Source organism: Musa acuminata, chromosome BXJ1-4 (genome assembly GCF_036884655.1).
Source record: "Musa acuminata AAA Group cultivar baxijiao chromosome BXJ1-4, Cavendish_Baxijiao_AAA, whole genome shotgun sequence".
NCBI classification, from domain to species: domain Eukaryota; kingdom Viridiplantae; phylum Streptophyta; class Magnoliopsida; order Zingiberales; family Musaceae; genus Musa; species Musa acuminata.
Genome location: NC_088330.1, coordinates 44,752,478 through 44,880,000, shown reverse-complemented (window position 1 = coordinate 44,880,000; position 127,523 = coordinate 44,752,478). Strand labels below are relative to the sequence as shown.

At 38.1% G+C, this 127,523-nt stretch overlaps 7 protein-coding genes and 1 long non-coding RNA gene across 25 annotated transcripts; 3 read left to right on the top strand and 5 right to left on the bottom strand.

The window, feature by feature from the left end:
- Window positions 1-6,386: 6,386 nt before the first annotated feature.
- Window positions 6,387-46,590, top strand: LOC135671966 (uncharacterized). Of its 5 annotated transcripts, none has more exons than XR_010512923.1 (7): window positions 6,387-6,621; window positions 9,009-9,151; window positions 9,541-10,557; window positions 23,455-25,054; window positions 26,556-26,703; window positions 40,894-41,052; window positions 45,584-46,590. It is a non-coding gene; the product is annotated as an uncharacterized LOC135671966 (long non-coding RNA). The 5 variants fall into 5 exon arrangements; XR_010512925.1 differs by adding an exon at window positions 40,574-40,719 and having other exon boundaries at window positions 9,009-10,557; XR_010512921.1 differs by having other exon boundaries at window positions 9,009-10,557.
- A 265-nt stretch (window positions 46,591-46,855) lies between these two features.
- On the bottom strand, window positions 46,856-53,387 carry LOC135671964 (isocitrate dehydrogenase [NADP], chloroplastic/mitochondrial-like). 7 transcript variants are annotated; one of them, XM_065180421.1, is made up of 8 exons: window positions 53,116-53,387; window positions 52,698-52,748; window positions 52,504-52,613; window positions 48,844-48,927; window positions 48,659-48,774; window positions 48,126-48,160; window positions 47,899-48,043; window positions 46,856-47,188 (listed from the first exon to the last, which is right to left on the bottom strand). In XM_065180421.1, exons 2-8 carry the CDS (start codon window positions 52,710-52,712, stop codon window positions 47,166-47,168), a joined length of 528 nt encoding a protein of 175 aa, XP_065036493.1. In that variant the 5' UTR covers window positions 52,713-52,748; window positions 53,116-53,387; the 3' UTR covers window positions 46,856-47,165. The 7 variants fall into 7 exon arrangements, with proteins under 7 accessions (XP_065036493.1, XP_065036492.1, XP_065036491.1 ...); XM_065180420.1 differs by having other exon boundaries at window positions 52,951-53,384; XM_065180419.1 differs by having other exon boundaries at window positions 52,853-53,380.
- A 1,546-nt stretch (window positions 53,388-54,933) lies between these two features.
- On the bottom strand, window positions 54,934-60,651 carry LOC135671963 (protein ROOT INITIATION DEFECTIVE 3-like). 2 transcript variants are annotated; one of them, XM_065180418.1, is made up of 8 exons: window positions 60,053-60,651; window positions 59,839-59,952; window positions 59,383-59,516; window positions 59,150-59,270; window positions 58,309-58,508; window positions 57,382-57,509; window positions 56,164-56,396; window positions 54,934-55,339 (listed from the first exon to the last, which is right to left on the bottom strand). In XM_065180418.1, the coding sequence occupies exons 1-8, from the start codon at window positions 60,257-60,259 to the stop codon at window positions 55,178-55,180; spliced, it is 1,299 nt and encodes a 432-aa protein (XP_065036490.1). In that variant the 5' UTR covers window positions 60,260-60,651; the 3' UTR covers window positions 54,934-55,177. The 2 variants fall into 2 exon arrangements, with proteins under 2 accessions (XP_065036490.1, XP_065036489.1); XM_065180417.1 differs by having other exon boundaries at window positions 59,145-59,292; window positions 60,053-60,650.
- Window positions 60,652-65,395: 4,744 nt separating this feature from the next.
- LOC135671962 (external alternative NAD(P)H-ubiquinone oxidoreductase B2, mitochondrial-like) lies at window positions 65,396-72,013 on the top strand. Its single transcript, XM_065180416.1, has 10 exons — window positions 65,396-65,602; window positions 66,746-67,010; window positions 67,174-67,380; window positions 67,738-67,988; window positions 69,040-69,256; window positions 69,371-69,475; window positions 69,842-70,114; window positions 70,229-70,350; window positions 71,402-71,521; window positions 71,674-72,013. The coding sequence occupies exons 1-10, from the start codon at window positions 65,511-65,513 to the stop codon at window positions 71,759-71,761; spliced, it is 1,740 nt and encodes a 579-aa protein (XP_065036488.1). The 5' UTR covers window positions 65,396-65,510; the 3' UTR covers window positions 71,762-72,013.
- A 3,042-nt stretch (window positions 72,014-75,055) lies between these two features.
- LOC135585617 (uncharacterized) lies at window positions 75,056-78,079 on the top strand. 5 transcript variants are annotated; one of them, XM_065180414.1, is made up of 4 exons: window positions 75,110-75,142; window positions 75,500-75,640; window positions 76,408-76,524; window positions 76,611-78,079. In XM_065180414.1, the coding sequence occupies exon 4, from the start codon at window positions 76,645-76,647 to the stop codon at window positions 77,914-77,916; it is 1,272 nt and encodes a 423-aa protein (XP_065036486.1). In that variant the 5' UTR covers window positions 75,110-75,142; window positions 75,500-75,640; window positions 76,408-76,524; window positions 76,611-76,644; the 3' UTR covers window positions 77,917-78,079. The 5 variants fall into 5 exon arrangements, with proteins under 5 accessions (XP_065036487.1, XP_065036485.1, XP_009398792.2 ...); XM_065180415.1 differs by lacking the exon at window positions 75,500-75,640 and having other exon boundaries at window positions 75,056-75,142; window positions 76,616-78,079; XM_065180413.1 differs by lacking the exon at window positions 75,500-75,640 and having other exon boundaries at window positions 75,056-75,142; window positions 76,408-76,526.
- A 2,926-nt stretch (window positions 78,080-81,005) lies between these two features.
- Window positions 81,006-91,803, bottom strand: LOC103982077 (receptor-like serine/threonine-protein kinase SD1-8). Its single transcript, XM_065180711.1, has 15 exons — window positions 90,433-91,803; window positions 89,788-89,913; window positions 89,534-89,697; window positions 89,207-89,417; window positions 88,841-89,078; window positions 88,613-88,763; window positions 88,219-88,526; window positions 87,994-88,028; window positions 83,592-84,347; window positions 83,211-83,327; window positions 82,976-83,124; window positions 82,653-82,863; window positions 82,147-82,384; window positions 81,906-82,059; window positions 81,006-81,813 (listed from the first exon to the last, which is right to left on the bottom strand). The coding sequence occupies exons 1-15, from the start codon at window positions 91,709-91,711 to the stop codon at window positions 81,505-81,507; spliced, it is 4,446 nt and encodes a 1,481-aa protein (XP_065036783.1). The 5' UTR covers window positions 91,712-91,803; the 3' UTR covers window positions 81,006-81,504.
- A 7,700-nt stretch (window positions 91,804-99,503) lies between these two features.
- LOC103982078 (transcription factor bHLH112) lies at window positions 99,504-102,319 on the bottom strand. 3 transcript variants are annotated; one of them, XM_009398883.3, is made up of 7 exons: window positions 101,813-102,319; window positions 101,111-101,702; window positions 100,874-100,990; window positions 100,702-100,767; window positions 100,484-100,549; window positions 100,344-100,397; window positions 99,504-100,239 (listed from the first exon to the last, which is right to left on the bottom strand). In XM_009398883.3, the coding sequence occupies exons 1-7, from the start codon at window positions 102,139-102,141 to the stop codon at window positions 100,090-100,092; spliced, it is 1,374 nt and encodes a 457-aa protein (XP_009397158.2). In that variant the 5' UTR covers window positions 102,142-102,319; the 3' UTR covers window positions 99,504-100,089. The 3 variants fall into 3 exon arrangements, with proteins under 3 accessions (XP_009397158.2, XP_018680136.2, XP_018680135.2); XM_018824591.2 differs by having other exon boundaries at window positions 99,504-100,244; window positions 101,111-101,705; window positions 101,813-102,318; XM_018824590.2 differs by having other exon boundaries at window positions 101,111-101,705; window positions 101,813-102,315.
- A 15,515-nt stretch (window positions 102,320-117,834) lies between these two features.
- LOC135671961 (F-box/LRR-repeat protein At3g48880-like) lies at window positions 117,835-119,343 on the bottom strand. Its single transcript, XM_065180410.1, has 2 exons — window positions 118,902-119,343; window positions 117,835-118,657 (listed from the first exon to the last, which is right to left on the bottom strand). Exons 1-2 carry the CDS (start codon window positions 119,276-119,278, stop codon window positions 118,132-118,134), a joined length of 903 nt encoding a protein of 300 aa, XP_065036482.1. The 5' UTR covers window positions 119,279-119,343; the 3' UTR covers window positions 117,835-118,131.
- Between the last annotated feature and the right edge of the window lie 8,180 nt (window positions 119,344-127,523).

Below are 127,523 nucleotides of genomic sequence, written 5' to 3'. Positions count from 1 at the left end.
CCCTAAACCCTAAACCCTAAACCCTAAACCCTAAACCCTAAACCCTAAACCCTAAACCCTAAACCCTAAACCCTAAACCCTAAACCCTAAACCCTAAACCCTAAACCCTAAACCCTAAACCCTAAACCCTAAACCCTAAACCCTAAACCCTAAACCCTAAACCCTAAACCCTAAACCCTAAACCCTAAACCCTAAACCCTAAACCCTAAACCCTAAACCCTAAACCCTAAACCCTAAACCCTAAACCCTAAACCCTAAACCCTAAACCCTAAACCCTAAACCCTAAACCCTAAACCCTAAACCCTAAACCCTAAACCCTAAACCCTAAACCCTAAACCCTAAACCCTAAACCCTAAACCCTAAACCCTAAACCCTAAACCCTAAACCCTAAACCCTAAACCCTAAACCCTAAACCCTAAACCCTAAACCCTAAACCCTAAACCCTAAACCCTAAACCCTAAACCCTAAACCCTAAACCCTAAACCCTAAACCCTAAACCCTAAACCCTAAACCCTAAACCCTAAACCCTAAACCCTAAACCCTAAACCCTAAACCCTAAACCCTAAACCCTAAACCCTAAACCCTAAACCCTAAACCCTAAACCCTAAACCCTAAACCCTAAACCCTAAACCCTAAACCCTAAACCCTAAACCCTAAACCCTAAACCCTAAACCCTAAACCCTAAACCCTAAACCCTAAACCCTAAACCCTAAACCCTAAACCCTAAACCCTAAACCCTAAACCCTAAACCCTAAACCCTAAACCCTAAACCCTAAACCCTAAACCCTAAACCCTAAACCCTAAACCCTAAACCCTAAACCCTAAACCCTAAACCCTAAACCCTAAACCCTAAACCCTAAACCCTAAACCCTAAACCCTAAACCCTAAACCCTAAACCCTAAACCCTAAACCCTAAACCCTAAACCCTAAACCCTAAACCCTAAACCCTAAACCCTAAACCCTAAACCCTAAACCCTAAACCCTAAACCCTAAACCCTAAACCCTAAACCCTAAACCCTAAACCCTAAACCCTAAACCCTAAACCCTAAACCCTAAACCCTAAACCCTAAACCCTAAACCCTAAACCCTAAACCCTAAACCCTAAACCCTAAACCCTAAACCCTAAACCCTAAACCCTAAACCCTAAACCCTAAACCCTAAACCCTAAACCCTAAACCCTAAACCCTAAACCCTAAACCCTAAACCCTAAACCCTAAACCCTAAACCCTAAACCCTAAACCCTAAACCCTAAACCCTAAACCCTAAACCCTAAACCCTAAACCCTAAACCCTAAACCCTAAACCCTAAACCCTAAACCCTAAACCCTAAACCCTAAACCCTAAACCCTAAACCCTAAACCCTAAACCCTAAACCCTAAACCCTAAACCCTAAACCCTAAACCCTAAACCCTAAACCCTAAACCCTAAACCCTAAACCCTAAACCCTAAACCCTAAACCCTAAACCCTAAACCCTAAACCCTAAACCCTAAACCCTAAACCCTAAACCCTAAACCCTAAACCCTAAACCCTAAACCCTAAACCCTAAACCCTAAACCCTAAACCCTAAACCCTAAACCCTAAACCCTAAACCCTAAACCCTAAACCCTAAACCCTAAACCCTAAACCCTAAACCCTAAACCCTAAACCCTAAACCCTAAACCCTAAACCCTAAACCCTAAACCCTAAACCCTAAACCCTAAACCCTAAACCCTAAACCCTAAACCCTAAACCCTAAACCCTAAACCCTAAACCCTAAACCCTAAACCCTAAACCCTAAACCCTAAACCCTAAACCCTAAACCCTAAACCCTAAACCCTAAACCCTAAACCCTAAACCCTAAACCCTAAACCCTAAACCCTAAACCCTAAACCCTAAACCCTAAACCCTAAACCCTAAACCCTAAACCCTAAACCCTAAACCCTAAACCCTAAACCCTAAACCCTAAACCCTAAACCCTAAACCCTAAACCCTAAACCCTAAACCCTAAACCCTAAACCCTAAACCCTAAACCCTAAACCCTAAACCCTAAACCCTAAACCCTAAACCCTAAACCCTAAACCCTAAACCCTAAACCCTAAACCCTAAACCCTAAACCCTAAACCCTAAACCCTAAACCCTAAACCCTAAACCCTAAACCCTAAACCCTAAACCCTAAACCCTAAACCCTAAACCCTAAACCCTAAACCCTAAACCCTAAACCCTAAACCCTAAACCCTAAACCCTAAACCCTAAACCCTAAACCCTAAACCCTAAACCCTAAACCCTAAACCCTAAACCCTAAACCCTAAACCCTAAACCCTAAACCCTAAACCCTAAACCCTAAACCCTAAACCCTAAACCCTAAACCCTAAACCCTAAACCCTAAACCCTAAACCCTAAACCCTAAACCCTAAACCCTAAACCCTAAACCCTAAACCCTAAACCCTAAACCCTAAACCCTAAACCCTAAACCCTAAACCCTAAACCCTAAACCCTAAACCCTAAACCCTAAACCCTAAACCCTAAACCCTAAACCCTAAACCCTAAACCCTAAACCCTAAACCCTAAACCCTAAACCCTAAACCCTAAACCCTAAACCCTAAACCCTAAACCCTAAACCCTAAACCCTAAACCCTAAACCCTAAACCCTAAACCCTAAACCCTAAACCCTAAACCCTAAACCCTAAACCCTAAACCCTAAACCCTAAACCCTAAACCCTAAACCCTAAACCCTAAACCCTAAACCCTAAACCCTAAACCCTAAACCCTAAACCCTAAACCCTAAACCCTAAACCCTAAACCCTAAACCCTAAACCCTAAACCCTAAACCCTAAACCCTAAACCCTAAACCCTAAACCCTAAACCCTAAACCCTAAACCCTAAACCCTAAACCCTAAACCCTAAACCCTAAACCCTAAACCCTAAACCCTAAACCCTAAACCCTAAACCCTAAACCCTAAACCCTAAACCCTAAACCCTAAACCCTAAACCCTAAACCCTAAACCCTAAACCCTAAACCCTAAACCCTAAACCCTAAACCCTAAACCCTAAACCCTAAACCCTAAACCCTAAACCCTAAACCCTAAACCCTAAACCCTAAACCCTAAACCCTAAACCCTAAACCCTAAACCCTAAACCCTAAACCCTAAACCCTAAACCCTAAACCCTAAACCCTAAACCCTAAACCCTAAACCCTAAACCCTAAACCCTAAACCCTAAACCCTAAACCCTAAACCCTAAACCCTAAACCCTAAACCCTAAACCCTAAACCCTAAACCCTAAACCCTAAACCCTAAACCCTAAACCCTAAACCCTAAACCCTAAACCCTAAACCCTAAACCCTAAACCCTAAACCCTAAACCCTAAACCCTAAACCCTAAACCCTAAACCCTAAACCCTAAACCCTAAACCCTAAACCCTAAACCCTAAACCCTAAACCCTAAACCCTAAACCCTAAACCCTAAACCCTAAACCCTAAACCCTAAACCCTAAACCCTAAACCCTAAACCCTAAACCCTAAACCCTAAACCCTAAACCCTAAACCCTAAACCCTAAACCCTAAACCCTAAACCCTAAACCCTAAACCCTAAACCCTAAACCCTAAACCCTAAACCCTAAACCCTAAACCCTAAACCCTAAACCCTAAACCCTAAACCCTAAACCCTAAACCCTAAACCCTAAACCCTAAACCCTAAACCCTAAACCCTAAACCCTAAACCCTAAACCCTAAACCCTAAACCCTAAACCCTAAACCCTAAACCCTAAACCCTAAACCCTAAACCCTAAACCCTAAACCCTAAACCCTAAACCCTAAACCCTAAACCCTAAACCCTAAACCCTAAACCCTAAACCCTAAACCCTAAACCCTAAACCCTAAACCCTAAACCCTAAACCCTAAACCCTAAACCCTAAACCCTAAACCCTAAACCCTAAACCCTAAACCCTAAACCCTAAACCCTAAACCCTAAACCCTAAACCCTAAACCCTAAACCCTAAACCCTAAACCCTAAACCCTAAACCCTAAACCCTAAACCCTAAACCCTAAACCCTAAACCCTAAACCCTAAACCCTAAACCCTAAACCCTAAACCCTAAACCCTAAACCCTAAACCCTAAACCCTAAACCCTAAACCCTAAACCCTAAACCCTAAACCCTAAACCCTAAACCCTAAACCCTAAACCCTAAACCCTAAACCCTAAACCCTAAACCCTAAACCCTAAACCCTAAACCCTAAACCCTAAACCCTAAACCCTAAACCCTAAACCCTAAACCCTAAACCCTAAACCCTAAACCCTAAACCCTAAACCCTAAACCCTAAACCCTAAACCCTAAACCCTAAACCCTAAACCCTAAACCCTAAACCCTAAACCCTAAACCCTAAACCCTAAACCCTAAACCCTAAACCCTAAACCCTAAACCCTAAACCCTAAACCCTAAACCCTAAACCCTAAACCCTAAACCCTAAACCCTAAACCCTAAACCCTAAACCCTAAACCCTAAACCCTAAACCCTAAACCCTAAACCCTAAACCCTAAACCCTAAACCCTAAACCCTAAACCCTAAACCCTAAACCCTAAACCCTAAACCCTAAACCCTAAACCCTAAACCCTAAACCCTAAACCCTAAACCCTAAACCCTAAACCCTAAACCCTAAACCCTAAACCCTAAACCCTAAACCCTAAACCCTAAACCCTAAACCCTAAACCCTAAACCCTAAACCCTAAACCCTAAACCCTAAACCCTAAACCCTAAACCCTAAACCCTAAACCCTAAACCCTAAACCCTAAACCCTAAACCCTAAACCCTAAACCCTAAACCCTAAACCCTAAACCCTAAACCCTAAACCCTAAACCCTAAACCCTAAACCCTAAACCCTAAACCCTAAACCCTAAACCCTAAACCCTAAACCCTAAACCCTAAACCCTAAACCCTAAACCCTAAACCCTAAACCCTAAACCCTAAACCCTAAACCCTAAACCCTAAACCCTAAACCCTAAACCCTAAACCCTAAACCCTAAACCCTAAACCCTAAACCCTAAACCCTAAACCCTAAACCCTAAACCCTAAACCCTAAACCCTAAACCCTAAACCCTAAACCCTAAACCCTAAACCCTAAACCCTAAACCCTAAACCCTAAACCCTAAACCCTAAACCCTAAACCCTAAACCCTAAACCCTAAACCCTAAACCCTAAACCCTAAACCCTAAACCCTAAACCCTAAACCCTAAACCCTAAACCCTAAACCCTAAACCCTAAACCCTAAACCCTAAACCCTAAACCCTAAACCCTAAACCCTAAACCCTAAACCCTAAACCCTAAACCCTAAACCCTAAACCCTAAACCCTAAACCCTAAACCCTAAACCCTAAACCCTAAACCCTAAACCCTAAACCCTAAACCCTAAACCCTAAACCCTAAACCCTAAACCCTAAACCCTAAACCCTAAACCCTAAACCCTAAACCCTAAACCCTAAACCCTAAACCCTAAACCCTAAACCCTAAACCCTAAACCCTAAACCCTAAACCCTAAACCCTAAACCCTAAACCCTAAACCCTAAACCCTAAACCCTAAACCCTAAACCCTAAACCCTAAACCCTAAACCCTAAACCCTAAACCCTAAACCCTAAACCCTAAACCCTAAACCCTAAACCCTAAACCCTAAACCCTAAACCCTAAACCCTAAACCCTAAACCCTAAACCCTAAACCCTAAACCCTAAACCCTAAACCCTAAACCCTAAACCCTAAACCCTAAACCCTAAACCCTAAACCCTAAACCCTAAACCCTAAACCCTAAACCCTAAACCCTAAACCCTAAACCCTAAACCCTAAACCCTAAACCCTAAACCCTAAACCCTAAACCCTAAACCCTAAACCCTAAACCCTAAACCCTAAACCCTAAACCCTAAACCCTAAACCCTAAACCCTAAACCCTAAACCCTAAACCCTAAACCCTAAACCCTAAACCCTAAACCCTAAACCCTAAACCCTAAACCCTAAACCCTAAACCCTAAACCCTAAACCCTAAACCCTAAACCCTAAACCCTAAACCCTAAACCCTAAACCCTAAACCCTAAACCCCAAACCCTAAACCCTAAACCCTAAACGCTAATACCCTAAACCCTAAACCCTAATCCCTAACGCTCAACAATAAACTCTAAACCCAAAACTCTAATCTATATATTTTTTTAAATCTCATATAGTTAAATCTTATTATTGTTTTATTACGAATTTGTCCTTCGTCAATTATTTTAAATCTTAATAATTTATATTATTTAGTTATATTTATTTTTCCGTTTGAAATATAATGTCATGTCGAGGAGGGCCTCCATTGGGCGGTGGTGGGGCCCAATGAAGCATATATCCTTTGAACCAAATTTGACTATGGACTGCATAAAATCCCGCCCCTTACCCACCGCACAATTCACACCGGGTCACCCATGCCCTAAACCCAGCGACTCTTTCTCCCGAGCGACAACTGCGGCGTTTCCTCGGCGAGCTGCTGTCTTCCTCTCCATCGGCGAACAGCAGAAGCAACGGCGGTGCCTTCCTCCGGGGTGTTCTTGTTGCTGCTGCGTTTTCCTCTGTGAACGGCGGCTGCAGCTTCTTCCTCTCCATAGGCGAAACGGCGTCTCCGCCCCCCGGTATCTCTCTCTTTCCTTCCTCTTCCTCCTTCGCCGTTGCAGCCCCCCCTTCCCCGAGCCATCTTCCCTCCCCCACCCTCTTCCACCGTCGCAGCTACCCTCCTTCCCCGACACCATCCTCCCCCTCCCTTCTCCCTCATTACCCTTTAACTTTTTCTCGCTGCTCCTCCCTTCCCCGACACCATCCTCGCCTTCCCGTCTCCTCCCTCCTTCTTCCCCCTTCGTCGCGGTTCCTCCCCGTTCCCCGACATCATCCTCCCCTCCCGTACCCATCCGGGACCACTGCTCCTCCTCCCTCTTCCTTCCCTCTTCCTCCCCCCTTAGCCGAGAGAGATGGTTATTGATGATGAAAATCTCGATATTCTAGGTTATGGTATGCGATCTTGGCAATTGTTGTTTTTAATCTTGATAGAGTAGGTTATTTTTTATATTCTCGGATTCCAGGTAGAATGTTAGTTATTGGGTTTGCTGATCATCTTCTTGACACGATAAATTTTGAACTTCTGACATGTTTGTATTTTTTATAAAATGTCTGATTTCTTTTTCTTTTTATTGGTCGTGTTTTCTGGAGGAAAGGAAAGTTATATAGTGTAGTAGGGCTAGTAGATAATCTTCTCTTTTGGTGAATAAATAATTTAGTGTAGTCTTATTGATAATTTGGTGAATAAATAATATGTTCTTTTTAAACGAACTAAAACCCTAAACCTCTCGCTGCGGCGTTTTCCTCGGTGAACGGCGGCTGCCGCGTCTTCCTCTCCATCGGCGAAACACCGTCTCCGCCCCCCCGGTATCTCTCTCTTTCTCTTCCTCTTCCTCCTTTGCCGTTGCAGCCCCCCCTTCCCCGATCCATCCTCTCTCTCCCTCCCTCTTCCACTGTCGCAGCTCCCCTCCTTCCGCGACACCTTCTTCCCCCTCCCTTCTCCCTCTTTACCCTTTACCCCTCTCTCGCTTCTCCTCCCTTCCCCAACACCATCCTCCCATTCCCTTCTACTCCCTCCTTCTTCCCCCTTCGTCGGGGTTCCTCCCCCTTCTCCGACACCATCTTCCCCTCCTCTTCCCCTCCGGGACCACAGCTCCTCCTCCCTCTTCCATCCCTTCCTGGCAGCGGCGTCCCACCGCCCCCCCCCCCCCCCCCCCCCCCACCCCTCCACCCCATGGGGGGCGTCCCCTTCCTCCCCCGTTTAGGGTTTAGGGTTTTAGGGTTTTAGGGTTTAGGGTTTAAAATCTCGATATTGTAGGTTATTGTATGCGATCTTGGCAATTGGTGTTTTTAATCATGAGAGTAGGTTATTTTTTATATTCTCTGATTCCAGGTGGAATGTTAGTTATTGGGTTTGCTGATCATCTTTTTGACACCATCAATTTTTACTTCTCACATGTTTGTATTTTTTTATAAAATATGTCTGATTTCTTTTTCTTTTTATTGCTCGTGTTTTCTAGAGGAAAGGAAAGTTATATAGTGTAGTAGGGCTATTGGATAATCTTCTCTTTTGGTGAAAAATAATTTAGTGTAATATTGTTTATTGATAATTTGGTGAATAAATAATAAGTTGGAAGTCCCTGTGGTAGCTCATAGTTCTTTTTAACAGAACTAAAACCATAGGAAGTTTGTATATTAAAGGAATTATCTGATTTTAACTGAGATTTATGTTTCTTTTTCTGAATACTTAAATTGCCCGTCTCTTACTCATTGGTGCATCTGACATCTTTGACCCATGTTTTATTTGAGATATTGGTGGTGGAACATAGAAAGGTCATACTGTTTATCATCTAGCTTTCAGTTCAATTGAGAACGTACAGTGTGTAACATGCATCTCTTGTCATAACATTGATAAAGTGACTGCATGCACCGAAATAGAGGCTATCAAGCATCTTTATGTTCAATAGTAGGGTATATCTCAAACATTAAAATGTCATTGTGTCATTCACTCCTCTAGAAAAGGTACGGATGATGATCTCAATTTTAAAGCCTTTGGCTCTCATCAGTGAATGCTAAAGGCTTGTGAAGATTGCCCTTGTATTGAGGGCAATCTTCACCTTGTATTAAGATTAATCTCAATTTTAAAGTCATTTGTATTAAGGGATTGCCCATTTATGATTTTTTTACCATACAAGTCCTTGGTTAGGTTAGTACATACTAGTTGCATGAAATGGCATGAGCTGCATGTTGCCTTGTGCAATGTAGACTGATTGGTAAGGATGCACAAGCGGACCTTCAATGACTTATACATCCCAGATATAAGGCGAGGATCATTGAATTTTTCTCAAAGGTTAATTTGTTTTATGAAACCAGTACGACATTCTTTTACTTTTGTTGAAGTTGGCATTTCTTTATTTCTTCATTATTTAAATATTTGGTAATTTTTTTATGTTTGTTATCTTTCCAGAGTGGGATTACCAAGCAGTAGGGAGTTATTTGATGCTAAATTGGAGAATAAAACTTACAGGATTATTACTCGAGTTTAGGAAAGATTCCCAAAAAACATTGCTACCAGTTGTCCAAAAGCCTGATGGGAAGAAAAATTTGATGGTTTGTGATCAGATTTCTGTAAGCAATTTCTGCTGCTAAATAGATCTCTAGGCCTTTGTTTATCTGTTATATCTCCTCTGACTACTCTGTTATATTTGATATTACTGATTCTGAGGTATCAAATTTAGTTTAATATTTAAATTTTAAAGAAGAATGGAGTGATTTGCTTAATAAAGCTCCAAAAAGTCACATATGTAGTACCTGGTACTGAAGACTTTGACCACACTGATATCTCTGAATTTGTTCAGAAAGCTCCGGGTCTCTTAGTAAGTTTCAGAAAATTAGAACTTGGAGACAGTGACAGTGACAGTTGAGGAATTAGCTGTGGTACCTATTTTGCAGAATCAACTTTCCATGCTTGAACACTGCTAATCTTTCATTTTCTTCAGATTATATATGACAGCAAGGAATCTCTTGAAAGCTACTGTTCCCATCTCTTGTTGTCTAGACATGACATATATTTTAATGTGGTTGATGGCAAGGGATATTCTTCTCTATACGTTCTTCGATGACGATGGCTTGATTTAGCTTGCTTCCATCCTTATTGTCATCGTTCCGTCGTAAGTTCTTGATCCTTGGTCCAAAGATGGTTTGGTACAGGGATTCTTTGGGAAACATTCTTTTGGTCTATTTCGTGATCGCCCCTTCCTCGACGATGGTGGAAAACTTGCCGTAGAGACCATCATCAGCATAGATTCCTTGGTAGAGGCTAAAACTGAAGGTGCTGATTGACAAGGAGGGTTTTCTATAGTTGCATCGATGGTGATCTCATGTTTTTGCTTGTTTCCTATCCTATGGTGGCCATTCTATTGCAAATTCTTGATCCTTGGTGCAGAGAAGTGTCAGTTCAAGGATTCTTTTGAATAGATTCTTTTGGTCACAGATTTTCATATCTAGCTCTGCTGCTGCCTAGCTTGCAATGAAGATGGCAATTGACAAGGAGGTTTTTTTTCTCTCATTAGGCCGGTGATGCTTTGTCTTTCTTCCAGCCCTTTCATTGTTGTTTGATCACAGATTCTTGATCTCTTGGTCCAGAGGAGAAGAGTTGGTAGGTTGGTTCTTTGGGACATGGAGTGTTTCTTTGCCACATGATGGATTTCCGCCCATTGGCGAGGAAATCTTCTGTCAATTGCATAATTGCGTTGATAAAGGAACCTGAGGTGTAGTAGATTATTTGGTCATAGTGTGTTGCTATGATCCTGCTGTTTGTGCTTCTTATGGAATGAAGAAGAGATAATTGGATTGGTTGCCGATAAGTGGCTGAGAAAGTTTATTCATTAGTGTTTGATAAATCCAGCTAATCTGTTTGTAATATTATGATCAGCTTAGTGAGTGTGGGAAATTCTTTATGGCAAGCCAAGGCAGGCACTGACCCCAGCCAGTAAATGAATGTGATATTTATTCAGGTAAGCATTGTTTTGATTGAAGCTTATTGGACATTCGTAGATCTAATGCTTAAGCGAATATTCTTGTGCAATTTAGTTTTGTCTCCTTTCATTTTGTTTTATGGCAAGTAATAGAAGCTATATAATTGATTTGCATTTTCTTTCCATAATGCATTTTCATTACTAATTCTGTTACATCTGTCATGTATACATGTCAATATGTCTTCTTATATAAGACTTTTGGATGGCTCGACGAATATGCATTCATGAATCTAACATTTATATTTTCCCCTAAACCCTAAAATTATCAAATTCTGAATTACCTTGTTTTTTCCTCTCAGTTTTCAATCTTTCTTGAACTTTTTGCTATTTCCCTTTTCATTGTAAGTTTAATAATTAAGCTAGCATTTATTTTGTTAAATTTTATTTTTGTGCCAAAAAAGTGGGAATCTAGCTTGTAATGTTGAAATTTTTTATTTTTCGAATTAATATTTTATGTTATTAATATTTAAATAATTTTGTATATAATTTTAATGATACTTAATAAATTTCTCCTGCATTACTGTACTTATGAATTGTGGATTATGGGTGTGAATTATGATTTGAATGATTTTTAGTGTCCTCAAATTTAGTTTGGATTTCGTATTAGATTGTTGACTGAATTTTAATATTATGGATTTGAAGACAGGGTCACACCTCCTGAACGTGATAAATCGAGGACCGTAACAAAGGTGGTATCAGAGAATTATTTGAGGATCACTATAAGATAGTTGATACATTTGATTTGCAAAATTATATTGAGATTTAGTAAATTACATAGAAATCGATGAAAAATTTCTATGATATCTTTTAGGGATCTAGGATGCATCTGGTCGTATTGAGGAATGAAGTACGAATGGCAGTGAAGTCGAATTTTTAAATTTTAGAGGATGGCTTATTGACATTTGGGATGGATTTTATGATGTGGTTTCGTTTAGATGAGTCGGCTTTGGATTTTATGAATCTTTGCGTGTTGTGTCGTATGATTATAACTACAAAGTCTTATGAATTGTGGATTATGGGTGTGAATTATGACTTGAATGATTTTTAGTGTCCTCAAATTTAGTTTGGATTTCGTATTAGATTGTTGACTGAATTTTAATTTTATGGATTTTAAGACAAGGTCACACCTCCTGAATGTGATAAATCGGGAAGCGTGACAGAGGTGGTATCAGAGCATTATTTGAGGATCACTATAAGATAGTTGATACATTTGATTTGCAAAATTATATTGAGATTTAGTAAATTACATGTAAATCGATGAAAAATTTCTTTGATATCTTTTAGGGATCTAGGATGCATCTGGTCGTCTTGAGGAATGAAGTACGAATGCCAGTGAAGTCGAATTTTTAAATTTTAGAGGATGGCTTATTGACATTTGGGATGTATTTTATGATGTGGTTTCGTTTAGATGAGTTGGCTTTGGATTTTATGAATCTTTGAGTGTTGTGTCGTATGATTAAAACTACCAAGTCTTATGAATTGTGGATTATGGGTGTGAATTATGATTTGAATGATTTTTAGTGTCCTCAAATTTAGTTTGGATTTCGTATTAGATTGTTGATTGAATTTCAATATTATGGATTTTAAGACAGGGTCACACCTCCTGAATGTGATAAATCGAGAAGCGGAACAGAGGTGGTATCAGGGCATTATTTGAGGATCACTATAAGATAGTTGATACATTTGATTTGCAAAATTATATTGAGATTTAGTAAATTACATAGAAATCGATGAAAAATTTCTTTGATATCTTTTAGGGATTTAGGATGCATCTGGTCGTCTTGAGGAATGAAGTACGAATTGCAGTGAAGTCGAATTTTTAAATTTTAGAGGATGGCTTATTGACATTTGGGATCGATTTTATGATGTGGTTTCGTTTAGATGAGTTGGCTTTGGATTTTATGAATCTTTGAGTGTTGTGTCGTATGATTATAACTAGCAAGTCTTATGAATTGTGGATTATGGGTGTGAATTATGATTTGAATGATTTTTAGTGTCCTCAAATTTAGTTTTAATTTCATATTAGACTGTTGATTGAATTTTAATTTTATGGATTTTAAGTCAGGGTCACACCACTTGAATGTGATAAATCGAGGAGCGTAACAGAGTTGGTATCAGAGCATTATTTGAGGATTACTATAAGATAGTTGATACATTTGATTTGCAAAATTATATTGAGATTTAGTAATTTACATGGAAATCGATGAAAAATTACTTTGATATCTTTTAGGGATCTAGGATGCATCTGGTCGTCTTGAGGAATGAAGTACGAATGCCAGTGAAGTCGAATTTTTAAATTTTAGAGGATGGTTTATTGACATTTGGGATGGATTTTATGATGTGGTTTCGTTTAGATGAGTTGGCTTTGGATTTTATGAATCTTTGAGTGTTGTGTCGTATGATTATAACTACCAAGTCTTATGAATTGTGGATTATGGGTGTGAATTATGACTTGAATGATTTTTAGTGTCCTCAAATTTAGTTTGGATTTCGTATTAGATTGTTGACTGAATTTTAATATTATGGATTTTAAGACAGGGTCACACCTCCTGAATGTGATAAATCGAGAAGCGGAACAGAGGTGGTATCAGGGCATTATTTGAGGATCACTATAAGATAGTTGATACATTTGATTTGCAAAATTATATTGAGATTTAGTAAATTACATGGAAATCGATGAAAAATTTCTTTGATATCTTTTAGGGATCTAGGATGCATCTGGTCGTCTTGAGGAATGAAGTACGAATGCCAGTGAAGTCGAATTTTTAAATTTTAGAGGATGGCTTATTGACATTTGGGATGTATTTTATGATGTGGTTTCGTTTAGATGAGTTGGCTTTGGATTTTATGAATCTTTGAGTGTTGTGTCGTATGATTATATATAGCAAGTCTTATGAATTGTGGATTATGGGTGTGAATTATGATTTGAATGATTTTTAGTGTCCTCAAATTTAGTTTTGATTTCGTATTAGACTGTTGATTGAATTTTAATTTTATGGATTTTAAGTCAGGGTCACACCTCTTGAATGTGATAAATCGAGGAGCGTAACAGAGTTGGTATCAAAGCATTATTTGAGGATCACTATAAGATAGTTGATACATTTGATTTGCAAAATTATATTGAGATTTAGTAATTTACATGGAAATCGATGAAAAATTACTTTGATATCTTTTAGGGATCTAGGATGCATCTGGTCGTCTTGAGGAATGAAGTACGAATGCCAGTGAAGTCGAATTTTTAAATTTTAGAGGATGGTTTATTGACATTTGGGATGGATTTTATGATGTGGTTTCGTTTAGATGAGTTGGCTTTGGATTTTATGAATCTTTGAGTGTTGTGTCGTATGATTATAACTACCAAGTCTTATGTATTGTGGATTATGGGTGTGAATTATGACTTGAATGATTTTTAGTGTCCTCAAATTTAGTTTGGATTTCGTATTAGATTGTTGACTAAATTTTAATATTATGGATTTTAAGACAGAGTCACACCTCCTGAATGTGATAAATCGGGAAGCTTGACAGAGGTGGTATCAGAGCATTATTCGAGGATCACTATAAGATAGTTGATACATTTGATTTGCAAAATTATATTGAGATTTAGTAAATTACATAGAAATCGATGAAAAATTTCTTTGATATCTTTTAGGTATCTAGGATGCATCTGGTCGTCTTGAGGAATGAAGTACGAATGCCAGTGAAGTCGAATTTTTAAATTTTAGAGGATGGCTTATTGACATTTGGGTTGTATTTTATGATGTGGTTTCGTTTAGATGAGTTGGCTTTGGATTTTATGAATCTTTGAGTGTTGTGTCGTATGATTAAAACTACCAAGTCTTATGAATTGTGGATTATGGGTGTGAATTATGATTTGAATGATTTTTAGTGTCCTCAAATTTAGTTTGGATTTCGTATTAGATTGTTGACTGAATTTTAATATTATGGATTTTAAGACAGGGTCACACCTCCTGAATGTGATAAATCGGGAAGCTTGACAGAGGTTGTATCAGAGCATTATTTGAGGATCATTATAAGATAGTTGATACATTTGATTTGCAAAATTATATTGAGATTTAGTAAATTACATAGAAATCGATGAAAAATTTCTTTGATATCTTTTAGGGATCTAGGATGCATCTGGTCGTATTGAGGAATGAAGTACGAATGGCAGTGAAGTCGAATTTTTAAATTTTAGACGATGGCTTATTGACATTTGGGATGAATTTTATGATGTGGTTTCGTTTAAACGAGTTGGCTTTGGATTTTATGAATCTTTGAGTGTTGTGTCGTATGATTATAACTACCAAGTCTTATGAATTGTGGATTATGGGTGTGAATTATGATTTGAATGATTTTTAGTTTCCTAAAATTTAGTTTGGATTTCGTATTAGACTGTTGACTGAATTTTAATTTTATGGATTTTAAGACAGGGTCACACCTCCTGAATGTAATAAATCGGGGAGCGGGACAGAGGTGGTATCCGAGCATTATTTGAGGATCATTATAAGATAGTTGATAAATTTGATTTGCAAAATTATATTGAGATTTAGTAAATTACATGGAAATCGATGAAAAATTTCTTTGATATCATTTAGGGATCTAGCATGCATCTGGTCGTCTTGAGTAAAGAAGTACGAATGCCAGTGAAGTCGAATTTTTAAATTTTAGAGGATGGTTTATTGACATTTGGGATGGATTTTATGATGTGGTTTCGTTTAGATGAGTTGGCTTTGGATTTTATGAATCTTTGAGTGTTGTGTCGTATGATTATAACTACCAAGTCTAATGAATTGTGGATTATGGGTGTGAATTATGATTTGAATGATTTTTAGTGTCCTCAAATTTAGTTTGAATTTCGTATTAGATTGTTAATTGAATTTTAATATTATGGATTTTAAGACAGGGTCACACCTCCTGAATGTGATAAATCGAGGAGCGTAACAGAGGTGGTATCAGAGCATTATTTGAGGATCTCTATAAGATAGTTGATACATTTGATTTGCAAAATTATATTGAGATTTAGTAAATTACATAGAAATCGATGAAAATTTTCTTTGATATCTTTTAGGGATTTAGGATGCATCTGGTCGTCTTGTGGAATGAAGTACGAATGGCAGTGAAGTCGAATTTTTAAATTTTAGAGGATGGCTTATTGACATTTGAGATGTATTTTATGATGTGGTTTCGTTTAAATGAGTTGGCTTTCGATTTTATGAATCTTTGAGTGTTGTGTCGTATGATTATAACTACCAAGTTTTAAGAATTGTGGATTATGGGTGTGAATTATGACTTGAATGATTTTTAGTATCCTCAAATTTAGTTTGGATTTCGTATTAGACTGTTGACTGAATTTTAATATTATGGATTTTAAGACAGGGTCACACCTCCTGAATGTGATAAATCGAGGAGCTTAACAGAGGTGGTATCAGAGCATTATTTGAGGATGACTATAAGATAGTTGATTCATTTGATTTGCAAAATTATATTGAGATTTAGTAAATTACATAAAAATCGATGAAAATTTTCTTTGATATCTTTTAGGGATCTAGGATGCATCTGGTCGTATTGAGGAATGAAGTACGAATGGCAGTGAAGTCGAATTTTTAAATTTTAGACGATCGCTTATTGACATTTGGGATGGATTTTATGATGTGGTTTCGTTTAAATGAGTTGGCTTTGGATTTTATGAATCTTTGAGTGTTGTGTCGTATGATTATAACTACCAAGTCTTATGAATTGTGGATTATGGTTGTGAATTATGATTTGAATGATTTTTAGTATCCTCAAATTTAGTTTGGATTTCGTATTAGACTGTTGACTGAATTTTAATTTTATGGATTTTAAGACAGGGTCTCACCTCCTGAATGTGATAAATCGGGGAGCGTGACAATGGTGGTATCAGAGCATTATTTGAGGATCATTATAAGATAGTTGATAAATTTGATTCGCAAAATTATATTGAGATTTAGTAAATTACATGGAAATCGATGAAAAATTTCTTTGATATCATTTAGGGATCTAGCATGCATCTGGTCGTCTTGAGTAATGAAGTACGAATGCCAGTGAAGTCGAATTTTTAAATTTTAGAGGATGGTTTATTGACATTTGGGATGGATTTTATGATGTGGTTTCGTTTAGATGAGTTGGCTTTGGATTTTATGAATCTTTGAGTGTTGTGTCGTATGATTATAACTACCAAGTCTCATGAATTGTGGATTATGGGTGTGAATTATGATTTGAATGATTTTTAGTGTCCTCAAATTTAGTTTGGATTTCGTATTAGACTGTTGACTGAATTTTAATTTTATGGATTTTAAGACAGGGTCACACCTCCTGAATGTGATAAATCGAGGAGCGTAACAGAGGTGGTATCAGAGCATTATTTGAGGATCACTATAAGATAGTTGATACATTTGATTTGCAAAATTATATTGAGATTTATTAAATTACATGGAAATCGATGAAAAATTTCTTTGATATCTTTTAGGGATCTAGGATGCATCTGGTCGTCTTGAGGAATGAAGTACGAATGCCAGTGAAGTCGAATTTTTAAATTTTAGAGGATGGCTTATTGACATTTGGGATGGATTTTATGATGTGGTTTCGTTTAGATGAGTTGGCTTTGGATTTTATGAATCTTTGAGTGTTGTGTCGTATGATTATAACTACCAAGTCTTATGAATTGTGGATTATGGGTGTGAATTATGACTTGAATGATTTTTAGTATCCTCAAATTTAGTTTGGATTTCGTATTAGACTGTTGACTGAATTTTAATATTATGGATTTTAAGACAGGGTCACACCTCCTGAATGTGATAAATCGAGGAGCTTAACAGAGGTGGTATCAGAGCATTATTTGAGGATGACTATAAGATAGTTGATACATTTGATTTGCAAAATTATATTGAGATTTAGTAAATTACATAGAAATCGATGAAAATTTTCTTTGATATCTTTTAGGGATCTAGGATGCATCTGGTCGTATTGAGGAATGAAGTACGAATGGCAGTGAAGTCGAATTTTTAAATTTTAGACGATGGCTTATTGACATTTGGGATGGATTTTATGATGTGGTTTCGTTTAAATGAGTTGGCTTTGGATTTTATGAATCTTTGAGTGTTGTGTCGTATGATTATAACTACCAAGTCTTATGAATTGTGGATTATGGGTGTGAATTATGACTTGAATGATTTTTAGTATCCTCAAATTTAGTTTGGATTTCGTATTAGACTGTTGACTGAATTTTAATATTATGGATTTTAAGACAGGGTCACACCTCCTGAATGTGATAAATCGAGGAGCTTAACAGAGGTAGTATCAGAGCATTATTTGAGGATGACTATAAGATAGTTGATACATTTGATTTGCAAAATTATATTGAGATTTAGTAAATTACATAGAAATCGATGAAAATTTTCTTTGATATCTTTTAGGGATCTAGGATGCATCTGGTCGTATTGAGGAATGAAGTACGAATGGCAGTGAAGTCGAATTTTTAAATTTTAGACGATGGCTTATTGACATTTGGGATGGATTTTATGATGTGGTTTCGTTTAAATGAGTTGGCTTTGGATTTTATGAATCTTTGAGTGTTGTGTCGTATGATTATAACTACCAAGTCTTATGAATTGTGGATTATGGGTGTGAATTATGATTTGAATGATTTTTAGTATCCTCAAATTTAGTTTGGATTTCGTATTAGACTGTTGACTGAATTTTAATTTTATGGATTTTAAGACAGGGTCACACCTCCTGAATGTGATAAATCGGGGAGCGTGACAGAGGTGGTATCAGAGCATTATTTGAGGATCATTATAAGATAGTTGAGAAATTTGATTCGCAAAATTATATTGAGATTTAGTAAATTACATGGAAATCGATGAAAAATTTCTTTGATATCATTTAGGGATCTAGCATGCATCTGGTCGTCTTGAGTAATGAAGTACGAATGCCAGTGAAGTCGAATTTTTAAATTTTAGAGGATGGTTTATTGACATTTGGGATGGATTTTATGATGTGGTTTCGTTTAGATGAGTTGGCTTTGGATTTTATGAATCTTTGAGTGTTGTGTCGTATGATTATAACTACCAAGTCTTATGAATTGTGGATTATAGGTGTGAATTATGATTTGAATGATTTTTAGTGTCCTCAAATTTAGTTTGGATTTCGTATTAGACTGTTGACTGAATTTTAATTTTATGGATTTTAAGACAGGGTCACACCTCCTGAATGTGATAAATCGAGGAGCGTAACAGAGGTGGTATCAGAGCATTATTTGAGGATCACTATAAGATAGTTGATACATTTGATTTGCAAAATTATATTGAGATTTAGTAAATTACATGGAAATCGATGAAAAATTTCTTTGATATCTTTTAGGGATCTAGGATGCATCTGGTCGTCTTGAGGAATGAAGTACGAATGGCAGTGAAGTCGAATTTTTAAATTTTAGAGGATGGCTTATTGACATTTGGGATGGATTTTATGATGTGGTTTCGTTTAGATGAGTTGGCTTTGGATTTTATGAATCTTTGAGTGTTGTGTCGTATGATTATAACTACCAAGTCTTATGAATTGTGGATTATGGGTGTGAATTATGACTTGAATGATTTTTAGTGTCCTCAAATTTAGTTTGGATTTCGTATTAGATTGTTGACTGAATTTTAATTTTATGGATTTTAAGACAAGGTCACACCTCCTGAATGTGATAAATCGGGAAGCTTGACAGAGGTGGTATCAGAGCATTATTCGAGGATCACTATAAGATAGTTGATACATTTGATTTGCAAAATTATATTGAGATTTAGTAAATTACATAGAAATCGATGAAAAATTTCTTTGATATCTTTTAGGTATCTAGGTTGCATCTGGTCGTCTTGGGGAATGAAGTACGAATGATAGTGAAGTCGAATTTTAAATTTTAGAGGATGGCTTATTGACATTTGGGTTGTATTTTATGATGTGGTTTCGTTTAGATGAGTTGGCTTTGGATATTATGAATCTTTGAGTGTTGTGTCGTATGATTAAAACTACCAAGTCTTATGAATTGTGGATTTTGTGTGTGAATTATGACTTGAATGATTTTTAGTGTCCTCAAATTTAGTTTGGATTTCGTATTAGATTGTTGACGAAATTTTAATATTATGGATTTTAAGACAAGGTCACACCTCTTGAATGTGATAAATGCCCATGCCGCTTTTATGTATCTAATGGATAGGATATTTCAGCCACTCTTAGATCATATATAATTGTATTCGTTGATGATATATTATTGTATACGAGGGGTAACTAGGTGCATAAATAACACTTGAGTAACGAAGTTGGCTTCATAGTTCCTTTATTTTATTGGTATTAGGTACAACTTCCACTTTCTTTGTATCAACAAAAATTCACATTTGATGGACTTTGTATACAACTTTTTTTCTCTTACTATTGACAGTACATTTCTCATTATGAAAACAATTATTTTTACCTTTTCATTTGTATAGAAGTATAAACAATCACTTTTCCATTTTTCATCAAAATACAATCAAGGTTTCTTTCTCGAAACCCTAAACCCTAAACCCTAAACCGTAAACCTTGAACCTTAAACCGTAAACCCAAACGCTCGATCCTAAACTCGAAACCCAAAACCCTAATCCATATATTATTTTGAATCACAATTAGTTAAATCTTAATTTTTGTTTTATTGCCAATGTGTCCTGAATCAATTATTTTAAATCTTATTTATTTCTATTATTTAGTAATTTTTATTTTTCCATTGGAAATATGATGTCATGGCGAGGAGGGCCTCCACTGGGTGTCGGCGGGGCCCATGTGCTCGTTTGGGTTCAATTTGTGCTCGGCTCGGCTCGGCACCGGCTTGAACCAAATTTGAATATGGACAGCATAAAATCCCGCCCCTTACCCACCGCACAATGCACTCTGGGTCACCCGTGCCCTAAACCCAGCGACTCTTTCTCCCGAGCGACAACTGCGGCGTTTCCTCGGAGAGCTGCTGTCTTCCTCTCCATCGGCGAACAGCGGAAGCAACGTTGGTGTCTTCCTCCGAGGTGTTCTTGTTGCTGCTGCGTTTTCCTCTATGAACGTCGGCTGCTGCGTATTCCTCTCCATCGGTGAAACGGCGTCTCCGCCCCCTGGTATCTCTCTCTTTCCTTCCTTTTCCTCCCTCGCCGTTGCAGCCCCCCCTTCCCCAAGCCATCCTCCCTCCCCCTCCCTCTTCCACCGTCGCAGCTACCCTCCTTCCTCGACACCATCCTCCCCCTCCCTTCTCCTCCCTCGTTACCCTTTAACCCTTTCTCGCTCCTCCTCCCTTCCCCGACACCATCCTCCCCTTCCCTTCTCCCTCCTTCTTCCCCCTTTGTCGCGGTTCCTCCCCGTTCCCCGACACCATCCTCCCCTCCCTTTCCCATCCGGGATCACTGCTCCTCCTCCCTCTTCCATCCCTTCCTTGCAGCGCCCTACCAACACCACCACCACCCCTTCCTCCCCCCTTAGCCGATAGAGTTGGTTGCTGATGATGAAAATCTCGATATTCTCGGTTATGGTATTCGATCCTGGCAATTATTGTTTTTCATCTTGATAGTGTAGGTTATTTTTTATATTCTCTGATTCCAGGTAGAATGTTATTTATTTGGTTTGCTGATCATCTTCTTGACACCATCAATTTGAACTTTCTGACATGTTTGTATTTTTTATAAAATATATGTCTGATTTCTTTTTCTTATTATTGCTCGTGTTTTCTGGAGGAAAGGAAAGTTATGTAGTGTAGTAGGGCTAGTAGATAATCTTCTCTTTTGGTGAATAAATAATTTAGTGTAGTATTACTTATTGATAATTTGGTGAATAAATAATATGTTGGAAGTCCCTGTGGTAGCTCATAGTTCTTTTTAGAAGAACTAAAACCATAGGAAGTTTGTATATTAAAGGAACTATCTGATTTTTACTTTGGATTGTTGAAGCATCTGAACACTTTTCGGATTTTAACTTAACTACAGGTTTTGTAAACTAATATTTACAATTTTGGGTTTCATATTAGGTGTTTTTTTGCACATATGGCTAACCTAGTTACACAGTATCATTGTCATATGAGTAAATTAAGGTATTTTACATTTGTTAGAGTGTTTTTAAACTGTTCTGGGTGTCTTGATAAAGTGTGATTGGTCATTAAACACTAGAAGCAAGGCATTTAACTGAGATTTATGTTTCTTTTTCTCCATCCTTAATTTGCCCGTCTTTTACTCATTGTGCATCTGACATTATCCCTACACCCTAACCGAAAACCATAAACTCTAAACCCTAAATTATTTTAAATCTTAATTATTTAAATTGTCAATTATTTCATTATTGCCAATGTCGCCTATGTCAATTATTTTAAATCTTAATTATATATATTATTTAGTAATATTTATTTTTCCTTAGGAAATATGATGTCATGGCGAGGATCGCCTTCACCGGGCGTGCGCGGGCCCCATGCGCTCGTTTGGGCCAAGCAGGGCTCTGCTCAGTAACCAGCCTGATGCAATCATTACTGGGTGAAACCTTATTCGAATTGATTTATATCTTTAGTTCGATTGAACCCAACGAGAATACGGACAGCTTAAAATCCCGCCCCTTATCCCACCGCAAAATGGACACCGGGGTCACCCGGGCCCTAAACCCAGCGACTCTTTCTCCCGAGCAACGACTACGACGTTTCCTTGGCGATCGGTTGTCTTCCTCTCCATCGGCGAACAGCGGAAGCAACGGCGGTGTCTTCCTCCAGGGAGTTTCTGTCGCTGCGGCGTTTTCCTCGATGAATGGCGGCTGCCGTGTCTTCCTCTCCATCGGCGAAACAGCGTCTCCGCCCCCCCAGTATCTCTCTCTTTCTCTTCCTCTTCCTCCTTCGCCGTTGCAGCCCCCCGTTCCCCGATCCCTCCTCTCTCCCCCTCCCTCTTCCACTGTCGCAGCTCCCCTCCTTCCGTGACACCTTCCTCCCCCTCCATTCTCCTCCCTCTTTACCCTTTACCCCTCTCTCGCTGCTCCTCCCTTCCCCGACACCATCCTCCTTCTTCCCCCTTCGTCGCGGTTCCTCCCCGTTCCCCGACACCATCCTCCCCTCCCTTTCCCATCCTAGACCACTCCTCCTCCTTCCTCTTCCATCCCTTCCTCGCAGCGCCTAACCCCACATCCAAACACCCCCCACCCCCCTAACCCAAGACACGAGGGGCGTTCCCTTCCTCCCCACATCCCCGATATACTCGATATTTTAGGTTATTGTATGCGATCTTGGCAATTGGTGTTTTTAATTTTGAGAGTAGGTTATTTTTTATATTCCCTTCTAGAGGAGTGAATGACACTGACATTTTAATTTTGAGAGTAGGTTATTTTTTATATTGAGAGTAGGATATATCTCAAACATTAAAATGTCAGTGTCATTCACTCCTCTAGAAAAGGTACGGATGATGATCTCAATTTTAAAGCCTTTGGCTCTGATCTGTGAATGCTAAAGGCTTGTGTAGATTGCCCTTGTATTAAGGGCAATCTTCACCTTGTATTAAGATTAATATCAATTTTAAAGTCATTTGTATTAAGGGATTGCCCATTTATGAGTTTTTTACCATACAAGTCCTTGGTTAGGTTAGTACATACTAGTTGCATGAAATGGCACGAGCTGCATGTTGCCTTGTGCAATGTAGACTGATTGGTAAGGATGCACAAGTGGACCTTCAATAACTTATACATCCCAGATATAAGGCGAGGATCATTGAATTTTTCTCAAAGAATTTGTTTTATGAAACCAGTAGGACATTCTTTTGCTTTTGTTGAAGTTGACATTTCTTTATTTGTTCATTAGTTTAAATATTTGGTATTTTTTTATGTTTGTTATATTTCCAGAGTGGGATTACCAAGCAGTAGGGAGATATTTGATGCTAAATTGGAGAAGAAAACTTACAGGATTATTACTCGAGTTTAGGAAAGATTCCCAAAAAACATTGCTACCAGTTGTCCAAAAGCCTGATGGGAAGAAAAATTGGATGGTTTGTGATCAGATTCCTATAAACAATTTCAGCTGCTAAATAGATCTCTAGGTCTTTGTTTATCTTTTATATCTCCTCTGACTACTCTATGTTATATTTGATATTACTGATTCTGAGGTATCAAATTTAGTTTAGTATTTAATTTTTAAAGAAGAATGGAGTGATTTGCTTAATAAAGCTCCAACAAGTCACATATGTAGTACCTGGTATTGAAGACTTTGACCACACTGATATCTATGAATTTGTTCAGAAAGCTCAGGGTCTCTTAGTAAGTTTCAGAAAATTAGAACTTGGAGACAGTGACAGTGACAGCTGAGGAATTAGCTGTGGTACCTATTTTGCAGAATCAACTTTCCATGATTGAACACTGCTCATCTTTCATTTTCTTAAGATTATATATGGCAGCAAGGAATCTCTTGAAAGCTACTGTTCCCTTCTTTTGTTGTCTAGAGATGACATATTTTAATATGATTGATGGCAAGGGATATTCTTCTCTTTATGAACCACGACCAAGCATTAAGGGTCAATACGAGGATTCTTTAGGAAAGATTCTTTTGGTCAATTTTCGTGGCTGCCCAACCACTTACTCGATGGTGGTGACAGGCTATATTTTTCATGGATGAGGTGGAGGTGGGTTTTCTCTCATTGCATCGGTCTTCGATGACGATGGCATGCTTTTGCTTGCTTCCATCCTTATTGTCATCGTTCCGTCGTAAGTTCTTGATCCTTGGTCCAAAGATGGTTCGGTACAGGGATTCTTTGGGAAAGATTCTTTTGGTCTATTTCATGGTTCGGTACAGGGATTCTTTGGGATGGTGATCTCATGCTTTTGCTTGTTTCTTATCCTATGGTGGCCATTCTATCGCAAATTCTTGATCCTTGGTGCAGAGAAGTGTTGGTTCACAGATTCTTTTGAATAGATTCTTTTGGTCACAGATTTTCATAGCAAGCTCTGCTGCTGCCTAGCTTGCAATGAAGATGGCAATTGACGAGGTGGTTTTTTTCTCTCATTAGGCCGGTGATGCTTTGTCTTTCTTCCAGCCCTATCATTGCTGTTTGATCACAGATTCTTGATCTCTTGGTCCAGAGGAGAAGAGTTGGTAGGTTGGTTCTTGGGGACATGGAGTGTTCCTTTGCCACTTGATGGATTTCTAACCATTGGCGAGGAAACCTTCTGTCAATGGCATAATTGCGTTGATAAAGGAACCTGAGGTGTAGTAGATTATTTGGTCATAGTGTGTTGCTATGATCGTGCTGTTTGTGCTTCTTATGGATGAAGAAGAGATAATTGGATTGGTTGCCGATAAGTGGCTGAGAAAGTTTATTCATTAATGTTTGATAAATCCAGCTAATCTGTTTGTAATATTATGATCAGCTTAGTGAGTGTGGGAAGTTCTTTATGGCAAGCCAAGGCAGACACCGACCACAGCCAGTAAATGAATGTGATATTTATTCAGGTAAGCATTGTTTTGATTGAAGCTTATTGGACTTTTGTAGTTGCTTGAGTGAATATTCTTGTGCAATTTAGTTTTGTCTCCTTTCTTTTTTTTTTATGGCATGTTATACTTAGGTTTGTATCACATGATATAATTGATTTGCATTTTCTTTCCATAATGCATTTTCATTACTAATTTTGTTACATCTGTCTTGTATACATGTCAATACGTCATCTTATATAAGACTTTTGGATGGCTTGACAAATATGCATACATGAATCTAACATTTATATTTTCTCCTAAACCCTAAAATTATCAAATTCTGAATTACCCTGTTTTTCCCTCTCAGTTTTGATTCGTTCTTGAAATTTTTGCTATTTCCCTTTTCTTTGTAAGTTTAATAATTAGGCTATTTCCCTTTTCTTTGTAAGTTTAATAATTAGGCTAGCATTTATTTTGTTAAATTTTATTTTTGTGCCAAAAAAGTGGGAATCCAGCTTGTAATGTTGAAATTTTTTATTTTTCGAATTAATATTTTTTGTTATTAATATTTAAATAATTTTGTATATAATTTTAATAATACTTAATAAATTTCTCCAGCATTACTGTACTTATGATGATTATTTTTTTCTAGTTTTTCAATTAGTATTATTTTTTTCTCATTAGTGAACAATAATGGGCCTATTGTGAGTAGTAATGGCCTACCGTAATGGGCTAGTCATTTACTATCGCCAACGTGGCCTGGTTATTATTCATATATTTTAGTAATAGTTATATTTTGTACCAAATCCTGATGTTAATACGATAAACCCTTCATGTTAATGTGACAAATCTCTTCGTCTCCATTGCTCTCCATGGCTCCCTCCCCTCGCCTCCTCCCAACTCCCCACAACTACTTTTTTGAGCCTCCTTTGCTCAATCCGTAGACATTCTCATGATCGCCTCATTTGTCCCTTTTCTACCCTTCCTTATGATAAAGGATGTCTGTCATCACCTTTGCATCTCGGGAAATCTATGGAACAGTAGTTGTCGGATGAATCAACAAGGTCTAATTTCTCTTGAACAAGGAAGGAGATGGTATTTTCCCATCTTTAAGGATTTAGCATTTTTCTATGTCATCGTTGTTCATTGTCAATATGTGGAATTATTTAATTCTTTATATAATACAAAATCTGAAGTTTACATTCGTTGACCCCTGTAGGAGTTTCTTAGAACCTTATCTCTATGTCTTGTTTGATTTTGATGATTGTTTTGTTGTATTCGGTGTCGGCAATTGATGTTGAAAAGCACCATCAATTTTAATTTCTCACATGCTTGCATTTTGTTATAAAATATTTGCCTGATTGCTTATTTCTCTTTCGCTCATGCTTTCTGGAGAACAGTTTAGCTGGCTTTAAAGCAGCCGCAGCTGGCCTAAAAATTCGCAAAAATATAGATTGGTTTGAAGTAAAAGTTTACAATGGTTTATAGCTATGAAATTTGGATTGAATTAAAAGATCCTCCTCTTTTGGTTCTATTGTAGGATCAAATGACAAGGATGGGCTCTGGTATTTATTAGCATCAATGTCATCGTAGAAGGAGGTGGCATCTTTTATTACAATATGCAGTAAGCCAGCTCTGTTATGAACAAAAGACCTTGTCCTCTCCAAATTGCAAAAGTGTATAATTTGGTAATTTTATCAAAAGCTGGTCTTTATGTTCTTTTAGAACTTCACTCATGTTTAATTATGTACAAAATTTGCTGCTATTTTAACTTCGTATCCTTAATTTATATTCTCCTTTCTGAATTTTGTCTATTATTTTTCCAAATTTGTTGTCTGCTACCTTTTAATACCCCGTGAGTCTACAAACATGTTCTTGTATTGTAATTAAACTGGTATAACACAAGTGCCTTCACATGAGAAATTTTAGAGTTTTTTGCACAGAAGTACTATTCATGTGAGATTTTCAGCATGAATTTATTGAACATGACATCTAGATCCTTCCTAGAACTATTTTTGTGCATGTTTTTTTGTAGGAAGTAGATCCTTTACTAGAAAACTACTTCTTCTCATGAATCTGCAATTTAAACATGCATTTGTCTTATAAACATGATCCTTTATTATCTCTTTTCATGTTTGCCCGGTGGACATTCGTGTTGGGTACCATTTATTTTTTGTTATGTCCTTAAACTTTAAACATTTGTCCACTAGGCATTATGATTTATTCTCATTGTATTCCTTATGTGCATAATATTTTAGTCTAGAACATGTGATTTTTCCTTAACATAGGCATTTCAAGTGCTCTTAAATCAATTTAAAAGTTCTTTGTTGGGTACTCACATATGAAACTATACCTACAACCAGTGATTTAAAAAGCGTTAGGCGCCAAGGTCCAAAAACGCCTAAGACGTTGGCGCTCGCTTGAGGGAAGCGAGACGGTAAAATATAAAAATATATAATATACTTAATAAATATAATTATTTAAATAAAAAAAATATGTTATTAAATTTAGAAAATCAGGTACAAAATTAATGACATGTTAACAAAAAGTCTCAAAAATTAAAACAATAAAATTTTACATCAAATCTCTAGAGTTGCTCTATACACTTACCATTTATTCTGAAATCTAACAATAATTTTAAATAAATAACAATTAATAGTATTAAAATTAAAATAATATATTATTGGTCTGATAAATAAAAATATTGTTATTGGTATACAGTTAGCAGTATATTGTTAATATACTGTTAACAGTATTGTAAGAAGAGTGTGAGACGATCGAGGCTGTTGACGCAATTGCAGCGGTAGCTGGAGCGGAAGCGGGAGCTGCGAGCGACGGTGGGAGCGGCGACAGTGGCCGTGACAGCAACGGCAACCAACGATTGTGGCAGCTGCGAGCAATTGACGAGCAATGATTGTGGTAGCGACAAGTAGCAACAGTAGCGACGAGCAACGATAGTGGTAGCGGTGAAAATATTTCGATGGCAAAATCGCGAGAGCTAGGGTTGGGGAAGTCGGGGTAATCGTGAGAGGGAGCCTGATATCGGTGAATTAGTTGGCTCAATTGAACCAACTAAAGCACCGGAGATCAACCAAACCTAAAAATTTGGTTCGATAGCTTGGTTTAACTCTGGCGCTCGGCCTCTCTTTGAAGCGCGCCGCTTGGAAATGAAGCGAGGCGCTTGAGCCTTGCCTTGCCTCGCTCGAGCGCCTATCGGAATCACTGCTTACAACCCAACTCATATATGAAAGTATGGCTAGTGGTCCATACTCGATGGTGGAGTGTCACTAAAAATCACCAAAGGTCACATCTTCAAGAAGTTCGAGGAAGCAACCAATATTTGATTGCTTCCTTAGGGTTGAGATGAATTTGAAGATGTTTAATCTTTAACCATATGATTTGATGATCTTACAGTACAAATAATTAACCATAGAATTTGGAGATGTTTGATCTTGGCTGGAACATGCTAATGCAAAGAAAGGGAGAAGAGGAAAGGGGGATATGTTGCCAGCGATAGTGGGTGTGACAACAATTATTGTAAAGGAGAAAGTGTAGTGGCTTTTTGAAAAGGGAGAAGAGGGAAGAAAGAGAGGGGGTTGCCACCAAAGGAAGAGTGGTTGTCATTTGTTGGTTATCGATTGCCAATCGCCAATCACATCACTATTGAATGCAAGGAGAGTTGCAAGGAGGGTAAGCCAATTCGTTGGTTGGGCAAATCATTTATTATTTAGGGATTCTCAGCTTTAGTGTGTTTAATTTAATATTTATAAATATATATATAGAAAAATAAATATATAATTTAGTGGCAAAACATGCATTGTCACTAATATTGATTTTGATGATAAATGTGAAATTATTATCAATCAAGATATTATTTATCATAATACCTGGCATGGATTAACTATCTTCATATTATGCCAACATAGATTGTTATACTAAAGTGATCACTTTATGCATACAGCATCAGCCCATTCTTTATTTTAAGGATATTAGGCATGATTCACCTCCTTGTCTTATATCATTACGTCAAGCTTATCATTATAAACAAAAGGGTTGTTGTTGCTCTCTTGTATGGATAAAGGAGTATTCAGATTAAGAAACTAATCTAAATAAATTGTGTGTTTAGAGGGTTCCTTGATGCTTTCTCGGATGACTTGCTCGGATTACCACTAAATGGAGAAAGTGAAATTGTTATTTATTTGGTCTCTGGGGACAATCCCAATATCTTAGCCCTCCTATAAAGTGGCACCACTCGAGCTAGTGGAATTGAAGAAGCAACTACAAGAACTGGTAGATAAACGTTTCATTCGATTTAATATATCATAAAGGGGTACTCCAATATTGTTAGTTAAGAAAAAGGATAAACCATTGAGGTTTTGTATTGATTATAAATAGTTGATATTATACACGGCATGGATTGACTATTTTCATATTATACCATTATAGATTGTTATACAAAAGTGATTACTTTTTGCACACCAAATCTGTCAATTCTTTATTTTAAGGTATTAGGCTTTATATACCTCCTTGCCTTATATCGTTACTTCATGCCATCGTCATATACAAAAGGGTTGTTGTTGCTATCTTATACTGGTAAGGGAGTATTCAGATCAAGAAATTATTCTAAATGATACTTCTGTGTTCAGAGAGTTCCCTGATGTATTATCGGATGACTTGCTCGGATTACCTCCAAATGGAGAAGGTGAATTTATTATTGATTTGGTCACCGAGGACTACCCCAATATCTAAGCCTCCCTATAGAATGGCACCTCTCGAGTTAGTAGAATTAAAAAAGCAACTATAAGAATTGTTAGATAGGAGTTTCATTTGGTATAATGTCGTATTATGGGGTGCTCCGATGCTGTTAGATACTAAAATGGATGGAACATTAAAGCCTTGTGTTGATTATCGACAATTGAGTTGGGTGATTATCAACAATAAATGTCCTCTACCCAAAATTGAGGATTTGTTTGAACAATTGTTGGGTGAAAAAGTTTTTTCCAAGGTTGATCTAAGATCTAGTTAGTATCAATTTGAGATTAAGAATGTAGATATCTTAAAAATAGTTTTTAGGACTTCATATGGTCATTATGAATTTTTTATAATACCTTTTGGCTTGACAAATGCCCCTATAGCTTTTATCGATCTTTGGATAGGATATTACAATCACTCAGGGATGACTATATAATTTTATTCATTTATGATATATTATTGTATACAAGGAGTAACCAGGTGCATAAAAACACATAAGAAATGTATTGTCAGTACTAAGAAAAAAAAGTTTTATGTAAAGTCTAGCAAATGTGAATTTTGGTTGAATGAAATTGCCTTCATAGGCCATGGGATTTCAAGGAAATGCATCTCTGTTGATCCAAATAAAGTGGAAGTGGTCGTTAAATGGGAAATATCAATGACTATGACAGAACTTAGAAGTTTCTTAGGCATGGCATGTTATTACATGATATTTTGTTTCACAATATTTTTCTTATCACTTGAGTGTTCTACCTAGACTAATGAATTATATGCTATATGTAACTAGGATTGTTGGAGATTCTTTGACAGCAATCTTGATCTATCCATCTTATTTGATTTCTATTGGATAACAAAAACTTTTTACTGATTTGATTCTCCAAGAGATTTAGGGTTTTGATATTATACTTAGTGTGGATTGACTATCTTTCTATCATGCCAGTATAGATTGTTATACAAAGATAATCACGTTTTACATACCAAGTCAACCAATCATTTATTTTAATGTTAATAGGCATGATTCACCTCCTTGTCTTATATCGCTACTTCAAGCTCATCGACTTATACAAAAGGGCTTTTGTTGCTATCTTTTATTTGTAAATGAGTATTCAGATCAAGAAACTAATTTAAATGAAACTCCTATGGGGCACTCCGATGTTGTTTGTTAAAAAAAGGATGAACCATTGAGGTCTCGTATTGATTATAGACAGTTGAATCACGTGCACATTAAGAATAAGTATCCTCTACCCAAAATTGATGATATATTTGATAGATTGTGTGGTGCAAAAGCCTTTTTGAAGATTGATATGATGTTTGGTTACTATCAATTGAAGATTAAGAAAGAGGATATCGCGAAAATAGATTTTAGACCTTGATATAGTTGGTGCGAATTCTTAATAATGTCATTCGGCTTGACAAATGCCCTTGCATCATTTGTGTATCTAATGGATAACATATTTCAGCCACTCTTGGATCACTGTATAATTGTATTCGTTGATGATATATTACTGTATGCGAGTCGTAACCAGTTGCATAAAGAACACTTGAGGGATTCTATTGAATTGCAAGTCCTCTCATTAAACTAACCCAAAGGAATGTGACATTTGAATGGGGTGAAGATTTTGAGTGAAGTTTTCAAGAGTTACAAAGAAGATTGACTAGTGCCCATATTATTACTATTTCAAATGTTAATGAGGGTTTTGTAGTTTATATAGATGCTTCGAGAAAGGACTTTGATTGTCTTTTGATGCGAGATGGGAAAGTGATTGCTTATACATCTAGACAATTGAAAATTTATGAACAAAATTATCCAACTCATGATTATATATATGAGACAACGGAGATAGATAGAAATTCTAAAGGATTATCATTGCACCATTAGTTATCACTTAGGTAAAGCCAATGTTGTAGTAGATACAATTAGTAGAAAATTTATAAGTTTTATGGCTAATCTAATGGAGAAATAAAAAAGTCGTTGGAAAAAAATTCACTTTAATGTTTTGAGGATAGTGTGAGTTTGAGAATGTTTTGGGAATAGGTTCAATCTGGTCTCATTCGACAAATTAAAGAATGCCAATTACAAGATCCACGTTTAGTTTATTTGAGAAATGATGTAGAAAAATATTTGAAATCAGCTTTTTGAGTTTCCGAGAATAGCCTATTGAGATTTCGGAATAAAGTATTCGTCCCTAATAATTCAGATATCAGGAAACAAATCTAGGAGGAATGTTATAATTCCAAGTACACCATATTTCCTGATAGCACATACTTAATGATTTGAGAGGGATCCAGTATATACTTTCAAAGCATTGACCATCGATTCCTATACTTTGAGGGTGATATGTAGTGTTAAACTTGATTTTAGTGCTTATAGGTTCCTATACTTTTCTTCATAATCTAGAAAGGCAAAGCGATTTTATAGGAGACTAAGGCCAATAATAAAAAATCGAATATCATATTTAAAGCTCTGAGCATATGTTGATGTGGTAGACAAATCTATGATAATCGAAAAAAACGTTAAGGATATTGTAGAGATCAGGAGCAAGAAAGGCAAAGATCAGCTTCACAAGAAAAATAATAGAGAAAATAAATCATAAACTGGTAACAAAAGGGTTAAAGACATTTAGATTGGGAAAGAGAAGCCATCACAAAGGACTCAATCATGTGTAAAATATATATTAAATCATAAAAAAGTTAGTGTTTTCAATTGATTGGAGCCTCGTTTACCTGTCGAAAGTTGGATCGTAAAGTAAAATATTGCCCTCTGAATAAGAAGAAAGAGTCACTACCTCCTAGATCATCGTTCCATGTCAGAGTGTATACTATCATTGTATAGTAGCTAACTTAGTAGTCGAATGTATTATTCAAGTTTCTTATAGAAATAAAAAATTTTTGTTTGACCCTGGTTCCAATCTATCTTTTCTTATCACTTGGGTTTTCAACCTAAACTAATGAATTATATGCTATATGTAACTACGATTGTTGGGGATTCTTTGATAACAAACTTGATCTATCCATCTTATTTGATTTCTATTGGAGAATATACTTTTTCTTGATTTCATTCTCTTAGAGATTCCACATTCTGATATTACACTAGGCATGGATTTACTATATTTGAATTTGTTAGTATAGATTTTTATACAAAAGTGATCACTTTTTGCATACCAACTTAGCCAATTCTTTATTTTAAGGATATTATACTTGATTCGTCCGTGGCGACAATCCCAATATCTAAGCCTCCCTATAGAGTGGCACCACTCGAGTTTGTGGAATTGAACAAGCAACTACAAGAACTGTTAGATAAGAGTTTCATTCTGTCTAATGTCCCATCATTGTGTGCTCCGATGTTGTTAGTTAAGAAAATGGATGAACCATTGAGGTCTTGTATTGATTATAAATAGTTGAATCTAGTGCACTTTAAGAATAAGTATCCTCTACCCAAAATGGAAGATTGATTTTATCGATTGTATGGTGCACAAGTGTTTTTGCAGATTTCTATTAGGTTTGTTTACTATCAATTAATGATTAAGAAACAGGATTTGTTAAAAATAGCTTTTGGAACTTGATATGGTCAGTGCGAATTCTTAATAATGTCATTCGGCTTGACATGCCCTTACAGCTTTTATGTATCAAATGGATTGGATAATTCAACCACTTTTGATTTTTGGCTTTAGTCTCCTTTCAAATCTTTTATCCTTTTAAGATTACAAAGAAATTTATAGGAATTTATGGATACTAAAATCAAGTTTATTTTAGTCACTATCAAATCGATTGTCGATGCTTTGAAAGTTTATAGCGAATCCCTCTCATATCATTAATTTTGGACTATCGTGATGGAATGTATATTTAGAATTATGATATTCCTCCTAGATTTGTTTATTGATATATGGATTAATTAAATCAAATATTCTATCCCGAAATCTCAAAAGGCTATCCTTGGAAACTCTAAAATCGAACTTCAATCCATTATCCACTTTATTCCTTAAGTAGACTAAACGTGGATCTTATAGTTCTTCCAACTAATTATTTGAAATTAGTTGTAATTACTTTGGTTCTAAGGATTTAGAGATATTACTTATATTGGCGAAAATTTTAAATTTTTTTTATCACAAGAGTTTAAAGTTTATTTTTACACAAAAAGGGTTACCTATAAATAGAGAAGGTGAATTTGCTATTGATTCATCCCTAGCGACAACCCAAATATCTAAGCCTCCTTAAATAGAGGTACCACTTGAGTTTGTCGAATTGAACATGCAAGTACAAGAACTGTTAGATAAAAGTTTCATTCTGTCTAATGTCCCATCATTGGGTGCTCCAATGTTGTTAGTTAAGAAAATGGATGAACCATTGAGGTCTTGTTTTGATTATACATAGTTGAATTTTGGGCACTTTAAGAATAAGTATCCTCTACCCAAAATTGAAGATTGATTTTGTCGATTGTATGGTGCACAAGTGTTTTCGAAGATTTGTATTAGGTTTGTTTACTATCAATTAATGATTAAGAAAGAGGATTTCTTAAAAATAGCTTTTAGAACTTGATATGGTCAGTGCGAATTCTTATAATTGCATTCGGCTTGACATGCCCTTGCAGCTTTTATGTATCGAATGGATAGGGTAATTCAACCACTTTTGATTTTTGGCTTTAGTCTCCTATCAAATCTCTCATCCTTTCAAAATTATGAAGAAGTTTATCGGAATCTATGGATACTAAAATCAAGTTTATTTTAGTCACTCTCAAATCGATGGTCGATGCTTTGAAAGTATATAGCGGATCCCGCTCATATCATTAATTATGAACTATCATGATAGATTGTATATTTGGAATTATGACATTCCTCCAAGATTTGTTTATTGAAATATGGATTCTTATGGTCGAATATTCTATCCCGAAATCTCAAAAGGCTATTCTCGGAAACTCTAAAATCGGACTTCGATCCCTTATCTACTTTATTCCTTAAGAAGACTAAACGTGGATCTTATAGTTTTTCCAACTAATTAATTGAAATTAGTTGTAATTACTTTGGCTCTAAGGATTTAGAGACATTATTTATATTGGCGAACATTTAAAATATTTTCTTATCACAATAGTTTAAAGTTTATTTTTACACAGAATGTGTCACCTCTAAATGGAGAAGGTGGATTTGCTATTGATTCGTCCCCGGCGACAACCCCAGTATCTAAGCCTCCCTGTAGAGTGGCACCACTCGAGTTTTTGGAATTGAAAAAAAAGTACAAGAATTGTTAGATAAGATTTTCATTCTGTCTAATGTCTCATCATTGAGTGCTCCGATGTTGTTAGTTAAGAAAATGGATAAACCATTAAGGTCTTGTATTGATTATAAATAGTTAATGTCTCATCATTGAGTGCTCCGATGTTAGTTAAGAAAATGGATAAACCATTAAGGTCTTGTATTGATTATAAATAGTTGAATCTATGGCAGTTTAAGAATAAGTGCCCTCTTCCCAAGATTGAAGATTGATTTTATCGATTTTATGGTGCACAAGTGTTTTCGCAGATTTCTATTAGGTTTGTTTACTATCAATTAATGATTAAGAAAGATGATTTGTTAAAAATAGCTTTTAGAACTTGATATAGTCAGTGCGAATTCTTAATAATGCCATTCGGCTTGACATACCCTTGCAGCTTTTATGTATCAAATGGATAAAATAATTCAACCACTTTTGATTTTTGGCTTTAGTCTCCTTTCAAAACTCTCATCCTTTAAAGATTACGTAGAAGATTATAGGAATTTGTGGATACTAAAATCAAGTTTATTATAGTCACTATCAAATCAATGGTCGATGCTTTTAAAGTATATAGCGGATCCCGCTCATATCATTAATTTTGAACTCTCATGATGCATTATGTATTTGGAATTATGACATTCCTCCAAGATTTGTTTCTTGATATATGGATTCCTGTAGTCGAATATTCTATCTCGAAATTTCAAAAGGCTATCCTCGGAAACTCTAAAATCGGACTTCAATCCCTTATCTACTTTATATCTTAAGTAGACTAAACGTGGATCTTATAGTTATTCCAACTAATTATTTGAAATTGTTATTATTACTTTGGCTCTAAGGATTTAGAGATATTATTTATTTTGGCGAACGTGAAATCTTTTCTGATCCCAAGAGTTTAAAGTTTATTTTTACACAGACAGGGTTACCTCTAAATGGTGAAGGTGAATTTGCTATTGATTCGTCCCTGGCGACAACCCCAATATCTAAGCCTCCCAATAGAGTGGCACCACTCGATTTTGTGGAATTGAAGAAGCAATTATAAGAACTGTTATATAAGAGTTTCATTCTGTCTAATGTCTCATCATGGGGTGCTCCGACGTTGTTAGTTATAAAAATGGATGAACCATTGAGGTCTTGTATTGATTATAAATAGTTGAATCTAGGGCACTTTAAGAATAAGTACCCTCTACCCAAAATTTAAGTTTGATTTTATCGATTGTATGGTGCATAAGTGTTTTCGAAGATTTGTATTAAGTTTGTTTACTATCAATTAATTATTAATAAATATATGTTATATATAATACAATAATATAATTGGGGTGGGGACGGGTACCCAAACAACGTGGGGATTGCTCTACTCGTCCTCGTCCCATAATCGTGTGAATAATAGAAATTGCCTTCTATCCTTGCCCCCGCCCTCATTTATTCTTCCCATCCTTGCCCCATAAGGATAGATCCCTGCAAGTATAATCAACACCTTTAGGAAGAGGGAGAAGGATACGGGGGTTGTGGTTCAATCTAACCAAAATTATTGAACCTAAATATATTGAGCTTGACCAACCTTGATTTGAATCAGATGGGTGCTTGGCTCACCCACCATCACTGCTAAACTACACTCGCCTTCTCATCCCAAGGTGCGGTTGGCTCCTTACTTTTTCCCCTCTTCTTGAACCCCTATAATTTAGGGGTTTTGGTTGCTTTTGGTGATTAGAAGAATTTAACTGTTTGTGTTCTTTGGATTAATTTGGTTCTTAGTTTGGTTCTTGTGACTATTGCTAGGATGAAGGAGTACATAGAAGCATTTAATAGTAGTGACATCAAAGCAATTGTGTTAATCGGGGGGGCATTGATGCTAAATGATGGTTATATCCTCTTCCTTGCCATATAGGATCTGTCCATATATTGAGTCTTAGTTAATTGTTGGTGAAGACTCAAGCTTAATCTGGCATCCTTCCGTTCCGGTCTGTAACATATAATTATGCTTGATCTCAGTACTTAGTAGTGGTTTCTCTCATGTGCTTGCTCAATATGCTGGATTTGTACATTAATTTTGGCTATAATGGATCCTGGGATGGTCGATAGAAGTACTAGTTTCCAGCAAATTTAGTAAACAAAAATCATAAGTAGTGTTTTAAATATGGAAAGGTAAGAATACACTATCTTTTTGCTCAATTAGTTGTCGATTATCTAGGGGAAATAAATTGCAACTTTGTTTGCAACACTAACTTTACTTGCCTTCGTAGTCTCTCTCATGCGAGGGGTTGGCCATTCCTCTTAATGCTAATCTCAGAAGCCCTCACTCCTCCAAACAGCTTCATTTCTTATGTCACTAGACTCATTTCCACCAAATGAATTTGGTCTGCCCTCAATGCAACCCCGACTACTGAGTGTTTATTAATGTGCTTATCTCGCTTTGACACCTTGTGTGTTTGTTGAGTTAGCCTCCTTGTCAAGACTTGCAAAAAGAATGCATGGGCATTTTGTTGAAAGGCATACTTGGGATTCCATAAGCATATTTGAGCAAACATATTATACACAATGCAAAATATAAAAATAGCCTTCGTAAGCTCTAAATGGTCGCCTAACAGAGGGTCCAAAGCAACCCATCATGCATAAACGGTCCCTACCGCACAAGTGCTCATGTGACACCACTAGGGAATTAAGCAATATATCATCCTTATACACTGCTCCGAAGCCCCATCTAGTTATATACTACCTTGGGGCTCCAAGGATCTGAGATGTCTGGCGCAAGAGTTTAAATAGGCACCCGGGCCCTTGCCTTGACTAGGCAACGCGTTTCAGTGAAGTGTCGCCTAGGCACTTGCCTAAACTCAGGTGCTTAGTGCCTCTAGTGAGCACTCGATTGAAACAAAATGTTTGGTTAAACAGTAGCTTAGGTGGTTCAATTAAACCAACAAAGCTATATAATGTTACTAAACTTGCGTAGCAAACCTCGTCGCCCCCCCCCCCACCCCCCTCCCTCCGCGTGACCCCAAGCCATGAACCCTACTTCGTGCGCAGTCATTGCCTTCGTCACTGTCGCTTCCTTTGTCTTTGCTTCCACCACCGACACATAGGATCGACATATAGTCTGTTATCGATGAATGGGTTCGAAAGTCTAGCTTTTATATGCAATTCCCTCTGTGCCGCTTCTTTCGTGTGCAGCTCCTTCCATCGCTGAGGGAGAGGGTCGTAGCTTCCTCGCCACCACTGAATACTTTTCAAGCTTCGGCCGCCCACAATGTCATCGTCCATAGTTTTCGCCATCGTCGTTATCACCTTCTAAACCTTTGTCTGCCCCTATTGCTATCATCTGTAGCTTCCTCCATCACTGTTGTTGTCGTCCGAAGCTTCTTGCGTCGCTGCTATTGCATCTGCAGCTTACTCCATCGTCGTTGTTGCTCAAAAGTTCATTCATCACCGTTGCCCTCTCCTTCCCCACTTTTCACCGTCAGTGACTCTTTTTTCTTCTCTAACTACTAATAACAGTAGATTAAATATTGTTAATTGTTATTGTTAACTATTATTATCATATAATAGTCCCTATTTAGATTTTAGCATTGTTAATATCCATTTATTAATTATATTTTTATTTTTTTTATTTTTTTTATTTTAATATTTCAAAGTGTCTCGCTTTGCTCAAGTAGGTGCCTAGGCGAGCGCCTAGCACTTCAAGAAATATGATTTGGCGCCACGCTTTTTAATTCACTAGTATAGCATGTCATAAGAAATACGATTTGTTGCGGGTTAGAGGCTCCATTTTTTTTTGGATAGTTTTGCCTTCGAATGATAACCACCCAAGCCGTCATTATAAGCTAGAAACGGCCATAAAACCTAATCGAAATGCAATTGTTAAGCCTATTGCAAGCCTCTTGCATGTTATCTAAGGTATAAACAAAACCGAAATGCATAGTACATCGAACACCTTCAGTACAAACTTCTTCCTCCTCTTCCTTCCTCTTTCCTTTTTTTCTTCATCCTTCCTCCTCTGTATCTTCCTCTTCGAAACATCGGTACATACCGATGTATCGTGTGCCGATACACTGGTACCGATTGGTACATCTGACCAACAATGAGTATGGGTGCATGACGATCCTTGGTTGGTACAATGGTAACATTACTCTTTTGCAACCCGAAAGACCAGTATTTAAATCATGGAAACAACTGATCTAATAGAGATACGGCTCTATATTAGATCCCACATTGCCATGCCTTTTTGGTTGTAAGGATAGCCATGTAGCAAGTAAAGGAAATGTTAGCATTGCATAGACTAGAATAGTAGACTATTGAGATGGATGTGCAAGAATGATATACAAGTCAAAGAAATGTTTGCCAAGACTAGAATACTAAATTGGATGTGCAAGGATCCAAGGATAATATATAAATGAGAGCAGTTTTGAATGGTATTAAATTCTGAGTTTGTTCAAAGGAGACCTAGAGAGAGGAGGTGAGTTTCTTAGGATTAGTGGTGCCAGAAATAGAGAAACCTATCAAACTCATCACTAAGAATGATAAAAAAATATTTGTTGTTAATGATTTAACTAGGGATATTGTCTTATATGGAAAAAGATCCATGTAGCAACCCCATATATTTGTGACATTATGGCTTGTTGATGTTATTGTTGTTGTAGGTTAGAAAAGATTCTATGTCCTCTTTAATTCAATACTTTTATACTTAAACACAGTGCATAGTGAACGCATTTTCTTGTCAGTAATACTGAAATGTTTCTCCAACTCATAATTCCCTATTGAATTTTTCGTTTTTGTCAGCCAGAACAACAGCATTATATATATTAGAGTATATCAAAGGCTTGCTGTCACTCTCAGCTTGGGGAGGTTTTTCTTGTTTTGCCTCCAGTTGCAAAATCTGAACATTCCTTTTTTTGTTCTTAGTTACTAGTTTGTAGTTACAAATGAACACTTGTTTTACAGAAATGTTTAGCATTTTACTATTTTTACTGTTTGTTTCATTTTAAAAAATTATGCAAAATTTTATTTGATGAGCATTTTTTGGTTGACAAGGATATCAGAACCTAGGGAAGACAATTAGTAGGTATTTATTTTTAGTAGCCTAATTAGGAATGCTCAACCTGTGTACATCATGATTCTTGTATATGACAACTGATTATTCTATATAATGCTAATAATAATTAAGAGTGGGAGGTGATAGGAAGAAGAAAATTGTTTTAAAAAAACTAGAATGGTGTTGATGGTCAAAGAATCAAGGCTTGTGAAAAAAATGGATATTGAAGAAACTCTAAAAACTTTAATCATAGTTCTGTTAACCATTATTATTCATTAATTTTATTTTCAAATACTTTCGATTTGTTTATTCGAATGCCGAAGTGTTTACATGCTAGTTAATTCAAATCAGATCAAATCATATGGTAATCCGAACTATAGTTTTTAATATTTGGTTTGAATTATGTTTATGATAACCCTAACTCAATTCATGTATATTATTACTTAAATCTGATTACCTAGTTTGAGCCAAATGTAAAATTCATGAACAACTAGCATGGCTTTTAATGCATGTCTTGCCTCCTTACCTGATGCAAATATTAGCTGCTATGGATATTGTTCGTCAAGGAGCCAATGTGATGCCAAGGAAACAATTGAATGATGTTTTGGATGCTAAACTGGGTCCTGATTGGTCATCCAAACTGACGAGCTTTGATTATGAACATCTTGCTGCAGCAAGCATAGGGCAGGTTGTTTTGATCTAGATTGGTCATATCCTAATCCTCCTGAATTTCAGATATTATGTGTTTGGATGCCATAGAAAAATTCTTCAACAAAGTGCTTGCTTGTTCAACTCTGATTTGCTCATGTTGATATCTGTTGACTTATTTTTCTTCACATATTCTTGTACATGCCATCTTCAGGTCCATCGACTAGTTATGAAGAATGGTATGGAGGTTGCAATGAAAGTACAGTACCCCCTGGTGTTGCAGATAGCATAGAAAGTGACATCCAGAATCAGTTTAATTTTAGACTACACAAATCTCAATCCTAACGGAATTTTTGTTGATTACACTATAAAGGTGAACCTACATATTCATGATCTCATTGACTTTTCTGTGTCAATTGAACTTTTCAGTAGTAATGATTAAACTGATAAAAGTGGTTTCTTTCTGTACTAGTAACTTTATCATAATAACAGTTAAGTTAATCATTATATATTTCCAAGTCAATTCTTGAGACTAGAAGTTAATGCAACATCTTTACATGACTTCTCATTTATTAAAACGCAGATGACTTACTCTTCGACATTACAAGGTTATTTGGTCTGTCTATTTTATTAGGCTAAAATGTGTTATCAGAGACTTACGGGGTCTTCAATAACAGATTAGTCATTAGTAGAGTATAAACCACATTAAATGACTCTTATAGCCTGAAGTCATGTTGCACTCCTTAATTGACATTATCATGTCAATTAGAAGAATGTGGAATTGCTCCTTTTTTATTATGATGATCGTTTACACTTTTTTTTACTTTCTCCTTCAATTTCTTGTGTTGTCATCGGATTGAATTTTGATAATTCTGTTTTTTAAATTCTATTAGTATTTAGTGTATGTTGCTGCTTTATGTGGTTGTCGTGCTATGTATGCTATGTAGTATGTATAAACATATTATGCTTTTCTTTAACATAGTTCCTCATATTTTAATCGACTGGATAGCTCTCATTTGCTAGTTATGAGCAATTAGCATGAATTTTGACCAAATTCTATTTTTCCTTGAATGAAAATTTTGTCAATTGTTTTGAAATATAAGAATTGCAGATTGTCTACTGAGAGATGAGTAAATGTATTCCAATCACTTTGATTGTACAGTTACTTTGATTCATTAATCAGGTTTTAACTCTTATAGATCATGAGTCTAATGCTATGCATCATCCAAATTGGCTAGGTACTTTTTCTTGCAGATTGGTGTTCAAGATCAATTTAGTTTTTTAGTTCCTTATAACCACCCATGATATGCTTTATCACAGCCCATGGCCAAATCTTAAATTGTTATGAACCAATAAATTTCCAAATTAAGTTTGGAAACTTGAGCATGCTATTTACATTCAGATATAATGATTGGTAATTTTCTTCAATTCTTATAATGATGGCTAAGGAGGAACTGTCTAGGGAATGTGATTATGAGATGGAAGCTGCAAGTCAAAAGCACATGGTCCTTTCCTATTAACTAGATCATGCAAAGAATGCATCCAGAAGAGGATATTTCACCTCATTAAATAAATATACAGGAAAATATTGGAAAACCCTAATATCCCAACTAATAAGGGTTACATTCATAGATCTTTTTCCACCATTGAGCTCTGTTTTGAATGTAATCACTGATCAAATTAAGGGCAATTAGATTTATATTTCTTGTTTCTAACAAAGTTTTCTTCTTTTATACCTCTAGATACTACTTCCTTGACATCCCTAATTGCTTTTAGGTTATATCTACACTATCTCTTTGCTGAATGAATATATATGTTGTACATGATGAGATGTTTAGTCAGACCAAATATTTTGCAGATAATGTCATGTTGTTTGATCGGAACCTAATTGGATTTTTTATTCTATCTTTTTTCAAAAATTGGGGACTGTGGGGAAAACATTGCTTGAGCTGATTGGAGTTGTTTGTTTCTTGGTTCGTGCATGCAAGTGCAATTTCTGTGTCTTTATTTTTTTTTGTATGAATCATGACCCTTGTTCCTTCTTTCTCATAAGTTATGCAACTTTGTCCTATGTCTTCATTGAGAAGGGATAAGAAGCAAATCTTTCTTATGTGTATTGTCCAAACAAAGGATTGAAATTTTATATCATATTGGTGTGTCGAGCTTTGCTTGATACGGTGCAGTACGTCTAATTTAGACATAAAATCTTTCAAAAATATTTGAAAAAAAAAGTTAGGATATGATTTTTAAGTTAGAAATAAATATATGTTTAGCGTAAGTTTAGCAAAATCAATGTAAATTAGGTAAGAATAGTATCATATCTTCTTCGGGCTATAGATTGTCTTTTTGTAAATATTAAAATATCTAAAAAAAATTATTTGAATTGTTAGATTATTTTGCTACAATATAAATTTTAAAATTCAAATGAATTAAATAATCACATATGTAGATATACCTAATTGTTGATTCTACCATCAAAATGAACGATAGGTTTTTACGGGTGGTGGATCGAGGTCCTCGATCTTATGTATCTACTATTAATATGATATGTTTGTTGAACCTAATTTTAAAATTGATCTCACAACAAAGTGTATTGATATATCGTATGTTATTGGTACATCAATGTGGTGATAATCGTAGATTAATCGTCATGAATCACGTGTCTAAGGCGACTCTTGAGGCATGTATTGGTGAATGTCAAAGCTTCTACTTTCTTTGTTGTGTAGTATTATATTATTGCTCAAAGAAGTCTAACTAACTATCATCGCATTGTTATTGGTCGTAAGATTTTTTATAATATGATGATTGTGAATATGATGAGCTTTGTTCTGTGCTTACACCGCGTAAACTTTGTCGTATATGTTCAAATTCATCCATTGCCTTTCCTTTCCCCTTCTGTGCATAAACTTAACCAGTATCTTATCGAGTTTTATAAATTGAATCTTGGGTGGCATGTGAAAAATATTGCTTCTCAGGCCATGCACCACCCTCAAGTTGTGTAGACGAGATCAATGACTGCTTGATGTTGCTTCCATCATCCGTCAAGGCATTGCTCTCCGTGTTCTTGTCATGTCTTTATTGAGCGAGTTACTGAATGCGATTGTGAAGGTGTCTCATTGCTCGACTCGATTATTTCCAATGATGTGGTTGATGCTAATGTGATTATCTCCAAAAATAAACCCTTTCCCCATGTTCTTTCCATTCTTAATTTCTCCGGGAGTGACTTCCTAATTATTTCTGGGGCTGGGTCGATCGGATTAGTCGAAATCTCTTTAATATGATCTAGAATTTTCTTGGTAGGAATTTTGTTTCTTCCAGAGCAGCCTTAGATTGTGCTTATGTTCTCCTGGTTCGATAGGGCGTTATTTGCTGGGGGTTTAGTTGGGAAGCTACGTGATAAGTGAGGAGCAAAGATGATTCCTTCACATCTTTCATTTTATCGTTCTTTTATATATTCAGAAGTACGGAGGGAGGACGATGTTGACTCTCGGATTTGATGATGAAACCAATTGATAGTATTTATGATTTAATCTGGGTTTTGAGTGACGTAGGAAGTTTCGATTATGGAGAGATAATTAAAGTAGAAAGAATCATGTTGGGCCGGAGATAAACATATCAGAAAATTGGATGTCGAGCCGAAGGATTGGTCAATGTATTGACAGAAGGCTTCAGGCCATGTGTTCGGGCATCGGGCCAAGAAGAGCGAAAATTATGCCAAGTAAATCAGAGTTGTGGAGGTCAACTGGTTGATTGGGCAATAGGCCACCAAAGAGGATGATACGTCGAAGATTTGGACGAAATGTTGATGATCCAATGACATGTCGAAAAATATTTGATTTGCTTTGTAATAATTGTCTAGATCGAAGTAGGTTCTAAGTGTGCAGGATTCACTACGATAGCGATTAAGGTATAAAGCAAAATGAAGTCCTAGAGTCGAGAACAAAATTTCGTTGAGAGTTCGAGAATTCGTCGGAAGTTCTGACAAAAATTGATCGGAAGTTCTATCGGTATTGATCGATAAGTTCAGGAGCTTGTCGAGAGTCCGTTGGAACATTGTCGAGAGATTGTCGGAAGTTCGTCGGAAGATCGTTGGAAAAAACTTAGACTTACCGGACTTATTTAGCTTAGTATATGCCTTAAAATTTGTAGTTAGCATATAATTGGGTTAAACAGTGACTCAATAGGTGGAACCATCATGGCGCAGTCTCTGAGACTGTCAAGCGGTGGTACCGCCCAGTGATAGGGTGTCAGGCGATGGTACCACCTAGTGTCAGTATCAAGTTTGAATCAATTTGAGGTCTATAAATACCCCTCTCATCCCTAGTTAACAGACACAATTGAGAGCAAAAAGAAAAAAAAACGTGGGGGTGTAAGGGTTCTCTCCTGAGCTTGTCAAAAGGAGAATAGAGTTGTAAGAAAATGATTGGTCTTTGCCTTCGCCTATTGAAGAAAGACCGTTAGTGGATGTCGGTAGCCTCGACGGAAGAGGAATCAGTACAGTAGATGTTGGTCACGATGACCAAACCACTATAAATCAGTTTATATTTTTGATTTGCTATTTGCCTTTATTGTAATTTACTTTATATTGCAAACTAATTTCTTACTCTTAGTTTATATTTTTGATTTGTTATTTGCCTTTATTGTAATTTACTTTATATTGTAAACTAATTTCTTACTCTTAGTATGCTCTCGTACGCTTTCAATTTAATATTTTTTTGAGATCGTTTTTAATCATACAAAAGATTTTTTAAAATCGATGTTTTTATCCGTTGTATTAATTTACACCCTCTTTATTAGTGTTGTTTTTACTCGTTTCTAACATACGACATTATTCTTTTTATTTTCCGTAGTCTTGTTTTGACTCGGTGTTCCCTTTGCCCTCCGCCCCGTATTTTTGTTTACAGGGCTACCGACACAAGGCTGCATCCTCGGACAAATCGCTACAGAAGCTGCATCGTCAAACATGGCAAATTTCCTCCTGACTTGATTGTCACATGTTCTCTTTGTTGTTGATATTGACATGGTCGTGGTGGTGGTTCCACCTCATCCTTCTCCCAATAACAGCAGCAGCGTCCTCGGAAGGCAACACACATATAACACATACATACATAACTCAAACACATACATATACATACTACACATTACACAAATACAACACGCGTACACAAAATTCACAACGCATACACAATATAACACATACATACATATATACAACACACATACACAACATAATATACACACAACACACACACATAACACACACACAACATATGAGACTACATACACATACACATATACACTACACAATACACATAACACAATACATATACACGTAATACATACACAACACATACCATTCACAACACAACATATTATTAACAACACACATCACATTCATAACACACATATGTACACAACACATCATAACATTCTTTACACACAACACACATATACACAAACACAAAACACACAACACACATACATATACACAACACACTACACACAGTACACAAACACAAAACACACAGCATTCACAACTCAACACACATACACAACACACACAAATACACAACACATACACACACAACACACATGCGCACCCAATACAACATCACTTTTTTAGATTATGTTTGCACTTGGGAGTTTATATTGTCATCCACTTCTCAAGATGTGGTTTCTCCACTAATTTCATCAAGCGTCTTGTTGTCCCGAGGAATTGGAACATGGAATACGTCCACTTCACTTAATCCGAAAAGGAATTTAGCCTTTTAGAGCATTGGTATTTATTTTTGAGAAGATATTTGCATTGCCCATAGTTGTAAAATTCGAGTTATGTTGTAACTATTTAGTACCATGCAGCCGTGTATTTTTTTTTTTACAAAAAATTGAAACTATTCCATGTGACATATTAGAGCTGAAACAAAAAGTTTATATATAAACAAATAAAATTATGTGAAATGGAGCCGATACAGTTTCAAATTTGATTTAGATCTAATCTGACATGAAACATTGTGACGCTGATCCTAGGGGCTTTCGATAAAGATCAAAATGATTTCGAGGGCTTCTTAAGCCAGTCAGAACATTTGGCTGTCAGTTTTTACTTCGATGCCGTCGTTCACTCGTATGATGCGAAGGCATATAAATCATATGGCTCGAGCACTACTACTAAGCTGCGGTAAAGACAATAACACTAGGCTTACCATTGTTATTCCTGATATGTAAGCAACAACCAACTGTTTTTCTTCAGATATCTGTCTGCTGCATAGACAAAACCTCATTATTAATAGCCTTCATGCTCATCAGATGCTGTAACTTTTTGACATACTCTTCAAATCCAACTCCTCCTTTTCTCTCTTTTTTTTCTTTTTTTTTTTTTGAGTAGAAACGTCATCCATCTTGAAAATTAACAAAGCATTTAAATAACTGCTGCTACTTGGATCTTCTCTTTAAGGTTCTGAGCAACAGCATCAACAAACTCCTCGGTGTTCAAGTAGAATTCTCTGGACACTCTGCAAACGAAATAAATGAAGACAAAGCACAATTGAGAAAAGAGCAATCACTCGTGCACGAAAGATAAAACCATGTGCCTATATGAGATCTTAGACTCCATATATACTAAATGAACTAAACATATTTCGTGGATCTTACTCAGAACAATCAACAGCATCAACAGGCAAGTAAACCAAGAAGCCAGTTCATGGAAGTTTAGCTGTGAAAAGTTCACTTTGTGATCATTGTAAAAAGCAGCTTTAAGCAAATACACAATACTCGATAAATTGTAAAAGATAACAAATTAAATCACAGAGGAAATCTTATTTTTGGTGCAGCTTATACCAAACTTTCTGAGAGTCAAGATGAGGATAACAGCAACCTTGAAGGAAAAGTCAACTGTTTTCTTGTATTTGCATGATTGTGAAAAACCATCACAAATCAAATATCCAAAACAAAAGTATTTATCTATCGATTATAGTTTGTTTTAAAAGGTATAGAACATGTTCCATCATGCTAGTTTTTCTTTTTCAATTGAATTACAATGCTTCTGCAATTCCTAGTTAAGAGTCAGTTTCTTCAACCTTTCCAAGTGTTTCTGGAAGTACCAAACAAGGATTTGAATTTAGCACTACACCGATGTCACAATGAAGCAGATTTTCAATATTTAAAAGAAATATTTAATATTCAAGCAAAAAATGGAAGGGGACAAAAATTTGCTTGAGCATACCTTGGACCATGGATAAGAAGTGCAAGATCCTCTCTGATGCAATACTGTTCGTGCTAGTCTCTTGTCCTCTCTGATGTAGCCTAAAATGTTGAGTCACAGTCCCATGTGCTGCTTCAGCTTCTAATGTTTTCCCGTCAGATGATAACTATAATTATGTTACAATCATTGTTACCTATACATGGGATAAGTAGAGACTGAAACTAGAGCAATTAAACTTTGGTAATTACCAATACAGACGTCATCAAGCCCAATGAACCAAATCCTGCAACAACAAATAAATCTTAAAACATCATATTATTGAGAATAATTTAAGTTGAACAAAAGGGAGTTGGAAAAAAACTGTCCAACTGCCAAACAATAAAAGGTTTAACAACACAGATCATGTTCAAAATTTTCAATAAATTTTCCAAAAATATCTTGTGAATTTAATTTCGTTCATGAACAATTTCACTACACGAGAAGCATCTGCAGTTTTTTTTGCATGGATAAAGGCATAAAGTGAGTGATCTTGTTAAATCAATCAATCACAACAAAAGTAGAATCATGACTCCTAGTTAACATGAACTTTTTCACTCATGTTACCTAACAAGGTTGAGGATATGTTTCAAGTTTCAATTTGATTCTTTCCTATGACACTGCTACTACCCCTATACTTTAGTTAAAATAATAAAGTGAAAAGTAAAACATATTTGGAATACAGGAATTTGATACCAATATATTAACTACTGTTATAATAAGATCATAAATTCAAAAGTAAGACCTTGGGCGAGGAAATCGCTCTGGACATCTCCATCAAAATTTTTGCAGGCCCACACATAACCACCACTGCTTTTCAATGCATAAGCTACCATGTCATCAATCAGCCTATGCTCATACCTGATAACTGGAAGACAATTATTAGACATCAATTTAAGACTTATTAAGCAAAAAAGGTGAAATACTTACAACAGATGTTCCCACCATATTGATTGTTCTTCGAACTTTGACTTCCATTTTTCTTCATAAACCTCCTGAAAAATGTCCTTAAACCTACAATATTTCAAATGTCTCATTCTGTATATCTTAGATGCCTAAAGTTCCAAAATTTAAAAGGACAAAACCAGATTTTTGGATATATATTGCGTCCTGAGCATGAAAATTCCACATTGTTGACAGACATATTTTCTATAGCTGAGCTTCACAATTTGTGAGGACACTAACAAATCTGTATAACTTTCATTGAGCTTTGCAATAAGGACACTAACAAATCAAAGAAATAGAGAATAAAAGCAAGCAAGAATCTGTATAACTTTCTATATGTTACAACTTCGTTGACAGGCATATTCTCTAATGTAACTTTGCAGTCAAAGAGAGAAAGGGGTTTAGGGTTTAGAGAGAGAGCGCGAGAGATTAATTACAAATGAAATGATACAATTGGCTCTTCATATTAGGAAGAAAAAACAGGGGTACCTGTACATGGTATATGCTGACAAAAAGGTACACATTGTGGTAATCTCCCCATGAAAAACAACATACGATACTAATAGATTAGTAAGAAAATAAGCTAGCACAGAAAAGATAACACTACCTGCCATCGTATTTCTTCAATATGGTATTTTTGGTGCTTAAGTAAAGTGGCCACTTTTTTGCAAATGCCATAGACATTGATGACTCAGCAAAAGCCCAAATGGACTGAAAAGAGTTTCCAATTTTGTATGATCAACAAAGAATATCTCTGTAAAATTTCCTACATAAGACTATATATGACAAACCTCATCTACATTATACATAGATAATGCAATACCAGAGCCTTTAAATTCATAAACATCTTGCTCCACAGGTGGACCTTTAAGTATACAGCATAAGCAAAGACCTCCAAACACGCACATACATACACACAAAAATTAACTTATCACCAAGTAAAATTTCATTTTTACCAGCAACAATGCGTGGCACATTGCGGCAAAGAATAGGCTCACGAAAAACAGTTACTGAAGTGAATTAGAACAAGACTGATTCAAGCTAACAAAAGTAACATAGAGATCAGCAAGCATAAGAGACAATCATAAGGTAATATGTACCAGACATGTAGATCAAATTGCTAAGTACCAAAAACAAGGGGTGCAAACTCAAAAGTACAGAAAACTGACATGACATGGAGAATACAAACAAAGCCATGCCAGGGAAGGCTACTAGTCAACCATTCCTTTTTACAGTAGCTGAATATCATGCATGACCACAAGTGTAATGCATCCAGGGCTGAGAAAACTTTAAAAGCTGCATTACAATTGGCAATTACTAACCATCAACTTTTGTACCCAACAGAGCGAAACTAAAACAGTAAAATGAGTTACTTCCGGATGCAATGAGGCTGTAACAGCAACGATTCCTACTCCAGGTAGTAGACTGGCTGACCCCAGGTAAGTGCAACATGTGCGATATGCCAAGCTACCAATACAATCCTGTTTTGTGTCTCAAATGTGAATTATTATTCTGATTTATTTAAATAATGCAAGCAGTATTAGCTAATGACCCATGTCAGAAGTTAACTAGCACCATAGCATGGCATTGCAACAACTCTAGCCCCTAATTAAACTATATCTTTCCTACTTTGACTTCCCTTAGCGAGCTAAACAGGAAATAGACTTAAATAAAAGATAAAAGAAAAAAAAGGTCCAAAGACCAGGACACTTTAAGTTCCTTTGATTCATATGCCACAACCTTCTTTGAAATTGAATTCTTATTGCATTCATCCATAAAAGTTTTGTATTGGTGTCAAACTATTTGGCTAACCAAAGATGCCAAGAAGTGTTCCAAATGTTCGCCTAGGTGCTCGGGCATGGCGATGTGAGGCCCAAGCAAGGTCTGTAATTTCGTACCGTACCGGAGTTTTGACGCTCGCTCGGTACGATACGAAACTGTATACCGAGCGGTATACCGCTCGGTATATATATATATATATATATATATATATATATATATATATATATATATATATATATATATATATATATATATATAACTCGGCGACGTCGCCGAAGTGATGTCGGCTATCTCTTCTCCCAAGCGGGGCAATGTCGCCGAAGTGACGTCGCCTCGTTTATATATATATAAATTAATATATATATAAAAGATTATATATATATTTATATTTTTTTTATTTAAAAGGCGACGTCGCATCGCCTCGGCGACGTCGCCTTTTCCTTCCCCACGCGGGGCAACGTCGCCTCGTTTATTTAAATATATAAATATATATATATATAATCATATATATATATAATCTGAAAAAGGCGACGTCGCCAAACGTCTCCTTTTTCTAAAATATTTATATATAAATTTTTTTTTTTTTTTCGTTCCGCCCGGTAGCGGGTGGTCCGCGTACCGGTATTCCATCAGACCGGTACGTACCGCCCGTACCAAGCGGTATCATTCGGTATTGCCTACCTTGGGCCCAAGTGTCGTAGCGGGTTTTGGGCAAAATGCTTTCAACTGGGTGCCACCTAGACGAATGGCTCAGTTGAGGTGCTGGGCATATCAGGCATTTGCATAGGTTGACTCAATGACCCAAATGCCTCGACTCGATCCAAACCCAATTCCCTTCCCCCCTTCCCCTTGATCCGAATATAATTTTCCACGTTTGACGCCCATGTTATGCCCTAGATTTGATTTTCAGCCATCAGCCACACGTCCTTTCTTTATCCAGTATGTCTCCCTCTTTTCTTGATCTTCTTCCTGCTTTCTCTCTGCAAATGCTGGGTTGCACCTGCTGTTACCATCCTATCGTCTCTCTCTTCTCTCCTCTCCCCTTCTCCTTTGCATGTGACCAGCACCCTACGTCATCACCACTCTCTTTTTCTTCTCTCCCCTCCTCCTTCCCCTCCCTCTCTTTCTTCTCCTTTCTCTATGGCTCGTACCTGCTGTTACCATCCTATCTTCCCTCTTTTGTCCTTTCTCTCCTCCTATATGCTCTTTTCTTCTCTGCTTACTTTGTAGCCCACAACTATCATTCTCATTGCCCTCCCTTCCCTCTTATCACCTTCTCCCCTCCAACCTCCCTCTTCTCTCCTATCTCCATTGTTCCATCTCTTTGATCCCTCTCCCTCTCTCCTCTCATTCAAATTAACATGGCAATCAAAACTACAATTCAGATACAATGGTAACCAAAGGTACGTTAGAGGAATCATCATCAAGAAACAATAAAGATGATGATCCAAATTAACATGGAAATCAAAACTATATTTCAGATACAATGGTAACTAAAGCTACGTTAGAGGAATCATCATCAAGAACCATTAAAGATGATGATCCAAAAGACCCTAATGCTGCCACTTGAAATAATGGACTGCAGATATAATGGACTGCAGAATTCATGCTGATGCTAGTTTAAGCAAACACTGTTCCCACGTATCTTTCTGAGAAATAATTCGATAGATCCGGTGAAATGGAAGATTGAATACACCAATCGATACAAGCATGTACAAAATGGTAAAGCAAGTTTCCTATATGCACGAACATTAATTATACACAAATTGGTATTCAGTTTATCACTGTAAGAAAACACAATAAATCATTTAAGTGGAAGGAGGAAGGGGAAGTGCTACTATAAAGAAGGTCGTGGTAGGTAACTTGAGAGTTGCCTCGGCACTTTCAACGGTTACCCGATCGTCGGTGGCATCACGACTCAAGAGGCCCAGATCGAAGTACTTGATGTCCAATTCGAGAAATGGAAAAATTAGCTGCAGTCAGGAAACAAATCAATCAATCATTTCCAAGTGACTCCAGACTTGCAGGATATATAAAAGGAATGAGAAGATTGACACCTTTTCTTTTATCATCAGGAATCCTCCAGATGACCGTCGTCATCTCATCGCCTGAGAAGACATCAAAAAGTTTTTATGTACATCAGATAGGTAGGGTTTTAACCTCTTTTTTTTTCTGAATTGAAAAAAAAGAAGTAGATATCGATAGAACGTACCGAGGAGAGAAGAATAAGCGTTTGAAAGCGGGAAAAGAACCAAGAGAGCAAAAAAAAATAAACAGCAAACACACACACACTAGGGGGATGTGGTTCACCATCCATCTCAACGATGGGGTTGTGGACTTTGATTCGCTCGGCCGGTGAGAAGGAGGCAAGGCAGCGTATGGAAGAACCGACGACGACGAAGCGGGTGGGAAAAGAGAAACGAACACCATTGAGTCGCCGCTGATGTGTGAGGCGGATCGAGCTAGGGTTTTTACCTGGTAGGAACGACGAATAAGGGGCAGAGGAAGACATGGCCCCGGTGGAGAGGAGCCGCCGCATGACAAAGCAAGCAATTTGGCGAGCGCAGTGCGCGGCTGATCCATTGTTCATAAGATGGCCTGACCCCAACCCCAAAAACATTAAAATAAATAAATAAAAAGGGAAATGACGATTTACACAGAGGAGGGAAACATTGCATAAGATAATGGTGTCTTGTAAATGCTCTTTCTCGCTCTAAAGCTATGCTAATGTCTTATTGTGCTAACGTCTGAATACTTCGTTTAAGAGTGCATTGTTATGTGGCAAAACATCTATTATATCCATAGAGGCTTGTGACAAGGATAATTATTCGTGAAATATAACATATTTTTTAGATATCGTGAGTTTTTGTGCTTCAGTAGCATAAGTGCTCTTTTATATATATATTATTAATTATATTTATCTTAATTAAGAGTAGTAGTATTTTTTTATTGCTTTGTGCTTGTCATATTTTTTTTATTTTTAAACATTAAGATCAATTTTTACCCCCTTTTTTTTCACGTTTTCTCTAACTACTATTACTAATGGCTCAACTTACGGCTACAACTTGTCTTTCTCTAAATGCTACTACTACTAATGCCGTAGTGAAAACAGTACACATTGTGGCTCCTTTAGGTGTCGCTGCCTGTGCCGGCCATCCATCCGAGCTGATTGAATAAAACGTTATGCTAAGTTCTCTCCAGATTTCTCTACTCTCCGTCCTAAGAAATTTGAACCATAAATTTATCCACAAGTGGATGCAACCAAAGTTCAGGCGTTAATTATTCAATAGTCAAAGCGCAATGCAAGCATCTCTCTCTCTCTCTCTAACAATGTGTATATGGTGGGTGATCTCGCATAAGTAATGGATGCATTGTTAAAATAGGGCATGTGCGATCTAATTATTATCCCTCCCATGTATGAATTACGCATTCCGCTTCCTGTCGGTGCTTCTTTTTCCAAACTGATAAATACGTGGTCATGCCGAAACCGACGCCACTAGCAAGGTCTTGAGGACAACATCAACCAAGCTCTGCACACCTCCCAGGTAGTGCCCTGTTTGCTTCAGCTCATGGTAGTCGATCCAGCTGAGGTGGCTGTAGATGTATCACTGTAGAGTCACCAGCACGAGCCAGTCTTCATCCCCATGCCACAGATGAACTGGAAAGGGTGGTTGCGAGAGATCCATCGGATCAAATTCCCACTTCCGGAACATCACCATCATGTCTCGGTAAAACGACTCATGCATGCCTAGCTGAGTGGCAAGCTTCCGCCTCTGCAAGCACAGTGACGCTTGCATTCTTCAGTTCTTGCAGCGTCATACTACAAAGCTCCTTACAGTTGAAATGGGTCAAAATAAAAAATAAAAAAAGGACACGAAGTTGTGTGTGTGTGTATATATATATATATATATATATATATATATATATATATATATATATATATAAAACTTAAATTGATCATAATTAGCATTGGGTAACCATAGCATCTCTGTTCTTAATATTTAGGACATATACCATATACTAAAATTTATTTCTAATTTTGCAAGAATAATATGTAAATGTTGAAATCTCATCTTATTTCTGACATTTTAAGAATTCCAGTAGCATATGGTGATAAATACTTTTACGTACCCAACAGCAGAGAATCTGTTTTCCAGCTACAAATTCTAAACTAGAGAACTTTGGGAAGTCACTTTTTCCAGAGACAAAACATTCTTAATAGAGAAGATATTGGACAACAGAGATATCTGCAGTTGCTTAAACACGATGAACTGTGAATTTAAAAAAAAATACTTTCATCAAGCCTTTTTTTCTGAAAATGAAACGAAGTCTGTTAGACTAAACTCATAAGTTGCTTACCCAAAATTTGAAGCTATTAAGACATCCCACCACCTATCATAATAATGGTGAATCGCTTGTGTAGCAAGAATTACCAAGCAAAATTTGGGCTACTAAAAAACCATATAACAACAAAAGCTAAACCATAGTAAGAGATGGCTTTCATGATTACACTAAAGCTGTTCTTATGCTGCTGCTTTTAGCTGTCGCTCACCAGGGTTCCATCCATCAGCTCATTTACACAGAGAGACTGCATGTCCTGATACAGCTTCTTCCACTGCTGAACCAGTTGTGTTTTCCTTTTACATTCCAGCCTAAGTCTTTCCATCTCCATTTCAGCAGCACCTGAAGTGTTCTGTTTCTGAAGGGGAAAACAAAGAAAGAAACAGAAATGTCATCATCAGCACTCAGCAGTGTGCTTGTTTCTTGATCATTTGGAGAGGCCAAGTTCATATCAAAACAGACAATGTCCTTGAAGAATGCCATATTATATCATGAGCTAAAGACCATAAAATTGAACCATTCAAGTAGAGATAAAAGGCCATAATTCTTCTTTAAGAGGTATCTCTGTTGTCCAATATCTTCTGTAAGAGGTTAGTGAGAAGCATTTTGATTCTTCATGGATCAAATAGTCAAAGTAATAGCCTAAGTTGGACTAATTAGAAAAAAATATCAAGGCTTTTGTGATGATAAAAAATGAATTAAAAGTGATAGAATAAAAAACTTCATCATTAGCAATAAGCAATATGGAAAGTTTCTCCAGCTACAAATGCATTCATTCTAGCATATTCCTTTCAGGCACGTGCCCGGACTGGTATAGTTTTGTGCAATGTATGATAAAATAACCTACCTGACGAACTATATCTAATTCATTGCCTGAATATGGGTACAGGTTATAGCATAAAGGTGTTAATCATAAGTCCCATCTGGGTTTAAAATACCTACTTGGATGGTTTAGACTGAAATAAGCATTGCTAAGACAGACATTAAGATCATGCCCCTTCAGATATCAAAGGTTTCTTGGTAAGTTCATTAAAATTTTATCTATCAAAGAGGAAACACCAAAGCACCAAAGGTTACAATGTATATATAAAAGAAACTGCATCTAATGTTCAGATATACAGACATATTACTTGAAGTCGAATGCTTTCAGCAGAAAATGGGTATCATAGATAAGTAAGATACCTGAAGCTCTTTGATTTGCCTCTCCATCACATATGAGCTGCAAAATCTTATTTCTTCTGGATCATGGCAAGGAGACTGAAGCAATACAATAGCATTAGTTTTAACTTCTGCATCTGTAGAATCAACATACTTGCTCAGTGGGGGTGGCAATGACAAATTCAAATGCTTCCTGTTCACTGATATAGGATTTCGAAGTAATGGCTGTCTAACTATAAGAACATTGTTGATAGGACCTGTCACAAAAAATCAACCATCAATTTAAGCCTCCTACTTGTTAACTATTAATCACTAGGAAAAGAAACTAAAAGTTGAGGTCTAAATTAGTAGTCACTGCAACAAACATACAACCGTATCGTATTGTTTTTTTCCGGATTAAAGGGGAGGTGAATCAAAGTGCATAATTACAATTAAGAATATATCAACATGAATTTGTATGCAGTTAGGGAAGTGAAGTATCATAGTGATAATGAAGATTTCAATTTTCAACAACTTCAAACAAGTTTTCAAAAAATGGAGAATAATCCATAATGAAAAAATAAAAGGATTCAGTCTATGAAAACTGGGTAATTATATAGATAATAAAGCATGAAAAGAAGCAATACGTCATGCTTTGCATTGACGAGATACTTGAGGCAATTGTAGAGATCTTTATAGCTAATAATAGAAAAGTTATAGAACAGAAGCATCAACATAGATCCTTTTTGTTTATGCATGTATGACTAAAAATATGGACACAGTAGCTAAACCATCTATTCGTGGTCACCCTATATGGAATTCTATCCACAATTTTGCTCTATTGTAGGTAATATCACTGATTGAGATTAAAGGTTTGAAATCTCATCAAACATATTGTGAAAGTCCTAGCTAACTCAGCATATAAAGATTTTGACAAACTACCGAGCTCAAATCCCGCCTTCACTACTTGTCCGTAGCAAAAGAAAAAATATATCACTAATTAAACTAAGAACCAGCAGATCATTTTTTAATTGACTAATAAAGATTTTTTTAATCTTCCTCTATCTCTCCTTACACCACTAATCATAACTTGTGCATCGATTGATAGTGAAAGGTACAAGTAAATACATAGTTAGAAATCATAGTAACATAGGAATCCATTACATGCACATGTCATAACAGGAAGAGGAAAGAGCATCACATAATTAGGCATCCGAAGTAATTTAAACATTTTTTATACTAGAATCCTAGTTATTGATGTACCTTTCGCATGTTTCAAAACACGAGTAACATGCTTGGTTTTCGTATCCCAAACTTTGACAATACCATCTTCAGTCCCAGACACTAGAGTAACTCCATCCGTGCTAAATGCTAGGCATGTTATTGCCTTACTGGATGACAAAAACAGCTTAAATTAAATCACGAAAAGGAAAATGCTGAAGAAGAAAGCAAAAATGTGATTGAATCCATATACAAGATACAGAAAGTGCACTTGAAGTACATATATGTCTAACACAACTTGCAGTAACAAGACAATGACGATTTCCCAATTGAAACTTAACAAGGGTCAACAAAACATGAAACAATTATGATTACCCACAGAGCTTAGACTAAGCATTGAAGTTACACCTATATATTAGTGCATATAAGCATGCATGCAAATCAAACTGCAAGCTAAATTACTTTAGTTATGTATCTCTCTAAGGTAAAATGTTAAGGTCAAAAAAATATTTCAGCTAAATATTTCTTATAAAAGAAAGCGATTAAAGTCTTTTGGAAAAAAAAAATCAAAAATAAGCAAAACCTTTGGTAAACAGACTCTTGGAACCCCAGGTCTTCTGCTACTGTTATACTTGATGCAGCCGAACAAACAATAAGGACAGGAAAAGATGGTGAGATGTAAAATTCCAAGACCCAAAGGTAAAGGTAAATTGACTTTTGAGGAAATGCAGAATGACAAGCAATGACAAGCTTACATGAAAAATTCAAAACTAAAACATCAAGATAAAGGCAATTTGGAAATAGAAAGCATCAAATACAACAAACCTCTGATATATCTAAGAACACAAATTAGATATCTACAGTATAGTCTCTTCATAGAAATTTGCCAGAACACACAAAACACAATTGTTGGTAAATATATACATGTATATAAGTGATTATCAAAACTGACTAACAGCATATTGAGACCTGTGATCATATAAGGCACCAATGATGAACATCCCATGTATGCTATTGCGGTTGCATTCAGCATTTAGCGCTGCAATATATATTTTGCCATCTCGGCCACCAGCATAGAACACATGCTCCCCAGGATCCATTACAATAGCATCAATTATGGAAGGAAACGTAATGCTCCTCAATAACAAACCCTCAGATAGGCTCCATATCTGGAACATATGCAGTAGTCAAAAGAAGTTATCTTCAAAATATAAAATACGAACATAGACAATTAGCATTGAGAGGAAGGGGGATCAATTTTCTAACAACAGATTAAAATTATCTTTTCAGTTCAACATATAAGTAAATTAAGTTAAGCTTGCAGTAATAGAACTGACATTCTGCAAAAAAGGTGGTCACACCATTGAGAGCACCTTGACCCTAATAAGCATCTATAATCTACTTTATCATTACATTCATAAGGTCAAAGTTTAAATTGGGCTAGGACAAAGAAAGAATAAAGCAAATAACTTTTGTTCAAGCTACCAAGATACTGCCACTACAGTAAAATTTTGAAAAGAAAGATTCTTACCATCAGCATGTTCAACTTGAGGAGCAGAGTTAGACTTTGTTTTGAAACAAAGACTAAGAGTAAGTTATGAGATAATATATTATAAGCTATCATCTAATTCAGGGAAATTAACCTCTTAATTCAGATGCATCATTTGTGTACCTCAAAATTTTTCAGTTGAAGTTACACAACAGTGAAGTCCCTCGGCATCTGGTTCTGTTTCTATTGACAACTAATTTCCTAATATAACCAACTACTCTTTTCAAAGAAGTACAAAGTGTAACAACTAACGAACCTTACATGTTCGATCCTCTGAGGTTGAGATGATAATGGAGTTGCATAACCCATGTCCCGTAACAACATCAGTGACACGTAAAGCATGTTCCGAAAAGCTATATCTATAAAGAACACCAGCAGAAGCCTTTGCCATGTCATCAAACATCCTGACAAACATTACAAAAATCATATTAGCATTTTAGACAAGACAACATAAAGGAACAATTTCGACAAGAAAAAAACTAAGAATTACATACATCATAAGGGACCAAACTCTGACAGAGCCATCCTCAGACCCTGATATTAGCAAAGACTCGTCCTTGGAGAGAGTGAGACAGGTGACAGACCGATAATGTGCATGCCACCTTGTGAGCAATTTCCCACTAGCAACCTTGATAAATTTAAAGATAAATCTAAGCTTTTCTTATGAGTTTTTCTATGAAGAGAGGGAGCTAACAAGACAAACATTAGAAAACAAAACAAAACAAACTTTGACATCAAAACCAAAAATGAAAGCATAATACGGCCCCTTTGACTTTAAACAAGGTGGATGAGAGAATCAAGAACAGATTTGGACACACAGACCAAAAGTCGTGCATCAAAATTTTGAGTCCCAAGCAGACGGAAAATTCTCATACCAGTGTCTTAAAGAGAAGACGACAGAAAAAGCAAATCTTGCCTAAGAAATCAGAAGTGGAAAAGCAAAATATTACCTCCCAGAGGTAGATGATGCCGGATGGTCCTCCTCCCATGATGTAAGTTCCTTCTGAATTGGAAACAAGCGGTCCAATCGGCTCAGCCGGGAAGCTCCTAACTTCCACCTGAGGCTGAAACATAGAGCGAGAATTATGAGATCGTTTATCCAACACGAGTATGAAACAGGGCGTGAAGTGGAGATGTGGAAGAAAGGTTCGGATTAGGACTCACCTTATCCCAGGACCAGAAGAAAATGGGGCAAGAGGCGGAGGAAGGGGAATCGCGGAGCTGCGAGGAAGCGAGAAAGCGGCCGGCTATGGAGAGGAGGCCATGTGGAGCGGAGGAGCACGAGCGGTACCGGAGCTGCTCGGAGCCCGAGCGTAGGTCCCAACAACCGATGCCGACGTCCACCGGGGAGGAGGCGATCACCACTTCCATCGGTGGCGAAGAGGCGCCGCCAAAGAAAGAAGGGGTTTTGAGGATTTTAGAGTAGGCGTTTCGGATCACGAGAGTATAAACGGAGCTCGCGGGCTACCACGGTGCGTATATGCTATCTCTGTCACCTTCAAGCAAAATATGAGTAGAAACTGCCTATCTCTTCTTAAGGTTCCGGCGGGGTTGTGCGGCACTCTTCACCCTCCACCGTGATCGGACTTCCGGAGCACCGCTGGCGCGTCGTCGGGGACAACGGAGGAGAGGAGTATTCGAAACGCCGGGGACTCTACGAAGGTGGCGGCGGAGGCCAAGAAGTGGCCGGAAAAATCGAGGAGGCGGAGGAGGAGCCTGCGGACGCCGCTCTTGGCGCCGATTGCTCCAAGCAGGTGCTAAATCGTACCCTCCGGTTTTGTTTTCCCATGTTTGTCCACATCGATCTAACGGATGAGATCCATTTTCTGAAAGCATCTCAACCGTTAATCGATGTGTATAACACCTATGATCTTATTGGACACCGACTTCGATCCACGAGATAGGCTAACGCAATGAAGAGAGAGCCTAATTGGGTGAGCAAACGGATCAGGTATTGGGTTAAACGAATCCGAATCCCAATATAAATTCAAATAATACTAAATTCCAGTATTTTTTTTTTATATGTGGCTTTACGTGTCTATATATACTTTCAAGTTTGGCATTAACATATATTCATTTCCAAATTTTAATATCTCATTTCCATATATAACTCATACAACTCATTACAACACACACCACACACACATACACAAACAACTCATAACACACACATACACACAACTCATAACATATACAACACATACACAACACACACACAACACAAACTCATAACACACATACAAATAACATACACTAACACACACATACATAAACAACTTATGACACATACCATATACACACATACACACACAAACAATACACAACCAACACATACTATACACACACAACACGTACATATACACAACGCACAAACACACACAACACACACAATTCATAACATAACAACATACAAACAACACAACTCATAACACAATATACACACACATACACACACAACACACAAACAATACACTATACACACAAACACACACCACACACACATAACATATACACACAACTCATGATTTACACACAACTCATAACACACACTAGATATATACACACACAACACACAAACAATACACTATACACATAAACACATACCACACACATAACATATACACACAACTCATAACACACACTAGACACGCACAACTCATAACACACTAGACACACAACATATACACACAACTCATAACACAATACACACACATACACACACAACTTATAACACATATTACACACACACAACACACAAACAATACACTACACATACACATAACATATACACAACTCATAATATACACACAACTCATAACAACACATACTACACACACATAACATATACTAAATAACATACAAAAATATCACATAACACAAACAACACACAACACAAAAAGACACACACACAATACATACACATACACAACACACACAAAACTCATAACATAAACATACATACACATACACATACACAACACACACACAACATATAATATACAAAACACACACACACAACTCATAACACACACAACACACTACTACACACACATAACATATACAAAACACACACATACACAAGCAACTTATAACACACACCACACACACACAAACAACACACTACACACACATTTACACAACGCACAAACACACACAACATACACAACATACAACTGATATCAATACACACTTAACATACACAACACACACAACTCATAACATACATAACACACAAACAATACACACTACACACACAACACATACATAATATACATAACATACACAACTCATAACACACATACAAACAACATATACTATACACACACATAACATATAAAAAATACACACATACATACGTAACTTATAACACACCACACACACAAACAACACACACATACACTCAAAACTCATAACAGTACACCTGACATTTAGCACAAGAAGATACTTTCATCTTTTTATTCGCTTGAACATGTTTATTGTTTTTTACTCACATTTTTCGGAGAGCATTCTTTTTAATCAGCCAGATTAATGCCCTTTTAAATTTTGTGTTTTGCACCTTTTAGTTTAAGGAATATTATATTTAGTAAAATGATTAAGGTTTATTTAACCTTAATAGTTTAGATCTCGGATCTCTTAAGTTTTTATGGTTTACTCATATTTAAAATAATTTATATATTTTTTAAATTTTAATATATAATTTTTTTTATCAGTTAATAAACGTTAAAATTTATTTATATGGTATGTTAAATCATAATAAATTATTAATATAATGATATGTATAATTTAGGATTAAGGTTCATTTTCTATGGTTTTGGTCAAGGATCTCTTAAGCCCTTATAATTTACTCATGTTTAAAATAATTTTTATATTTTAAAAATATAACATATAAGTTTCTCATTAAGTCTAAGTTAACAGATGTCATAGTCTACTTATATTGTGGATGTTACTCATTAGCTTCAAGGCGTATGTCATCACGTCTCTTATCACGGTGTTGTCTACTATTATGAATAACATTCGCTCTAATCTTGATAAGTATCATAGTACTTTGTAAGTCATCTCTCTCACGAAGCACGACATCATGAAGACAGAGAGTAAGTGAAAGGAGCGGTTGAGTTAGTCCATGGAGCCCTCCTATACTCGCTCGCTCTTCTCGATCGACTTATTAAGGAAAAGAAAGAGGCGAAGGTCGTAGCGATGGATGAAAGTAAAGACATAGAGGTAGCAGAGGTTGGAGGCGGATGTGAGGGAGGGCTGGACCATCATGTCCTAAGCGCGATGGGTGAGCGCACAAGAGAGGACGAAGTGGAAGGTGATAGGGATGAAGACATCGAGGAGGAAGAAGAGGGACCAAGAGATTATTGCGTGCTTAGCGTCAGATTGGTCGACGCATATCCACTGGGCAGGATCAGAAGCTCCTAAGTTCATCGTGTCAATACGAGAGAGGCCATGTACATACGGTGCCTTGCTAGGTAATAGCAACTCAGTATTGTTGTTGGTGATCACTTCCATGATGTCTTCCGCCATTGTTTGAGATCTTAATTTTTTTAAAATTTAAAATATATATCATTATATTAATTATTTATTATGAGCTAATATATTACGTAAGCAGACTCTAATGTTTATTAACTCAAGACATGACGAGAGGATCTTATATATTACGTTTTTTAAAATGTACTAGTTATTATAGACACAAGTATACCATAAAAGACCTAAGAGGACTATGGCCAAAACCGTAGGGGCTAAAATGGATTTTAATCTTAAATTACATGTGTCATTATATTAATAATTTATTATGAGTTAATATATTACGTAATTAGATTTTAACATCTATTAACTCAGATTTGACGGGAGGAATTTATATGTTACGTCTTTGAAAATATAGAGATTATTTTATGCTTGAGTATACCGTAAGAGTTTGAGATTAATGACTAAAACCACAAGAGTTAAAATAGATATTAACCCTTAGAAAGTTGGACTCTCATATTCCATTCAAGAAAACACTTTTAAGTAGACAAATCATTTATGCTTATTTCACCGTCACTCTCCTTCAAACATGATTTTGTATTTTTACTTTTTTTGTTCTCAAACCTCATATCTGAAGAACTTTTTGATTCAAACTTTCTTTCCATAATGTTTTTTTTTTTTTCATTCTTCTTTCCATATTTTAGATCTATAACAAAGGTTTATGTTTTTCAATGATTTTATCATGTAACATAATTTCTCAAGCTACTTCCCTATATAAGCAGCGAAATGAAAGGGTTAAGATTGAAGATCCCTGTCTGATGAGTCGGTGGGTGAAATTAAAGGCTCTCCCCAAGCTTGTGACTCTGAGTACCGCTGCTTCACGAGAAAGTACAATTCGGTGAAAAGCCAACCGTCAGCAAAACTTCTCCGGCAGATCCTAAATGCGATCGCGACTCACAAACTGGAAGCAACAAAACTCAAGCAAAACATTAATTTGTTTAGTGGCATTAAAGCTGTTGCACGTCCAAATTATATACGTTCAAACAACCAACTATTAAACAGCCTATCTCATTGTTTTGTGTTCGGTTTGACGATTGTAGTTATATATTATCGTCCTAGAAGTTGCTAGACTATCTCATCGGAAATCAACTTTTCTAATTTCAAACGAGAATAAGAGGATATTGGGACGAATTCCTAAAATCTAAAGGGAAATAGTCACGAGATGGCAATACTTGGTAGGATCTAATTGAATATTTTTAATATTAAAACTAGTCAAAGAAAAAGAAAAGATATCTTCCTCTGCCTGATGCGTACCCTATGTTTGTTTACCCTCGTGTCCCACGCGTGTTTTTATTTATTTGTTTATTTTTCGCAGGGTCAATCCGACTGCCGGATTCTTCCAGAAAGTGTGGAAACGAAGCCAATGCCGATGAACTTTTTCTGTCTGTGGAGTCATCTTTTCGGATTTCGCCGTCTGTACGTCGATCGAAGAGAGCCGGAGGGAAGGAACGACAAACCAATGCGCTATCTTATGGCTGCCTGTCCATATCTGAATCAACCTTCGAATTTCTTGGTCCCCAATCATGTTGTGAAATTCTACCCAACTTGTAACAAATCCAATTTCTTTTGACTCTTAAATGCACCAGAAAAAACAAAGACCGAAAACGAAGGAACGTATACCGTGTCCATACTGCGGTGATTGCTTCAAGGTTAGGTTAAAGAACGATTTAAATATACGTAAATTCCGCTGACACACATCCAATCTCTGACGTGTCTTCACATCGAGTTGAAGGGAGAGGGAAAAGCGGTGAACTCGGGGCCTCCGGATCCTGCGGTTCCAAGCCGTGACGGCTCCCTCTTTGGAAGGGAGGAAAAATAAACCTGCTCGACCCACCTCTGGTTGATAGCCGCGTGCCCCCTGCTAGAGAGGGACAAACGTGAGACGGACAGGACTCGGCACGGAGTGCTCCAACATGGTCTGCCGTGCCCCAGGTCGGCACCTGGAGCATTTTCGGCCTTATAAATAGGCCGTGCGACCCTGAAACTTCCATCCTCTCTTCTTCTCTACGTTGCCTTCTCTCCCTGTTTCGATTTCTTTCACTTGTGTTTTCTCTTTATTGCTTCTATTATATTGGAGTTTGATAAATAATAAGAAGGGATGCGGTTCTCGGCGTCCTTCCTGGATCGAGCGTCGCAAGCGATACGACGGCGCCCTACCATCTCCAAGCTTATCGTGATATGCGCACTCAGGTCCCCGACTCTCCTTTTCGTTGGTTGATTTCTCCTTGGATCTGATTATTTTTCCATTATATTTTGCTTTCGTTTCTTACGGTTTGGTCTAGCAATATCCGATTCTTTCCTGCGTTGTGCTCTCTTAATCTGCTAACATTTTGTTGTTGTTTGCGTTCCATAATATGCCCAGTCTAAGTAGTTTATGCAAGAATTCTTTCAGATTTTCTTTCTTATCTTTTATATCCTTACTCAGCGTGGTCTTAGTTTCTCTGGTTCTTTGGTTCGTTATCGAGTGACGTCGAAATCTCCATAGAATTTGACGCCTAAACTAGGAGACTTAGGTTATATGTGACACTGGAATTGTGAGTATTTAAGGAAGTTAGAACTTCTTAAAATACCTTGCCTTTCATCAGGGCAAGAAGGGGGGAATATCGTCTTAATAAATCTTTTTTTGTGTTTTTGTTCTTTTCCCCACCAAATAGTATTTAATCTTCTTCTTTCTGTATCTCTCTGTATCTTATTCGTGGTGCTTTATATTTGTTATTGGCATTCCTTGGATTAATACCAGAAAAGATATTGATAGACCATTTGATCTGCTTCCTGGGTTGAAGAGGACAGGAGGGTGGGATACCTTGGAAGGGTGTATTAAAGCTAATGAATTGTGGATCAGCCTCGCCTGTGGATTAATGCTTGGCTTCCTGCTTTATCTGGAACATCACTGTGAATTGGTGCTCAACATATGACCCGAACACTACTGATGATGCGGGATCACTACTCCATTATTCCGAAATAAAACTAAAGTAAGAAGAAATAAGAAAAAGAGAACCTCATAGGTTCTTGGAGTCAAAAGCTTTAAAGGCGGACTAGTGGATCCTAAAGGACAGTCTGTGGATGTTTGGACGTGACTATGTACCATCTAGAAACAATTATGTGATGCCATAGTGCCTTTAGTATTTTTCTTTTTTGTGATGCATTCTAGAGTTTATTCTTTACTTTTCATCGGTTTGGATGCCTGATGCCTTTTTGCACAAAGGAAGGCTAGTGGTTCATGATCATTGTATTTATTCATTATTTCTCACCCTTCTGATAGACTCCTGCTCTTATCTATCTTCCCATGGATAGTAAACATGATAAGTAATACTTCTTCTTCTCTTCTTGCAGTAGTGGTGGTGTTCTGGCATATGCTGACGCAAAGTCCGACCATGATTTTGAAACATCTGAATTAACCAGAAAGAAAAAGTTGGTTGTTCTTGGAACTGGTTGGGCTGGTACTAGCTTCTTAAGAAACTTAGATGCCTCACAATATGATGTACAAGTGGTATCACCTCGTAACTACTTTTTATTCACTCCTTTGCTACCAAGCGTCACGTGTGGAACAGTGGAGCCACGTAGTATTGTAGAGCCAATTCGCAAGATCATGCACAAGGTACTTATCCAGTATTTTAATGGACACTTTCTTTTTTCTATTTTCGCATACAAAAACAGCGAGGTATTTTCAAGTGTTGCCATTCTTTAATCTCTGCTGACTTTTGTTATTATTGTTTCATCTATCCTTGGAAATTTGTTCTCACTAACTTTTATTGCTACAGAAAGTTGGAGGAATTAAATTTTGGGAAGCTGAATGTTATAAGATTGATCCAACTAACAAGAAAGTCCTCTGCTGCTCTAATATCTGGACAAACATGGATGGAAGTGGTGAATTTGCTGTAGATTATGACTACTTAGTCATTGCACTTGGAGCAAAGCCAAATACCTTCAACACCCCTGGTGTGGTGGAGAACTGTCATTTTCTTAAGGTGTACTTCTACCTGCTGTACAGAATTCCAGGCCATTCCACTGTTCGATTTAATTTCATAATAAGTTAGCATATGGGAGAGTTTTTTAGCTAAAATATAGAACATAAAGGTTACTGAACTAGTTGTGGACAAGGTTGGGTGCTATTGTGGGAGATGTTTTTGCATAAACTTTTTTTTCAGTGTTTCTTTATTGAAAATTTCTGATTCATTTGACAATAATATCATCTGTTATCCAAATCCTTTACCCTTTTTGTGTTTATTGAAATATCTTCTGTTTGTTTTATTTTTATGATCTTCTTCTGCTAGTTTAAAAGCCAAAAGTTAAAGAGCTTAAGCAAATGAGACATCCTTTTGTAGGAAATAGAGGATACACAAAGAATCCGAAGGAGTGTCATGAACTGCTTTGAGAGAGCCAGTCTTCCAGAGCTTAGTGAAGAAGATAGAAGGAAGAATCTTCATTTTGTCATTGTTGGTGGCGGTCCAACTGGTGTTGAATTTGCAGCAGAATTGCACGATTTTGTGAGTGAAGATTTGGCCAAATTGTATCCTACTGTGAAAGACTTGGTGAAAATTTCAGTAATTGAGGCTGGGGACCATATTTTGACAATGTAAGAATTATCCAAGTGCGATGTTGATCTGCCTATATTGCTGAATCATATCTTTTGTCGACCCTTGAAATATAGGCACTTAGTTATAACAGTTACTTGTTTCTGACATCCAAGCTGCAACTAAAAGAAAAAAAAGATTTTGTCTGTCACTAATTCTTATCACTCGTGCCATGATTATATATATATATATATATATATATATATAAAGTGCTTAGATCTATCCCTTTCTTTCTTATTCATGTGATTACTTCAGCAAACAAATATTACCCTTGTTCTTGAATGACCTTTTTTTTTCTTTCTATCACCTTAATCAATGTTTTTAAAAAGGCAGTTTATGCTGCTGCATTATACAATCTGATCATATCAGAACATTGCATAAGGTGTGGTATTACAGCATTTGTTATGTGGAACTGCATGTGTGGCTGCCTACTATTTTGCAGGTGCTTTTGTGGTCATCCAAGTATTGAACATTTTGATTGCATTCATGTAATATTCTTCCTTATTGCTATTGGTTATATAATTGTATTAGTTTAATGTTAAAAATTACAATCAATGATAACATGCTTGGGTCGAATATGCTTTTTCATGGTTTTTATTACTTAACTTTTTAAAGAGCATAGATATCATTCTTTGTAAGTTTAGGATTTTGTTTTACCTTTCTTTTTGTTTACTAGTTTGTACTTTATTGTTCTTTATCATGTTAATCTGAACCATGATGTGCTCACAGATGCATCCCCAAAACTGCATATGTGCTATGCAGTACCTTGATTGCCCACACATCATATAGTCTCTCTTTTGAACTTTCACGTAGAAGTCATGTATGCACTTATTTGAAGGGAAACACTTAGTACTGTGACTGGTAATATTAAATATCACAAATACAGCTTCACAGATTTATCATTTGCAGTCACAAATGGGTGTGTTCTTGGTCTAAACAAAGATATCATGATAAAAGAATGTATAATTGATCTATTCCAAGGGTATGACTGATTTATCCATAAATGTCATAATTGAGAACTAGTGTTTATTTGTTGTTGATATTAACATGTAGGTTTGACAAAAGGATAACAGAATTTGCTGAAGAAAAGTTTCAGAGAGATGGTATTGATGTCAAAACAAATTTCCGGGTTGTTAAGGTGTCTGATAAGGCCATCACTATGACTAGTGCATCATCAAGAGAGATATCAGTACCCTATGGAATGGTTGTTTGGTCTACTGGTATTGGTACCCGTCCAGTTATACTGGATTTCATGAAACAAGTTGGACAGGTTAATTACTATTCTTATTCTCCAGAATCATTGTAACTTTGGTCTTTTTCAGCATATGCTGACTGATGCCGTTTTGTGATTTAATTTTTCATATCTGTTTTTCCTTTAATAAAGGCTGATAGGCGTGTATTGGCCACTGATGAGTGGTTGAGAGTACCAAATTGTGATGGTGTGTATGCGCTCGGTGACTGTGCCACAATAAGCCAGAGAAAAGTCATGGTATGTTTGAAGCAATGGTCCATATATGTGTTTTCTTAAGATTGTCTTATTGAGTGTTTAGTATGCTTGTTGAGACTTGTTCAAAAAAATTCCTTTTAATCCTTTCCTTTTCTCCTTTCTGTTTTATGAAATTATCTTGCACTTAAATCTTTCTTAGAGCCAAAGACTAATTTGTTGTGTTGTCAATGCCACACAAGACTTGCGAATTACCTAGTAGACATGTTAAAGTAACTCAGAAATTATTCAATCTACCCTTTTATTTTCTTTACCGAAGAATTTATTCATGTTCTTTAAATCGATGCAATTTCTATCCTCTAGTATAAATAATTTTCTCAGAATACCAATCTAATGCAAATTTTATTTCAGGAAGATATCTCTGCAATCTTTAGAGTTGCAGATAAAGATGATTCTGGAACTTTAACTGTAAAAGAAATCAAAGATGTACTAGATGATATCTGCGAGAGGTACCCCCAGGTGGAGCTTTACTTGAAGAGCAAACAAATGAAAGATTTTATAGATCTATTTAAGGATGCAAATAGCAATGCTGTCAAAGAATCTAAGGAATTGAATATTGAAGAGTTTAAGAAAGCTCTTGCTGATGTGGATTCACGGGTTAAGATGCTTCCTGCAACTGCCCAGGTATATCTTCAACTGAACTGCCTTTCCCAAAGACAAGGGAGAATATTTTCAAGATATTATTTTGAGAAAGGGATTTTTTTTCATCTTCTCTCTTTTGTCTGTGTAATATTCCAGGTTGCTGCACAACAAGGTAACTATCTTGCTAAATGCTTTAACAAGATGAAGATATGTGAGGAGAACCCTGAAGGTCCCCTCCGTATGAGAGGATCGGGTCGTCATCGGTTTCATCCCTTCCGGTAACCGTTCTATGCTGTTTGATTTCCTTGTTCTTTTTGATATGCAAGTTGCTATCTCATTAAAATATATCGCCTTTTAAGTTTCATTGGATATCGTACGATTTCAAGTGCATTTCTGAAAAAAAAAAAAAAAAAACCATATTTTCTGCTGTTTCTGTTCTGGACTACAATATCATCACTTGAACTTCTACCCTGAAACCTTGCTTCTATTTTTGATCAAATTTGTGTTCCTTTTAAATGGTCATTTGTATTAGAGGAATTTCCACTGGAGGTGCTTCTTCCTCTTTATCTTCCAAATCCATTTTTCCTGTTGTGACTTAATCTTTGAATCAAATAAGTTAAACAAAGACCAGATAACATTTTATTTGTTAAGCTGCATAATTGGATTTAGAAATGAAATCATGGAACCATGACCATTAACACAAAAATCATGCTCTGTTGTACCTTATGAATGTCCTCCAGTGATTACATAAATCACGCATATCAACTTATAAATCATTGCAAGAAAAATCATATATTACAAAGACTCGTTAACTCATCTAGTAATTATACACAGTTTACTGAAAGACAGTATAAATAACTAGATTAGGAAAGAGAATATACACTTGTTGTAGAAGATGACTACAGCCAATATGCTTAGATCCATAGATTATTAAATGTTTGTCTATCATAGTTATGACAGTTACAGAATGAAAGAATGAGTCTAGCTAAATATTTCTAACTAATAACTCAAGCATATGGCATATAATGGTTACAGATGCAATGAAGTGGACTTGCTCCATGTTTGCTCATCACAGTGATGGCAGTTACAAAATGAATTTACACACTTAAAAAAGACTAGAACATTTTGCAGTGATGATGTGATATCCTCTGGCCAAATAGCAGAATCCTCCTTATAACTCGTTTCCCAACTCACAAAGAAACTACTGCACTTTCCTATATTTGCAATCATGTCATCTTGTTTTACAAGCTAAGTTGCTGAAATCATGCATCTCTATTAAGTACATATTGCTGGCATTTATTTATTGTCTCGTTTCTCTTTGGGTGATAGGTATAGGCACTTTGGTCAATTTGCTCCTTTGGGTGGAGAGCAAACAGCTGCACAGCTGCCTGGAGATTGGGTTTCTATAGGCCACAGCTCGCAATGGCTATGGTACTCTGTTTATGCAAGGTACACTCCATTTGTTTTGTTAGGATATGTATTTTTGTGCTTCCTTGCAACTAACATGATGGTAATTAATATATTTGTGTTGAAGATGAGTTGTGTGTGCAAGTTTTTGTTTTAGTTCTAATTGTATCTCTTTTTCTCCTTGTAAAATTCAGTAAACAAGTCAGTTGGCGCACGAGGTTTCTTGTGGTATCTGATTGGATGAGGAGATTCATACATGGAAGAGACTCCAGCTGCATCTAAGGAATTGAAAATAAATCTTTTATTCTGAATCAGCCTTCAGGAAGGTGAAGGGATACTACCCTCAGGACTTCTTTGCAATAAATTGTTACATTCTCTTGCCCTTTTATTCTTTTTCATTCCTGATAAAGGCCACGTTATTCTTTTCTCCACAAAATGAGCTTTTGACAACAACAAAAGCGTTTTGTTGGCTTATTATGATACCAACTATTTCTTTCGTTATAATTATCTTATAAAGGAACTGTTTGGTAGTTACCATGTTGAGTTGCGTAGTACAAGTAAAAGAATCATGTATATGGTTGGTTGTAATGGTATTACAATTACATCTGATTTATGAGTATTTTAGAGATTTAATACATCAACACCACCAGTGGTCATTATATATGGCATCAAGCAGATGGGGCTTGAATAACGCATATTCAGTGACATAAATCGGATACCTAAACCTCAATATCTATTCTTTACGTATTGTGCTTGAATAACGTATGTGTGTGTATATATATATATATATATATATATATATATATATATATATATATATATATATATATATATATATATATATATATATATATGTGTGTGTGTGTATATATATGTGTGTGTATATATATATGTGTGTGTATATATATATATATATATGTGTATATATATATATATATATATATATATGTGTATATATATATATATATATATGTATATATATATATATTATATATAAAGAAAAAAAGATTGTGGAACGTGACTAACACCCTAACGCCACATAGGCAACACTTAGCATCATGTGATCAATAACTTAACACCATGATATCATCGACTTTGCTAGAATTACTTAAGTTATGAGGAATCCTTTTATTATCAATACATAAAGGTTTAGCCTAATTACAACCTCGCTTTGATCCAGAAAGATCTGTAAAGAGTAAATTAATTAGTTCTATTGTTATCTTGGTGTCGTTGATTGGAGAGTTAACACGGCCTAATTCGATCCCGAAGGCGTAGATCCATCTTGGGGGCCTACGCTGGGGCGGATAAGGCTGCTCGTGGTAGGTGGACTCCTGAGACGTTGATGGCTCATGATAGCTAACTCTCGATTGTCCCGAGGTGCGGCTTATTTGTTAGAGGAAGTTTGAGGTTGTCCCGAGGGATGCTATAGCCTTCTCCTAAAGCACTTAGTGTCACCTCGAGGTGCTCCTTAGATATGCCTAGGTCCTACATAAGCGGTCGACATCGGGAAGATGTCCCGACCTGGCCTCTCCAACGCTCAAGTTAGTAGAGTAGGTGGATGGAGTTTAGTATAGCTCAAAAGAGTTGAAATAGAGTCTGCTTGCCTCATCTAGTTTCAAGGCTATCTTTTATACTCGATTCATTGGTGGAGTGTGACAAATTGCTCATCCTCTCTCGAGCCAATCACGTGAGTGATGACACATATGATACGATACATACTTTTTTATTTATTATTTATTAGTATTTATCTTACTTTATGTTGTTTGTTGCATATATTGTAATGTTCATGGATCTGTGCAATGAGAATTGGATCATGATGAGATCATGACAATGAGATCGATTCACCTTTAAACACAGATTATAAATAATCTCAGTCGTAGGTTACTCGAGAGGGACATCAAGATAACTGGACAAATTAGTGTGTTGTATATTCGTCTATATAATGGAGGCGACTAGTCTCATAGTTGTTAGAATCAAGTCAGCATTAAGAGGGGGGGTGAATTAGTGCTTACGATAAAAACGTCGATTTGAAAATTCTCGATGAAAATTGATTGGAAAGATGTTAACTTGAAATCACGTCTGTAAGCGTAATAAAAGTAGAAATTAGTTTGCAATTTGAGAATGAAAAGCAAAATAGAAATGCAAACCGGATTTATAGTGGTTCGGTCGTCGTGACCTACATGATTGCTCTTCACTCGAGGCCATCGGTTTCCACTACTGGTCTTCCTTCAATGGGCGAAGACCAACTACCCTCTTAAAACTCTTTCTTCTATTTATAGGTTCAAGGAACCTTTACACTTCTCTCTTTTTCACTTAAACCTCACTTCTTCGTTTAGAAGAACTTCTAAATACTAGGAAGAGGTGAAGAGATATTTACAACTTTTTTTCATAATGATTCTTTTCCTATTTTTTAACTCAATTTCATGCTTTGTCAAGCAAAAATATTTAAGATATTTATAGACCTCAAATAATTTAAAAAATAGAGTAAAAAAAGATCAAATAATTTAAAAAAGTCCCGATGAATATCAGGTTGAGTTCCTTATATGTAATGTTGAGAGAAAAAAAAATCATAAAAACCAAGGCTTGAGAAGAGAGAAGAGAGAAAATTAAAAAATATATATATTACTTGAAAGTTTACATAACCCTCGTAGTCTTTTTTTTTTTTTTTTTAACCCATGCTCCATCTCTCTCTTGACTTGGGGTGTGGTAAATATGGTACCAACTAATTTATAAACCTAAACCACAATGTCATAACCCTGATCAATAGTGAATTCCTAATTCAACTCAAAATCCTAATTTAATTATAATGAAACGGATGGTAGCTAAAATTTGTGAATGAAGCATTGGTCGGAGATACGAGTGGTTCTGGATGACCACTGAGAGTCTTGCTTTTTTGAACTCGTAGTTAGTCGCCTCTTGAATCTCGCCACAATCACATGCGACTTTTTTTATATGCATACAAAGGCAATACTGGCTTGGCATCCAAAAATGTACACGAGGACGCGTCGGATTGTTGCGTCTCCATGAGGTTTTGACGTGGCATCTCTATGTGGTGCTAAAATAAGAAGCGGAGCGAATGTGAACTCCGTGTGCATTCATAAACATATTCTATCAGTCTGTGAAGGGATGAAAGTAGGAGCTGCTTTCGGTTGTTATTTGGAAATAAAACCTCAAAACCCAACTTCGATACAAAAGCGTAGGCCGGTTTGGAGGCGTACAGCTTGTCGATGTCAATTTGGTTGCCAGCTTTGGCTGTGCAAGCATTCAAGTAAATCACACACACACAGATGATACACTAAAGTTCTAAATGTGCCAAGGAGCGCTGCTTTCTTGCAGTAGAATATTGCTGCTGCTGCTGCTGCTGCTGCTGCTGCTGCTGGGTAAATAAAGCCCTGGATAATTCACGGCCTGCGCACGTCAGAGCGCACGATGGTGAAGGACATTGGAGGGACCACTTGTCTGCGTCAGCCGGCCGACCATCCGTTTAACCTATTCTTTCTTTTCGCATTAAAAGAAAAAGGAAAAGACAAATAATAATAATAATAATAATTATTATTATTATTATTATTAAGCCAAGTTGTAGCGCTCCTCTGTCTCCCTCGTTCCTTCTTCCTCTCGCAAAGTAATGGACGAACACAGCAGCCGCGCTTCAGCCTTCTGTTGGTAAGTTTCTGACATAACTCTATCTCTAATGTTAGATTCGTATCATATACCATCAAAACGAAAGATACAAACACACTTTTGCACAATTCTTTCATGCCTTGGCGTAATTGTTCTATAAAATTTTCTGCCTCTGCAAGTCAGGAGCATTCTTGTTTTTTTCGATTTCCTTCGTTTTTCAGTTTTTTATCGTATATGTTTCGCGTGCAGATGATGGTAGCAATTTTCGATGAATGTGATCCGGGATTTTTTGCCGTGATTGGGGTGTGGATAATAATATATATCGGTGGCCCAAAATTTGCCACAAGGAACTGAAATTAATCTGATCTGCTTCCTTACCATTATTGTCCTATTTTGTAGCCGAGCTAATCAAATCAGAAAGGGTAGAATTAAAATTATCCGTCCAGAGATCGTACTTACCTGTCACGATACAGAGTAGATTGGGCCTCTAACGGGACAGACAATATAGTGCAAAGGAAATGCTTCCTTTTATGCTACCAGGCAAGATTTCTGAGACTCCGACCTCTAACATAAGTTCTTCATCCCCATCCAATAATTTTTTTTTTCTCGAATGCAAAGCAAATTATATTAGCTAAATTGTAAAGTTTCAAAAAGAGCTCCATAGATAAGAGCACAAAAAATTAACCAGCCGTAAGGGTCGCTCTCCTTTTCAAAAAATTATATCTTGATTAGTCTGGCATAAAAAAACTAACCATTCATTCTCTTCTCTTTGCACATGAGAAAAATAAATAAATAAATCAAAACACTAAGTACATGCTAGGTTCATTCCCATCCGATAGATTTTTATTTAGTGCTTTTTATTTGTGCCTCCATACGCATCAACTGATCAGCTTTTTATTTTCTTTCTCTTATTTTCTTTTACTTTAATCTTATGATTAAGATTTAGTCTATAGGAAGATCATACTTTTTTGTTCAATCTAAAACGAGTAATGTGGTGGGGAAAACCACATATGTTGTACCTCCTGTGTTGTTTTCACAAAACAGTTTTTACAGTTTGCAACCCAGTGAATTGTCTCGTCAACTCTAGGCCACAAGTTTTACTTACTTTTATTATTATTATTATTGTTTTTCTCGTTCAGAGGGTTCCCTTTTAGTTCATTATGAGCAGCTTTTCTTTTTCTCAAGGAAAAAAATTATATACTTCAGCTCAGCGTTAGATGATAATTTTCAGAGTAAAAAAGCTCTGCATAAATAGTGAAAACTTCACAGTTTTCCCGACTAATCCCCAAATCTATCCCCTTTTGCAGTGAATGAATGACATACTAAGGATTGTACCTATTCCACCAATAATTAGAATGAAAAAAGCATCGCGCTCGCCAGATTTATAAGCAAACAGGAGGATTCCCTCAGCTGTCGACCATCCAGTGTTGCATATGATTGCCCTACTTCCAAGTGCTCCCACCACTATGCTCTGATCCCAGTTATAATATTCTTCTCTTTTCCGCCGCAGGACAGCAACGCCATTTAGGCAAAGCATTCTCGACATGAAAGCCCAGAACCACCGCTCCCACCATCACTCGGCCGACGCCGACTCAGCCGCCGCGGGTTCCACCGCCTCCGCCCCACGAGCTGCAAAGGGCCACGTGCCTCACCAAGACAACCATATTCCACACCATCTTCCGCCCGCCAGGTGGCACCCCGACGACCCTTCGGCCGCTCTTGTCCGCCTCATGTGCAGCTACGCCGGTCGTATCCTCCCCCGCCCCCACGACAACCAACTCCGCTACGTCGGCGGTGAGACCCGCATCGTCGCCGTTCCCCGCTCCGCCTCCTTCGCTGCTCTCCTCTCCCGGCTCTCCAAGTTCCTCCCTGCCGCCGCCGTTCAGCCCCCGTGCCTCAAGTACCAGCTCCCCCACGAGGACCTCGACGCCCTCGTTTCCCTCACCTCAGATGAGGACGTTGAGAGCATGTTCGACGAGTACGACCGTCTCGCTTCCGCCAACGTTCGAGCCCCCCGTCTTCGCCTGTTCCTCTTTCCCCCACCTTCCGTAGCCTTCGGCTCCGTCGTCGACGCCCCGGGTTCGACCCGTGACCAGTGGTTTGTCGATGCCCTCAACGGCCAAGGAGCCGGCGCGGCATCTGGCCCGCCGTCCCTCGAGCGCGGCCGCTCAGAGGCGTCCTCCATCGTCTCCGAGGTCCCTGATTACCTCTTCGGCCTCGACACCAACTCGCCGCCTGCCAAACCCGTGGTTCAACCGGCCTCTTCGGAGCCGGGCTCGCCCTTCTCCGCCTCATCTCAGCTGTCGGTTCCCCCAATCCCCGATCTCCCACCCGTCAAAACCAAGCTGCACGTGGAGGAAACCGGGTTCAACACGGTCGAACCGATTGCGATGGAGCAGGCCGGATTGGTACCTAACCCGGTCCTATCGTATGCCCCTGAGCCGGTCCCGGTTTTCTACATGCCGCCATCTGTCCATGGCGGGAGCTTAACGATGCAACAGCTTCCAATTCCGGTCCAATACATGCCTCCGCTCCGTGCCGTGGCTGACAGTCAGCTTCCGTTGGGCTTCCAGCCATCGTTCCCGGTGGTGGCAGCCAAGCCAATCAAAGGCGCTCCGGTTTACGTGGGTGGCCCTCCAATCGGACCGGGGGCCCTCGTAGGTGGTGGATTCGAGTATCCGGTGGGGGCGGAGTCGTTCGAGGTACCAGGGAGAGTGTCGATCCCGGTGTATCAAGCGACTGGAGTGACTGTGGTCGGAGAAGCCGAAGCCGCGGCAGCCAGTCCCCAGACGAGGGTGGGACGACAGACACAATGAACCTGGTTCCATAAAGGTAGAACAGTTTGCGAGAGCGTGGTTTATGCGTTGTTAGTTTGAATTATTTGGACTATATCAGTTCTTGAATTCGTCATGTTGTTGTATTTGGGGATTGCATCGTTTGCGAGTTGCTATATACGATCTGTCTGACGAATTGTGTGTATATTATGAATTGATGTCTTTAAGCCAAAAAAAATCAATTTTTTTTCTGGCAAATAAAATTAATAAAAAACATAGGAATACCTGATTGGTGATTAAATTGGTAACTATCTTAGATCAATTCGGACTTTAACCTGACGAGATGAGTAATGATCGAAATCAATCGATCGATCAAAAGAATAACTTACCTTCACGAATTCAAAATAGGAAGTAGAGATCTTAAAAAAGAGTGCATGAATGGTTTCTAATAAATTACGAAAGATACTATAGTATTCACACAATTCAATTAGATCTATTTGGTCACAAGGAAAATTGAAGATACAAATTGAGTTTACACGTATCTTTTATCATCTAATTCGATGGAAAGATTGCAAGCTTTATGGAAAATAGTTGATTGAAATCCATAGAGATTGAGATAATTGGTGACGGCGGCACTGCTCTCACACTCACCGATGCGCTCTTTTCGATCCACTTCGCTACCTTGTGTTCCATCATCTATTCTTATCTATTCACAAAAGTCTATTTTCACTGCAAGTTGTAAACACATCACGGTTTCCTCTGTTGCATGATCCGAATGCTGGAGGATTAGGGAGGGACTCCAAAGAACTTAGCAGAAAGGAGCGATGATGTCATATAAATCCAAAGAACAATTTCCACTTGCCCTTGGACTGTGCTCACGTTGATTCATGACATAATCGTCCTTCCAAATGACCTAGGATGCTTTCAGCCCTTCCCACCTCGGTGTTAGGGATCCCCTTCCATTGGGTCGGGAAGCTCGACCATTCAAATGGCCGAGAAGGGCACTGACTAATGTATGTAGAGATCCTAAACGAAACCATGTCGGTACTTCTTGCATGTTGGTTCCCCCATGCCGGATTGCTTGTTGTCTGTTGCCTCAAACGTCTTCCTCTTTTGCATAATTCCTTGCTTCCAAGGGGGTGCCTTAATGGCAGGAGCATTGACATATGGGGCCCATAGGTGAGTGCCTGAGGGTTCAAGGAAGCTAGTGTCTTGAGGACTGCCTCTTGCCCCGTGGAGGTGGTGGGGGTAGAAGAGCTCATCGTGGTCGAGGTGAAGGGGATTGGACCCCTTTAGGTGGATGCCATTGCTCTCCTCTTCTTTAGCTCCCTAAGATTCATGCCTTTGAAGAAGAAAGACACCAAGTGTCGCATTGAGAAAAAAATTAAGGAAAATAAGACTTCGGGGATGGAGTATACCTCGAGATGTCAAGCTCAAACTAGCATTGACTAGCTAGTTTTCGTTCATATGTTTGTTGGCTAAGGAAGAATGACAAGACATTTTCCAATCAAAGCACCTAACCTTTCTCCTCGCAATCAGGAAAAATGGAGTATTGGTAAGATTATATACCGACCAATCCATAATGAAGTCATAGTCTAGGCCGATCTTGTTAAAGAAGTACGGTCCCTTCTAACGTTGGTTGGAAGTTGAATTCCCTTTTACTTTAAATCCATCTTGAGCCATGAGATAATAGATTTTAGCTCTCTTGCAAGTTCAGAAACATAAGTGGAACATATTTAGAGGTGACATTGATATAGTAGCATTCTCTGATGAAGGATAGCGATATCCTATACCATCTAACGCATGAGTTGGGCACCATATGAGATGGTAATATCACACACCATCAAAGACATCTAAACTCGGCCTCCAATATACTGTACATTGATTTATATGGACATTTTCGATCTCAAGATACCTACATCTAATACTCAATCAGGATGAAGTACTTGAGGTACAAAGGACTTAGATACTTGGGAGTCAGAACGAAGTCCTAGTCATATACATCTTTCACGATATGAAGATCTTTGATAACCTTCGGATCCACTTTGGCCACCTCCCTCAAGAAGGAGGACAACACACTCATTCCTGTTCCGAGGCTCTCCGAGGATAGGACTTTGATCCCCTTGATCATATGTTGGCTAAGGGAGTATGACTCGAACGATAAGGAAGAAGATATCTTCCCAACTTGACCAAGGAGGAGAACAAGAGACGATGCTTCAAAGCTTTAAGAGGCTATGAGCAAGGACAAAAAGCTATGAAAAGACAAGCGAAGGCTTATGAGGCAAAGTGAGCCCCACAACCATGGAGGAGGCCTCTTATAGCACTAGACAACAACCTCGACTTCAAGGAGTCTTATCACTTGGCTACACTTCTAAACCGTGGTGATATAATCATCACAAAAAAGACAAGCGCCTAATCAATAATTCAACCATATAGATATTAATCCAATATAAAATATCAAAAAAATATTTTACCTATACCATAAAATATGCCTCCCACTTAAATTCATTATAAAAAAAATCTACCACACAAGTCGATTACTATTTACTCAAAATTCTCGTTTTATATTTCGATACTAACTAGAGCATTGAAGAAACCAAGTCGGAATGTTCACCTCGATCTCAATCGTTGTGCAAGTCGATATCGAATCGAGCTTTCGAGGCCCTTCTATACAGGATTTTTGCACATAAATTGGGTTGATCCAAACATCATTGTCCACTAAATACAAGTAGTTATACATTTCATCCATAAAAGTCTCTTAGATGCATCCACTTAAAACTCTCAATGCAAGTTATAATTAGCTACTTTATCAAAGAGGCTTCGGACAAAGTTTAGGTTTTAGGGTTAAGGTTAGACCATCGGCTCTTCACGCCATATGTAAAATAGCACCCATTTTTTTCACAAGTTAAGTTAGAAAAGAAGTTTGCAGGTCATGAGCGCTCCAATCTCCTGGATTAGCACTCTCAAAACACCTCATTATCGAACTCGGAAGCTTGAACAAAATAAAACCAACAGCCAGTAGGGTTGGACAACATTCATACTCTAGAGCCGCTGTTTATGAAGAGAAGAAGCTTTTAGGATGTGTTTTTCTTTTTGACTCCTATAAGAGTCCTTGCCTGTGCAAAGCTAGATGAAAAATGAACCAGCAGTAGCAACCTTTGCTATCGATCGATGACAAGAACATACCGGGAAATATGCGTCAAAAAATGAAAAACGACTAAAGAAGCGTGTAAAGCTAAAAAGAAGAGTTCAAAAAAAAAAAAAAAAGGTATGAGATGAGGCTTTAGAGCCAAAGAATATTAGACACGTGTCGCTCGACTAAAAGGCTTGCCTGCTACGACAACGATGCCTCTGTACACAACACCACTATTCCTGAAGCTCAGCATGACTCCGGGCAAGCCACATGTTGCTGGACTCCGTTAGCAGGCGTTCTGAGGGCCAGTAGTAGGAGGATTAAGCCCCCCCGTATGTGTCGGCCATCTCTGATGAATGTGCATGCTCGCCTGCGCGCTTGGGATATAAAAAGAAGGACGAGACCGGTGTTAGAGGGTGGGACATTCCAAATGTTTCAGTACTCCACCACCCTTCAGAAGCCAATAATAAAACTTACCGCTACACTTGTTTAATTCACTATCGACCTTCCAACAGTGTGACCGACAAGCTGTTTCTGGTTGACGAGGAGTCGTGATTGGTCGTTGATGAACCAGTTTCGGGTGGGGCTCTGGCAACAACAAAACCCGGTTGTCGAGGTTGTGGTAGCTCACCGTCACTGTTCAACATTATCACCACCGACGACATCGTCGGCCTGTCTTCGGGTCGTTCTTGAACACACAGAAGCCCCACCGTTATGCACCTCAAGACCTCAGCCAGGGAACACGAATGGCCAATCGATCCATCAACTAATTCCGAGCCTTTCCCTTCTTTCCATAGGCTCCATATCTGAAAACAATTGCAAAAAGCAAGCCAGGTGATTATGAAGCAGCACACAAGTCCATTCCATGTAAAGAGGGCCAATGTTCCACGATGCTTACATATCCTAGAAGATTCAGGTGACTTGCAGAGTGATAAATCACCCCCCTGTTCTTTTTACCGCTAACGATTTCAAGTAGCAAAACACCAAAACTGAATACATCCGATTTAACCGAGAAGATTCCGTCCATAGCGTACTCAGGGGACATGTATCCGCTGCAATATCGGTAGCAAGTTGATAGCAAACATGATTAACAATCATATCAAATGCACAATATAATGATGACCGGAGCAGATACTTACTATGTTCCCACCACTCTTCGCGTATTCGCTTCTGTTTCATCCCCTCCGAAAACCCTTGCCATGCCAAAATCTGATATTTTGGGGTTCATATCCTTGTCAAGAAGAATGTTACTAGCTTTGAGATCCCTATGAATGATTCTAAACCTAGAATCTTGATGGAGATAAAGAAGGCCTCGAGCAATCCCCACTATAATGTTGCGTCGTGTTTGCCAGTCCAGCGATATATCTTCAGATTTATCTGAGCATAAGTTTGAGCAGCATTAGACTTCATGGATCTCATGATATTTATGTAGCATTTTGTTGCCCTGATTCAACCGTGTGGTTATACTAGTTTATTTGCAGAGTGACCTTTCATGTCAGAAAGCTACAGCACGGAAAGGTGTCTACTGACGGAACTCTCCGACTAAATACTACAGAAGAGTCGAGGCAATCAATCGATCAATCCATCTTGTGACGTGGTCAACGGAAACGTGGAGTGCCATGAGAATGAGAAAGATGGAACTAACCAAACAGGAAGGCATCCAAGCTTCGGTTGGGCATATACTCGTAGATCAGCATCCGTTCCCCTGCTTGAATGCAGCATCCAAGAAGCCGAACAAGGTTTCGGTGCTGCAGCTTTGCAGTCAGCATTACCTCATTTTTGAACTCCTCCAGTCCCTGCATCGATGTCTTCGATAACCTCTTCACAGCTATATCTTGCTCCCCGCCCAGCTTGCCCTGCAGTCACCACAATCGCTGTCCAAAAGTTTACCATGATGTCTGGCCAACTAAAAGCGTTCATCGAAATCAAATTTCTGAACTGTAACTAACTGTCACAGTTTGTCATTACCTTGTACACCGGACCGTATCCACCTTCGCCGAGTTTGTTGTGTATTGAGAAGTCATCGGTGGCATTGATAATTGCTGCTAAATCAAATAATGGTAGGTCCAAATCCTGCCCTGTTCCTTCATTATGGCCTTCTGCCAAGCAAAATTTTCCTGGCATTCGTGTTGAGTAGTAACGAATTAGCAAATATGCCCCTCGATTGGCAACAAAACAAAAAGGGAAAAGGTCTTGTATGTACTCCTCTTCTTCCTTTTCCAGACGCAGCAGGCAGCACATCCTAGAACTAGAATTGTCATCGCAATGACCACACTGATCACAACCACACGGCTCCTACGAGAATCCCCTGATTCCGAACCTGAACGATCAATATCACTACTGTGAAAACGCGAGAATAGAGGTTCTTGTGCTAGCTTGCGCGCTATCAGAACTACTGAGTTACTAGGAGTATGCTCTTGTCGTTAAAAGAAATTATTCACGAAGAAACGATCGTTCATGGAATTCGGTTTGGAATAGATGAGTGTATTCCGCAGACGAAACAAAGGCCGAAACCAACACCCGTACTTCAAAAGAAAAAGTGTTTGATGAGGCATTAATAATGGTGATGCGGAATGGAACGCACCTAAATCGGCGGCCGCTAGCCTGACGTAGAGATCCTGTCCTGAGCCACTGGAAACCACCCCAAGATCGGTGAGATCAGTGGTCCACATGATGCAGCCACTCTCGCTCCCGCTGATGTTTGCACTGGCAAAGGCTGTGCACGAGCAATTCCTCAAGCACCGAGCCCTGCATTGCTCCAGGCTCAGGCTCCAGTCCACCACCGAACTCGATGTGTCCGGAATCATCGCACCGTTGAGCGTGACAAACCCATCGGTCCCGTTGCGGCAGTCCAATGCCGTCTTTCTGACGCAGCCGTCCCACCCATCCCTCAGATCCCAATTCGAAGGATCCTTGGGCCGAAAGCCCTTGAGACAGTGGCACATCGGCCAGTCGCTGGGGTAGCAGACGCCGTTGGGGCCGCACGGCGACATGCCGTCGCACTGGTCCTTGGGCCTGAACCAGAATAGATTCCATGACCTTCTCTCCTCTATCCACACAAACCGCTGCAGTTTGCCTGACTGATTCATGACCAATCTTGAGATCATCGAAGCGTTGCGCAAGTAGTTCGTGTACATCACCTCCTGGGCGTCGATGATGAACACAATGTTGAACCTGTTGGAGGCGTAGATCGCCTCCGGGACGCTACTGAATACAATCCCGTTCCATGACCCCCCGCGCCAGTACTTGCGCGTCCCGGAAAATAAAAATAACTGGGGGTAGCCGTGCAAGTCGATGGACGCGGTGTAGTTTCCGGGTGCCGGATCGTAAAATATAAAATCTTTTTAAAATAAAAAATAATATGAAAATGAATATCATAATTGACTAGAAATGTAAAAAATAAAGATGAAAACTTGGTATTACTAAACAAACTTGTGCGAAGTTTCCTTTGCCCTGAAAAGAATTAATAGTCTATTCTTGTTGCATGATCATTATATGGACTATGTTAAGCTAATCAAATGGAGATGGAGATATCCATTTTATAAATAATAAAAAGGGTAATAATGATAAAGAGAAGAAGGATGATGTTAACAATCAGCAAGAATCTTCTTCGAATAATGGTGCAAATCGAAAGAAGATTAAGTGTTATAGGTGCGGTAAGTTAAGTCAAATCAAGAAAAATTATCATGTGAAAATTAAAGAAGAAAATATTATAAATAAAGAAGATTATTTTAATGCTACTAATGAAGATTAGGGCAAATGCTTTATAGCTGAAACTACAAAGGTCATGGCATCTATTAATTTTAAAAATAATTGGATTATTAATTTAGGATGTGGTCATTAGCTTATTGGTGATGGTATCAAATTCACCGATCTTCGTCAATACGAAAATAATGATGTAATTATCATGACAGATAACATTGTTCATCAAATGGAAAAGGAAGATATCGTCATAATATCATATAAGATAATGATTATATAATACTAAAGAGTGTGTATCATATTGCATGTATGAAGAAAAATCTCTTCTCTATTGTAAATGTAGTTGATGCTAGAAATTATGTTATTTTTTATCCTAATGAAATCAAGTTTCTTTGTAATATAAAAGAATTAAATATAAATATAGTACATATTGATAAAAGGGTCAAAGATTTATATATTTTGTCAACGTCAAACTCTTATGTTGATAAGATTAGTATAAATGATGATGCATTAATCTGATATGCTAGACTTAATCGTATAATTTTTAATTAAAATTTACGATGTAGAAAAGCTTAGTGAAAGGTCTTCCTTACTACTTTTAGTAGTAATGAATTTTATGAAGGATATCAATATAGCAAAATACTTAGGTAACCTTTTGATATATCAATTTTAAGATATAAATTCTCTTTGGAGCTTATATCTAATGGGTTTTACTTAAATAATATCTTATTTAGGTTCTTATTATATGCTTCTCTTTATCGATGATTTTACAATATTCACTTCAGTCTATTTTATAAAAAAAAAAATAAAAGTTTATTCAAATTAATAATGATGTATTAATCCGGCATGCTAGACTTAATTATATAATTTTTTAAAAATTAAAGTTTACGATGTAGAAAAGCATAGTGCAAGGTCTTCCTTACTTCTTTTAGTAGTAATGAATTTTATGAAGGCTATCAATATGGTAAAGTACATAGGTAACCTTTTGATATATCATTTTTAAGATATAAATTTTCTATGGAGCTTATTCATAACGTTCTAATGGGTCTTACTTAAATAATATCTTATTTAGGTTATCGTTATATGCTTCTTTTTGTTGATGATTTTATAATATTAACTTCGGTCTATTTTGTAAAAGAAAAATTAGAAGTTTTTTCAAAATTTTAAGAGTTCAAATTAATAGTTGAAAGTGCTGTTGAAAGAATATTCAAAAGATTATACATTGATAATGATAGAGATTTCACTTCTGTTATTATATTCGATTCTTTTATTTAAAGAGTATAGTATTAAAAAGGAACTTATATGTTCATATATATATCACAACAAAACGATGTAGCTAAATAAAAGATTCGACATTTGGAGACTTATAAGTGTGGCTTCATACAAAGAAGAGGTATGGCACGTGCAACTTATATTATTAATCAAACTTCTCTTGGTCTAATCAATTTAATATCTCCATATAAGCTTATATTTGATGAAAAATTAAATATTAAATATTCTAGAGTATTTGCTTCTCCATGCTATGTTCATATACGAGACTCAGAAACAAATTTGATACTAAGACCACGAAATACATTTTTATTGGCTATGATGAAAAGAAGAAATGTTGAAAATATATGAATCCACAAACGTATAGGTATGTAGTATCTCAAGATATTATGTTTGATGAAGTTTCTTATTATTATTCTTCACAAGTAATTTCTTTTGAAAATGTCAATCACAATAATAAAAGTGATATATATTTGATTGAGATTCTTTTGTCATCTAATGCTCCTATACATTTTAGCTCATCTCCTTCCTTATCTATATCTACTCCTATTATTTCTTTATCACTAATGATAGAGCAAAGTAATATAAAGAGTAATGATATTTATGAAGAGAAAATTTCAATATTGAGATGATAAAAAAGAATAATTGTTAGCACATTACATAGATAGAGACAATGTAAACATTGGTTACTGTTTCTTTTCTGAACCAATTGATGATCTTGAGCCTAAGCCAAAAGTAAGTGTTAAATGTGAGAGGATGCCATAAATGAAGAAATGAATGCTCTTCATAAAAATAAAACTTGAGATCTTGTGTTAAAGCCTATAAATGTAGATCTAATTATTTATAAATTGGTCTATAAGGTAAAACGTAAGTCAAATGTGATTAAGGCTATTAAGATTTCAAGAAAAGTTAAAGTTGATGACATGCATGATTTTGCTTTTGCTAATGGATTACCTAAGAATAGATTTAGGCCTTTGCTATATGAAAGATTCAGATCATTACCTACTCGTTTCTGTGAAGAATTTGGTGCTGATTTACACAAGCCTATTTTTAAATTCAATTGTTGTATGGATGTTGTGCCTTTTGCATAAAATCTAGTTAGAGATTTCAATGGTCTTCCATTTATGAAGTTTGGGTTAGGTTTTGGGTCAAGAGGTATTCCTAATGATTTTAGAAGTTTTTGGATGGAATAACTTGATTTAGATATATTTCCAGGCAATATAAGAAAGGATCTAGATGATAACATTCACATGCACCCAAGAGAACACTTTGGTCAAGATCATATTTCTACATGTGATCTCATACTCAATGGTTTTTTAGTTATGAGTGTGACTTTGCAAATCAAATGAGAACTCATATCCAAAAGTATACTTTAAGGGAGAGTATTCAGAAGTTAAAATATATTTTGGAAGATCATAAATTAATATTTTATTTTTTAAAAAATAAGATTAGATAAAGTTTTAGGGATAAAAAATTCTTAGTTTAAAAAAGTTCAAATATATTTTGGAAGATTTCAAATTGATATCTTATTTTTTAAATAAGATTAGATAGAGTTAAAGAGATTAGGGACTCCTCTATTTCATAATTATAAATAGGTAGCATCTAAATCAATTTAAGTGTTAAGTATTATTTCAACAGGGCTAAAGTCAAAGAGTTTTTTTTAAGTGTTTTTCTCCTTGAAAAGTTCAATAAAATTTTCTTTTTTTCATCTTTTTTCTTCTTTTATTTGATTTGATCTTGGGTTAATAATACCTTGTTATTACTATTTAAAAAAAATTATATTTTTATGTGAGTTTTTTTTTCCTCACATACGTTAGGTGAAAAATGAAACTCAGAAAAAAAAAAATGGAAGCGATTAAAATAGTTATTGTCAAATCATTCATGCCAGCGCTATTAAAATTTCTTTCTTTATTTTATTTTCTTTCTTTTTAGTTAAAAAACAGAAAAGCAACTACAAAGCATCGATAACGACGAGTTCTGCCCCGACAGATGTTAGTGGCTTCCTCGTAAGTCACCTGTTTTCTTTGCCCCTGCATTTGCGCGGAGCCCACTTGGGAAGATGGAAACAAATAAAACAATAGTAAGCACGAAGAAGGCTTACAAAGAAGGCTTGGCTTGTGCACCTCACTCCCACACGGTAGATAGATCTTGTCGTTTCATGCGTACAACACTCGTACAAAAGATCTTCACACAACATTCGCATTTGCAAATTGATGATGCCCTCCTTCTACTTCATTCACTATCGACCTTCCACCATCGTGATCGATATGTCATTTACAGATACCGAGTCTTGCTTACTCGCCGACGAATCTGACTCAAGCGGGCCTTTTGTTGCCACAAAACCCGGTTGTGTCGGTTGTGGCAAGAGAGCACCGTCACTGCCCAACATTAACACTGCGGATGCCATTGTTGGTCTGTGTTCAGGCCGGTCTTGCACACATAGCAGACCAACTTTTATACACCTCAAGGCTTCAGCCATGGGAAAGGAGTCACCCATGGATTCATCAACTAGTTCCGAGGTTCTACCTTCTTTCCATAGACTCCATGCCTGAAAACAATTTAATTACTGTCACCGTCACCGAGGAACAAAGCATACATAGTGCAAATTAAACGTCGATGTGTTCTTGTGCTCACGTATCCTAAAAGATTCAGTTGAGGTGCAGAGTGATAAACCCCTCTGTTCCTTTTGCCGCTTACGATTTCGAGCACCAATACCCCGAAACTAAATACATCAGACTTCATTGAGAAGATTCCATCCATGGCATACTCGGGAGACATGTAGCCGCTACATTGCCATCAGTTTTGATGATTAAGTAATTTCAATTCTAATGATTAAACAACGTAATCGAAGCTGATACTTACTATGTTCCAACAACTCTCCTCGTGTTTGCTTCTGTTTCATCTCCTCCAAAGATCCTTGCCATGCCAAAGTCCGATATCTTAGGACACATATCCTTGTCGAGAAGAATGTTACCAGCTTTCATATCCCTGTGGATGATTCTGAATCTAGAATCTTGATGGAGGTATAGAAGGCCGCGAGCAATCCCGACTATGATGTTGTACCGTGTTCGCCAATCCAACAATCCCACTTTTGCTTTATCTGATTGCAAACTCAGTAGAACGTTAGGATCTCATGAAATTGGTATTGTCCCACGATTTGCCATGAGTTAGTCATGACAAATAGTGATCGGAAATTTCTAATACCGCGAGAGCGAAGCGGATACTAACCAAATAGGATGGCGTCCAAGCTTCTATTGGGCATGTACTCGTAGATCAACATTCTTTCTTCGTCTTGAATGCAGCAACCAAGAAGCCGAACAAGGTTTCGATGTTGTAGCTTGGCGATCAGCATTACCTCATTCTTGAACTCATCCAGGCCCTGCACTGACGTCTTTGATAGCCTCTTCACAGCTATTTCTTGTTCCTCTCCCAGATTACCCTGCGATCCATCATCGAGTACAGCAGCGTAGGCGCAAATTGAGTTGCTTGATTGAGAACCAAAGTTGGGGACTTGTTAGAGTGACGCCAGTAATGGATATGCTTGAATTGTTGTACCTTGTACACCGGACCAAAGCCGCCCTCCCCGAGCTTGCTATGTACTGAGAAATTGTTGGTGGCATCAATAATGGTGCCTAAGTCAAACAAGGGCAGGTCGATGTCCTTCCCCTCCCTCCCTTCGTTAATATATCGTTCTGAGAAGGAAATGTTACCCGACATGCCTGTTGACAAGTAGCAACTCAGTAAAAAGATTTTTTGATTCTCAAAATACAAGTTAACATCATGACTCATGATAAGGCTTGTTGCTATACCTGTGCTTCTCCTTTTCTTCCTCCTCCGAATACAAAACGCAGTGCTAGCCAGGAGTGTGATCATCACAGCAAGGACCACAATGATCACGACTATATGACGCTGATGAGATGGGTTTGATTCCGAGCCTGACAAACAAATATAATTATTCGTTTGAGGAAAATCGACATCATTGTATCTGAATTTTGCTAGTGCTAATGTGAACCAAACTTGCGTGTTAGCTATCTCTCCCTATCAAACCAACTGTATGAGTTGCTTGATATTTTATTTATTCATTGCTACAACATTGTGATTGAGATCCCTCAAATCTGGTGGGGAATTATGGTCGCCAGATAATTCTGCATTAACCTTTTAGGCTTGCTTAATGCATCTGAGAACATAAGAGAAAATTTCCTGATGCAACAAACCATTTCCAAGTGAAGCTTCAGCTTGCAAGACCAAACAGTAGTTTCCAAGGGGATCAGGACAGACTCTATATATATATACACTTGAGCTCTCCAACTTTGTCATTTGATTAATATGGCGGATACTACCTTGTAACCTATCAGGTTGACGCTACTTGAAGTGTCCTAATTAATAATTAACCCATGTGATTGAAGACAGACAGCACTACAAAATTAAGACAGAGTGAGCGATCACGTACGTACCTAAATCGGCGGCCGCTAACCTCAGGTACAGATCCTGTCCACCATTGGTGTACACTCTAAGATCGGTGAGTTCGGTTGTCCACATGATGCAGCCGCTCCCCGTCCCACTCACACTGATATTGGCAGCGGCATATGCTGTGCACGAGCAATTCGTCAAGCACATAGTCCTGCATTGCTCCAGGCTCAGGCTCAGGCTCATGTTCGCTACCGAACTCGATGTGTCCGGTAACTTGACGCCGCTCACCATGACGAACCCATCGGTCCCATTCCGGCAGTCCAGCTCTGTTTTCCGCCGGCACCCATCCGACGCATCCCTGAGAGCCCAGTTAGAGGGATTTTTGGGCCGAAAGCCATTGAGACAGCCGCATATCGGCGACTCGTTGGGGTCACAGACGCCGTTGGGGCCGCACTGCGACACCTTGTCGCACTGGTCCTTGGGCGCGAACCAGAAGGCGTTCCAGATCTTGCTCTGCTCGATCCAAACCAACCGCTGCGTGATGCCCGACTGGTTCACGATCAACCTGGTGATGAAGGCAGCGTCATGCACATAGAATGAGTAGAAGACCTCATCCCGGTTGACCACGAAATCGAAGGATAACTTGTCGTATGTCTTCATTTCTGGGATGCCGCTGAACCGGAGCCCGTTCCACGGCCCCGTGCGCCACGTTCTGGTCGACCGGGACCATAGGAATATCTCCGGGTAGCCACGCACGTCCACGGCCATGGTGTACTCGCTGGGCGCCGGATCGCTGTCGCTGGTCCAAGCCGTGAGGTTGCGGTTGAGCCCGCTCGTGAGGTTCCACCCAAGCTTCATGCCCGGCAGGAGCGTGTCGGTCGGGAAATCGAAGCTCTGCCATGCAAAGCTGTTGGGATCATTGCTGTTGCTGCCGGACTCCCTGACGACGAAATTCCCGTTATCGAGGAGCTGCGCCACCGGGTTTGCAAGGGCCCGGGAGCTCGAGTACCAGACTACGGTGGCGTTCTCGTCGGTGATGACGAGTGTTCCGTTGGTTTTAATCGACAGGCTCGCGGAAGTGCCGGTGATCGGTTGCCGGCGGTTCGCGACCCATACGACGGTTCGGACTGAGACTTTAGAGTACCATATCCCGACGTAGCGTTTATCGGAGCCGAAGAAACCCAACTGGAAGGTCCCGCCGGTGGAGATCAGGGTTTGGCCGTCATCGGTGAGTGACTGGTCGGGAGATAAGATGTCAGCTCCGGTGGTGGGGGAGATGAGAGTACTACTGAGTAGGTAGACAAGGAAGAACCTGCTGGTCATGTTTACTTTCTAGATTGCAGCGGCTATGCCTGTAGACGGAAGCCAACGCCGCTGCTGTATATGTTTGGGACGGGGTTCGGACCTGAATGAAGAAGTTGCGATTTAAGCTGGCCGATGACATGACTTTGTTGACGTGGTGGTTGTTGTTCTTTAATTATTCTCCTCCTGTTGTCAGACTCATTGCACTTAGTTGATGCTGGAGAGGTAAATTAATAAGCTAACTAGATTTGACTGAACGTCCAAAACAAGTTTAATTTGTATACTACCACGCAGGTGGATGACGACCTCTGGTCCTACACACAAATATCCTATGTCGTGACAAACAAGGACAAGGATTCGTGTTGTCAGTTCGTGGTATTTAGTGGACGAAAGACCTGGTTTTGTTTTTGTTTCTGTTTTTGGTTAAAAGAAAGAAATAGGAGGATTTATAAGAAAAGAAGGTTACAAGTGAATCGTGCGAACACTTGTAATTTGTCAATTAAATTGCAACCGCCAAATTTTGTAACTTGAGAATTAGATAGGAAATGGATATATTTAGATTTCATAAAATCGATGATGAGAGAGGTTGTTAGTTGCCTCAATTGATTGATTACTTTATGGGCGGCTTGACTTTGTGGAATACGTTCAATCGCGAAGCTTGTAGGAAGAAAGAGAGAGAGAGAGAGAGAGAGAGAGAGAGAGACGGGAGTAGATGAGCTCGTCGACAGTCTCTGTTAAAAGATCTGCTACCTTGCGCAGCACGGCCGACGACTTGCGGTGCTGGGTGTTTGGATAAGGAAGGAGACTTTTGACTGTCGAAGCCACCAGATTCCAGAAGACGTGCTTGTTAGTCTGCAACGTCAATCCACGAGAATGAGATACAAGCGCTGTCACGGGGACATGTGGAGGATGTAGACGAGCCAAGCTAAGTCAAGTTCGGTCTGCCAAACCGTGAAACTCGACAGTAACATACACAGAATTCTTTTGCATTCCAATTGCCCACCATATAAATTAGCACATTCATTTCGCGCACACATCACGTCACTTGCAAAGTTGCTAAGAAATCATCCGCGAATTCATTTTCGTTCTCTGTGCAAAATGAATTTGGGGCCCAACCTCAGCTATCCCGAAAATGGAAAAGGAACACAAGGTTACTGAACGGAAGATCGAGCTTATGCTCCCAATTCACGGTATGGTGTTTTTATTTAATTATTTTTTGAAAATTTTATTTATTGAGATAATATATATTTATATAGATTTTAAGATTTTTTCAATTATATATCCAGATAATGCACATATATAATAGTGATTGATCATTAAATTATAGATTAATTGAGGACTAGAATAGAAAAAAAAAAAGTAAAATTGTTATTCCATATTTATCTCTATTATGATCCTCTATTATGCCTCCGTAAGATTTAGTTTTCATTAAGGATGTCAATCTTAAAATGATATAATTGAAATACCTTAAGTGCAAAAGGTTTTGTAAGAGAGTCAGTTAATTAATTAAAAGTGATGATTTTTGTTAAGGATGTCTTTTTATTAAATTTTTGATTGAATTGAGTTGTGATAGCTTATCTCATTTTACTTTCTTCTCATTTCAGATACATTTTATGATCAATCAATTTATCATACGGTTCTATGAATGATATTGGTAAGTCATTTGCCCGAATTATTATCATCAGTTTCTTGTATTCATCTCCTAAACCTCTGAGAGTGTAAACAATAATCTTTTTCATCACTTAATGAATGACTTATTAAAATCAAGTCATCTATAATAATTCTTAGATTTTTATCAGAGTATATAAAAACTTAGTATGCACTTGCAATTAACAAAAATGGTTTATAACTTACATCATGCTTCTGTTGTAATGTTGTATAATTAGTCGTGCCATGGAGCTAATAACTAAGACTTGAATAACTTATAGAATAAGATAACCTTGATGTAACAATAATTTATTATTAGAATTTATTATTAAGGTTGGCTCTCTTGGTATTTAAATATTTTCGAGTAAACAATTAAGAGAGCTATCAACATAGCCCAGTAAATCATATCCAAAAGGATGCATAGTTATCAATTTTGGAGAGTTTAGAGGAGATCAAAATTGTTGCATTAATGGAGATGAGTCATGTATGTTGATAAACACTATTGTTCTATGAAGGAATAATCATCATAACATCAAAGCTAAAAGAGGAAGAAGACATATATGTACAAAGGGTGCTCGATGTAATATTTATGTATATCCATATATTTCGGTTTTATCCATACTTTATACAACATCTAGAAGACTTGTAATAGGTTTGACAATCTCATTTAAATTAGCTCTTGTAGTAATTTTAATCCTATAAATGCATGTTATGTGCAGTTGTCGGGCAAAGATAAAATTATTCAAAAACACACCATCCCAGTAGCTATTTTGGAGATTTTCTAGTTTCATAGAATATTAGCCAATGCATCATATTAGAGCTACTCTTATTTTATAGATGAGCATTTGTGGTAATATTTAGGATTGATTTGCTATCTTATTTTATAAAAATATCATGTGAGCACTTAACGGGATTTTTGGTCATAATGGACTACCTTAGATACTTTGTTATATAATCATTTAGAGCCTGCAAAGTTTATATTTATAATTTGTATTGGCTATCAAGTATTTGCTGAAATATTTTATTGTAGGATCTTGAGTTAAATGCTTCCTCTAACGAATCTTCTCTTCTATAGATCCTTAAGGAATCATAAGAGGTTTCGAAGAGATTAACCCTTTGCATATATATACACAAGGGTATCATATAACTTAGGCAAAACTAACTAAGTCCGTGATAATACACAAGGGTATCATATGACTTAGGCAAAACTAACTAAGTCCGTGATAAGAGGCCGAGCACCATTGGATTAAGGTAGATTAAATCAAATCAATGTTGAGAGTAGAGCCTCAATGCCCAAAAGGTGTCATCGGAGCAAGAGTTTTGATGGTTAGAAGAGAAGTCATTAAAGCAAATCTCATTAGTGGTTGGAAGAGAGTACGCTAGAGTAGTAATCGATAAGGGCAGATCTATAGGACCTATGATCTACGACATCACCAATGACATACAATGAGGAACATACTTCTGGTTGTGAGTTGGAGAGAAGGGATTGCTGATTGTGGTGGTAGAAGGTGTTTGATGCAGAGTCATGTACTATGGAAGAAGGCGATAGATGGAGTGCAACCCGAACTAGGAGCTATTGTTGTTGCTATAGGATGGTAGTGTCGAGCAACAAGGAGATTCTAATCATTGGGAGGAACCAAATCATAGAAAATATTGTAGATATCCTTATTGCTAGATCTATAGGGGAAGAACAAAAAATAACTCTATTGTAAAGAAGAACAAAGAATGATTGCGAGGGAAGATATCAATTTGTCTAGAGAAAACTTATATTTGTACAAGGCAAGATCGCTATGATACTATAAATAATTTATTAAAAAAGAGATTATGATTTTATTTATTAAAATAATACATATTTATATAGATTTTGGAGTGAAAGTTTTTTTCTTAATTATATCTTAAAGTTATGCACATATAATTGATTCACAAATCATAAATTGACTAGGGATTAGAATATTTAAAAAATATAAAATTATCATTTCATATTTCTTTCTATCATAATATTATAAAATAATATTATAAAATAATATTATTTTAATTTTACGTATTGTATCTTCCGTCAGTAAAATCGACAGTGTGAGGAGAAATAGGATCAAATATTTTATTTTTATAATTATAAGAATAGTAATATAATTTTTTAAAATATAAAAATCGAAATACTAAAGATAACTAATTACAAGGATATTATATAATTAACCCTAACGTGACCTCATGTTTAGACTCATCAATATCATGTAGAAATAGAAATGTGTGTTGATTTGTCACCATTGCCACATCCATAATTAACTTCTTAAACAATATCATTTATTATGTTTACTGCTACTCCTATCAACCAAACTATAATAAGAAGTGAATAGAAATATATTGGTCTTCAATCTAGGGGGCATGAAAATTGACTAGAGCCATCCAAATATGCCATGCCAGCTAAAAGTATAGCTATCCGCTTATCATCAGAAAAAAGTGACTATATATAAAAGATGATACAAGCACGATTAACAAGATATGATCTTTTTCTCGAAAGTCTGATTTGTTGATGCCGAAACCACATCGAAAATCTCATTTGATATTGCTTTTGGTTCATGATAACAATACATCGGATACTTTAGAATACCTTCGACAGAACAGCACAAGTCACATCACGTCGTATATGGTCAAGTTGATGGGCTAACTATAAATCTGACACTTCTCCAACAAAGCATTAAAACATTATGCTGTCATTTTTTTTTTTTTTTCAAAAGTCATCTCAAACCATTCTTTCTTTGGAAGTAAGATCTCTTTAGATGTTAGTAGACTAATTATAGATGATCATATATAGTTAGATCTCTTTAATATCATAATTTTTAAATTTAAAAAATTTATATTGAAATCCCTATAGTCATAAAAATAAAATATTTAATTTTATTTATCCTAACGTCGTCGATTTTACCGATGAAAGATATAGGACATGATGACACATGTATAAATGACATGAAAATGATGGATAAAAAAATAATTTTAATATTATAATTATATTTTTGATGGTAACAAATGATGGTATTGTTGAGGACCACGAGTGGTTATGGTCAGCAAAAATAACGTTGTGGATGGTGAGAATAGTTAGGACTTCTGTGGCTTCATTCTAGGGGAGGAGGATGAGGAGCTAGACCGATGGCAAGAGGTGATGCAAAGAAAGAGGAGGAAGAAGATAATGTAGATGATGACATAGATACATCAACGCTAATGACGATGTAAGGAAGGGCGATACCACTCTATATTTGCATCAGCATCATTATGTATCTATGTGATTATCGACAACGATGTAAGGAGGGGCGGTGTTTATCCTTCTTCCCTCCTTCCACGATCCCTTATCTTTCTTCCCCCTTTCATCACTCGGCATGCACGAAGGGGGAGGAAGGATGAGCTATGCAGAATGATGTAGGGATGCGTCGCTTATCCTTCTTTCCCTCTGTATTGCTCATCCTTCTTCCCGAAGGTGAACACCTCAATTATATAGCTTGATTATCACTTTCTTAAATCTCAATGTCCTTAGATGTGCTTTTGTTATGACAATGCAAATTAGGTTGAGTCCAGCTCAAAGTTTGTCTCCGAAAATTTTCACATCAAAATTTTCAACCTAAAGTATTAGAAAGACTATCTCGGGTGACAAGACAATCTCAATGTTGAAGGCTAAGTTGAATGGTGATTCTCCTACCTAGTCTTAGGTGTCATCTGAGAGGCTCACAATATACTTGGTAGCCTATCCACCCAAGTAACTTTTACTCCAATAACCTACTTTTTTAACTCTTCGAGAATGTCTTGGTTGGTGACCTTAGCAAGATCATTAGTTTCAGTATAAGATACTAAGTTAAATTTTAGTTTAACTCTATAGGAATGATAGAACTCTTTGAACTTCACATTGTTAAATTGAGTTTCATCGTCGGTGATGATGACTCTCATAATTTGAAAGCAGGTGATGATATTCTTTTATATGAATTTCTCAACCTACTTCTCGGTGATTGGTGCTAGGGTCTACCCATTTTATAAAATAGTCAACTATAATAATGAGAAACCTCCATTAGCCTAAGACTAGCAAAAATGGTCCAAAGATGCCCATACCCCACTAGGTGAAATGTCATCCGCAATCAATCATACTTAAAGGCACTATAGGTTGATATTATATCCACACAAACCTTTGTCACTGATTGCATCTTTGGGCATAAGCAATGCATTCTTGTGCCACATCAACCAATTGAGCTCTTATCAAAGTACTTTGAAGGTGAGGGTTCGTTCACATGTGCTTTCTATATATACCCTCATGCACCATGGCAAGCACCCTCTCATTCACTTAGTATGTTTGGCATGTAAGAAATGGTTGACTAAAAGAAATGATATAGGTGATCATTGAGTGTCCAATATCATGTTTGATGATGCTTGACTCTGTAGACAGATATGGAGCCTACTAGGAGCATTCTATCTTTTTATAGTATAGGATCTCGTCCATCCAACTCAACTCTTCCTCGACTATAGCTACATCAGGCTTCTTAATGATTTGGGTTAGTAGTATCTAAATCAACGATCAATAATTCTTTCGAGCCTAGGTTGATGCTAATCTAGTAAGTACATCGATAAGGACGTTCTCTTCACAGGTGACCTATAATATATTAAATCAGAAGTCATAGGTTAATTTTCTATACCTTAGTAAGGTTCTTTATCATGGTTGCATCTTGGGACTCATAATTCTCCTTTACTTAGTTCACAACTAGCTGTGAGTTGCTAAATACTATTAGGTCTTGGATTTAAAGCTCTCGGGTTAGTCGAAACCTCGAGAAAAATGCCTCATACTCGACTTTATTGTTGGAGATTTTGAACCCAAACCGAAGAACTTGCTTGTACACTTGTTTATTCATGCTTTTTAAGATGAGTCAGGCATTGCCTCCATACAAGGTGACAAAACTGTCCATGAATAGCATCCATACAAGTGGAGTGTGCTTGTCAACCTCAGGCGAAAGAGTTAGTTCTAAGATAAAGTCTACTAGTGCTTGGGCCTTTATGGTAGTTCTTAGAATATATTGAATGCTAAACTCACCTAGCTCTAGTGACCACCTCAATAGCTAACCCAAGACATCGAACTGAGAAAGAACCCATCTAACTGGTTGGTTAGTGATCACCTACATAGCATGTGCTTAAAAATAGGGGCAAAGCTTCCTTACTACTAAAACTAGCATAAATGCGAGCCTCTCAATAGGGGAGTTTCGTTCCTCAAGTGTGCTCAAAACGTGACTAACATACATGCTTTTGAACTCCCAAGTCATCCCATAGTAATATTAAGTTGATAGCTAGGTTAATGGTAACAACGTAAAGGCATGGAGTTTCACTCGAGGTAGAGAATGTGAGCTGTGACAACTAGGTAAGGTAGTCCTTTAACCTTTCGAAAGCCTCCTAACACTCCTCAATCCGTAGAAAACTCTTTGGGTTCTTTAATGATTGAAAGATAGATGCACCTACTATCCACTTGGGATAAGAATCGACTAACTACTACTATTCAACCCCTTAACTGTTGGACTTCCCTTATCAATCGAGGTGGCTGCATCTCTATTATAGCTTACACATTCTTGGAGTTTGTGTTTATTCTCTTCTGATACGAAATGAATCGGAGAAACTTTCCTGAATTAACTCTGAAGGTATACTTAGTTAAACTAAGACATATGTCAAATTTTTTTAGAATTTGAAATATCTCGGCTAAATCTACCAAATGAGAGTCGATCATCTTACTCTTTACTATTATGGCATATATATATATATATATATATATATATATATATATATATATATATATATATAAAATAATATTTGAATTCAAGATTTTATGATAAACTATCAATCAATGTCTTTACTGATAGTTTCTTTTGTAATTAGTTTATAGAAAATATATGTGTTTCATGCTTGTTCTCATCCTTAGACAAACAAGAACTTATTTATAAATAAGGAAAAAAGATGATCCTCACGTTTCTTCCTATAAACGTCCTTGATCGTGATGATCCTAGAATAAGAAACACGAACAAAACTATTCCTTAAGAAAAATGAAAAGGAGAAAAAAGAAAAAAGGTGGGGGCGGGGGTTGTTTGGGGGAATTGCTTTCATGTGGGCCATGTTCTGACTTCCACTACCTCCAAGAGAATATATAAACAAATGAAAAAAAGTAAGATGCTTGGGATCAAAAGGACCACACCCTTGCTGTTCATCGACTCAATTATTCCAGCTGATTTCTTTTTTTCCCTTATGGAGAAAAAAAGAAAAGAGGAGGTGGTGGCAGCAGCCAGCTCCCCCCGCCCCACACACACATTAAACAGGAACAAGAACCACCTTTCTCCATTCCCTTGTGCTAAATTCATCAGCAACCAAAACCCTAGCTAGCTATCCCCCACTCGCTAAATTAATCCCTATGTAAGGTTGCTTTGCCAATTTTAGCAGCACTTCTTCCCGTTCCTCAAATCACCGCCTTGATGAATCGTCGGACAACAGTGATAATGCCCTCCAGAGCACTCCCGTCCATGGTTGGACTTACATGTAGCTTTGCCAACACAGCCTGTCCCTCGAAGGGTTCATCTCCTTTACTACCTGCATTTCCTCCATCGTTTTCTCTGCCAAGTTTTGCATATCTTTACAAAGCGACATAATTGTGTCATAATAACTCGAGGTTTTTTTTCCCAACTGATGCTGCTTGTAGGGAGGCGTACGTCCATGCCTCCCCTGCCCCACCCTGGTAAGTCTCCTCTCTACCTGAAGGTTCCTCCAAACGTGGGGTGCCAGAAGTCTGCCGTGGTTCCGCTCGTCACCGGGTAAGTGCTTGCAATCGGAACCAAACATAGCCCTCGGCTTCTAAGATCCGGCCTCGGTCCTTCACCGTCCTTCGACTTGTTCGAGCCCTGCACTTTTTACAAGCCGATACGTCAGCTGTGATATCTCATTCGCGATAATCCGATCAAATAAATTGACGATCAAGCCACAAAAGAGTAAGACGCTGAAGCACCTGTTGCTGTTGTTGCATGGGGTGGCCATTCTTCAAATACGGAGTGCTTAAAACCTAAGTTTGGATGAAAATTATTAGCTGCTGGAAATGATGCTTCAAGCTCTAATCTTATGATGAAAAAGCATGAACGAGCGACTTACGCCAACTTGATCGTGAAGGAACTTGATGTACTCGATGGCCTCGTGAAGAACCGATGCAGTGTCGGTCTGAAAATAAATAAAGAGGAAATGATTCAGATATAAAGCCAGGAGTGATGCTTTCAAGAGTACCTGGAAGGAAGACATGTACCTAGCACAAGTTTCCGTCCCCCGAGAACATGATGGAAAATTGTGAAGGAAAAAAAGAAAAAGGAACTCACCTTTCCAAAAGGTGAAACTAGCTGCTGGAGAGCAGTGATTCTGTCCCCTAATTTCTCTTTCCGCACCTGCAAACATGGAATATAATTTTTTCACACATGTCAACCAAAGCAGCAGATCTCAAACTGCCTGCCATTGATTGAAATCAATGTTCGATCCTGCGCGTGGCTGTACCTTAAAGCTCGGTAATGGCGATGGTGTCTCTATTCGCGGCTTCTTGAATGCAGGATCTTGACCAGGTTTTCCGCTCGAGGATGAGGAATACGAGTCTCGAACTCCATCTGAATTCGTCTTTCCAAAAGAAGAGGAAAAAATTATGAGAAAAAAAAAGGAGAGCGGTGCCTTCAACACCCACAAACCCTTACTTGTAGAAGAAAGTTGATAACTCGCGTTACTCTAATAATATATTACCATATCTGTGAAATTACTGCCGATATTTTTCTCGTCAAAAACCTGCTTGTCGAGCTGCGAGGGTGCTGTTGAGCAAGAGCCTGAGTTCGTTTCGCTGACGGAAGCAGTGGCCGTCGCATTCCAGAAGGGAGCGTTGTTGGAGAACTGCAGCAGGTTTCCAGGATGATGCTTCGGAGGTGAAGATCTCAGCAATTGAGGCCACGACGATTGGAGCAGCTCGTTCGTGCTATCCCGACAATCCATCATCGGTGACTGGTAATTGGTGGCCCAGTCATCGTAAACAGGTGGTTGCAGCGTTCTACTCTCGGCTTCTAAGATACCCTGCAACATCGACGACGGGCTTCCGTAGGAGGATGAAATGATGAGGGGGTAGCTGCTAACACCGACATCGCCTGACTCGTTACCGGAGCTAAGATGATGATGGTCTAATACGAAATTTTGGTCCGCATCCCTTGGAAGATTCATGGTTGTCTCGATACCCGTTTGGACTTGATTGGATTCGATGGATTGATATTGCCCGAATATGGCTCTTGCACTAATTTCTTCGTGGAGCATGGCATGGAAACTGGTCTCGTCACCCCTCGCACGATTCCTACTTCATCGATCATTGATTTATGTCAATAATCAACCGCACAGATCTAACGGTAAGTGATATATGAAGTCGCATGAACATTAGATGTGAAAGGAAACATGAGAACTTACGCTGAACCTTGAGTGCTCCAATCCATGGAAGGAGTTGCGCTACCCAAGATAGGTAACTGCAAGGTGGAGTTGATCACGGAAGGGGCGGCAGTCGCTTGCTGGACCTTACGACTGCCTCGGAAAGTCACAGAGCTACCGGAGACCGATGATTCGTCACAGAACCGAGCTTTGCCGTCTACCAACTCGGCCGCCGCCCAGCTGGAGGCGTTGCCGGCTATGTCTGCGATGCACGAGACTGCCGCTGGCATGTCGATGGCGGTGATACTCCTTGCGGGGTTCCACACGCTGCCTCCGCTGCATGTTCCAGCTGTCTGGAAATCGTCCGCCATGGAGCTGTGCAGCTCCACTTCTCTAGCGTTTGGCTATAGCTTCCTTGGGATCTTGGGTTGGACGGAAAGAGTTGGGGGGGATGGAGTCCCGAATCGCTTATATATACCAAAAACCATTTTGAGGGTGGACGATTTGGGTTGTGACCACACGTTTGCTCCCGTTTGACCTTTGACAAGGGAAAGCGTCAAGATGCGAAATGGAACGAAGCGGTTTGCTTTTAACCAATTTACATGATTGTCACAGACTAATGTGCTCCCTTTTTTTCCGCAGAATTTTTTGTATATTCGCTTCAGCACAAAGGAAAACGATGTCGACTCTTCTACTTTAATCTCCTGATCAAGACACGAAAGGAGACTAGTCAGGCCTTTGCTCTAGCTACAGAAGATAGAGAGAGAGAGATAGACTTCTGCTCACCTCCAGTATCCATCTCAGAGACACGGATGAAAACCGATGTATAAAGCAGTTCATGTCCCACGTCTAAGGGATGCAACCCTAATATTATCGCACGCGTCCACTCGACCGTGTGATCTCTGTGTCTATTATGCACTGAGATCGGTACAGATATTTGGTTGATTCTTTAAAGATCTTATGCCTGGGCCCAAGAACCCCAGGATTCAGTTCTCGCCATGTACTATTTCATAATCTCTCTCCCGTTGTGCGCCATACCCATCGATATAGTAAATAGTTAAATGCCAAAAGAGCTATCTCATCAGGAACACTCAAATTAATTATATGTAATTCGAATTCCCAATCACCAGTGGCATCCAACTGAGAATAATTTGTGTCTTCGTGAAAGAAAAGAAGACTATTAGTATGGCGTCTATATTTTAAGAAGCGGCAACCAGACGAAGGGGGCAAAGGCTGCGTGCATCTAAATGCAATGATAATGGATTATAGAGTGTTTGCCATATGGCGACGTAATGTATCATTTCATGTGGAAGAGTATAATTAACAATTAGGTAGTGAGACGTAATCAGCAATACTTAATTACTAAGGTTCATCCAACACCAATCTACGGAATATACTGACGCAACAACAGTGTAGCAAGCCAAGTAGGACTTGGCTTTTCATCTTGCTGGTGAAAATAGAAGTCACTATACCGATAAAGGAAATATGAAGCTGCAGCTTGCATCATTGGAATCGAAATTGGAATCAACTGCATTTTTTTTAATTGGATTGGATTGTGGTCCTCCTCGTAAACCGAACCTGGATGGGTGGGCGTCCAACGAGCATAATCCGCAAGCACAAACGCCAGTTTAGTATTCTCACGGTGTCTTCTATTTTGTAGGTAGGGAGGGGAAACAAAGGAAAAGAAAGTAAAGAAGCCCACCATTCTGGGTCCGTGTCTTCTGGTACGCGATAAATGGATAACTCTGGTCGCTCCATTCCATTTGTTGCACTCCTGCTAGAAACAAGAAGTGGAGCTGTTCCATGGTCCTCTCTCTCTCTCTCTCTCTCTCTCTCACACACACACACACACACAATATAAACGAGTGTTTTTTCGAATGTTGGGTTGATCTGATTCTTTAATTTGTGGCTAAATCAAAACGCGAAGTAGGTGAGGATTGATTGGTTAGTCTCGATCAGTGGGCCCATAGTGGACGACACCTTTCTACTCAACGAGAATTTTATAATTCCTATTACTTCAAGCAACGTACGTGTTTTTATATAATCCTAGAGGCCATTTCCTTCATGTCACAACTGTGAAAAGTGATCTCCCTCTGGGGAAAGAAAAGGTGCCATAAAAATTTAAAAAAGTGACAATTTGATGCTTTGAATTATAGCACTATATCCAGGATTTAGTCCTCAGAAAGCCAATCGTTCAATCTTTATTAAAAGAATAAAAAATAAAAAGGCATCTCATAATCGTTCAAGATATTAGAACACTGTGCGGTTAAAGGATGCTCCATCCCGGTCGGAAAGCATGATTTATATTGTATAAATTTTATCTAAGTATCTATGACATTACCTTAGAAAATTTACATCTTTTAGATATTACAATGACTTCTTCCCATGCTGTTTGATTAACACTTCAATTATCTGCTTAGGCCCCTCCAATGATTCGTCTTGTTAGACTTGACACCCCATTTCGACCATTTAATTGGAGTTTGCTCTTTGTCACTTACCTATTCAACCAATCCCAACTCCAAGATAATCCGTGGTGGTTCAACAGCTTCTCCTTCGTTATGCCGAAAAGGGATCTTTTTATATATAACGCTGGTCAGTTTTAACTCTGGATACGCTCTTAAAGCATGAGTCCAACCCTGACGAACCAGATGATTACACTCGTTAAATCCTCGGATGATTAACTAGGCAACGCACGGCATGGTAATGATATCAGCGGTTGAATGTTTGTGTGTTTTTAAGGTGATGCCAAGAACTTGTCATTCTTTTTAGTATTTATAAAGCCAACTACGTACTGTCGCACTCTGGACCTTAATCCAACCAATGACTTGCTCACGTACATGTGCCCTTTTTTGTTTTTGCTATATCTAAAGGTTCAGTTGATGTGGTAAGGTGTATCTTGATTCAGAAATCTTGCTTCGCCTAAGACATGAGTCGGCGGTATCATTAATAGGTGTTAAAACGCTTGGAAATTAATTAAGCTCATGGGTACGCGTTCTGCACTTGCTCATCGTCGCTTGCTTCAGCCGCCTCTCAGATTATGTATTTGAAAAAGGCAGCCTAGTCTACAAGGGGGGTTAACATGCATGTATAATATTGGCCATCGACACCTGTGTTCTTCCCTGCAGGAGAGGAGAGTGGATCCAATCTACCATTCTTCAACGACTCGTTATCTGCTATTAATATGTCTCTCCTCCGTGTTTGTTTTAACCTTAAATTCCATCAGATTACAAGTTTAATCCAGAGAGGCCTACACGCGGATTCATGACAAATTTGCTCCCATGATATGCGGTGCGTTGACATGGAAAACAAACGTGATTTCCTTCCTACTTTATTACTCGTGTACCAAACTGATGCTCCTCTTGACGTGAGAATAAGGTTCGAAAGATGCACCTTTTCTCTTAAAACTAAGGATATATAATTTACTGGTACAGCGAGTCATCTGCCAGAATAGTAATAACTATTTAGGGACGAACCATTCAGCATTCATCCATGTGGCTTATCAGTCTGCCAATCGTCTGAGAATTTTCGTTTCTATTTTTTTTTTATTTTATATTTTTTTGTGCGAATCGGATCCATAAACTCCTACACACTCGCCGACGCCGTCCACGAGTCAAAAAGAAATGCACTGGTGCCAAGGCGTTGCGGTGGTGGTGCGCAAGTCGAGGAGGAATGATCACCAACGTCCATGAATGAATGTGGTTTTTGGACTCCGATCCCAAAGCGTACCAGATCCGAGTGAGGTCATGCTGGTGACAGCGATGTCGTAGGTCAGAGTGGGTCCCACAGAAAAGCATGCGCGCGTGCTCCGGACCAACCTGAGCCTGACCCCCTTTCTCTCCACTAGGAGTCAAACGAATCCCGTGATCGACACTCCGCACATTCCTAGCCCCCCCCCCCACCCTCTTCTTTTTTCTTTTTTTTTTTCCTCTTTCCTTTTTATTATTAGTATCATTTTCCTTTCCTTTCTCTGTCCTCCGTGTGTCCATCATCCAGCTTTGCCTTTGCCATTTGACGTAGGACATACGTACCCGAATAATGCTGTGGGAAATGACACAGTCCATCGTCCATGTCTGTCCCTCTTTCAAACGCAATTAGTGTTTTTAGTCCAGCAGATGTGTTACGTCAACTCGGCAATCATTTATTTGTATATACCGAGGAAAATCCCTATCTCTCCCATGTATTTCCTTTTTCTACATTTGAAATGAAAAAGAAGTTTGCTTGCCACGCCCAAATCACGTGAATCGAAGGACACATCAACTAGCTACGGATATCTACTACCCCAAACAAAACAAAGAAAATTAGATTACCATAGAGTGATGTGCAAGGAGAAAGGAAAATTGCTGAATTGCTTCTTATCAAATTATTCAGGGGATCAATATAAAAAGCCACCAAGACAGTGATTGGTTCTACTCACGCAGCTTCTGGAGTCCGATATAAATAAATAGTCGGATATATCATTGGTTTGCCGTCTAGCGGTGAAGAAGACTGAGTGGGAGCCACAGCCACAGCCACAGCCACACAGGGACAGACACTTCCGGAGCCTGACATAAACCAAACTCCTCTTCGCAAATTTTAATGACGGAGAGAAGTCAGTGCTATATGCTATATACTTAATGAAATACTATATCTCAATCAAGATGGCTCATGGTCCACTTGATCATATATATACAGTCCATGTAGAGTAAATCTAGATAAATAATGAAATGTGGTCTTAAAATCCTTCATTCTCTCTCCCCCTTCTTCTCCGTATACCATAAAGATGCTTTCATTTGTTTCTATTTTTCTTGGCAGCAAAATATTTCATCCTCAAAATTTCAAGATACAGAAACTACGAGTGCTTCACCGGAATCGCTCTCGTTATAACCGTGGAATTTGGTGTTACCACCCAAAAAAGGAAAAGAAAAACAAAGAAACTTGATAGGAAAAGAAGAAAATGGTTCAGCATCTTGTTTCCATCTCTTCTGTGAAAGTTTTCAGATTCCTGTTTCTTCAAGGTACAAACGCAGAACCGACCGATACCAAATGGATTGATTGTCTAGGTGGGAAGAATGCAGCCATTTCTGCCGACAAAAACCAGTAGAGCACTCAGATGAGAAGATGGCTCATGAATATTCTCTTGCACCAACTAGATGAAGACATATCGAGACATTTGTGGGGGCATGAAGATGACCGAGTAACACATGTCAATCCACATTCTGTAGACACAGCATGCAATTGTCGCCAAAGTTGATGTCAGAAACACTCCTGCCTGGCTACCATCTAAACATACCAAGGAGAATATACTATATAATACCTGCTGTTTTGATTGCAAGCCTTGTATCCTAATAATCAGCATCACGTGCATTTCTCTTGAATCCTCAACATGATTGTTGCCAAAGTTTGCTACGTATAGACAGGAAAACAATAATCATGTGAAAAGCATACATCCAGTGACGTGAAAATAACAATAATAAGGCAACACAACCTGGTTTCGCTGCTCTTCTCCGTCTTACCACTGATACATTAACCATGGGCGGCTTTCCCAAAGATCTTTTGCGCAAGGGCGGCTTCCAGAAAATGGGTTGACTCGATGGACTTGACACGTCCTATTGACACAAGCCATGGTGGAGCAAATGAAGTGAGATGCCGTAGTCCTCCAAACCACCATTCCTCGGTCAACTTTTCATCATCAATGCGACAGGGTGGACCCAACTCCCCATGTGAGGAAACAACGAGTCCCAGTCCTCTTCTTCGAGGGCTTCATCATTGATTATTACTTGTTTATTCTTTTGGTGAGAATTTTGCTTGTAGAGGAAAGGTCTTGTTACCTGTTAATAAAGAACCATTATTAGGATAACAAAACCATTGCCATAAAATTGGTTTTTTTCCTAGTATTAAATAACAAGTAGGACAAACCTTGATTGCCAACTATCTCGTTGTGTGGTAAATTAAAAGGACCATGAATAGGAAATCATAGTGTTAAAGAAGTAGAGTTATTGCTTCAAGTTTACAGGGATAAGTAGCACAAGTGGGAGGCAACCGTTCCCGTTTGTTGATGACAGATAACGAGAGAGAGAGAGAGAGAGAATATAGGGTGGCACAAGCAGACAAAGAGCAAAATCCAATGGGTTGGATGGGTTTGACCTTTCTCAAGGGTGGAAAGGCAAGAACGAGTATGACCTAACTTCCAATCGGGAGGACCACAGACGACCAAGGTGTGCCCAAGTCAAAACTTTATCATTTGGAGTTGTTAGTCAGCGAATAAAGGGCAGGCTTCAACCCGAGGCAAGTCAATACTGATTTCGTTTGTTGTCCACAAACGACAAGAGCGTTAGGGAGAAAGTCGCAAGTAGAACAATATTCATTTGTGCCAAGTGAATAAAGATGGTCCCTCGCATTATTGAGCATCGCCAATCATCATCATCATCATCATCATCGGATATTTATTTGTACCACGAAATGCAGTTCTATTCACAATTCGCTCGTAACTATAAGCCTCTCGAGTGCCATTGTACTCCAAATTGATAAGGTGGTCGACCTCCTAGTTATTGACAACCTACGGGTGGTGGTGAAGAAGTCCGGTGGCTTTTTACGGACGCATCATCGGGAGCACTACATCTGATCTCCTGGAGGTTGATCCGGTGCTTCCAAATCCTTGGAGCATAGAAAAACATGATTTAGATGCCAGTTATGTGAGAGGAAAGGAGAGGAGAGGAGAGGAGAGGAGAGGAGAGAAAGAAAGTGTTGGTAAAATGTTATTTGATCTGGAACCGGAGAGACAGAGGAGTTATTTGCTGTTTTTACAGAACAGCAATTTATATTTGAGGGATGCGTTTAAAAGCGACACCGACCCGTGAAACGGGAGGTGTTCCACTGGTCCGGTGATGGAGAGCAAGAGGAGCAGAGCAGACGAGGGATGGTTCTTTCCTTTGGCCATCATTAACGATGCAACTTTGTCCTAACTTCCCTCCCTCTATGTAATCAACATTGTTTTAATATACATACAAGTTTATGACAACTTCCATGTCTTCCTCTAAACACAAAAGTGCCAATGGGCTATCTCACCTAGCTCAGTCCAAACTAATGTGACAAATGGGCTGGACTACACAGGAGGCATCCTTCCAGGCATGTCGTTCACCATTCCTCTCGTCATTTACACGGAATCGGATTGATCTTTACTTTAAGAGAAGAAAGAGGTCGAGTCTGCAGCGGAAGTAAACAAAGCATTTAATTATTTATATTATTTGTTATTATGTTCTTATACTTTACATAATTTAACATCAACCACATGCCTTAAACATAATAAATAAAGCCTTACATTTTCATTACATACTCCCTTAAACATAATATTTTTCGATGTTATTATACTCAAGCTCAAAACATCTTTGTTTTATTTTTGTTGAATCCATATTTTCTTTCTAAAATTATACTCCTTTACCAATGAGAGCTATTATCATACTCCTTTAGCAATAAGAGCTATTATAACAATCATTCACCGTTGGGTTCATATGAATACACTTCGAACCCCTCAACAAGAATACCTTTGGCATAACAAATGTTATACTTTTTCTCTTGAGCCAAGTGATATCAAATAACATCACTAATTCTCATGTATTTAACACAATCTAATAATACTACCGAATCTGGATATCATATGACAATATGATCCAAAGATGACATCTTCAAACTATGTCAAATTTTTTTTATCTTCATACTATCACAAGCTCTCTATATGACCCTACTGAACCCATAATTATTATCCAAGAACAAAAATCTTTATATTGGCAAAAAGTCAAGTGTGAGGAATATGATACCCTACTTCATAATACCACATTATAACGGATAAAGCTATAAACAAAGTGTTTGATATACTGTTTGTTAGGAAACTATCAAGAGAGCATCACATGTGCAGCAGAAAAATAAAACAAAACTATTTCTCAAACAAGGAGCATTAGATCGCCGCATAATGACCGTGTGCGTAAAACTCAAAATCACAAAACCGCATTGAGGATGAGACGTTCTCACATAGGGGAACTTGTTTATCCCCTAAAACGCATATCCTAGTCCGACGGATGAAGGAGCTCTTGCGAACTCCTCTCAAGCGATGATCCACACGGTGAACGACAATGACGATATACCTCTTCCTCGCTGCGGGTTCTCTCTTCGTGACAACACATCACCACGCAGCAGCAGCAAGCAAGAAAGGGCCGACCCTCTTGTGGTCCTCTCACACAAGAGAGGGGGCTCTCACAATAAGGGAGAGATGGGAGGAAGAGATGAGGAGGTCGGCGGCTCTAGGGGTCTAGCTTATGATCCTTTGAGCTCCACTCCTATTTATAGAGAGCCCATTCATGAAAACCCTAATGGATCATTCTTAATTGATATTGGATTCCCATTCAATAACCACTGGCTTAATGGGTATTGGATCCTTATCCAATAACCCCTCTAAGCTCCATGTTCTATTAGGTCTCATCTAATGGATCTATTAAAACAAGGGAAAATGAGGCTTATTGGATATCTCATATCCAATCCTCTATTTATCGAGTCATCCACCGCTTGTGTGTCTCTCTAGGCCTAATACCGAGCTGGCCATTGGTTGCACCCGTTAAAACCCCTTTTGACTTAACAAATTATTATCCCCATAATAATTCACTTAACTCATTGACTATGGACATACTAGGCTACTACGCCATAGTCCCTAGATGGTATAGGAGGATCTAATCCTGAACATATTTGCTCTCAGTTACCGTGTATCTATAGTCTCTCATACATCTAATATCTTAAAGACTATATATCAGACATGGTGTTGTTAGACACATACGAAATCCATCAAAGTCTCACTCTTATTGGATTCTGTCGAAGAACTTATTCTCTCTCAATCTAAGTGACCTTGGCCAGAGATTTGCCTAAGTGAGAACACACGAAATATTCCTCTTATGATACAAAGAGTGGATAATCCTTTGTTGATACTCGATTGCCTTCGTAAGATTGACTACAATTCTCGATGACCGTCTATACTAGATCTAGAACTTCCAAACCTATAATCTGGTTTCAAAGAACGGAATACTCAAATAAGGTATCATTAGTGTCTCAAGTCTAAGGACCAGGCACACAACTGGAATTACAAAATTTCTGTCTGACAATGAGGTATCATTAACCATCCAGCATTCTATAAGTGGATCATTCAGTGAACTCATTCTCCAATAAGCACCTACACTATATCCCTAGTTATCCCTAGTGTTGCTACACAAGCAACTATAAGATCAGTTGCCTCCATCATATGGATGCGTATATAGTACACTGGTTTGTTCGGTTACCTCAATGTTATTCTCGAGTAACTTATGACCAGGAATATTTAGAATTTGTGTTTAAAAACGAATTGGTCTCATTATCATGATCTTGTTAGTTACATGTGCCCCCTGCAAGCCAATCACATGAGTGATGACACGTGTGATACACTACATAATCTCTTTTGGTTAATATTAATAATAATATTTTCTCACTTTATATTATGTGATGAATATATATTGTGATGTTATTGGATCTGTGTAATGAGAATTGGATCATGATGAGATTATGATAATGACTAATTCGCCTTTAAATACAGATCTCAAATATTCCTAGTCATAGGTTACTTAAGAAGGACATCTAGATAACCGGACAGATCGGTGTGTTATATACCCATCCATATGATGAAGGCAGCTAGTCTCGTAACTGCTTGTGTGGGGACACTAGGGACATAGTGCAGGTGCTCATTGGACAATGAGTTCATTGAGTGATCCGTTTATGAAACGTTAGATAGTTAATAATATCTCATCGTCATATAGCGATTTCATAACCTCAATTATGTATCTAGTCCTTAGACTTGAGACACCAAGGATGTCTTGTTTGAGTACTCCATTTTTTTTTATACCAGACTTATATATTTATAAGTTCTGAATACAATACAGATGATCATTGGGAATTGTAACTAATATTGCGAAAGCAATTGAGTATCAATAGATGATCATCCACTCTCGGTATCATGAGAGGAATATCCCGTGTGTTCTTACTTAGGCAAATCTCTAACTAGAGTCAATCGGACCATAATGAATCCAAAAGCGTGAGATTCAGATTAAGAGAGAAGAGTTCTCTCGGAGAATCCGATTAGAGTGAGACTCAGAAAGATTTCATATGGGCCTAACAACACCATGCTCGGTATACAGTCTCTAGTCTCTGGACTATTATATGGATGAGGGACTATATATACATGGTAATTGAGAGAAGATATATCTAATGGATTATATCCCCCTATACCGTTTGGGGACTATGGTGCAGTGGCCTAGTACGCCCATAGTCGATGAGTTGAGTGAATTATTATGAGAATAATAATTTACTGAGTTAGAATGAGTTCCGATAAGTGCAACTCACGACCAGCTCGGTATTTAGCCTCGAGGGTCACACACATATGGTGGATAATGTGACGAATATAGGATTATTGAATATGAGATATACACTAAGCCCATGTTTTAATCATTGGGAGAAACCCAACAGAGCTTAGAGTGATTATTGGATATGGATCCAATATCCATTAAGCCAATGATCATTGGATGGGGATTTAATTCTCACTAAGAAGGATCTATTATGGTTAATTAAAGAAGACCCTCTATAAATAAGAGTTGGGACTTAAAGAGTCATAGGCTGAACCCTAGTGTTGCCACCCTCCTCATCTCCTCCCCCCTTCTTTCTCTAACCAACTTCCCCTCTTTGCATTGAGAGGACAGTAAGAGGAATCGATCCCTCCTTGTGTGCTGCTGTGTGGTGGTGCGCAATTACAAGAAAAGAGCGTATTGTGCGAGGAGGTGTGTCATTACTGTGTCCATCGTGTGGATCACCGTTAGAGAGGAGATTATGAGAGCTTCTTCATCCACGAATAAAGATCTACGATCCTAGGAGATATACGAGTTCCTTTATATGAGAATGTCTCTAGTTTTCGGTTTCTTGAGTTTTATGCTCTTGATCTTCGCACAATAATTTAATGAGATTGATTTTGGAAACCAAATTTTGTTTTTATTTTCTACTACTCATGTGACCCTCCCCTAGGTTTTCCAACAATGATATTAGAGCCAGGTTACTCGTACGATGATTTGTTATTAACTACATGTTATGTTGAATCAGTTTCTCGTAAATAAATTATGTTTTTTTTACTGATTTAAGATTAGAACAGCATAGTTTTTGGTGTATAAAGTGTTCTGTCACCGGAGAACTTCTTGACATTAGATTTGACAAGGAGGGCAGCAACCTTTGCTGCCCTACAATATTGACCGAGGGCTACTTGCAGCCTTGGCCAGGGCTACTTGCAACCCTGGAGCAGCATTGGTTGCTCTCGACCTGGCCAAGGGTGCCTTGGCCGAGAGCAGCCCTTATTGCTCTCGGCCTGACTGAGGGCTACTTGGCCGAAGGCAGCCCTAACGGCCAAGGGCACCTTACCCCATGGATTTGTAAGGTTTTCAAAGTTGGATTAAGGGTTAATCCAAGTCCTATTGATTAAGAGTTAATTTAAAATTAATTAAATAGTTTAATTGATTATATATATATATATATATATATATGATGTGTTATTGATAGATGATCATGGACCATGTGTGATGTGCATATATGATTATTATTTAGGCCTGCGAGCCTCCATCTCTCTCATTAAATCCGACATGTATTTTTATTTCCCTCAAAGTTGTACCTCCTGTTGATGAGATCAAGGGTTCTCTTATATATGATATATATATATATATATATATATATATATATATATATATATATATATATATATATATATATATATATATATATATATATATATATATATATATATATATATATATATGTTTGGGTCTACGTGCCTATAATTGAGTTGTAATTGCATGAGAAAGTGCAGCGTGGGTGCCAAGGACCGATGAGGATGAGACGGATGATCACTGAACATGGAGATGCGTCGAGACACACACAAAGATTTTGTGAGTGATCATGCCTTTTGGCTCAGGCCTGATCATACTAGGTTATGGTCCATGATCATCTTGTTAAGACCGTATCGACACTAAGAAGGGGGATGAATTAGTGCTTTTAAGAAAAAATTTGATTTTAAAATTTTCATTCGACGAAAACCGATAATGAAAGTGTGCTTTACTTAAAGTAAGTAAACTAAGCAATTAACTCAGAAAGTAATAGCAATGAAAAACATAACAGAAATGCATACCAAATTTATAGTAGTCCGGACGTCGCGACCTACGTCAACTCCCAATTCCTCTTCTATCGAGGCCACTAGCGTTCACTAACGATCTTCTTTCAATGGGTGAAGACCAACTACCCTCTTTACAACTCTTTCGCCCTTTCACAGATTTAGGAGATAACATTTACAAGTCTCACACCTCTCTTAGAATGATCACAAAACTTTAAGGAGGAGGAGGAGGAGGACACTTAGCACTTTTTTTTTACAATTTTTAAACTTAGAATCACAAGACGTTTTGTTCTCTTTTTTTGCTTTCTCAAGCAGGAAAGAGTGGTTACAAGTTCTGGTAAGGCCTAGGAGATTGGCAAAAGGCAAGGTGGACCTAAGGATGAGGAATGGCACAAAGGTTGCTGCTATAGCCATTAGTGAGGTCACCCTACATTTGTTCGATGGAGCTATTCTTGCATTAAATGCATGCAACTTCGTTCTTTCGATTATCAAAAATATTATTTTTATTTTTTATTTAATAAATAATAGATATAAATTAGTTTTTGAGAATAAGACTGTCCCTAGCGTTGGAGCTAGCTTGCTTGTAGGCAAAGGAAGTCGAGCATAGGCTTGCGAAGACCTGGAGGGTACTACCGAGGATGAGGCGAGGGCATAGGGCCACTGAGGCTTGGGTCCCTAAGCTATCCTTGGTGTTGGAGCTGGCTTGCGGAGGCCCGGAGGGTGCTGCCGAGGACGAGGCAAGGGCATAGGGCCGTTGAGGCCTAGGTCCCTGAGCTATCCCTAGCGCTGGAGTTTTCTCACTCATGGGTAAAGGAAGCTGAGCAAAGGCTTGCGGAGGCCCAAAGGGCGCTGTAGAGGACGAGGTAAGGGCGTAGGGTCGTTGAGGCCTAGGTCCATGGATTGTCCCTGGCATTGGAGATGGCTCGCCTATAGGCAAAGGAAGTTGAGCAAAGGCTTGTTGAGGCCCGAAGGGCACTATCGAGGATGAGGCAGCGCGTTGTAGCAAGGGGACTGAGGAATCGTTGCGGGTCGTTGTTGATGCTCTGCCAACGCTAGGAGGGAGCTCATCGAGGCCGTCACGAGGCCCTACTAGACCTCGTCCAACCTCTGGTTCATAGCTTAGAGTTGAGCTTTCATCGAGGGTTCCCAAGAGTCATCAAACTACGCCTAAGACTCTGGCAAGGCTCTGATGCGGCTTAGCAAAACGTTGCACTTTACTGTCGAAAGGTGCAACACGGGGCCGCTCGTCCCTCTTAGCTGAAGAGATCCTTGGAATATGAAGCGTCAACTCCTCAATTAGACTTCGACAAGAAGAGGTGCAATCGACGATTCAAGGGCAAGTTGTTATGCTGGGATTGCCAGCTAAGTCAATTGAGGGAGAAGTCAGGTAAAAGGAACGAGGGTCTCCCGTGTTGCAGGGTCATCTCCTAGCCACCGATACTCCTGCACAACAGGTCTACGCCGAGGGTTCCCCGACTCAACCCCTCTGATGCTTAAGTTAGCGAGAAGCAGACGAGAAAGACAACAGTATGACCTGTGTAAATGAGAGAATAGAGAGACTATTACTTGTCTATCTTTGTAGTTTGGCCTAAGACATAACTTTTATTTCGAGCCCCCATTACTAAGGGTAAAAGCCTTAATAAGAGCGACTTGCTGTCCATCATCAATGCATAGGAGGGAGCTGGAGAGAGCCAATATATTCTTATCATTAAGGGAAGTTGAGGCCAATATTATCTCTATCACTTTTCTTCATATATTTCTGAAACTATATTTAGTGACTAAGAACTTGCCAGCAAAAGCAAATATAATACAAAAGCGTATATGTGAACTTTTTCATGCATTCGCCACTCAGTAAATCAATACCATACTCACGATTGCAAACAAGCTCTTCTGCCTACAGGAGACGTGTCTCATCATCCCCGGAAGCAATTGATCATCTCCCACATCAATATATGAATTTCCAAGTAGTTCACCTTTCTTTCTTTCATAAGGAATTGATGATATCAATCAACATAATCATTATTTCTTATGGATAAGTTAAAAGATAAAGTCCTTAGCCAGAAAGACATCAGAATCAATTAGGACAAACTTGAAAAATCATTTCATGACGAATGATGGATAGTCAAATATGTCAAGTTATTAACCGATTCCCTAAGGTCGTGCTTGCCAAGTACCATTTGGCAATTATAAAGGTTAAAATTGCAATAGTTCCACCGAACAAGAATTTTGTCTCTCTTCCCTCCTATGTTCTCAGGTTCTTCATCGGCACCATGAGAAAAATAACCCTCTTCTTGTAAAGCATGCCCATAACACGAATTTAACGCATTGGACAGCTAAGCAAGCGTTCAGGTGAAAAGTTGCACAAACCTCTTATCATATCTATGAGTAGTTGTTAATATAGCACTACGTCAGATGATATTTGTAATCATCATTTAAACTATATGATATTAAACATTGTCCACTAACTGTATCCCCTCCATTTTCAACCCTACTCTGGTCTCATAATAGTCTTTTCGTATGCATGAATATTATGAGTACAACTAATGTTTTTTTTCTTTTTTTTGCACAGGAGATTTTTATTTATTTGTTCGAAACATAAAAAACAACTACACATAGAAAATTGATGTGAATTCATGCCAGAAGCACATTAAATCACCTCAGACAACTATGAATAAAAAATTTCAGTCCAGCTTTATCAAAAACAAAAAAGGATCGAATGCTATATTTGAAAATCTACAAATTATGTTTCCTCATTCCAACTCATGAAGCAACCAAGAAAATATTTGTAAGATACCCTGTACTTCTACCAAAGCAAAGAAACATATTATACTGGACCAAAAATAGATACACACTAAACATGCTTTTAAACAACAGAAGCAACGCATTGCCAAAGTAATGACATTTAAATACAGTCATGAGTAAGGAACATAAACTCCATAGAATGGACATGCTTTCCAACAACAGAAGCAAAGCATTGCCAAAGTAATGGCATTTAAATACAGTCATGAGTAAGGAAGATAAACTCCATAGTATGGACATGCTTTTCAACAACAGAAGCAAAGCATTGCCAAAGTAATGACATTTAAATACAGTCATGAGTAAGGAAGAAAAACTCCATAGTATGGACATGCTTTTCAACAACAGAAGCAAAGCATTGCCAAAGTAATGGCATTTAAATACAGTCATGAGTAAGGAACATAAACTCCATAGTATGGACATGCTTTTCAACAACAGAAGCAAATCATTGCCAAAGTAATGACATTTAAATACAGTCATGAGTAAGGAAGATAAACTCCATAGTATGGACATGCTTTTCAACAACAGAAGCACAGCATTGCCAAAGTAATGACATTTAAATACAGTCATGAGTAAGGAAGATAAACTCCATAGTATGGACATGCTTTTCAACAACAGAAGCAAAGCATTGCCAAAGTAATGACATTTAAATACAGTCATGAGTAAGGAAGATAAACTCCATAGTATGGACATGCTTTTCAACAACAGAAGCAAAGCATTGCCAAAGTAATGGCATTTAAATACAGTCATGAGTAAGGAACATAAACTCCATAGTATGGACATGCTTTTCAACAACAGAAGCAAAGCATTGCCAAAGTAATGACATTTAAATACAGTCATGAGTAAGGAACATAAACTCCATAGTATGGACATGCTTTTCAAAAACAGAAGCAAAGCATTGCCAAAGTAATGACATTTAAATACAGTCATGAGTAAGGAACATAAACTCCATAGTATGGACATGCTTTTCAACAACAGAAGCAAATCATTGCCAAAGTAATGACATTTAAATACAGTCATGAGTAAGGAAGATAAACTCCATAGTATGGACATGCTTTTCAACAACAGAAGCACAGCATTGCCAAAGTAATGACATTTAAATACAGTCATGAGTAAGGAAGATAAACTCCATAGTATGGACATGCTTTTCAACAACAGAAGCAAAGCATTGCCAAAGTAATGACATTTAAATACAGACATAACTATGGTAGGTCCCAAGATAAATTCCATATTTGTATACACAAGAAAAAGGCCAATTTAAGAAAGCCAGATTTTCACCATGTAGAGTAAACGAGTGCATAATTCTCTGCATTAGGTTATACCTGTACGTGAGCATGTATTTATTGCATATCCAACTCATAACCATTGCAGCGCATCAAGAAAGTTCTGTCAGCCACTCCATCACCTTTCGGTCCAGCATGCACTCACAGGATCTCTGTAGGAGCCAGTCCTCCCCGCAGTTGGAGCAGTCCATGAATTCACCCAACTCGAACCTCGAGTTCCATATAAACACCTTCAGACGAGAAGCCTTCTGAAGAACCACATCAGTGATTGCGGAATTCTCGTATCCAGAAATGTCAAAATGCTCAAGTTCCTTTAATCCATCTATAAAGGTAATTATAGCTTGTGAGGAGATGACGGACTCTGTTATCTCAAGCTTCCGAAGAGAGGGAAGGGACTTGCAGATCACGGACGCCATATCTTCATCCACGAACTCAGAAAAAACGCTGAGCTCCTTTAAGGAAGCGCAGCATTGGTTAACGTGTAGAAGGACTTCACTCCTGATGAGATTCTCGTCCACCGCCATGCCTCTGAGGAACGCGAGTTTTCCAACAGCCTTGCGGAACATTTCCTCGTCCATTTCTGGGTTTGGCAGACTGAAATAATGCAACCCTGGACACCTGAAATTTCCGAAAATTAATTGGATACATCACTACGAATTTTCACAAAGAAAATGTTGAGACTTCAACAAGCAAGAACCCCCTTTTCTTCCCCCTCCCCCCCCGCCCCCCCCTTTTATTTGTTTTATGGTTCGCATGGCTTTTGACGCAAAAAAGAAAATCCAGATGGAAAAACAACACCAACATTCAAGAGGAGAGAGGAATCAAAAAAGCAAAGGATCAGAATTCGTATTAGAGGAATCGCCTTTCTGCAACATATAAGAGATCAATGTCGTCGGCGAAGAAGGGGAAGTAGATCGATTTCAGGAGCTGATGGCCGCGGGCGATGACCGAGTGGAGGATGCCGGTGAAGTCGGCGTGGTCGTCACCATGGACGCCGAGGCGGCGGGAGAGGGGTTCCCACTCGCGGAAGTCGAGCTCCCGCCAGCAGAGGGGATCCCGCGCGGCGTCGCGCCATGAGGAGCAGACGAAAGGGACGCCAGCGATGAGATCCGCCACCCCCAACCTCCCGAAGATCGCCACCAGGAGGTCCCGGTTTAGGTCATCCCACCGTCTACCGCCACCCCCTGCGACGTCGGCGTCGGAGATCTTTCCTCCCGGTGCCCTTTCCCCGGTGGCCATGGGTCATCGGCCTCGGGTTGCGATCGGCTAGGGCTTAATAGGGTGGGGGTGGGAGGGCATCTAATTGGGCCACGAGGGATGCTTACTCACTTATGCTTTTCTTTTTTTCTTTTTTCTTTTTAGAAAAAGAACAAAAACTTTACTAATTAGAATCAGAACATACGGGAAAGTTCGCGTCGGAACCAATCAAATTCAGGGACCCAAAAATAAAAAGCTCAGCCCAGAATTTGATGTTGTTAAATCAAAGGATAACAATTGATTAATTGTATCCAAGAAATTACAATCTCACTTGATGTAACGTCTCGGCACAGCGGAAAGGCAGCGGTATAATATCTGAATTCATTAATTTGTAATCTTATACACCCACGTAATCAGTATAAATAAATGCAAGGGAATAAAAAAAATTAGAACCAATATAAATTTATGATGGCTTCATCCGAATTCATTTGATATCAAATCGATTTCTCAATAATTTTTTTTCTCTTATTTTTATTTATTATCTTTTTCTTCTTCGACTCTTTTGTAATTTTACCCTTCTTAACCTATGATTTTCAATTAGGTTCTTTTCGAGAAGTAAACTCCACAGATAGGTTCTTTTCTAGAAGGTACAAATATGATGTTTTACGTAAGATAGACCTGTGAGGACGACGTGCACTCCCGGTGGATTTCCTCACCTTCCATTTGCATGCATGCATGCTGATGCAGAACTAACAAAAGCGTGCTGGAAATGGACACCGAACTCTATCCTCGATTACATATATGTATACATATTGGTTACGTCAATATGAGGAGGCTCCGTCGATCTCATGGCGCAAAGGTCAAAGGATGGTGCAGCCACTAAGAAAGGTTTTTGGTTATGCAAATGCTCTTAAACGCCTATCATACAATATATTTCCTCCCAAATTCACAGGAATCGGTCGATTGTGTCGACGATTCACGTTTGAGACACGTATGGGCTCATGTCCCATAAGTCGGCGACTATATTCTTCCTCCTCGTTTAAATTTTGTAAAAAAAAATAAAGTACAAGTTTACAATATCAGTATTGTTGTATCCGTTTATGCCATGGTCCAAGGATCGAACCAGAACCGACATGGTTTGGTTCAGTTCTAATCGTACGATGATGTTCACGTGATTGCTTGGAGGGACGAATAGAGAGGGAATGGAGGATCGGGACCGGTGTCTTCTGGTCGACCCGAAATGGAGATGAGGTTATCTCTGATGTCGAGTTCCTGCACAATAGGTTGATGCGAGAAGGGAGATTCCCGACTTGATCTCTCCGAAGCTTAAATCAGTTTTTTAGGAGTAGTGATCAATGTCTCTAGCATATGCTTGGGGGTGGCGTTTTATACCTCTCATTGAAGGTTAATCTTACGCAGGCTGTTAGTGACCACCGACATTCTAGGTGGCTGATTCATCTACTCCAAATGGCGTGGGTCGATTGTTCCAGTTTCGCACCGCACAAGGTTATTTTGTTTGATTTTGGGTATTACTTTGTATAGTCCTGAGTGGTGTGGTTACTATTGTTTTTGAGTCTATTGTGTCGTTTTGAGATGTGATCATTTGAGTTACTTTTAGATGCATGTTTTATGTCAATTCGGAGGTGCCACCTTAGTTCTAAGGTGGTAGCCAATTGTCATCGTAGGGTGATACCAAAATATCTCATATCATTCTTTCTCCTCTTAGAGGTATGCCTCGGGTTTCTTATAGGGGGACTTGGGATACATCTTTTTGACTTGGGCATACATCTTATGCATGGCTCAAGAGTGTATTAGTTTGGTCAAGGTGCGATCTTCGGGTCTTCTAGATAAGGTGCGCAGCTCGAAAGCATGTTAGCTCAATCGAGGTGTAAGCCTCAGGTTTTTATGCCGAGGTGCACGACTCAGGAGCATGTTAGCTTGGCTAAGGTAGAGGCCTCGGATCTTTATGCCAAGGTGCATGGCTCGGGAGCGAGTCTATCTTAATGAGCTCCACTTTGCCTAGGTGTAGGCCTCGAGTTTTCTAGCTGAGGTGCACAACTGATAGGACCCTAGCAAGGTTGGGTCCTTCCCAACCAAGAAGCAGCTAATAAAAGACATGTGAGATTATAATAAAACCCACCTAGCCACCCCTATCCTGTAAAGAAGAGTGGCTAGGGTTTATATTTGGGCCTTTGAGCTTTCTAGCCACCGCCCCTCCTTTTACTGGGCCGGTCAGATAGGGTTGAGGGCAAAAGGGGTAACTCACTTAGAAAGCAACCTCTAGGTTTAGGGTTTAGAGCCCTATATAAGCATGTAGCCTCCATCTCTTTGAGAATAAGATCTATCTATAATTACAGTCATTTGGTCGACTTCTAGGAGGGTGGAAGATTCTATCATCTGGTATCGGAGTAACGATCTTATTGCTTTTGCTGCCACCTCTGCCGCCCACCAGTAATCAAGTAATTCCCATAATTGTTCTTGATGTCGCCATCTCCACCGTCATCTTCTGTCGTAGTTCAAATCAATCTACTATCGTCACCTCCAATTATATCAAGAGATCTAATATTCTCCTATCACCAATACCTTTTGCTACTGCAATTTCTCATTCAAAATATCAAGAAGAAGATTTTTTATCTATCCCGTGCTATGAATTCTTTTCATCGTAAAAGTTATCATCTTTGCGAACGAAGAATTGCTGTAGAAAATTTCAATCGCATATTGTTGCTTTTAACCGATCTATTTGTTATCCTTTTTGAACGAAATTTCTTATATGCTTCATAGACCGTCTTGGCTTCTATCTAAGATTGATCTATTGAAAAATTCATCTCTAAATCATTCTTGAGTTGCTGCAAATTTTCGTCCAAATCGTTGGAATTTTTCGATGAGAATTCTGCTATCTCAACTTGCACTGATTTCCTTGCTGTTATACTGCAAAAATCTTCTTGATAAAATTTATCATCATTATTGTTATCTAAACCAAGATTTTATTGTCAAATTCCCTCCTCAAATCTCTTGGTTTTGCTAAAAAATTTATCGTGAAATCAATGTTTCTTCAACGACAATTCTACTCTTACATACACCAATCCACCAATCCTTTCAGCCACCACTTCTTTCAATCGATACATGCCTTTAACCCGACAACAAAAGAGAGATCTTAATATTACAAGTTTGAAGGCATATACTATGACATCTGAGGAGACAATCAATACTAAATTCGGAGCCTTCGAATGGAGGATAAGATTCAGACTCTCTTTATCGAACTCAGTTTGGGCCGACCACCGAGCCCGAAGAAATCACATCAAGGAGAGAGCTCTAACTGAATAGATAACTTCCAGGAGAGGGGAGGCTCTGTGACCAATCACTACTAGTCACGCATAAGGGTGGATTTCCCTAGATTGGAAGAAGGAGACCCGATTGGTTGGATCTCGCGTGCCGAACGATATTTTTGGTACCACAAAACTACGGACGCATCTATGGTAGAAATTACAACTATACATTTTGAAAGTGATACCATATAGTAATTTGATTGGTTTGAACATACTCATGAAGTCCTATCATGGTGATAATTCAAAGAAGGACTACTAATCCGCTTCAAACCAACCGATTAAGAGAATATTAATGGACAACTAGCAAAGATCCGACAAACCTCCACCATTCAGGAGTATCAAATTAGGTTAAAAGGTTATCGAATCAAATTTGTGATTAGTCTAAAAAATAGCTATTGGGGACCTTTATTGAGGGCTTGAAGCCGGAGATCCAGGGAGAAGTTAAAGTGCGACAACCGTATACGCTTATGGCAGCTATCTCTTTTGCATGACTTCAAGAGGAGAGATTGAACCATGAAGCCCGGAGGACTAGGGTCACTCCCTAACTAGCAATACTGAAGCCCTCAGCTCCTCCTATTGTCAGCCGAGCCTATGCACTAAAAAAGTTAATAAGAGAAGAGCTTCGGGAGCGATCTGCGAAGGGGTTATGTTGGCATTGTGATAAGCTGTGGAGCCACTAGCATCGCTGTAAAAAAGGGAGACTTTTTGTGATTGAACCAGTAGAAGAAGAGGTTATTGAATATCCAAAAAAGAGCTTTGAACATGAAGAAGAAGATATGGAAGAAGAGCCATAACCGACCGACTTTATGGTACACGTGCTAACCGGCTACTCGAACCCGCAAACGATGAAAGTTGGAGGTCTTATCAAACAACAACTGACCAATATTCTCATCAACACGGGTAGCACTAATAACTTCCTATACAATAAAGTTGTTGCTCGGATGGCACTCCACATCAAAGGTTGTAGCAAGTTCGACGTAAAAGTCATCAACGACAGAATCCTAAAGTGCAACCAAAGATGCCCGCTGGTGAAACTATTACTGCAGGACCAAGAAATTGTCGTGACTTTTTCCTCCTACCAATTAATGATTATGAGGTCATGTTTTACATAGAATGACTGACAACGCTAAGTGATGTCTCTTGAAACTTTTTCAAATTAATTATGAAATTCTACTACAAAGGTAAACATATCATCCTACGCAGGAAGAGCAGAAGCAACATAACCACTGTTTCGACCCAACAAATAGAGAAAGTTTTACATAAGATAAATGGTAGCATTTTTATGCATCTCTAGCAGCAACTAGAGGGAAAAAAATAAAAATTGAAGATCAAAATCTTGCCCAATTGCTTGCTAAATTTGCTGACATTTTTACTAAATTGCACGGTCTTCCTCGTACTCGACAACATGACCATCGGATTCCAATTCTTCTAGGTAAACCACTAGTAAACACTCAGTCGTACCATTATCCTCACCTTTAGAAGAATGAAATCAAAAAGATTATAAAAGAGATATTTAAAATAGGGGTGATTCAGCCAAGTTGTAGCCCCTATTCCTCACCAGTGCTACTTGTACGCAAGAAGGACGGAACTTCGCGGATGTGCATCGACCACCGAGCTTTAAATGACATTACCGTCAAGGAAAAGTACCCAATACAAGTGGTGGATGAACTTTTTGATGAGTTAAAAGGAGCTCGAGTCTTCACGAAGTTGGACCTCCGATCCGATTATCACCAAATTCGGGTATATAAAGATGACATTCCAAAAACTGCATTCCGCACATATAACGATTATTATGAATTCTTCATAATGCCTTTTGAACTCACTAATGCTCTTTTAACATTTTAAAGTCTCATGAACAATATTTTTCAGAGCTTTCTTTGTAAATTTGTGCTGGTATTTTTTGATAATATTCTCATTTATAACCCTTCTCTTGAGACTCACTTTTAGTATTTATGGGTTGTTTTGACGATCCTTTGGGAAAATATTCTTTTTGTTAAGTAGCCAAAGTATAGCTTTCTCCAGCAAAAAGTAGAATACCTTGGGCACATAATATTAGAAGGAGTAGCGGTAGACCCAACAAAAATTGAAGCAATGCAGGGCTGGTCGAAACCTACAAACGTGAAATTACTATGCGGGTTCATTGGACAAACGAGCTATTACTAAAATTTTGTGAAAGTCTGTGGGAAGATCGATGCACCCCTCCTCTACTAAAATAAGATGTCTTTCAATGGTCGAACAAAGCCTCCGCTGCCTTTGATAAACTTAAGGCAGCCATGACGACGATGCCGGTGCTAGCGCTACCAGATTTCAATCGACCATTCGTCATTGAAGTCGACGCATCTAAAGTCAGAATTTAAGTCGTTCTCCTACAAGATAGTTGATCACTCATATACACCAGCAAGGCATTGTCTCTCTCTCATAAAAAAAATACCAATATATGATAAGGAGATGCTCGCCATTGTGCAGGCAGTAACGAGGTGGAGACCCTACCTGACCGGCCGACGATTTCAAATTAAAACCAACCATAGAAGCCTCAAGTACTTTTTAGAGCATAAGATATCATCCCCTGAGTAGCAAAAATGGGCAACCAAACTTCTAGGATTTTATTATGAAAGTATTTACAAAAAAAAAAAAATGTTATTGCAGATACACTCTCACAGCTACTTGAGGAAGCTAAATTTTTAGTCATCTCCCTTCCTACCACCGGCTTCCTTGAGAACATTAGAGAGGAATAAAAGAAGGATACAGAGATTAGTAACATCATAAAAAAATTGGAGAAGGATCCAAGTGCAATAGCCTACTACACTTAGGATTCGAGGGATTTACATTACAAAAGTCGCATTATGCTTATACCCGACTCCCCTTATATCAAAATCATCCTGCACGAAATGCACTTCACACCTTCAGTAGGGCACTCCAGATTTCTGAGAACCTACAAAAGAGTGAAGTAAATTTTTTATTAGAGAATGATGAAAAAAATTATTTCTGAATATGTGGCACAATGTGATGTATGTTAACAGTAAAAGGGTGAAATGGTGGCGAGTCCAAGGAAGCTACAACCACTATCCATACTAGACTCGGTGTGAACTGACATCTCCATAAACTTCATCGAAGGGCTGCCACATTCCAAAGGTAAAAGCACAATCCTCGTGGTGGTTGATCGACTTACGAAATATGCTCATTTTTGTGCTGTGAGAAATCCCTATACTACTGCTAGTGTTGCTCAGATTTTCATAGAAAATATTATTAAATCACACGGGATGCCAAGGTCCATTGTAAGTGATCATGATAGGATCTTCACTAGTAAATTTTGGATCGAGTTATTTCAGTTATAAGGCACCAAACTCAAGATGAGTACAACATATCATCCATAAATTAACGGCCAAACAAAGGTGATAAACATGTGTTTAGAAACGTACCTTTGGTGTTTCGCTAGTGATCGGCCACAGGAGTGGGCGAAATAGATCCTAGGGCTGAATGGTGATATAATACTACATATCATTCATCTATAAAATATGCCACATATGAAGCATTATATGGTCGATCGACCGTTATGATTCCAAAGTATATAATTGGCTCGGTCAAGGTAGATCAGGTCGATCAAGATTTAATTGACAGGAACAAACTCCTACAACTGCTAAAGGATAATATCTCTACCGCTCAAGCCTGAAGTAGCAAGCTAACACACGACGAAGTGAAAGAGAATTTTCAGTAGGAGATTAGGTTTATCTTTGCCTACAGCCATACAAGCAACTCTCCATCAATACACGAGCCTCCATGAAGCTATTCCCATGTTTTTATGGGCCCTATTAGATTACAAAGCGCATTGGAGCCATGACGTACAGACTTAAATTGCCTGAGGATGCCAAAATTCACCTTGTCTTTCACATGTCATACTTGAAGCCTAAGTTGGGAGAACATGAGTCACCATAGATCCAACTACCTAACACCACTGATGATGGAGATATTCAAGCCCAACCACAATCCATCCTCGACCGTAGAATCATGATACGTCGTCGACGTCCCTATATTTAAGTACTAGTGCATTGAAATAATTTATCACTCGAAGACATTACTTAATTCATATTTGGTACTGAAGACCCGGTTCCCTGAGTTCATGGAACCTCAACCTTGAGGACAAGACTGATTTGGAGAGGGCGGGCTTGATAGGACCCTAGCAAGGTTGGGTCCTTCCGAACCAAGAAGTAGTTAATAAAAAACCTGTGAGATTGTAATAAACCCCACCTAGCCGCCTCTATCCTATAAAGAAGAGTGGCTAGGTTTTATATTTGGACCTTTGGGCTTCCTAGTTGTCGTCCCCCCTTTTACTAGGTCGGTTGGCTAGTGTTGAGGGCAAAATGGGTAACTCACTTAGGAAGTAGCCTCTAGGGCTAGGGTTTGGAGCCCTATATAAAACTGTAACCTCCATCTATTTAAGAATAAGATCTATCTATAATCGTAGCCATTTAGCCGACTTCTAGGAGGGTGGAACCCCTATAGCGTTCCAAGGGTTGATCTCCCCTCAAAGATCAATCTACATAGAATTCCTCCGAGGTTTTATTATACCACCTTCAGAAAATATCGATCCCTATAGTAGGATCGGGTTGGTAAAAGATTCTACGAATGACTCTAGGCCAGCCCTCGTAGGGGCTTGGCGCCCCGCCTCCCTTGAACTTTACAGCTCCAAGACAAGAGGATCAACCTCCCTCAAATTGCAAGGATCCATATCAACAAATAGGGAAAGCACAAAGTGACCTGACATTGAAATAGGTGACGATGAAAGGCCAAAACTAGAAGCAGGCAAAACTAAAAGCAGGGCCAAAATGCTATATAAAGACCCATGGGTAGCCCAATGAGCACCGAAGATGGCTCACCTTCCATAAAGTAACACCTGCATGTATATACCTTGGAACAATGCGAGATCTTGTACTGCCTTCCAGAGACATCTACAGTAAAAGACA

What these genes read in the sequence shown, in the direction of transcription:
- LOC135671964 (XM_065180421.1), bottom strand. An exon ending in AGTGCCGAGGCAACTCTCAA is followed by an intron (nt 48,928 to 52,503) that starts GTTACCTACCAC and finishes GAAATATTGTAG; the next exon opens with GTTTAAGGACATTTTTCAGG. An exon ending in ATATGGTGGGAACATCTGTT is followed by an intron (nt 48,775 to 48,843) that starts GTAAGTATTTCA and finishes TCCAGTTATCAG; the next exon opens with GTATGAGCATAGGCTGATTG.
- LOC135671963 (XM_065180417.1), bottom strand. Translation starts at nt 60,259, where the DNA reads ATGGAAGTGGTGATCGCCTCCTCCCCGGTGGACGTCGGCATCGGTTGT. An exon ending in CAGAGGATCGAACATGTAAG is followed by an intron (nt 58,509 to 59,144) that starts GTTCGTTAGTTG and finishes CATATGTTCCAG; the next exon opens with ATATGGAGCCTATCTGAGGG. An exon ending in GGTGCCTTATATGATCACAG is followed by an intron (nt 57,510 to 58,308) that starts GTCTCAATATGC and finishes TTTGTCATCCAG; the next exon opens with TAAGGCAATAACATGCCTAG.
- LOC135671962 (XM_065180416.1), top strand. Translation starts at nt 65,511, where the DNA reads ATGCGGTTCTCGGCGTCCTTCCTGGATCGAGCGTCGCAAGCGATACGA. An exon ending in AGAACTGTCATTTTCTTAAG is followed by an intron (nt 67,381 to 67,737) that starts GTGTACTTCTAC and finishes ATCCTTTTGTAG; the next exon opens with GAAATAGAGGATACACAAAG. An exon ending in TAAGCCAGAGAAAAGTCATG is followed by an intron (nt 69,476 to 69,841) that starts GTATGTTTGAAG and finishes ATTTTATTTCAG; the next exon opens with GAAGATATCTCTGCAATCTT.
- LOC135585617 (XM_009400517.3), top strand. Translation starts at nt 75,105, where the DNA reads ATGGACGAACACAGCAGCCGCGCTTCAGCCTTCTGTTG. An exon ending in CGCGCTTCAGCCTTCTGTTG is followed by an intron (nt 75,143 to 76,610) that starts GTAAGTTTCTGA and finishes TTTCCGCCGCAG; the next exon opens with GACAGCAACGCCATTTAGGC.
- LOC103982077 (XM_065180711.1), bottom strand. Translation starts at nt 91,711, where the DNA reads ATGACCAGCAGGTTCTTCCTTGTCTACCTACTCAGTAGTACTCTCATC. An exon ending in GTTAGCGGCCGCCGATTTAG is followed by an intron (nt 89,914 to 90,432) that starts GTACGTACGTGA and finishes TTTGTTTGTCAG; the next exon opens with GCTCGGAATCAAACCCATCT. An exon ending in GAAGAAAAGGAGAAGCACAG is followed by an intron (nt 89,698 to 89,787) that starts GTATAGCAACAA and finishes ACTTGTCAACAG; the next exon opens with GCATGTCGGGTAACATTTCC.
- LOC103982078 (XM_018824590.2), bottom strand. Translation starts at nt 102,141, where the DNA reads ATGGCGGACGATTTCCAGACAGCTGGAACATGCAGCGGAGGCAGCGTG. An exon ending in GCAGTAATTTCACAGATATG is followed by an intron (nt 100,991 to 101,110) that starts GTAATATATTAT and finishes TCTTTTGGAAAG; the next exon opens with ACGAATTCAGATGGAGTTCG. An exon ending in CGCCATTACCGAGCTTTAAG is followed by an intron (nt 100,768 to 100,873) that starts GTACAGCCACGC and finishes CCATGTTTGCAG; the next exon opens with GTGCGGAAAGAGAAATTAGG.
- LOC135671961 (XM_065180410.1), bottom strand. Translation starts at nt 119,278, where the DNA reads ATGGCCACCGGGGAAAGGGCACCGGGAGGAAAGATCTCCGACGCCGAC. An exon ending in CTCTTATATGTTGCAGAAAG is followed by an intron (nt 118,658 to 118,901) that starts GCGATTCCTCTA and finishes CGGAAATTTCAG; the next exon opens with GTGTCCAGGGTTGCATTATT.